This window comes from Mytilus trossulus, chromosome 8 (genome assembly GCF_036588685.1).
Source record: "Mytilus trossulus isolate FHL-02 chromosome 8, PNRI_Mtr1.1.1.hap1, whole genome shotgun sequence".
Lineage (NCBI taxonomy): Eukaryota > Metazoa > Mollusca > Bivalvia > Mytilida > Mytilidae > Mytilus > Mytilus trossulus.
Window position 1 is genome coordinate 10,340,346 of NC_086380.1, and position 144,179 is coordinate 10,484,524.

A 144,179-nucleotide genomic window follows, 5' to 3' on the forward strand; every position below is an offset into this window, starting at 1 on the left:
AGGTCGAAGAGGTCGAATGAATAATTAAATATAATTTCAATAATTTCTATTTAAATATTCATGAGGAAAAGTGATATCAGGTTAGTGACTGTATATGACATAGAAATATACGGTCAACGCATTTTGACTGCTCAAATAGAACGAGTGCAGTATAAACAGCAGTATACTACTGTTGCCTTTATTTACAAATTGCTAGAAATTATTTTTTCAATTCCCTTAGACAAAGTTTACCTTAGATGGATCCGTCTGTTTTGTTAGGTTCCTTTTTGTTATTTACATAACTTGAACTGTTTTGGTTCTTATATATTTTCAAATATTTGGTTTAATTCCAGAAAAGCGACTCGGACTCATGAAATTTATAACGTGTTGGGTTTTTTTCAACTTTTTGTTGAGTTGCTACCTTTGGATCAGTATAACTTTCAGTTTCACCAATGTCAAATGCACCTTTTCAATTTTCAGTAAACTTCTGCAAAATTGTATGCAAGGTTACAACAGTCAACATTGTGTTATACTAGAACGAACGGTTGAAATAAACTCTACTATGTCTACGTAACGACGTATGCTGGTGGACGTTTCGTCCTCGAGGGAATCACCAGCCCAGTAGTCAACACTTCGGTGTTGACATGAATATCAATAATGTGGTCATTTTTATAAATTTCCTGTTTACCAAACTTTTGAATTTTTCGAAAAACTAAAGATTTTCTTATCCCAAACTAGATTACCTTAGCCATATTTGGCACAACGTTTTGGAATTTTGGATCCTCAATGCTCTTCAACTTTGTACTTGTTTGGCTTTAAAAATTGTTTGACATGAGCGTGACTGATGAGTCTTATGTAGACGAAACGCGCGTCTGGCGTACTAAATTATAATCCTGGTACCTTTGATAACTATTAGCAGTCTTAGATCTTTTAAGGAACGAGAATAGTCATGCTTTCATGACATTTTGACATAATTGGTATTCAGGTGATAATTGCATATAATGTATCTACCCATTCTCTCTTGATTGAAGTGTTCATGCACTGTTTCTAAAATATTTTTTTTAAGATTTGTGCATTGGCTTGTTATATCAACATGGATTTCCAAAGTTAGAACATCGGTATTTACAACTACCGCTGCCTTTTTTCAAATATTGAATTGTTACTGTAGTGTTTCTTGCTGCTATGAGTGAAGTTCAAATTCAACTTTCGATATGACCTTAATGTTTATTTCTTTATAGATAGCCTCTTCGGAAATGGGTTAGCAAACTTTTTTTTAATATTTAAATACAGGGACGTCTTCAATAATTACAATATTGCTAAATATACCAACGACATTTAATGTATATATATATAGCAAACAAATAATAGACATCCCATGGAAAGTGGTGTCGTTGTAATTTACTCAGAAATACAATGTATGGTTTATCAGATCATTGGTGTAATTATGTTTTTGTCCATAAAATGCTCATATTTAGCATGTTCAGTCTTAAAAAGTTATAAAGAAATAAAAACGACTACTTTATCACCATTCTTAGTCATAGACGTGCATCTTAGAGTAATATTGTTTTAATTGTCCGTTCAGCCTTAGTTTTATCCTGGGAATTAAAACAAAACGTTCCACTTTCCAGTTTGAGAGAATTATAGCGGCGCTGTTATTGGAAATGATTTATAAACTGTTGATAATTTGTGATTACAATGACTCAGCATTTTGTAATAACTCTTCAGAGAAACGACTAACTATCATCAAAATTTGTAAATGAATCGTAATCGAATTTTATATAAAATTACAGCATAAAAATTATTTTTATAGCTATATCAATTTTTAAATAACTATATAATAATCATATTCAGTATTTTCGAAAGTGGATAAATGGTATAAAACGAAAATAGCTCCAAATATTTATGACTCGGTTTTCAATAAAGAACATTAACGCTTTAGTGTATTTAAAAAAAAAACAAATCAAAAAAGGGCGAAAATTAATAAATAAATGCTTTATTTAGCTGCCAAATGTACTACGTTAAATTTGAGTTGAGCGTTCGTGTGTGTTTTTATGTGAATTAATAACTACACGAATGATCATCCTTGTAAGATATGCCCAGATTTTATTGGTTTGTAAGCATTCTTTGGTACAGTATATTCATGGTGGTTTAAATTGTATCTATCTTTCTCTTTTCTATTCTAATCCAATATAAAAGAAAGACAAAAACAAGCAACAGAGTACCGAAATTCAAAAGTGAAATAAAAAATAAGAAAGACAAAACTGTTGAAAACTCAAAACTCCTGATATAAAATAAAAGCCCTAATATATTGTATTGAATACCTATTACCTATTATATATTAATCTAAGTGCAATTACTGCTGGATATCAGCTAAAGTAAAATGGAAATTCACAAAAGAAGCGCTAAATTTTTAACCTGTGCATATGTGAGCCTACTCCTCGTCTGTTGATTGTGCTTGGCAAGAGTTGTAAAATTGCAATGCGGTTTCAGTCTTTGCCGTTTTGTTACAACATTTCACTTTTAAAGAAATCATGGCTTGATTTAGATAGAATCTATTTACAGTGCAGACCATACAAAGGGTTCATAAAAACATTTACACTGGATGCAAATAATTTATATATGTTCACTGCAAGACATCTAAAGGGTTGATACCTGTATATTAAGATTTGAAGCCACCCAAGGAGCTAATAACTTTAACACAACTTCAAAAACAATGTGTTTATACATTTACAATGGAGACCATCTTATGGGTTTATCTCAGATAAACTAAGATTATCTCAGCTTAATTCAAATTCGAAAAAAATCCTAGTTTATCTCAGATAATACAGAAAATTCATTATCTGGAGAAAATCCCGGTTTATTTGAAAATATTAAGAAAAGCTAGGTTTATGTGAACGATTTTCAGATAATCCTAATTTATCTCCAGATAATTGATTATCTGAATTTCAGATAATTCATTCTCTCATTTTCCAGATAATTTAGTTTTAAATATACCAAAGAACAATGTAACGAGTGTTCTGATTGGACGATAATCGTTTGCCAGATTATATTTTAAAAATACCGTCAGATAATTCATTATCTCATTTTCCAGATAATTAAGGTTTATTACGGATTCTAAATATATCAAAGAACAATGTAACGAGTGTTATAATTGGACGACAATCGTTTGCAAGATTTTATATGAAAAATAGTTTTTATATCGTCCTTTTTTAGATGAGGGGCGACATTCTGCAGACGGCACGCAAATAACAAACTAATCATGGTGTGGACATCACCGTTAATGACACCTGGACAAGCGAAATTTGTTGAATAAATTTTAAAAAAACCCAGTGAAATACAGAAGGGCTGGTCAGATACAATATACATCATATACTTTAAACATACTTAATAAACACATTTGTTAGCTGTTTTGACGCTAACTGACACATATGTGAATAGATGTCTCTGATAATGACAACGGTTTTGTAAAATATTTAAATTTAACTATTTCGTCATGTGTCAGTAAACAAAATAGAGATGAAATTCAAGTAATCCAATACACAAATAATGCACGATTCTATTATGGAAAACAAATTATTTCATCATGGTTATTGATAAGACATACTTTTCATTTTGCTTTCAAAATAATTAAATACATAAGTCAGAGTTTAAATACACCATATACCACCCATCGGAACTAGACAGTGACACGATTGCTTTAATTTAGCACTGTTGTACATTAATGTCAATTTTCCATATTCAATCGTGTATTCCATATTAAATCCGACAATATTTAAAACGAACGAACTTTATACTTCAGTGTTTGTTTGTCTTGTATCATGCATAATTGTTCAAAGAAACCAGAATCTAATCTAAAATAGAGAGATATTTATAAGTCTAGCTTCTTCATAATTTGATGCTAATTGTTGAAACCCAGGAGCTTTTGAGCTTCCTCATGGACCCTCTACCAGGACAACCATAATTACGCCTTTCATTCATAAAATCCTAGCCTAGGACCATTGAAATGTCTGGTAACGCCTTAAACCGTATGTTTGGAATTTCTCGTTATTGGTCTTCTGCTTTTAAGATCAGTCCAATCATTTTAACAAACCATATACAATTAATGGAGGAAGTTCGGCAGAGAAAAATAACTGCCGTTTTTTTCATTCTCCGCCCCCTCTTTCAAATATCATGGAAACGCCCCTAAACCTACATAGACAACAGACTGACCCAACTTAGGATAGACTACAGCAAGAAGAGATCAACGTATACCACTACACTGATGCAGTATTCTACCTACTTAAACGAGGATGAAAATTAAATGTCAGTTGCACATTTTAACATGCTATGCTAAATAATACTACAGAAATTTTAATCCTGGTATAATTTTCACTCTTATTTTCAACCCAAACTCTAATTAAAAAACCTTTGTTCTTGATTACCTTAATGTGATCTCATCTATCCAACTTTTTTTTACCTGTACTACATATAATTTTTTAAAAGTTGGATAAATGAGAATGAACCGATCAAACACCCGTACAATCAGCGTTTGTTTAATGGTTAACATTGCACTGGGCAGTCGCACGTGTCGTTAAATAACAAACCAATAAACAATATAATGAAGTTTTAATAAAGGTAATAAATATTTCAGGTATTGGGTATTTGCAATCATCATGATTAGATTATCTAATTGACAAAAAAACACTTAAAATTTTAAATTTCAATTTACTAAACACAAAATGTAAGCACTAAAATGCATATTTAAGCAATGGAATGTATGATACCATATTTCACTGTTTTAATAGAGAAAATTGCGGAAAGAAAATGGAGCGTGGTATCTTTTTTAATTAAGATTATAACTTTCTAAAAGGAAACTCTTTAGGACTTCTAAATGGTGTTTTTCAACTGTGCTAAACTTATTTCAACATTAAAGTTATTTGTCCTAGTTATTTGTGCGGATGTCAGATTTATGTAACACATTTCACTTTCTTTATAAGGAAAAATAAAAAAAAACGGATATTACATTCAAATTCTCTTAAAAGAAACTTTCAAGACAACTTCCCACTGATCTTCATTAATATCGATATACTTATAATACATGTACATCCTGAATAAATCGATTGCTATTTTTTTTATAAAATTTAGAAAAAAATAAACGTTCTAAAACGTTTCCCGTAAGAGCCTTATCTTTCATTATTCTGTCTGTATAGATGCTCCACGGTCTCTATATCTTATCCCTTATGACCATGAAATTTTCTTCCAATGTGTCGTGACTTTCTATTGGCTCCTTTTTTCAGATAATCAATTTTCTCAGAATTTTCAGATAATCCCGGATTTTCTCAGATAATCCCGGTTTATCTCAGATAAACTAAGATTATCTCAGCTTAATTCAAATTCGAAAAAAATCTAGTTTATCTGAGAAAATATAGAAAATCCATTATCTGGAGAAAATCCCGGTTTATCTGAAAATTCTGAGATAAACCGGCATTATCTGGAAAAAAATCGAGATAATCCCGGTTTATCTGAGCTTAATGTAAAAAATTGAGATAATCCTAGTTTATCTGAGAAAATCCTGGTTTATCTGAGATAATTTAGGATTATCTATAAAAGTGGTTCAGGCGTGCCATAGACATTTGTATGAGAGATATTGTTTCAGTTCGCCCATATAGCATTTTCAAATGAACAAATTGGCCAATCTACTACTAACAGCCATGATGGTTAAGCTTTTTAAAATCATAATAAAGCAATACAACTAACCAATGTCTGATGTACTATGTGCATTTTATTCTATTTCTATTATCAGTTTTATTTTTTAATAGTTTAGCGCATGACAGTGATGCAACGTATTGTTTAGAGATCTCCATTTAACAATATTATTCGAACTGACTTTGATATGAAACAGAAAGTACATATTTACTCAACTTTTAATTATACTATAAAGTCGTCGTTCATTTATAAATACCGGTCAATTCTGGAAAGCACGTGTCATTTCCTAAACATAAACAGACGTTTAAGCTTATTACTAAATATGGATTGAAAGGCAGTTAATGGTAATGATTTTAGTCACTGACGCTAAAATTAAAGTAATAGACGTCAATCTTCTTAGACGAACTAAACAAAGTGCCATCTTGGGATCTGAAATCTCCATTTCATTTTAAGCTTTAATGAAATAAGCCAAACAGTTATCATAGCTGATGTGATCCTCAAGCAATATGTATCAGTGACTCAGCAATTCCACAAATTTAACAATGCTGGACATGAAAAAAATAAAAGCCTTGCTTTTCTTACGCTCTTCTGAATATCATAAAAAATATTAACACTGTATTTGTTTAATTGCACATGAATATCGGCAGACGTCTTAAAGTAACAAACGTATAACACTTTACGAAAATAGTCTACAACGTCTAAAAATTTTACAATGTATATTGGAGAATGCTATGATGTAAATGAAAAAGAAACTTACAATTATAGCATTAATAACAATTACCAAAAGTAACAAAATTGATTTTTGAAATATTGAGATTTGACCCAACTCAAGATCCATCTAATACAACGATACAGGTCTAATTGTGCGTTTGGGGTATTAAAATATGAACTCTGTTGTCCATGTCTGCTTGTACAGTTCACAGTTTATATTTGCAAATAAACGAACTGTTGATGATTGTATGTAGTCCAGTAGGTCGGTAATGAGTGGTCCAAGTACGTTTTGTGTATATTGCCCTGTGGTACTGCTGATTGTGCAATGTGAGATGTTTTACCATCCACATTGATGCTCTGATTTCTTAGGGCTTATAAATTTAAGTTCGTGGTCCACTGGAGAGTAGACCCGCTGATACCGGCATAGTATTCCGGTTTTTACAGTAGTCTCTCATGAGGGACTTTATCGAATACCTTAAATAATCAAGCAAAATGAGGCCAATTTAATTTGTTCAGTGAAAAGTCTTTTGCCAATCCTGTATATGATAAGGACCAGTTGAGACTCGCCTGAACGGTTCTTTCTAAATCCCAGTTGAGCGTCGTGTATTTTGTGGAAATCAATATTTTTTTGCAATACTACTGCATGTGCTCTAGCTATGGTCTTGATTTTCTGACAGTAGTCAAGGAAACTGAACGGTGATTATCTCCTTTCTTGATATTGCTGCTAGGTATGGTGCCAAGCTCTCTCAGAAGTCTTGTTGTGATCTCATCTGCATCAGCTGCTTTGTTCGACTCACGGATGTTCAAGTTCCTTAACACTTTTAGTACAACATTTTCAGTTTCATGTTTTTGTTCTTTGTTAAAGCGGTCCGAGTGACTTATTAGGAATGTAATTAGTTTTGAATACTGAGGAAAATTGATCATTTCAAGAATATTTTTCCATTTTTTTCTCACTTTTTCAGTAAGTGAGTCCATCTGTATATTTAAGAGTTGAATCTACAACAGGTTCGCAATTCTTACTTTTAATAAATCCACAGATTCTTTTTGGATTTGCTGATAATTCAGGTTAAATGATGTCGTCAATGTAGTCTTTATAAACATTCCTAAACTGTTTGACATTTTTTCTGTGGTGAGCTTTTTAGTCGATGGTACCTGTCAGATTTTCTTTTGATATATGTTTCTTTTTAAAGGATCCTCTTTTCTGTCTTGTTAAATGTTTTTTTTTTATATTCTGGTTTATCCAAGGTTAATTGAATCTTGAGGATGACATCTTTGATGGTACTGTTTTTTCAACTTGAGTATGATAAAAAAAAAAAAGAGGGACAAAAGATACCAAAGTGACAGTCAAACTCGTAAATCTAAAACAAACTGACAACGCCATGGCTAAAAATGAAAAAGACAAACAGAAAAACAATAGTACACATGACACAACATAGAAAACTAAAGAATAAACAACACGAACCCCACCAAAAACTAGGGGTGATCTCAGGTGCTCCGGAAGGGTAAGGAGATCCTGCTCCATATGCGGCACCCGTCGTGTTGCTTATGTGATTACAAATCCGGTAAATAGTCTTATTCGGTAGGTCAAATTCATGAAAGGGAAGGGGATTGTAGTTACGACGTAAGGAACATATCCGATATCATTTGTGAAACGGTTATTCCATAACGATCAACCAACTCGTGATGGCGTCCGTAAAATTTACGAAGGGATGATTTCAACTTCACCATTTGGAACTCTTGGTTTAATAGCTTCCTTGTAAGCAGTAACCCTCTATCAAAAAATCATAATAGGAAATGCAAGCACGGGAATATCGTATCAATTGGGAGATATATACCCCGTATGCAGGTGCTGCTGGAATGTTGCTACTTAGAAATGGAAAGTTCACAATTGGAAACCTGAAATCATCTCTTTTGTCGTAAAGTTTTGTCTTCAACCGACCCTCATTGTCAATTTCTAGATGTAAGTCAAGATATGAAGCCGACTTAACTGTATCTGTAGTATCCTTTATCTCCAATTCGATGGGATAGATGCGATCCACATAGTCACCAAATTTTGAATTGTTTAGTGAAAGAACGTCATCTATATAGCGGAAAGTAGAGTTAAAGGATATTGCTAACTTCTTATCTTTCCTCCTAAGAAGTTCCTGCATGAAGTCAGCCTCATGATAATAAAGAAACAAGTCAGCAAGTAGAGGGGCACAGTTTGTTCCCATTGGGATGCCGACAGTCTGTTGAAAAACACGTCCTCCGAGCGTAACAAATATGTTGCCAATCAAGAAATCAAACATCTTGATAATATCGCTTTCAGAGAATTTTTTGTTTGAATCAGAATGATTCTTTACAAAGTAGGATTTATCCCTCCCTAAGACAAGATACTTGTATCTACGTTGGCCATTCTTCTTTATGAAGCAAAGTAATACCAACTCTTTTAATTTGTCTTTTAGTTTGGAATGTGGAATACTTGTGTAAAGAGTAGAAAAGTCAATTGTTTTAATACTGTTACAAGATGAAAGAGAGTTAGATTGTATGTACTCTAAAAGATCTTTGGAATTTTTAAGTATCCACATCTGATTCACGCCACCTCTAGAATAGGCAGTTTCTCAATAACTTTGAAGCCCGTCTTTGATTGCTGATAAAATGGATGTTAATAATTTAGAAAGGGTTTCGTGGAGCACTTGGAAGACCCAGCAATATACCGTTGTTTGTAAGGACACTTATGTAGTTTAGGTATCCAATACAGTGATGGAAGATCCAGTTCTTCATCTTTGGTTGAAATACCAAAGGAACAAAGAACAGACCTATGATTATCCAGGATTTTCTCTTTGGATTTAATAAATTCCCACACTACCTCATCATACACCTTAAACTTCATAAGTGAGAGTATATGAAAGGAGCTTTTTAAAGTATCATAAAGTTTACAAATATTGTGCAAACCGCAATTTATTTTCCACGATTATATATTGTGTATCACTTTTTTGTTTGTTAATAAAACTACAAAAGTTGTAGAACTGTTGTAAATGCGAAAATATGGTTACCCTATAAAGGGTGAAAAGATCCAGAGACGAAGAAGCTAAGTAAGACACGCTTTTATGAAAGCTGAAGTACTCCTGTTCCGGATTTGTATCAGTCCGTGATTGGTTTAAATTTACAGCATTTCAATTACTTCCTTGTATAAACAAACACAATATTTGTGCAATCAGCTAAAAACTTGTAAAAATGTGCATTTGAAAGACTTTATCAGTTAGAGACACCTAACATATTAATGTTATGGTTCGACAGAATATTTTAGAAATGCTGCTTAAAGCTGTCATTCGTGTCAACAATTTTTTTTATTAGTGTAAGTTCAATATTTGTGGTGGGTTGTATATGTTTATCTGGCCTATTTTTTGGCACATTAGTATACATTTGAAATTTTACTCTACACTTTATATACTCAAAATGTTTTGGACCACTAATCAGAAGCATTTTCCCCAAAAAAGAGTTATACCCCTTTTATTTTATAAAATACTTGTAAGTTTTCTCATCCCTTTCAAAATTGAAATAAATACTTGCCATTTGGTTTGTTTGTTTGTCTAATTATTATAGTTCAGGTGAGCTTCTGGTCAAAATGTAATCCTAGATAGCAAACATGTGTTGTTCCCACGTTGGCATTCTGTTGGCAACATTGTTGGGCCAACGTTGGAAAACTATGTTGGGCCACCGTCATTTTGCTCATCGGCCCTTCGTTGGCCCAACATGTTGGGTCTTTGTTGGGCCAACATCAGTATGCCAGCAAAGTTAACTATTTGCCAACAATCTGCCACCAATGTTAACTGTTTGCCAACAGTCTACCAACATAGTCTAGTTTTGAAATTATGTTGGGCTATTGTTGGTCGTACTACAGTTTGCCAACGTCTTTAACAACATTTTGTTATGTTTTGAGTTTCCATATTATTTTTTACTAGTAATCAGTATATTATGGACTATACTGTATTGTATATAGATAATATACAATCACCTGTCCACTTTTTTTTATCTATATTCTCGTGTCAAATGACCAGAATAAATTAATGAATATATTTCCAATGAACCTGTATTCAAATTTTTTATTTTTTTTTGGGCTGGTTTTAAATATTTTTTGTTTGCGCAAAAAAATATTCAAACAATAAGATAAATACATTTATATGACTACACAGATTTGAAAATATTAGATAAAGTAAATGAAGAGAACATCTTTTTGTTTGAACTTTGGGATAATATTTAAAAAATAAATAAAAATCTGTGGTACAATGTATAAAACGGGGAGATAAGTATTTAAGGAGGCTCGAGGGTATAAAAATTTCAGAAAAAAATAAACATTTGTTTTTCATTTCAAATTTTATTTGTTACCTTTTGTAGTTGTTACTTTATCATATGGTACAAAAATCATTCAAAACAATCAATTCGTGTTGGCCCCAGATGACTTTCAAAATGTATACATCATTGAAAAAGTTCCAAATTATCTCCCTTTGGTGGAAAAATGCCATTTTTTGGCTTTAAAATTGAAATATCTTTTTCAACTTGTCGGTGACCTATATTTTTTAATATAATTTCCATATAAGCTGTACTTAAACTAAATTATTGTAAAATTTGAGCGATTTCTGTAATAAATTAATTTTTTTATTTCGATATTAACTTTATTTCTCCTATCGACTTCTACAGAAAAAAAACCACTTTTACAAAAATGGATGCTTCTTTCAATGGCAGATTGTGAGCGCAAATGAACGGTGACCCCACTTTTTTTATTTTATTCTATTAACTATAAGATAAAGTTCATTTATAGAAAAATATAGAGAAATCCTATATAAATGATTTAGACCCGCGAACCCCCTTAATATGTTGGCATATTGTTGGCACAATGTTGGCTTATATTTCAATATTGTCATGAAATATATCCTAAGAATGAGCATTCAAATAAAGTTTGTTTAAAATTGGTTCAGTGGGTTCAGTCAGAAGATCTTACACTGAACCAATGGACAACATAAGTCGAATATCATTGGACCAACTACTTAAAAAACAGTTGGTAAGAAAATGTTGGGACAACATTTGGCCAACCATACAAAAATGACAGTTGTTGTCAAGTTTTTGGGCCAACAGTGTCAAAACAACTGTTGGCTGAGTGTTGTTGGGACAACGAGGGGCCAACAGTGTCAAAATAACTGTTGGCTGAGTGTTGTTGGACCAACGTTGGTCTTGTGTTGTCCTGCCAACGCCAACTGTTTACCAACTGTGCCAACTAATCACCAACACTATCTGGGATCTAGGAAAGACAATTTGGTAAGGTATATTTCTATGGTAATCATTGAACTGCACGGTTTCAAATTTTTCATTATATAAGTTACTGTAAACCAACTTTTTTTCTCGAGCGATTTATTTTCGTGACATTCGCGAGTAGAAAAATAACGCGAATATAAATCGCCGCAAAGTGTACCAGAAATGGTAAAACGCAAAATAAAGTATGCACGAAAATAAGTTGGTTTACAGTATATAGAATTGTACTATAGTCGCCGTCACATAAAATTGGCACCATGATTTTTGTCAACACTTTTTTAAATATGGACCGCGTTTACTAAAGATCATGTTTTTTTTCCATTAGTGGAAGCAAAATCTTGTCCAAATATCCACTTCTGTCCTACCTTTTATTGTGTTTGCACTGTATAAATAATCCTGACCTTCACATAATCCAAGATTATTTTGTATGGTGGAATCAGACATTGTTATTACCCGAAGTGTTGCGGTGGAGTTCCACGTACTCTCCATTTTCTTGTGACTCTCTGAGCTTTTCATTATCTTTACATGAAAAGCGCGGGAAATTGTATCATCTACATGTATGACATGATATTACCGGAGAGAAACGAATGTTAATGGAATAGGGGATACTCATAGTAACTATGGTAACCAAGATGGCGGTTTTACTATGTAAATAATCTTGAAAGATGTGAAGGTCAGGATTATATAGTACAAAAACAATAAACATGATAAACAATGATAAAAGGTAGGACATAAGGCAGCAACCATTTGATTTTCTGGGGGGCTATGTTTTTTTTTTCTGTGCAAAACAATCTTTTTTTTTTAGCGACAAACTGAAAACAATTTTTATCTTTCAATTTTATCATTACATATAGTGGCAGCTGAGGGTGAAACAATTAATTTTTTTTTCTCAGGACCCAAAACAAATTTTTTTTTCTCACCGAAACCTGGAAACAAACTTTTTTTCCAAAAAAAAACATAGCCCCCCCCCCCCCCCCCCCCCCCCCCGAAAATCAAATGGTTGCTGCCTTAGTGGGTATGGATAGGATTTTACTTCTGCTAAATGAAAAACATTATCCTGAGTAAACACAGCTGATATTATTTTTTTTTTAACAAAAAACATGGTCCCAATTTACGTGACGGCGACTTTACATGTAAATCATGTAAATAGCACCAACAAATACAAATGTAGGTAAGGGTATACAAAACAACTGAATACGTTATACACTGACTTTGAACTTTGGCAAAAATAAGATAACATCTTACAAATGAACGCATCACAGATACCAGGATTTAAATTTCACAGCTACAGAAACTAATGATGAACTCACAGTAGCTGCTGTGGGGATTTCCTGTGTCACTAGATCACTATTTTAGTTATAATAAAGGAGTAGGGGCTATAATGGCCTAAAATGGCCCCAGATTTACAAGATAATTAAAATTCGAACAGAGCAGATTTTTCTCCATAAATTATTTGAATATGAGTCAATGATTTTAAAAAAATGTTTTTTTCTAACAAAAAAATGTTCAATGACGTCACAATGGTAGGTGCAAATGACGTCATAATTGAGAAAATAAGCAAAAATACAGAAATTTGGATGGTTTTTCCAAATTTTGACCACCGCACCATGCTTGCACCAATCAGAAATTTTTAACATTTTGACAAGTTCATACATATCAAACTTCAGATAAAATATTTATTTGGTGCAAGGTTGGTGCGATAGTTTATTTTATATTTTTCATAGCCAATCGGAGCAATAAAAAGCTGAAATATGCCGTTCAAATTGGACATATTCATCTGACAAAGTTTAGTTTATACATTCTTATGCCTATAGGAACTTTGTTTTTTTGGTTATGAATGTAACATGTATTCCTAATATTATTTCCATAAGTATATCTCGGTAAATGTCTTTAAAAAATCCGAAAGCAATAAACTACACGTGTAAGGGAGTCAATAACAACTTTGAGAACATTTTTTTTTAATTGTGAAATTTTAGATATAGACCAATATATAACAACATCTGTACATTTCTTATGTTTCTGCTTATTATCAATTCAAAATCTAGTGTTTGAATGGGGCAATCTTCACTCTCTGGTATTATGGTCGGATCCATGATTTATGTTATGAAAAAGGGGGGGGGGGGGCAAATTAAAAAGATTATTTTGCTTAAATTCACATAATTGGCAAGAAATACGAAATTTATTTTGAAAAAGAAACTACCTATATTCCAATTGCATGTGTCTTTGTTGGTAATGCGCATAAAGTTCTAGAAAATTTGATGGTAAGAGAACAGAAACGGCATATGGTAGACTATCCATATATCCGTACATACATGCATAATATATATAGATATGGTTATTTGACCTTCCCATTAATACAAACAAGTGCCTGAAGTCTGTAAGCAACTGGCATGTCTGTTACCTTTTTAAAGGTTATGTTTTGAATAGTTTTATAATCATGTGTAAAAATAAAGTGAAATTTTAAAAATGGACCCAGTTTTGTTGTTACGCCCAATTTGTGGGCATTATGTTTTCTGGTCTGTGGTCCATTTGTCTGTTCATCCGATCGTCCTTGTGTCCCACTTTAGGTTTAAGTTTTCGGTCAAGGTTGTTTATTCTGACATCAGACTCAGACTTCTTTTGAACTAAGTTTTACTGTGTGTATTGCTGCGTGTTTAATTTTTTTCTTCTTCTGCTAGAGGTAAAGGGAGAGGGGGTTTAAGATCTTAAAATAACATGTGTAAGCTTCCGATTTTTGCGCCTGTCCCAATTCAGGATTATCTGGCCTTTGTTCATGTTGTTAGTCTTGTGATTTGGGCATCCATGTACTAAAGACACATTCTTGTTTTCAACTATTTTGATGTATATAAAATAAATATTGTCATGATATTAATCACAGACCAAGTCATACAACACTAAGATTAGTGAAGGCGAAAGATAAACTAGTAAACTTGACAAAAACTACAATAAAACAAATAATATATATAAGGAATATAGAAACTTTTTAAGAATACAGATTTATTTGAGATAGTATCATGTATCATTTTTTTAATGCTATAGAATGATATGGTTATAAATCTGGACGTCTGAAATAGATAATAATAAAAATAAGATGAATTTCGAAAGTCAACCCTGACGATCCTTTACATATGTCTGGAGGGTTGGGGTTGGGGTTCACTTCAATACTTAATTGATAGGGGTGCTGCTGTTTTGTTACTTCACCATGTTTTACATTTTCAAAATATAAACCCTTTCATATATGGCGTAGGAAAAAAAAAATCCTTTTCCCATATCAATTTGGTTTCATGTGGTTTTATGTAAAAGAGGAAAACTTCAGTGCCAAAAGAAAAATATTAGTTGATAAAGACACAGCAGGAACACCAAACAAGTTGACAGTCAAAGAAGTTATGGGAACTTTAGTGTCCTTATCATATATATATCTGATAGTTTTCTTAACTTTTTACTTATTTCAAGCTTAAAAGGGTGAACTATTCCAAAGACACGTCATATCACCTTATAAATAAAAGTGCCCCGCCCCCCTTTTCAACCCCAACCCCTACCTGAAACATAACTACTGTAATGGAAATACATGGACATTTTAAAACACCCTTTAATGCATGTGTCTGTATCTATTTATTTTAGATAATTGATATTAAGATTTCTTAGCGCTAAATATGTGTTCTTGTCTTTATATTATTCTTCTTGTCGCTAATAAGTGAGATGACACCCAGCACTAGATGCACAATCTGTATATATCAGCAATACCCGGTGTTTTGTTTTGTGTGTTGATGTTTCAATATTGCTTTTCCCCTTAACATTTACTTTGGAGTTTGTTACTTTTTACAATTTGCATCTTAAATTGCCTGTCTGTTGCAATATATTTGAAATTAAATCTTGTAAAATAGAAAACAAATTGCAGTTGCCATGGGCACAGATGTGTTGCTAGGAAGAAACAACAGTGAATTTTGCAAAAATGTGCATTTAATTATGTAATATTTAAATAGTGTACAAGTGTAGAGCTCACTACATGCTTAAAACAGGTATAATTTCAAATATAGATCTATTAAAGCTGTATAATAATCATATTTGATGAGTTTAACTCCGCCATTATATTGGTTGCTAGGCAACAGAATAAACGAGCTAGACCTAAAATTCAACTATTTTCAGAAGGTCTATGGTATAGACTTACAACATGACAAATTAAATGAAATTTGGGGGTGGGGCCAAAAATGGCCCTTATAGCCCTTACTCCTTTCACCCAAAGTGGTGAGTAATTGAGAAAGGGGTTATATTTAAACATATTATAAAAACATCTTTGCATGAAAAACTCTAGATATCAATGGATATAAGACCAAAGTGTGGCACGAATTATTTCAAATTTAAATTGAAGAAAAAGTGAGTCTGAACAGATTAGACCATTAGTTTTCCTGTTATACAGTTTTACACTAGTCTTTTTGGGGCCCGTTATAGTTTGCTGTTCACTGTAAGCCGAGGTTCTATATTGAAGGCTGTACTTTGACCTTTTACAAATTGTGACTTAGATGAAGAGTTATCTCATTGGCACTCATACCACATCTTCTTAAGTCTAACGATTTTATTGTGAGAAATAGATTTGTTTTTCATAGTAACTATTTGAAAACAGTTTTCTTCATATATTTTTCAGGTGTGTAAATAACATCAAGACATGGGGGAGTTAGGTTTGTTCCACAACAATACAGTTGTGTTACAACTGCCATCATCAATGTCGTTCAAGGAGAAAATGTCTTGGAAGAAGAAAATTACTGCAAATGGTGGAACTCTGTCATATATTGTAACTAAAAAGGTTAGAATTAACTTGAATAATTGTGTTTTCTCAATGTTTCCTGTTTTTTAAATCAATTTGTTAAATATCCTTTGATATTTCAACAAGTTGTTTTTATATGATCATCAAAAATTTGTATTCGTATAATGCTTTCAACATAATTGCATTGTAATTTGCAAAGATCATGTAACACCCATCAACTATATGAGAACTTTAAAAGAATCTTAATCATGTAGTAGTAGTGTTGCAATCCTCTATTTTACAATTATTTTTTGTTTATATTTCAGGTATCATTTGTTGTCGTGTTTGAAGATGTAGTTGAGAAGTCAAGTTACAAGATCCGACAATGTCAGAGATATCACATTCCCTTGGTTCAGAGCCTGTACATTGATGACTGCATGTCACAGAATAAACTTCTTACAAAAATAAAATACATAGTCAGCGGACTACCAGAGAATGATAACTTCAAGAAAGGAAAGATAGTTGGTATGTTGTAGGATGTTTGTGTTGGTTTGTCATGTTAAAAACCAAATTAAACAAGATTATACGTTCAGGCAATTCAGTTATGTTTATTACATGAATTTTGAATAAGATATGACTTGAGAACTTTAAGCTGTCTGTGGTAAAGAAAAATGTTTATTTTATGTTTTTGGGTCTTTCTGTTTGTTTGTCTGTTCATTTGTCCAATTGACCTGCTTAAGGTTAAAGTTTTTGACCAAGGTAGTTTTTGGTATGAATTTGAAGTCAAATCAACTTAAAACTTATTACACATGTTCCCCATGGAATGATCTTTCTAATTTTAATGCCAAATTAGAGTTTTACCCCCAATTTCATGGTCAACTAAACATAGAAATGGATAGGGTATCCTGTACTATGTTTCAACGTTGAAAGACGATTCAAACAGTCTAACATGTTAAAATAATAAAAAAAATTATACTTGTTGTTTACACCTATTTATGAGGAAGGTCAGAGGGGTCCTGATCCTGACATCCTGAGCTTAAAAACATGAAATCCTGAGGTCCTGAATTTAAAGTCATTTAAATCCTGGCATTCTGAAATTTGAAACAAGAATTCCCTGATCCTGAAATCCTGAATTTAAAAACACCCGATCCTGATGTCTCGAAAAAAGGTCTTGCCCCCCTCATTTATTGATTTTCAGATAAAGCATTTAATAACAGTATAAAAACCAACATAGAAATTAATATACCGATGAACTCAAAATCATTTATAAAATAAACTTTATATCCAACAGTTGCTCTTGCACATTACCTTGTTCCTGCTCTAATGCTGAACACCTTTTATAAATCATAAGAGTTCTCTTAAATAGGTATTTCTGGAATCATGTCTTTCACTGGAAAAGACGCGCCTGTATCCCTGCTCTATTAAAAGTTTGCAGCACTTTCATAATCGTCATTCTGTATGGTAGTATAGAAATAATTAATGTTCTGCAAGTACATTATCGGGATTTTCGTATGACTGAGGGAGGGTGACCATCATTTCAGATTTAAATTTCCAAAATATTTTGTGCAGTATAAAATAAAACTTTTTCACCCGTTTGCTCAACATGTGTTGGAAATTTCTATGCATACATTTTTGTCACAAGGTGACAGAAGTCAGATGACCAATTCGTCTGAAAACCATATCCCTGAACTGGCATATTGAATTTGTTATACAGACTTTGTTTCCTGTTCTGGGTAACACCTCATCTTATATTATTTCAGGTAAAAATCCACAAGGTTTGATCAAAAGAAAAAAGAAAAAGGTACAAGTTAACCTAAATAACATGAAATGTTGGACATATACAGATCCAGGGGCTCCCTATGATCCAGATATTCCTTATGTCCTAGCTAAATGGTGTTTACTAAAGGTATGTACCAGTAATGAGTATACATTGCAGTGTTCTCCCCAGGATTTTTGAATAGCGCTGTGGTAAGCGCGTGATTTTCCAAAATTCTCAGTAACTTTGTCGCGTCGCGCGGTTGGTTTGTAATTGATTTTTTATGTGTTTTTCCTATATTATGCTATTGATGTTTTCTCTTGTAATGATGTCCTCATCATGCTCATGGAAGTTACCCCTTTGTTTGCTAATGTTATTGTCTGGATATAGACATGAAGGAAGAAAAGTCTTTTTTTTCTCCATTGTAAATTCATATAATCCTCATATTATTATCTGTTTGTAAAACCCAAGGAGAAGTCTTTTCCATGATGGGTCTATACCAAACTGCCTATGTGAAGATTTCTTATCACTAACAGGTGATGTTGCAGAACATGTTTTGTAGGACCAACAATAAAGTCATTGTCAGCTTCTGTTAGAAAGTTTTCAATGACAAGATTGGTATTTTTTACATTCACTTTTATTAACATTTCTAGAAAAGTGCAACTTTGCAATTAAAATGAGTATAGTATTTCAAAGGAAGAAATGAACTTGCCCTTTCAATAATATTCAATTGTATCAAAGATTTGCTTAAATAAGGCTAAAATATTTCAATATGAATGAATATAACATATGTATGAAAGAAATCCTATAAAAATATTTTAAAGAGATTTTTTATTTTAAAGGTAAATTACCAACCAAATACATTATGTATTCCAATTGAAGCAATTACCACCTTTAGAGGTTGTGGTTGATAATTCTATAAACATTTGAATATGTGTCAACAGAAAAGTTTGTCAAGATTTGACAATACTTCTTTTAGGTCTTTCCCACCCAAATTATCTCCCTTACTAGCTGACACAACTTCCTGTTTACACTTGTGGCCTTTTTAGCATTAAATACTATTCCTAATCCAAGCCATCCTCTGTTTACATTAAATTTAAAGCAATATTTGAATAATATATATTGATGATTGGTTGACAAATATCGATATTTCATATATATTTATAAAAAAAAATCGTTTTGTTTAATATTCCCTTATCCATTTGAAAAAGAGCCAAGATGGACGAGGAATCGTAAAATACGGGCTTATAATGAATCCCTTGATAACAGGGTTGCTTCCATCAAGCAATCCAGGTTCGACAGTTCGGTTGTAAACGCGAAAAAGTAATGATATAATCCTAGATGGTTCAAGCAATGGTCGAAACCACGTTGTCAGAGAAGGGGTAACACTTCCCTTATATAATTTAGAAATTAACTTTTTAGCACCCGAGACATGCATTAAATGTCTCTCCATTCCTTTCATAAGTTTCGTTATCTTTAAAAGCGAAAAACTCGAGGAAGGAAAGGTTTATTTGGCAGTAAAAGGTTGGCAAATGGCGCCATTTTGATCATTTATTGAACTGGTCCCTACGATATTTGACATCGTTGGGTAAATTAACGATCTCTCGGATAAATAAACCAGTCGATCACGTGATCGGAATGTGTACAAAATACTACAGGATGTTTGAAATTCAAAAACAATAGCGCTGATTTTTTATTGGATAGCACCGCGGTCTGCCCAAATACCACCGCGGAGAATTCAAATAGCGCTGAACATCGCAGCGCTAAAACGGCCTGGGGAGAACACTGCATTGCTTACATTATATGTTTAAAATGGCAATTATTTAGTCAAATTAATAAATATTCAATATATTCAATTGTGTAATCATTTTTGGGATACGATTGCTGTCAAGCAATCTGTAGACTTTTACCGTTGACCCTATGATACACTCCCTCACGTCATTCGTTTTATTCTAAACATTCAGCAACATCTCAGATTCTTATGATTGTCTTGCTTTAAAAGGTAAAAACAAGCAAAACAATTGAACATAAACAACTTTCCTGTAATATTTTACTCATAATCTTCAGGTGTGATATTTTCCTTGACTTATATGCGTGTTTTTAACAATACGGAAAATCAGAATTAAACAGTATTTATATTTAGTGTTTTTATAAATTTAGAAACACGTCAGAGGGAATTCCCAAATTTTGATAACTTGCGAGAGTTCTCTAAAAGCCGATCGATAATTCTATTTCTGTCACAAGAACTGAAGTGGAGTATTTCTATATTTTACCGTTATGAAACTGATATTTGATACTGTACTCTCATAAAGAAATGGAGAACCATTCATCATATCATTTAATAAACGTTCTTGTTCCAAATCGCAAGTCGCGGTTTGTTTATGTATTAATGCCCATGTGTGGTCTCAATAATTAGAGACAAAAAGAATTGTAGAGACAAAAAGCGTGGAGAAGTGACAAGAAGAATAATATTAGCAACAAGAAACTATTTAGCGACAAGAAAACATTTTTTATTTATATTACTTATTCGAAATAAATATTAAAAAAATATGCAAAAGAAAACAATTTCAACGACAGGAAAGTTAATCTTAAAATGAAACTTGTAAATCTAATTCAGTTGCTACATTTATTTACATGATATTTTATAAGGTATCACAGGAAGTATTACCTTTACCCTGTTGTTTTATGGTATTACTTTTACTTGTGTTTTAGAACAATAATATATTTTGTCTTTTTATTTGTTTTTAAAACTATTTTTGTACAATATTTAATTAACTTGCAAAATGCATTATTTGTGCATAATTGTCCAGAAAATACATACACAAATTGTGAAATACAAATTAAGAACTGAAATCAAACAAGAGGAAAACATAATTAAAATGTGAATATTTTTCATCATTTTATTTAGTGTATTGTCTCATTTAACGATATTTATCATGTTTATGCATATATATTGAAGATTAAAGGAAACTGATGACAATCTTGAGTTTTCAACAGGTGTTCACTATTCGGTACAATAATTGTATATTCTGGTGCGTGTAATTGATGAAGGTGTTAATGGATGTTATTGTAGCAATTAAACAAAGGACACGCACCTAGTTTCTCATTTGATGCTCTTAATTTTGTACTACCTTAGAGTAAAGCCACAGCTAATGTTGGTCCTATCAGGAAAAATTAATTGTACAGTTAGGAAGGAAATAATATTTCATGTTTTTGTTTTATTAAATCCTTCAAAAGGAAGGTGACAAATCCTTGTTTTTGGAAAATGACGCAGTCATTGTTCCATAACTGCCGACCTGAACTTCATTACATTTCTCTGCCTACCGCGCTTGGTTTCGTATTTCCTATTTTCCATACAAACTGGAATCTGCTTGTGTTATCATTATGCATCATTGTGTAGTATTAAATCAGCCAGGACCCAGTTTACACTGGTTTTTGCTTGTATTCCACTACTCTCGAACAAAGTGTTGTAGTTTGACGGGAACCAGTTTTAGAATTTGTAAACTACAAAACGTAATCGGTTATTGTTCATTCCGTTTTGGTGTTTCATACCGACTTATATGGTTTGAATAAGCTTAAGACCCTTCAAACATTAACGTGATAGGTATATTAAAGATTGTTTTACAAAAGGATTGAACTGTTTTACTTTCAAAGTCGTACTATAGGGATATCTGTCATATACGGATTTCCACTCTCACCGGTTAATTTCTTCTTTTACACGTGCTTTGGAAACTTCCTGTTTAATCGCAAGTTTTAAAATGTTTTTGCGTGAATTAAACTTATTTTAACAATCATGAAGCGTTCCTGAATCATTTTAAAGCAGTTTCTTCTTCTCTTTGATGATGGAAAATAGGTTTTCTCAAGAAAATACCGCAAACGATCGCAGAGGAATTGAAACGTACAAGTCAAGTCGGCACCTGGTTAAATTGGCATCTAGTCAAATCGGCACCTATTCGACGTCAATTCGGCATCCAATAATATTTGTTATAATATTTTCTATTCAATTAATTAATTACTGTTACCAAGTACATAGTGAATATGTTGTTGTGTATTTTGGTAAACCACGAAACGAAAGTGAATATGTAGTGTATAAAGGTAAACAACGAAGCCCTTACCAAAGCTGTTGTTTTAACAATTAGACAATTTGTGTAATTGTAAAAACAAGTCAATTATTAAAATAAAATGGAAAACTATGAGTCTCTTTCAATAAATCAAACTTGCATGCCAAATAATTAGCAAATTTAAGGTGTTTGTTTTTCAGTAAAGTTTAAACAGCATTAAACCAACAATCCTGTAAAATGCTCAACTGGTTAAAATAATGCAGAAAAATACACAATATCTCATGTATAAGTCCAAATAATTATGACGTCTGGCAAGGCTATTTTATTATTTTTCTGGGACGCCTTCCTACGACGTTCGTAGGAAGGCGTCCCAGAAAAAAATTAACATAGCCTTTTCGGTCATAGGAAGGTGTTCCAGAATAAAATTAAAAAAGCCTTGCCAGACGTAATAATTATTTGGACTACTCATATATATATATATATATCATTAAAAATACACCAAAAAAGTCATTAGTTGAGAAAAATAAATATATACAAAATGTACATGAACACCCAAAAATGTGAAAGTTAGTATTTAACTCTTTTTGCTTAAATGCTTAAAAAAATTCTGGCAACCCCTTTCTTATTTTTTACCCTATTGCTTAAAATACTGTTAAAAATATATATTTAACATGGGTGACGAATTGACTATATCAGGTGTGGATTTTAACCAAGTGCTGATTTGTCCAGGTGCCAATTTAACTAGGTGCCAGTTTGACTAGAATTCTTTGACAAATGTTTGAAACTATCTGAGTTTCATTAGACCTTTGATAGCAGTAAAAAAAAGATTATTTACTTAATATTTTGTGGGAGAAGGGAGTTCAGACTGTGTGGTATCAGGTCTGTTTGTGCCCAATACATTTTCGCACCCTACACGTTCGCACATTCACACTCTACTCATTCGCGCCCAATTTTAATTCAAATTCAAGTTGAATAATTGGAAAATCATGGTTTTTGTTTTAAATTGCTTTTGGTGTAAATACTGAATGTATTTATAGCTTGGTATGAGTAAAACATTGAAGATTTTAAAGGAAAAATCACAAAAGATAATTGTTTTTAACAGCTTGGTCCCATTGATCTGAAACAACGAAACAATAAAACATAGAAACCAAAATATAGCAATCCACTAATATAACCAAAACATGATAAAATTTATTCAACACGCAGAAACAAACATAGTCAGAATCTCACTTCATTTTGAAAACAAGTCAATGAAACAAGTTATAGCAATACACTAACCAAAACATGATTAAGAGTTATTCAACACAAAATAAAACGTTGACAAAATACCACTTTATTTAGAAAGGATTATTATTATTTTAAGCAATACCTTATCCAAAACATGATTAAGATTTATTCAACACAAAAAAAATTATTGCTGTCTCACTTTATTTTGAGACAATGACAACAATTATACTTATAAGAAAACACTTGCTTACAGAGTTATTAAACACAAAACCAATTAAGATTGGGTGCGAACATGTAGGGTGTGAAAGTGAAAGGGGTGAAAATGAGTGGGCGCAAACGTGAATGGAAGCGAACGGACCCAGATTCAGACTATGTACTAGTGAGAAATATACAAGCCTTTCTACGGTATTTATTTGTACAATTCAGCTAGTCTTGACCTATTCATTTGTCTTAAAAAACCAGCCAGTTGTCACCTTTACTTCACACATACACACATATACGAATATCAATTATATGCTCACGATACATGTTGCATTGTTAAACTAATTACGGTATGTGAAAATCAAGATTTGCATAAAAACTATCCCAATATTAGAGACAGTGGCGTCATTTTTCTTCAGAGCTTTCACCTCTTTGATTATTTTCATTTTATAGTGTTTACATTTCCTTTGCTCTTACACATGTTTAATTTCTTCATCTATCAATATGATAATTAAAAGTACACAATCTCTTCCTCGAATTTTTTTTATTTCTTCATCTTTCAATATAATCCTAAAAAATTATTTTGATGTATGTCATAACAAAATGTATTCTTGTCGCTAAATAGCTTCTTGTTGCTTTTTGTCACTAATTTTTTTTCTTCTTGTCGCTTCTTGACGCTTTTTGTCGCTAATTAGTGAGACCCCACATGCGTGTAGTTTTCCTGATTTCAAGGGGTATCAGATTGAGTGATTCCCCTCTTCATTGATTAATTTGAAACTCATGGGATTCTTTCTATGTCTGTCTGCATATGGAGGGCTATTGTTGTTGCATAATTTTAAATCATATGCATAATTTAAATTAAAATAAATGTTTCATCGTAAAAATTACCTATAACACCCCTTCAGCAGAAATGGAATCTTCCATATTATCGTTTTTGAGTTGTCTCCCTTTTCGAAGTATTCATCAAGAAGAATTAACTCGTTAATGCCGATAAACGTCGTATTATATTAAGAACGATCTCAATGTTAACAGAGGAGTGTGTACGGAAAGGAGTCATGCCCTCTGACCCAAAGGAACTTCAATAATTAAAGAGTAAGAAATGGGGTTCCTCCTAAACTGGTCCGCCGTTCTATATATAGATTCGCACCGAAGGTCAGTGTAGCGATAAGTGAACACAACAGGGGTCCAGTTTAGGGTTCCTCATAGAATTACGGTGATAAGATACAGAAGCAAGTTAACTCGTACCACGGCATTAGAACCAAAAAAGTTAACTTGTACTACTGGGAAGTCGTACCATTCAGAAAAATATATTAAAAAATATGATGTTTTATGGGTTTCTTAATAGAAATAAAGTTGAATTACTTGAATTTTAAACAGGAGTTAAATGAAAACTTAGACAAAAATAAAGAATGTTTTAAAGCATTAATGTTTTAACTGATCTTTCAAACTAGAACATAGGCGGACCCAGCCCCCCCCCCTTTTTCTTGGAAAAATTTGGTTGATTATAAAGGGAATCATTGAAGCATGACTAGAGCGGGCCCCCTCTTAGGTCAGTCAGTGGGCTCCCCCTTAGGAAAAGTTCTGGATCCGCCACTGTAGAACTTAATCCAGAGGAAAGTTAAAACATTGCTTTAACTGTACCTTATTAAAATTGAACATGTTGAATATATATATATCCAATTTAAGTTAATTAAAGCTGTAATCCATGATCACAAATTGAATGCTATGTTTACAATTGTTGAAAGCCATGTGCTTTTTTTGCGGGGGAAATGCGGACCCCCTTAACAGGAATCAGTTACATTTCTTTGTTATTGATAGACAGTAAAAATAATTTTGGCAATCATTTTGACAAACTGCTAAGATTTAATTATTCATGAAAAATTTTCTTCGTGTGAAACTGTTTATACTTTAATTATCTACATCTGCCACAGTATTCAAATAAGTTGGTACGAGTTAGCAATGGTACGAGTCTGCATTGGTACAAGGTTTTTTTAGTGGTACGAGTTTACAATGGTACAGGATAACTATAATTCGATAAAACACAATAAGTACATGGCTCATACACTTGTAACGGGGATTGGCTATTCTTTAAGTTGAGTGACTATTCAGATTGTTACATTTTGCATGTGCAGTTGAATTAGTTTAGAGAATAATACTATCCAGCTATACCAGGGTTACTGGCCAAAAATGCTTGAGACTCACGCATGTTCATGCTTTTTTGCGGCAGTATTCTTGGATCTATTTTTTTCCTCTTTGATCTTTTCAATTTTGGCCAAATCTCATGCATTTGTTTAATGAAAATTTGGCAGAACTGCTATACATGTGTCAATGAAAACTATGGCAATCGTATCCCTCAGAGCATTCTGCTCTTTGATTTTAAGTTTTTAAGTGTTTTACAAGTTTTTATTGCTGTTATCTGATGTACAGTAAGCTAAGGGTGGTTTAATAAAGTTTTTTAAGTTAGAATAGCATAGTACTGGAAATTGAAAAATATTGAAAATTTTACATGACGTTTAATTTGATTATAAATAACAGTGATTTACATACTACCCTTAAGCAAATGTTAAGACTGATTGACAAAATGAACAACCAACACATCACTGAGAAAGTTGAGGAAAAAAGGTAAAATTAAATTTACATAAAGCAAAATTTACTGATTTATAAATATAACTATTATTATTTTTAAAAGTAGAAGAATAGGGTTATATGAATGAAGGCCATTATAATTAATGCATTATCTTCACAGAACAAAAATAAAGTACAGATATTGGAGATCCATGTATTAACTGAGGAAGATGTGTTTAGACTTCACAGTCAGGCAGGATCTGTTGATGAGCAGAAGGTGAGAGGTCACATTTAAGATTTGATAGTTGACTGTTTTAAATATCATTAATCCATAATTAAGTTGTCCAAAAAAAGATGAATTTAGAAATATATTGTTTTGGATAACATCAATCCATTGTCCAAAAAAAAATATATCTAAAGACAGATTGTTTTCAATAAATTTAATCCATACGTCATTTCTGGAATAATGTCTTTCTCTAAAAAAAGATTGTCAATTTTGCATGCTTTTATGACATCATTTACCAGATAGAAGGCTCGCCTGTATCCCTGCTCTTTTAAAAGTTTCCAGCACTTCTATAGAGTAGTGTAGAAAAAAATATGTTCGTAAATACATAATCTTGATTCCCAAACGACTGAGGGAGATTTTAATTTCCCAAATATTTTATGCAGTATAAAATCAAACTTTTTCAGCTGTTTGCTCAACATGTGTTTGAAGTGATGATGCCTACATTTTGCACACATGGTCATGGAATTTGCATGACAGATTTTACTAAAAACTATATCTGGGAGCTGGCATATTGTCCAAAAACTACTTTCAGGTCAAAATTAATATTTTACATTTTTCTATATTGAAACATTATTTTTAGGTATCAGCTGAAAAAAAAATTACCATGAATACTGAAGCTCTTTCATATTGGTTTTAATTATTCTTTTTTTAGAATGTAGTCAGTACATCAGATCCTAGCGTTTGGTATTTAGACACAGCAGCAGAAGGATTGAGTGGGTATGAACAGCTATATCAACGTTACACAACATCACCATACAGCATGTTACCATGGGTACAGCCTGCTTTCTCCAGTAATAAATTAGGCTCACCAAAGGCCAGAATGGTATTTTGTTTATTATTAAAATAAACTTCTTTTTTAATAAAATATGAGTAGCAAATGAACATAATCAATTATATTTAATGATAACCTTACGCTTGTTAGTTTAAACATATTTATTTATAGTGGATTGGGAAACAAGTTTTGCAACTTATATTAATCCCTCTCCACTTTGCGGGTGCGAGTGCTGCCTTGTAGCGGCATTAGCCTACTCTTTTTCGAAATCTACAAGGGTGTCTTTAACGTGCAAGAGAAATGGCTCTCTCTTAACACGGGTCAGCCATTTATCGTCCCCGTCCGACTGACTATCATCGTTTCCTCAAGACCATACTCGCAAATGGTGTCAAGGGAGAGCCGAAAATTGAATTCCTGAAATTTTCATCCCAAACGGGAATCGAACCAGGAACCTTTGTGTTAGTAGTCCGATGCACTAACCACTAAACCACAGCTCTCTACGCTTGTTTGTTGATATATGCACTATTTGATACCTAGGAAGGCAGTTCATGCATATGACTTCGTTTATACATAGAAAATAATAAGTAATTTTTTTTATATTAAATAGACAGTTTTTATAAATAACAAAATTTTAATAAAATATTTTTTTATGTCTAATTCATTTTTCTAACTTTGCAATATAATGAGAAGTATAACTCTGATAGAGTCATTTTTCAGATATTATCAGAATTATGTAACACATCAATAGAGATATCTGAACCTGTTGGACAGCTGGTAGAACTGATCTGGTCTGATGCACTCAAAAATGCAGAGAAAGAGTTATCTTCCCCTCCCCAGCTAACTAAGCTGTCTAAGGTATATACTTGTCTCAGGATTGAATCAGAAATTTAAAATATAAAACTAGTCATATTAACTTTACATGGCAATGTAAATCAAGCTACAGATATCTGTATTTTTTGTATTCATTAGAATACATGGAGATTTGTTGATTTTTAAAATAAAATATATTTTCTAGAATCCAAACATATTTTATCCAAAATATCCAACATATGGGTGATTAATCAGAATTGCACCAAATAAAGATACTCAGTTGTCAAAGGGCCCTAAAAGGTCTGTTTCCTCTTTAATCTATAAATGCAAAGATATATGATTATACCATCCAATCAATGAATGTACTGTGGATTCATTAATTATTGTGGGTACCAATTTTGTGACTAGTGATGAAATCTTCCATTTTTGTGGATATTTGATTTTGTGAAGGTTTGCATACGCATATCGGAAATTTGTATTTGGTTAAACTTTTAAATTTATTAACTTAAGGTTCATCTTTACTGATTTAATCCATGGTAATTGGTATCCCACGATTGATAATATATCCACAGTAGTTTTAAGATGAATTGGTAATTTGATTAATGATAAAATAAAAATTGAGAATTAAAATGAGGAATATGTCAAAAAGACAACAACTGGACCAAAGAGCAGATAATAGCCGAAGGCCACCAAGTTCATTAATTATATTTTTCTATCATTAATTGAGGTTACTGTGACTGTATTATAGGTTGAGGAAGCAGAAGCAGTGCTGTATCAGTTAAAGGAGTTGTATAAAACAAGGAGTGGTGACAATGAGAAATGTTTAGAACTGACCAAAGAGTTTTACAAAGCTATACCTCATAACAGGACAGACAGGAAGGAAAAATTCAGTGTCTCAGATATATCAGCTAAGCAGGATCTTTGTCAGGTATTTGGTTGATAATTTTAATTTGCATTGTTTATATAGATATAAGAAGATGTGGTATGAGTGTCAATGAGACAACTCTTCGTCCAAGTCACAATTTGTAAAAGTAAACCATTATACGTCAAAGTACAGTTTTCAACATGGAGCCTTGGCTCACACCAACAGTAAGCTAACGCAAAACCATTAAAACAGGAAAACCAATGATCTAATCGATATAAAAAACATGAAACCAGAAACACTTATGAACCACATCAATAAACCATAACTAATGAACATTAGATTCCTGACTAATAACTGTATGTACTAAGCAGGAAATCTGATTCATAAGATATTGTAGTAGAAAATTCAAGATTTTCACTGTGTTCTAAAAGTTTGTGTCACATATACACATGTATTTGTTCTTTTTAATAAACTTTGTGTCAATTAACTCATGCTCCTGCAAAAAATATCAAAGAGCATTCAAAATCATAAGTCAAAAATAAACTGACAGCGCCATGGTTAAAAAAAGAAGAAAAAAAAACCAGACAAATAAAAGTACTTAAAAACAAAGCATAGAAAACTAAGGACTAACCAAACCCCACAGTGTGATCTCAGGTGCTAAAAAACATTCTGAAAGTTCAATCTTGTTTTTTTTTTTTTTTGGCTCATCAGAATTTTTTTTAAGGCACTATATAGCTAGTGGTACATATTTGAAAACTTTCATATTTCAACCAAGCAGACAACTTATAAAGCAAATAGAAGATTACAATTGGATGAAGACGTTCCAGTTATGCTTTTTAGAAACATTGAAAAAACGCTGATTGGCCATGTTTTGTTTTATTTTATTTCAGCTTATCAGATGTTTTTTTTTATATTTCAGCTTATAAGAGATATTATCAGTGTTGGAGAAGCGACAGATTGGTCTGACGAGGCTACAACTGTTGCCAAATATAAAGCTTTGAAATGTCATGTGACACAGCTTGACCAATTCACTGATGAATTTGATCATGTGACCAAATTAGTCAAATCAACTTCAGAAAAGTAAGATATGTTAATAAAAGATAAGAAATCAAATTGAAAGAAAACTTGTACCAATTAGGCACAGGGTAGTAGAGTAATGCATATAATTGTGCTGATATGCTTTTAAAACCTTGTACCAACTAACATGAGAAGAGGCCGTAGTCCTAACCGTGTATTTAATTTTTCTTCTCTTTTTGTGAAATATTTGAGGTATTTTTATATAAAGGTATTGGATATAAATTCTGAATTATAGTACAAAATAAAACCATACAGCAGTATATTGCATTTAATAATTCCATTTTTCTGAGGTAAAGTAATTACAAATAGCAAAGGAGTGCAGTGTTAAGATATTTGAAAATTCAGCATATTAACGTAAGGGTACCCAAATTGCACTGAGTACCCAAATTGCACCTATTTAGAAAAGATAGCAATGGAAATCTTACAAGATTTTCTAGAGACTAAACAATTTGTATTTTTATGATTTGATACTATATACATGTCTTTCAACATAGGTAAACATACTTTGATATACACAAAACGTTCACAGTATTTATCAACAGATGGACTGTTTACTAAAAAAGCAAAATGTACGAAAACGTCACCATGCGATGTCATCAAAACGTCATCTTTTTAAAATTAGCAAATACAATATATTATAAAAATCCTTTTCGTAAAATATGAAGAGTAAGCATGGACTAATATCCAATTGTTCAAAATATTTGAAAAAAATAAACAAAAACTCGGTAATAAGACTTTTGACGATGTGAATTTAAGCATGGATGCAATTTGGGTACTCCTCTTTACAGAATCATGGGTAGTTTGGAGGTTGATTCAAACCCATTTTTTTATGACTCAATGTGGATTAAAAATCAAATTGGTGTACCTATACAATAAAGAAGGATAGGGCTACAAAATAAACACAGTATGGAAATTTTTTTCTTGATCATAAAAAAACGTAGGTGAATAAACTGTCAAAATAGGTGCAATATGGGTACCGTCACGTTACATTCAATTGTCAATTTTAATTTTATGACCTTGAAAATGTACAATAATGCCAATCAAAAAAGGAAATCGATATTATGAAATTTCAAACATTTATTGATAACATTTAAAGGCAAGAGAGTTTTATGGAAAAGTCACCAATTGGGCTTTAACACGGTTTTCTTGGTTTTATAATGGTGTTTAATACAAATAAAACAAGTTGTAAGGTATGAGACAGCAATCTAATTCCAAAAAGAAAAAAGTTTGGAAAAAATATAAAGGATTTAAAATTGTATCTTTGAATTATGATTGATTAGTGTTGTTTGAATGCCACTTTCATCACTTAGTATTGACTATTTCATAGCTGCAAGATTTATTTGTGGAGGTAGCTGGAGCACACTCAAAGATGACTTAGAAATGAAAGGTATTAGGGATAACAAAAATGACTTCATGATTTAATGTATTATATTACAGAGTAGAACTTCTGAATGTATACAAGTTGGAGAGGACATTGGAGGATCTGTGTTTCCAATCAGAAGTTGGTAATATACAGTTACTCATGCATTCATCTGGGTTCCACAACTTCCTTGGAATTCTTTCAAGGTAAACATGTTTTTGGTTGATTTTTTATTTCAACAGATTTTGCACCACAGCTTTTCCTTTTTACAGCTTTTTAGCCTATTGGTTATTATAAGGAACACAACAATTGCAACATTTTCGCAATAAAAAAATTTGCGATACTTTCTGAATTTACTGTACATAAGGAGACAGGTTACAAATGTATTTTTCTGTAAGAAGAGACACAACCTTCCTTTCTTTACATAAACATTATATCACTGTTAATTCAGAAATTTATTATTGCTATTTTGTCAGTTTAGCCTTTAATGCGATTTTGATTTTTACGATTTTGAGAAAAATCCTCTTTTATTCATATAAAATATTTCAAAATGCGAGTTTAAATTATTGCGTTTAACACTGTTGCATTTTTCGCAATAATAAAAACCTAGCAATAATTTCTGAATTTACAGTATACTTCTTATGTATAATGGAGATAGTTATTTCACTTGTGTGCCTTTATTTTTAGTATTATGATACATTTCATACTTTTTACAGAGGGTTGCTGATGCCAAACTTTGTAGAAGATGAACATGGGATAACAAGAACAGATGGAGGGCTGTTAGGGAGTGGTATATACTTCTCTGATACTGCTAGGTATGTATTGATTGGGAGGGGATAATACTAAGGGGGAGTGTAGTTGAAATTAAGCATCAAATGAAGACATTTTAACAATATGTATATAATTTCCCGGTACTGCTAGGTAGGAATTTTGGTTGGTAGGGGATTATACCAAGAGGAGTGTATTTAAATTTATGATTACATGAATAAAAGAAGGCATTTTGACATAATGCATATATTTCTGTTATGAGTGTTATATATGTATTAAACATCTACTTTTGGGTGGCATATTTAGGTTTAAACAAGTGGTTTCAAGAACATTATATTCTTTTATATATTTATGCCACATTTACATATGATTAATACTTCAAAAGTTTTTGTAAGTTTTACTGGTTGAGTTGATTATTACTCACCCTCTATGGTCTGTAGGGGGTCAGTGATAAACTGTATAACCAATTTATTGCATACCAGACTTTTCATGCTACGTTTTGTAGAAAAATAAACCATGAAATACAACAAAATCAATAGATGACATCACAAACTGTAGATGTGACGTCAATCCCCCTGTAGGATCCATAGAGGGTCACCATGTGATGGCGTTTAACCAATTACAACATCATCACGTACCCTTGGTGCAATAAGGTTAAATATTATTCAGACTAAATGTTAAAATAGTAGCCTCTTAGATCAAGCTCAAAATGTCAGTGATTGTAAGATACTTTGTTTTCCTTGCAGCAAATCATTGATGTATTCAGGGCCCAGTACTACACATGGATCAAGGTTGTTGTTACTGTGTGATGTTAGCTTGGGTAAGGTCAAGGACTGCACAAGAATAGATAATTCCCTTATGGAGCCTCCATCTGGGTATGATAGTGTACATGGTATCAAATTTTCATCTGATGGTGAACCAACAGACTTTTTAGTGAGTATGCTTTTGCTTTATGAAAATACAAAGTCTGATATATATTTGTGTTATTATAAAATTAAAAATGGAAACAAGATGTGCCAAAGACACTTCAACCTGACCAAAGGGGCAGAAAACAGCCATAGGCTAACAATAGATCTTCATCTCAGCAAGAAACTGCCTCACCCAGAAGGGTGCTTCAGCTGAACCTTAAACAATAATTTATAAAACATATTTATTGGATACTTCTGGTTTGTGTGGATACTGTACGCAGTAGGTCTGCTGTATTTGATGTATTGAATGATTGTAAGGTTTACTTGTCTATCTGACCTTGACCTCATGTTAATGATAATCAATGTTTAGTTCATTGGATACTTGGAATAAAATTTTCATTATCAAGATTTTTCAAATTTAAATAAATCATGATTATAGCAGGCGAGATATTTCAGAGAGTACACTCTTATTTTGTTTTTACATCAAAAATGGATCCATGATTGTATACTATAAATCTAGTTTATATTAAAATTAAACGATGTGGTATGACTGCCAATTGGCTGTTTCAGAATCTAAAGCATCATGGGTAATTTCATTGTTCGTACCCCAAAGTGAAAATAACGTTAGTCATTGGTTGAATTTCCATTGTTTATAACGTTTAAACCAATCAAAACGCTTTGGTGTACGCTTTTGAAAATATTACCCGGGATGCATTAGATTCTGAAACGGCTAATGAGACAACTCTCCACAAGAGACCAAAATGAAACAGAACATAACAGAGGACAGGTATAAAAATAAAAATACAGTAAAAGATATAAATTAATTCAATGTAGTATACTGATATACTTAGACTACTTCCATGGTGATGCATTTGTTATATCTCACCTATACCAAAAGAATCATAGTTTAACATTTATCTTTGCTGAAAGACTGAGGAATTGTTATCTACCAATGAAAACATCTTTTTAGATTTACCTCTTAATCTCCTTGCAGGATGATGAATTTGTTATCTATAACCCTCGGCAACAGAAAATGAAATATTTAGTTCAACTGTGTCTTCCTGAGGATACGGTGACCCCATTAACTGACATGGCATTGACCTTGAGGTCAGAAGAAAACACAGATCAAGAAGTTTCTGAAGAAATAAGTAGGTTTTAATAGGGTTTTCAAAGAAATTGTATAAAGAAGACATATCTTAATTTTATTAATTATGATAGAATCATGAGAAATATTAATAAGATAAATAAGATAAAAAAAAATCCTTAATATAGACACAATTAACTGATCCAAAATGAAACACATGTCAAGGATTTGTTGGTCCCGTTTTAAAATTGGTCTACATAAAAGTCCAAAGGGTCCAAAATTAAACTAAGTTTGATGTTAACAAAAATTGAATTCTTGGGCCTCTTTGATATGCTGAATCTCAACATGTACTTAGATTATGGGCCCAGTTTTCAAGTTGGTCCAAATCAGGATACAAAATTATTATATTGAGTATTGTGCAATAGCAAGAAATTTTCAATTTCACAGTTATAAATTCAGCAATAGCAAGAAATTTTCAATTGCACAGTATTGTGCAATAGCAAGAAATCTTCAATTGCACAGTATTGTACAATAGTAAATATTTTCAATTGCACAGTATTGCACAATAGTAAGAAATATCTAATTGCTTAATATTGTGCAATAGCAAGAAATTCCAATTGGATTTCAATTGGAGTTATCTTTCTTTGTCCAGAATAGTAGTTGAATCAACTTAAATCATTGTTGTCGAGCCTGCAACTTTTGTTGCAGAAAGCTCGACATAGGGATAGTGATCCGGCGGCGGCGGCTACGGCGGCGGTGGCGTTAGCTCACTTCCTAAAAAGCTTTATATTTTAGAAGGTGGAAGACTTGGATGCTTCATACTTTGTATATAGATGCTTCATGTTACGAAGTTTCCGTCAGTCACAAGTCCAATGTCCTTGACCTCATTTTCATGGTTCAGTGACCACTTGAAAAAAAAGTTCAGATTTTTTATTGTAATGTTGAATTCTCTCTTATTATAAGTAATAGGATAACTATATTTTATATGTGCGTACCTTGCAAGGTCCTCATGTCTGTCAGACAGTTTTCACTTGACCTCGACCTCATTTCATGGATCAGTGAACAAGGTTAAGTTTTGGTGGTCAAGTCAATATCTCAGATACTATAAGCAATAGGGCTTGTATATTAGGTGTATGGAAGGACTGTAATGTGTACATGTCCAACTGGTAGGTGTCATCTGACCTTGACCTCATTTTCATGGTTCAGTGGTTATAGTTAAGTTTTTGTGTTTTGGTGTGTTTTTCTCATACTTAATGCAACCGGTCTACTATATTTGTTGTATGGAATGATTGTAAGGTGTACACTCTAGCGGGCACATGTCATGTGACCTTGACCTCATTTTCATGGTTCAGTGGTCAAAGTTAAGTTTTTGAGTTTTGGTCTTTTTATCTAATACTATATGCCATAGGTCAACTATATTTGGTGTATGGAAATATTTTATGATCTTTATGTCAGTCGTGCAGGTTTTATTTGACTGTGACTTCATTTTCACGGTTCATTGCACAGTGTTAAGTTTTTGTTTTGGTCTATTTTTCTTCAACTATAAGTAATAGGTCAACTATATATGTTGTATAGAAGCATTGTTAGCTGTACATGTCTGCCTGGCATGATTCATCTGAACTTGACCTCATTTTCAAGGTTCATTGGTCTTTGTTTGCTAGTAGTTATCTTGTTTAATGTTAACTTTATGTGACAGTTGTAATAAAGCTTTATACTTAGGACTATCAACATAATATCAATGAGTAGTACAGAAGGCGAGACATTTCAGCGTGTGTACTCTTGTTTTATACAATATACAATGTATATTCACTTTTACTACCAACTGATAGATTAAAACAATCTTTACCATTCAGTCATTGTCAGTGATAACAAGCACTTTTTTTACATTTTAATATTTTATGATGTATTTAAATGAGTTGTTATTGTTGCAAACTTCATTAGAAATTTGAATTGAGATCAGTTTTGAAATAAGGGAAAGGGGGATGTGAAAAAAAAATTGGGGGGGGGGGGGGGTCAATTTTTTTCATTTCAGATTTCATAAATAAAGAAAATTTCTTCAAACATTTTTTTAAGAGGATTAATAATCAACAGCGTAGTGAATTGCTCAAAGGCAAATTTTTTTTTTAAAGTTCATTAGACCACATTCATTCTGTGTCAGAAACCTATGCTGTGTCAACTATTTTATCACAATCCAAATTTAGAGCTGAATCCAGCTTGAATGTTGTGTCCATACTTGCCCCAACTGTTCAGGGTTCAACCTCTGCGGTCGTACAAAGCTGCGCCCTGTGGAGCATCTGGTTCTCATTTGAAATTTCATAAATAAAAGTACAGAAAATTTCTTCAAACATTTTTTTGAGAGGATTAATATTCAAATGCATAGTGAATTGCTCAAAGGCAAAACAAAAAAATTAAGTTCATTAGACCACATTTATTCTGTGTCAGAAACCTATGCTGTGTCAAGTATTTAATCACAATCCAAATTTAGAGCTGAATCCAGCTTGAATGTTGTGTCCATACTTTCCTCAACCGTTCAGGGTTCAACCACTGTGGTCGTATAAAGCTGTGTCCTGCGGAGCATCTGGTTTTTCTTGGATTAATGAGAAAAACCAGTATATTGGAGGATATTTGATTTTGTTGTTTTGCCTATAGAAACATGTGATTGGTTGAAGATTTAAATTCTTTGCTCACCTGTTCCAATGAAATCCATGAAAATTGGAAACCCACAAATAATCATGAATCCAAAATAGTTGAAACTTTACCATTTTCCAGTCTAAAGCATTTCTATGACCATGGTTAATTTATTAGACAACAGAAATATCAATATATATATATGAATTTATTTACAATATGTATAAATGATATTGTTTCCAGATTTGAAAGATGTGAAGGATGTACCTGACCCTCTAAACAAAGTTACTGCAGGCTTGATTGGAAAAGGGAAACAATCAGTTCCACTCAAATCTGTTCATATTAGAGCTCATCTTTTGGACTTAGTAGCAAAGGTAAGGTTATGTAGCTCTGATAAGTTGGTTTCTAATGTAGAAAACATTGTCCATCATTCAAGCTTTATTGGAATTCTACACTGGAACTTTCAAGAAAAATATTGGTAATTTAATTGGTGATGTATGGCGGATAGATAGTTGAAATGGCTGCCTTGCTGCTAGCAGCCAAACAGTGTCTGTGCAATGACTTAAAATAGCATTGACGAAATCTTTTCAATTGTACATATATATTTTGTTTCCGGTGACTAAATGTAGGTCAAGTTCAAATTGCATGATTTAAGCTTTGATAGTTGTTGAGTACACAGCTACTTTTGCATAGGTACTATTTCTGTACTTAAAATCTGTAGTACTGGAAATTTACTTTTAAAATTCAGTACTATTTTGTTACTTTAAAATTATTGTAATATTTAGGCACCTGTATTTTACAGTACTTGATTTGTACTTGAAATTAAGGTACTACAGACTTTTGGTTACTAGCGTTACATTTTCAGCATTTTGAAAGTTCTTCTATTTCAAATCTTTTAAAACTATGATTTTCAAACATGGAATATTGTATTATTTCTGCACCAAAATATTTAGTACAAATCAAGTACTGTTAAATAGCTATAGGAGTACCTAAATATTACAATAATTTTAAAGTAATGAAAAAGTACTCAATATTAAAAGTAATTTTCCAGTACTACATATTTTTAGTATAGAAATAGTACCTATGCAAAAGTAGCTGTGTAGTAGGCCTGTAAGTAGTGAAAAGTGATGCTGAGAGCGTTTTCTATGCCATAACTTGAAAAAAAAAACTTTGACAAAATCTTTCCAAATTACGATATGTTGTTTTCTGTGACTAAGTGAAGGTCAGGTTTATTTTTTTATGATTAAATCTTTACTGTTGTCAAGTTGTAAACCTTTAAGTAGTGAAAAAGAGATATTTAGATTGAGATTTGCCTGTTTGTTTGTTGGTGAACCCTATGCAAGTTCATTATTTTTTGTACTTGATCCTGTTTGAGAGTCTAGATTTGCATATATCATGCTGATGCCAGTAAATCTAGAAAAGTGTTTCAGACAGAAGAAATATATATAAGGTGTTGTTTTCAATTTTTAGTCCCCTGTCACCATACATTCTCTTAGTAAAACAATGTTTTGTTATTTTCCCCAGGTTGTTATATTACAAGAATACAAGAATGACAACAATGTTCCTATTGAAGCTAAGTATGTGTTCCCATTAGATGATACAGCTGCTGTGTGTGGTTTTGAAGCTTTCATCAATGGAAAACATGTCATAGGTATTTTAATTATTAAGGCTTATATTGAAGAGTTACTTCAAGATCAGAGTCAATTCATACTGCAATCTGTTTCCTAAAAATTCTTTTAAAGTCAGTTGTTGTTGTTGTTCTCCTTTTTCTTTGGAAGTCCACCCTATTTGCATGGTCACTGCATAACAATATCCTAATTTAAGATAATTTTTAAAAATGCATATTTTTTATAAAATATTAAATTTTGTTAGGTTTAATTATGTAACTTTGTTTTAGTAAAACAAAATAGTAAGGATAAAAGGTAAAACTTGTTTTTACACTGTACATATCGTACTGCCACAAATCATAAATAATTCTATTTTTACAATTTCATTTAAAAAAATCTAGAAAAAACATTATAAAATGAAGTATTCAACAGATTTACTATTTCTATTTAATCAAAGGGGAAGTGAAAGAAAAAGAAACAGCTCACAAAGAATACAAAGAGGCCATAAGTAAAGGACATGGAGCATACCTAATGGATGAAGAGGAACCAGTAAGTATATATAACAGGGAATAGGGTAGACAGGAAACAGTAGATGCTTGTTAAAGACATAGAAAAGGCTGTTGAGGTCTTGTAGAAAGAACTGCTTGTTTGAAAAGAAGGACATAGGTTGTCTGTAATTAAAGTTGGATTAGTCTTTCCATATGTATATTCTCCAAACTGTATAATAATGAGATATTCATAGGAAAACATATATCAATCCACCAGTAATACATGTTATTTTATATATCAGGATGTGTTTACAGTAAGTGTAGGAAATTTACCTCCACAAGCGAGAGTTTTGATCAAGATAACATATATATCAGAATTACAGACAGAGAATGAAGCCATAGCATTTAGCTTACCTGCTTCAGTAGCTCCATGGATACAGGATACAGCTCTGGCTCAGAAAACACAGGTAAATAATGCTCTCATAAATTACAGATTGGTGCAGACTAAACATAACATAATGTTACTGCTATATTTATACATTTTTTGCAGACTTTTCATGTTTGACTTTTACAACTTATTTCCCATAAATCTTTTAGACAACCAACAACATCTAAACTTCAATCCAAATTCCTTTGTTTTATTTTAACTTACTTTTTTACAACTTTATGCTTTTGCAGAAAATACATGAAAGCTTTTTAAATAAAATTGAGAATGGAAATTGGGAATGTGTCAAAGAGACAACAACCCGACCAAATAAAAAATACAGCAGAAGGTCACCAACAGGTCTTCAATGTAGCAAGAAATTCCCGCACCCGAAGGCGTCCTTCAGCTGGCCCCTTAACAAATATATACTAGTTCAGTGATAATGAACGCCATTCTTATTTCCAAATTGTACACAAGAAACTAAAATTAAATTATAATACAAGACTAACAAAGGCCAGAGGCTCCTGACTTGGGACTGGCGCAAAAATGCGGCGGGGTTAAACATATTTGTGAGATCTCAACCCTCCCCTTTACCTCTAACCAATGTAGAAAAGTAAACGCATAACAATACACACATTAAAATTCAGTTCAAGAGACTGTTTAAGTTTGTTAGTAACTACATGTATTAATTTTACAATGATTTAAATTAATATTTAGTAAAGAATTATCTTATCTTGTCAAAGGGACTGATTTGTAGAAGGAATGAAAGAGATAAGATATTTTAGAAACAGTTGAATCTTTTGCCATGTGTTATTGAAGGGATTACATTGCATAGATTATTGAGTTTTTATACGACCACAAATTTTGAAAAAATATTGCTATCACGTTGGCGTCGTCGTCGTCGTCGTCGTCGTCGTCGTCATCCGAATACTTTTAGTTTTCGCACTCTAACTTTAGTAAAAGTGAAAAGAAATCTATGAAATTTTAACACAAGGTTTATGACCACAAAAGGAAGGTTGGTATTGATTTTAGGAGTTTTGGTCCCAACATTTTAGGAATTAGGGGCCAAAAAGGGCCCAAATAAGCATTGTTTTGGTTTTCGCGCTATAACTTTAGTTTAAGTTAATAGAAATCTATGAAATTTTGACACAAGGTTTATGACCACAAAAGAAAGGTTGGGATTGATTTTGGGAGTTTAGGTCTCAACAGTTTAGGAATTAGGGGCCAAAAAGGGACCCAAATAAGCATTTTTCTTGGTTTTCGCACCATAACTTTAGTATAAGTAAATAGAAATCTATGAAATTTAAACACAAGGTTTATGACCATAAAAGGAAGGCTGGTATTGATTTTGGGAGTTTTGGTCCTAACAGTTTAGGAAAAAGGGGCCCAAAGGGTCCAAAATTAAACTTTGTTTGATTTCATCAAAAATTGAATAATTGGGGTTCTTTGATATGTGGAATCTAGCTGTGTATGTAGATTCTTAATTTTTGGTCCCATTTTCAAATTGGTTTAAGGTCCAAAGGGTCCAAAATTAAACTTAGTTTGATTTTGACAAAAAATTAATCGGTTGGGTTCTTTGATATGCTAAATCAAAAAATGTATTTAGATTCTTGATTATTGGCCCAGTTTTCAAGTTGGTCCAAATCGGGGTCTAAAATTAAACATTGTTTGATTTCATTAAAAATTGAATAAATGGGGTTCTTTGATATGCCAAATCTAACTGTGTATGTAGATTCTTCATTTTTGGTCCTGTTTTCAAATTGGTCTGCATTAAAGTCCAAAGGGTCCAAAATTAAACTTAGTTTGATTTTAACAAAAATTGAAATCTTGGGGTTCTTTGATATGCTGAATCCAAACATGTACTTAGATTTTTGATTATGGGCCCAGTTTTCAAGTTGGTCCAAATCAGGATCTAAAATATTACATTAAGTATTGTGCAATAGCAAGTCTTTTCAATTGCACAGTATTGCACAATGGGAAGAAATATCTAATTGCACAATATTGTGAAATAGCAATATTTTTTTTTAATTAGAGTTATCTTTCTTTGTCCAGAATAGTAAGCAAGAATTATCTAATTGCCCAATATTGTGAAATAGCAATATTATTTTTTAATTGGAGTTATCTTTCTTTGTCCAGAATCAACTCAGATCTTTGTTATATACAATGTATATTCACTTTTTACTACCAACTGATAAATTAAAATAATCTTTACCATTCAGTGATAACAAACATTACATCTTAATATTTTATGATGTATTTAAATGAGTAGTTATTGTTGCAAACTCCATTAGAAATTTAATTGAGATTAATTTGGAATAAGGGAAAGGGGGATGTGATTAAAAAAATTGGGTTAAATTTTCTCATTTGAAATGAAAAATTTTGACATAAATTTTTTTTTGAGAGGATTAATATTCAACAGCATAGTGAATTGCTCTAAGAGAAAACAAAAATTTTAAGTTCATTAGAACACATTCATTCTGTGTCAGAAACCTATGCTGTGTCAACTATTTAATCACAATCCAAATTTAGAGCTGAATCCAGCTTGAATGTTGTGACCATACTTGCCCCAACCGTTCAGGGTTCAACCTCTGCGGTCGTATAAAGCTACGCCCTGCGGAGCATCTGGTTACAGATTGATATCCTAAAATTAGAGCTTCAACCTGCAATGAGAACTTTTGAGGAAAGTGAGGGCAGGCAACTAGCAAAAATCTTCATATGGTGTCAAGAGGCTGATATTTAATGATATCTTTGCACAGAAAACCTTAGAATCTGTTTGTCATGTCATTGGTTTCTACATGATTTCAATACAAGAAGCCTAGGATGTCAATTTTTTAACATGATATTTGAATTATACATTTATATACTTTCTTTGCAGTCTGAGCTAGCATCTTTGAAGGTCAAGGACACTGGAAGATGTGATCTGTCTTTACAAGTTGCCATGGAAATGCCCTTTGATATAAGAAATGTTAAATCACCAACACACAGAATTAAAGTTAAGGTAGATACAAATGTAACTTATCAGATATTGCAACTAAATAAGTAGTTGCAAATTAAATTCTAATATTTTTGTTTTCATGACAGCATTTCCTGAAATTACAATCACAGTGACCACACCAATAAATTGCATTAATAAATGCACACACAAATTTCTTAATTTGAAATTATTACTTGAATAACATGTATTTGAGAGCAAGATTTCTGCTAATCATGTCACTTTCTTTGTATTGACAGTTCTCTTTATAATATTCTAATCTTCTGCAGACAACCGCCACCAAGGCAGTAGTGGAGCTACCTAAAAATAGCCAGTTAGATGATGGTTTTCAGCTATTGGTCACCATGGCAGAAATACATGTACCACGAATGTGGGTAGAGAATCACCCTAACAAAGACAGTCAGGTAATCAAAGTAACAAAAAGCATTGATGGAAACATTGTGCAAAGTTCAGTTTATCGTCTGCAGATCAAATAATAATTGTAATAAAAAACAGTTTTTGGTATGGTGCTTTATAGTACAGAGTAGATATTGACACAATATTGTGTCTGTCTTTATACATCTTTTATTTATATTAGAATTAGTATTTATAAATGCAATCAACACCTGATTGGACTGACTTGATATCAAAATCTTCCAAGTTTTATCACTACTTTTGAGATACACAAAATATATTTCATTTATCACAACATTAAATACATTCTATACATCATGAAAATTTCCAGATATTTATCAGTGAAATATGTATACTCATTTATTGAAGTCACAAGATAATGTTGTACTTGTCAAGAAAATTACATAACTTGTGCAAGGATTCATGAATCTAATATCTGTTCTAAAAATATCAATGATGTCATTGTTAAAGTCGTCATTTAAAGATTGGAGTTGTCAAGAATTGTTGCACTAGTGCATCAACTACAACCAATACTTTATACAATGCAATATTTAAATTCATTTCCCACTGATATATAACAGCAAATTTTACCCTCCAGTGCATACAATCACTTTGATTTTCTCTTGATTTGTACAATTAGAATGTACTACTTTTTCTTTTTAATGCATTCATTATTTATGGATAATTATTTTTTAGGCCTGCATGCTGACATTTTATCCAGAGTTTGATGCAGATTTTGATCCCCAACAGGAAGTGGTTTATTTATTAGATATGTCTAATTCTATGAAAGGTCAAGCAGGGAGGGATGCTAAAAAGGTTATTTATTAATAAATCTTATGAAAAAAATAAATAAATAAGGAAGCCTCACTTAAAAAAAAAGTTAAGAAAACAACATATTGTCCCAATCAAACCTTTTTGGAACTGATTGTTTTGTACCAATATGACAAAATTTTGGTTTAGAGCTAGAGCTTTGATTTCTAACGAAAATTGATCATCAAAGAATAAACTTGTCAACATATTAAGATTCAGTCTGTGGTTTAAATTTCTTTTTAGACAATATCTTTGTCAAACCTGCATTGAATTTCAAAAAAACTTAAACAGTAGCATTTCTGTGACTAAGAGATTGCATCTATAGTAAAATTAAACAATAATGTGTCCCCCACTGATGCCTCATAAGCACTATCATTTTCTATGTTCAATGGACCATGAAAAAACGATAAAATCTCCTAATTTGTCATTAAAATTAGAAAGATAATATCCTATGGGAACATGTTTAATAAGTTTCAAGAGGATTGGACTGGACCAAAAACTTTAACCTGAAGTGGAATGAACAAACGGTCGGACAAACAAACTGATGAATAAACGAAGGGAGGCACAGACCAGAAAACATAATGCACACAAATGGGGCATAAAAAAAATCTTAATCCATTGACCCATAATGGTTTACTTTTATAAATTGTGACTTGGATGGAGAGTATTCTCATTGGCACTCATACCACATCTTCCTATATCTAATTAGTTATATATTTGTTGCAAAAATGCTTTTTAATATATATTATTATGCCCCGCTTTAAAAAAGGGGGGTATACTGTTTTACCTCTGTCTGTCCTTCCGTCAGTCCGTCAGTCAGTCCGTCTTCCCATGAATATTTTTCGTTGCATTTTTCTCAGGAACTACAGTACAAAGATTTCTGAAATTTGGTTTCAGGGTTTATCTAAGTCAGCTATACCATGTGATGCGTTTTCAGATTGATCACTAGACAACTCCCTGTTAACCGAACACTTGTATATTTTTACACTATTAATATTATCCACTTACGGCGGGGTTTCATCAGTGAGCAGTAGCTCACAGTTTCACTTGTTATTTCTATTTTGTGTTTCAGGTTTTTCTATTGTCTTTGACAAAGTTACCCGACAAGTCAAGTTTCAATGTGATCACATTTGGTACAACATTTAAAGAGCTGTTCCCATCACTACAACTCAAAACAAAAGATGCAGTACAAAAAACTACAAACTTTATACAGGTGAGACCATCTTTAATTTGACATGGATTTGACCATTCTTGTGAAAAATAAGCTTAACAAATGTATGAATAGCCAATAAAACTGTCAACTCATTGGATATCAATTTTTGCTGATTATGTGGATACAAGCTGTTGCAGTAAATCATGAAATTATATTTTCAACAAATGACAAATTTCCAAAAGTCTACTTGCACACTTCAGTAAAACCATGAAATTACATTTCGACAAACATGTAAGATTTTCTTAATCCACAAAAATTTAAACCCACGAAAATAAATTAATCCACATTATGATTAAAACTTTTTTTAAGCAGTTCATTCCAAAAGTATATAAGAGTTGACATTTTGACTTCCATATACATGATATAGAAGCAAGTAATATCTTACAAAAATTACAAAGGTACTTTTCATTAAATCATTTGACTCAGAAATGTTCTTATCCTTTCCCTTCATTAATATTTATAGACTTTTTCAAGTATTTCACATATCTCAAAACTGCTTGATTTTGACCCTAATTATAAACATGAAGATGTGGTATGACTGCCAATGCAAAAACTCTCAAAAACAGACTCAATCACACAGAAATTAACAACTATCGGTCACTGTATGGCCTTCAACAAAGCCTATACAGCATAGTAAGCTGTAAAAGGCCCTGAATTAACAAATGTAAAACAATTCAAACTAGAAAACTAATGGCCTAATTTGTGTACAAAAAATGAACGGAAAACAAATATGAAACACAGCAATAAATGACAGCTGCTGAATTACAGGCTCCTGACTTTGGACAGGCACATACATACAGAATGTGGCTGGATTAAACATATGGCGTCTTTTATTTACAGTCAACTGAATGTGACCAAGGAGGAACAGTTGTCATAACTTTGTTACAGTCCTTGTTCTTACTCAGTCCACCAGAGGGCAGCAGGAGTATCATTCTTATATCAGATGGTCACATGACTAGTGTTGAGGAAACTTTATCACTGGTCAGAAAAATGAGTGATCAGAATCGACTTTTCACTGCAGGAGTTGGGTAGGTTTAAAAATCTATCTTTTATTCTCTCCTGCTTATTAAGTAACATCTCTTTTATTCTTTGAAAGGTCTTAACCTTTAGCTGCTCCTTAAGAGTGCATTAACAATATTTAATTGAAACATTTGCGTTACACTTGTATTGCATAAACTTTAAAAAATTATATAGTATTGAATATTTTAAACTAGGTAATAAAAAAAACATGTATTGTCTGCTATATGGTCGCAGTTGTTGTCGCTTTGACACACCATTTCCTTTCTCAATTTTATAATAGAATTACATTATGGTAATGTCCCTGTGTCTAGAACAATGAGTAGTCTAAAATGTCATTAACTAAATTTCAGATACTATGCAGATCATTTATTTACAATGGTTAAAATATGAATTTCTGAATTGGTTCTCTCACATTGTGTTGAATGAACAGATTCTCAGAACATGAAGATTACAATGCATTTCTAGTCCATATATTATCATTCTAGTTCTTAATGCTGTGTTATCACATGATCTCTGAAAAACAGCTTTTTTGCAAAATAATATTGGCTTTAAGGATGTACCTAGGTGAGGTTAGGTGAAAATTAATAAATTAAGAAGTCAAAATTAATAAAAATAAGCTGGTAGAGCATCAATTAAGGATAAGAATAAGCTAAAAATATTGATAGGTCATGGACCTCCTTTTCGAGATATTTGAGATTTAAAATATGGCGGGAAAAGGCTGACTTGGACTTTTACCTTTCATTTGCATTGGTATTATTATGTCTCAAAACAAAAGAAAGAAAATTAAGAATCTTCTAAAATTTTGGTAAATGACCTTTCATGAGCTATTTAGTCTTATATAAAAAAATAAATGGGTGTTATGGGGCAAAATATTTTTCATTGTATTGAATGGAAAAACACCAAGGAGTCCGAACATTTGACACAAATTCCAAAACCTCACCTAAGTACATCCTTAAGGTGGTACCTAACACTACAGGGAGATAACTCTGTAAAATCAGCTAAACGTTTTAATTACGTTGTGTTATTAAGGGAATATCAAGCTTCTCAATAATCAAAATAAGTGTTTGTCAAACTGCTATATAACCAGTGTATTTTTTCTGATAAAACGGTTGGTTCAAATTTTTTGAAATTTTTATGTTGTTGTCAAATGGTCAAAGTAAATACTTTGTCAAAATTTTATGAAAATTAAACGACCCAAATTAATTTTAGTTAAAGTGTTGGGTACCACCTTAATTACAAAAAAAATCACAAAAATGAATTGTCTTTAAGGTTCATCAAAAGGAATTAAAATACAATTCACTAATAATATTACAATAAGGAATACTAAAAAAATATTTTTCCAAACTTTTATTTTTTTCAAAATCTTAGGGATTAGGTACAAAATCAATAAAAGCTCATAAGATTCTGAAATATACACTTCTTATAAAATTAAATTTATGAGGTGTACAGGTTTTCATGAACTTGGAGTAATTTTGTGGTGTAATAAGACCAATCCTGTATTTTTAAAAAGGTTATGATGAACCCCTCAATATTTATTTCAAGGAATCTTAATTAGTATAATATGACATAATGTTTTATCTTTTTTTTCTCAGTCCTACAGTAAATCATCACTTGATGAAGACACTAGCGACATCTGGTGGAGGAACATTCCAATATTACAACAACAAAACTAAGTCTAATTGGCAGTCAAAGGTTAGCATTGACCATTACATGTATCAATATTTTATGTTAAATCAAAAGCTAGCTTATGGCGAGCTGTGTTAGTCTCCAATATTAATTTACATCTTTCATTCTGTCTGGGTATTAAGGTTTTTTTCAACCTCAAAATTTTTTTTCTGTGATAATTAGCCATGTTACTCAAAGTAATTTTACTATTCCAGCAAACAAAACTTTATGCAGGTTTATTTACAAGTGATAAGAATTTTGGCTAAATTTAGGTGATTTTTTGAATGATAAACTCTCTTGGTTAAGGTGGTATGGGAGTCTAAAATAAAAATGATAGAATTTGTTCATACTTTGCCAAAATGTAGTATCTATTGATACATGTTAAAAAATATAATAAAATTGATAGGTCACCGTGCATTTTTTCAAGCTACGGGTCATGACAAAATGACACATTTTGTATGGATTATACAGGAAAAAACACCATTTTGTGAATAGAAACTAAACGAAATGATAGAATTGTAAAATAAATTAGGAATATATAGCTTTCAAACAATGCTTTGATAATATCAAAAGAAAAGATAGGGTCACCGTACGTTTTTTCCGGCTAAAATTCAAAGTAGGAAAATTCCATGAACAATCCAACAGAAAATGCACTGTTTTAGAGCTACCTCCCCTTAAAATGAAAATTTCAAAATATTTAAAAATAACCAAAAATAATCTGCACTTGTACATATACTTATATTTATAAGTTATATTCTTAAAAATTGAATCTTTTCAATGTAAAAACACATGAAATATCTGCATTCTTGCATCAAATTTTGCTAATTTGATAGAAAATATGGACCTTAGATTCTCTGTTTTTTACAATCCAAGATGGCGAAAGACACCCATACCACCTTAAGTGGTACATGTCCTGTTGTATCATCTGTTATTATGTTACAATTTCATGTGGTACTGTGGATTCATTTATTTTCGTGGGAATCAATTTTCGTGGATTGAGGAAAACTTGCATTTTCGTGGATATTTGATTTCGTGGTTTTGTCAATCTGTGCACACAAAGCCAAAGAAAATTTGTTATTTGTTGAACATTTGAATTCGTGGTTCACTTGTACCCACGAAACCCACGAAAATTGATATCCAACGAATAATAATGAATCCACAGTAATACATATTGAAAATGTTGATCATATATGATTGCCAAGCTTTTTAAATATTTAAAATCCAACTGTTGAAAGTTGAGAGATGTACATGATATAGTGGTAAAATCTGTTTCTTTATCAACTTTTAGATCAAATTTATCCTTCCTTTTTCAAAGAATTTCCAACAATCATTTGCCAAGAACAAAGTTTTCACTAGAAATGAGAAATCATTACATTACATGCATTAGTCTTTGTTAAACACATCAGTATGTAAATGATTTTGTATTTTAATATCAAGTACCTATTTAAAAGAGTGTAAACATTTTTGGCAGATCTGGTATGATACTCCAAATGTTTTTTTTTCTCCCACAGATTGAAGGCCAAACTGAGAGAGCTTGTCAACCAGGTGTTTCTGGGGTCAGTGTACAGTGGATATACTATGCTAAACACAGTAATATTATCCAGGCTCCATGTATAATCCCATCCCTGTTTAATGGTACTCGCCAGGTAGTTTATGGGTTTGTCCCAAATTGTACACAGGTAAGATTTAAGATAAATCGTGTTTGTTGCTTGTGGATCTTTGTGTTTATTTAAATCATATATTTATTGTGAAGTTCATTTTCAATTTATCATTTTGAGAATTATTTCCCCTTGCTTTGTGTTGTTCTAACTTATAATAAGTACAACAGTGTTTTTAGATATTGCATAATAAACATATTTTATACCCAATACTAATTAAAAAAAATGACACAAAAGTAGTATTTGGTAATAAAATATAATTATTATTGTTCCAAATTATTGTATATTTTTTTAGGCCAAGTTAAGTGCTTCAGTTGATGGTAATGAATTCTGTACCATGGTGTCGACTACAGAGCTTAATATGACCAAGGGCAAAGTAAGTCTATTTACATTCAAGTTTAAGAAAACTATCATGTTTCGTATGATGATTTGTGTGGAAGACTCTATCCAAAATTACAGTGTTTGAAGATTTTTAGCCATCATTTTGATTTGAAGGTTACAAATGTTTGTTCACTAAAACTCACTTTATCTGCTAATAGGGCTTCATCTGTAGGTCAGTATTAGAAATATATAGATTTTTATGTTACAGCACATAAATCTTGATCGAGCTTGGTAAACCTGGCCCTTGACTAGCTTTTTATATGTAATAAGCATCATATTAAAAAAGTTATATTTTTTCTAACATTCATCTTTTTTATTGTATATATTTTATCGGATAAGTTCATATCCTCTCTTTATTTTGTTTAGATGTTACACCAGCTGACAGCTAGAGCCGTGATCAGAGATTATGAAGATGGTGTTTTCTCCAGTAATAATACACAGGATCAGGTAGGACCAAACTAACAATATAGTACTATCATACCAAAGATTTTAAAAACAAACTTTTAGTGCAATTTAAGATTATCATGTGTATAGATTCAAATTAGTTAGCACGCGTAGAAGTTTGGGTATGAAAGGATAGATTATAAATACACCTGCATGACACCTTGACACAGTAATGATCCCTGGCTTAAACACACAAAATCCCGAGGTCCCAAATTTAAATAAGGTAAATCCCGACGTCCTGAAATCAGAAAAAAAGAATTCCGGGATCCGAAAGGGTCAATCCCAAAATCCTGAGCTTAAAAATACCCGATCCCAAAGTCCCGATAAAGTTCCTGTCCCCCCTCAGTAATATATCAATAAGAATGTATTATAAATTTGATCTATTTGATATGAATTTTATGATGAAGAATTCCATTTATTTTTATTATGCTCAAAGGTCCAGAAATTGGAGAAGAAATCGTACATCATAGATCTGAGCAAGGAGTACTCTATAGTTACTCCCTATACAAGCTTTATAGCTGTGGAAGAGAGAGAAAAAGTAAGTCAATGTTTTAAAATGGTTTTTTTTGTGACCTTTAAGGTGGTACCAAACACCATGATTAAAATTAATTGAGCTAGTTTAATTTTCTAAATTTTGAAAAAATGTTTACTTTGACCCTTTGACAACAAAAAATGTCTAAAATTAAGGAATAACAGTACTGTAGTTGAAGAGTTGCCACCGTCAATTGTAGATTTGACGGTCGCAAATGCAGTTTTACTGGCGACGCGTAGCGGAGACAGTAAAACTGAGATTTGCGACCGTCAAATCAAAATTGACGGTGGCAACTCTTCAACTACAGTACTGTTATTCCGATTCTAATGCATTACAAAAAGAAAAAATCCGATAAAACTTGAAAAAATGTCTAAATTTGTCAAATAAAAAAAACCCGGGAAACTTCATGAATGCTTTTGGCACAAAGACTTCATGTCTAAACGTGACGTCATACAAATGAAAGCTTACAAACTGGAGGTTATTACGTTACCTGTACACTTCAAATTTGGATAAAATTACATTAAAACGGCGAATTCGAGGTAGGTGTTGTTCTATTTTTGATTATATAGTAGTAATCGAACATTTGTTGATTCATCAATTCAAAATGGCGGGTCTCTCCTTAGTTACGCCTGGTCAACTGTGGATTTGACGGCAACTTTTAGCCAATGAAAGAAATTGTTACATCCAAATTGCATTAGAATCTTCAATGACATGTTTTATCGGAAAAAAATCATTGGATTTAAAGCAGTTTTACAAACCTTAATTTCGATCATTAAAAAGCTAATACATTGTATTTTGGTAACAATGAAACATGATTAAAATGTGAGTTTTACAGAGTTATCTCCCTGTAGTATTATGTACCACCTTAAAAGGTATCAGTTTTGGGAAAAGCATGTTTATCATCCTATTTTCCTTGGGTCATGATATGTATCATGGTGCTTTAATTTTTACTGTTGTCTTTTTTCATAAATTTAGGCCTGGTGTGGTACTATTTACTTATGGAAATACTTTTATTTCAGTTTCCATTGTCAGAGCTATTTGACAAATCTTGTTCTTATTTAATATGTTTATTACAAATTGGTATCACCTGTTATTTATACATTTTTAATTGACAACAACTTATATTTGTTTGTTCAAAAACATTTGCAGTAGTTGTATATGCATTATTGTCTCATCTCAACGAAAAGCAAGACATAGGTGTATGTGTTTGCCTGAGGTGGCAGAAGTGGTGTTCATAATGGTTTGAAATTAAGTCAGTTTACTTACAGGTCAATGATATTAGATATGCAATTGTATTAGCATTGGCACATCTCATTTCCAAGAAAATTATTTGGCCCTGCCCCTCAGTCATGATCTATTGACTTTGAGTCTTGCTAAGTTATCATGTATTAGTCTGAGATTAGTTCAGTTAATGAAATCACTAGTTCAATGATATTTTCTATGCAGTTGTAATTAAAGAGTATTGTTCTCAATATTGCAAATATTAAAATCGCATTTTTGTCTAAAAATTTGAAATTGCAATAATAAATGCTGAATTTACAGTAGTTTTAAAACAGTTGAAGTATTGCTATTTTCATTTAAACATTGGAATTTGACTAGCAAAAGTACATGCAGGTAAGACATATCTCTGTGTCAACAGTTTGTCAAATCCAATTAATATGCAACACATGTTTTGGTTTTTGTCGAGCCTGCGACTTTTGTCGCAGAAAGCTCGACATAGGGATAGTGATCTAGTAGCGGCTATGGCGGCTGCGGCCGTGTTAGCTCACTTCTTACAGTGACTTGACTGTAAGTGCTGCTATCCACCAATTGCAATTCATTCAAAATTTTGACCAAATTGCAATTTGTTTTATCAAACCAAATTGTTCAACTGGTCAGAAATTTGAACCAACTGCTGTAGAAAATCACAGTCAAGTCGTGAAAGTGCAAGGTGATAAAATAAAACATACTTACAATCCAATAAGACTTTAACTCCACTTTAATGATGTTAATACTAAATCTGTCTATCAATCTGTATAGTTATATTATAGCCATTACCATACTAAAGGTCAACTGTTTTATTTTGAATTGCTATAAAAATGTCCAAATAAAGCTTTTATATAGTTTTTCTTTCGAAAAGAATTTTATATTTATAAGAATCATATATCATTTAAAATAATACATCATATATTCAGTAAAATACGTGTGAAATAACAATATGCTATTAATAAGTTTCCTTGGGGAGATAACCTAAAATACTATTCTTTTGAATAAAGACTTTTTGAAACCAAAAAAGATTATCTCCCCTTCCTACAAACATATTGCAATTTCACAAATATTTTACTGAATATGAAATGTTTTTATTCACATAATGTGTGATTCTTATGAATAAAGAATACTTTTCGAAAGTAAACTATATAAAAGCTTAGTTTGAACAATTTTAAAGCAATTAAAAATAAAACAGTTCACCTTTAGTATGGTAATGGCTATAATATAACTATACAGATTGATTGATATCATCATTAAAGTGGAGTTAAAGCTTATAGGATTGTAAGTATATTTTATTTTATCACCTTGCACTTTCACATTTTGACTGAACAATTTGTTCAATATTCTGACCAGTTGAACAATTTGATTTTATAAAACAAACTGCAATTTAGTCAAAAAAATTTATGAGTTGCAACTGGTGGATAGCAACACTAACAGTCAAGTCACTGTAAAAGCTTTATATTTTAGAAGGTGGGAGACCTGGATGCTTCATACTTTGTATATGGATGCCTCATGTTACGAAGTTTCCATCAGTCACATGTCCAATGTCCTTGACCTCATTTTCATGGTTCAGTGACTACTTGAAAAAAAAATTAAGATTTTTTGTAATGTTAAATTCTCTCTTATTATAAGTTATAGGATAACTATATTTGGTATGTGCGTACCTTGCAATGTCCTCTTGTCCGTCAGACAGTTTTCACTTGACCTCGACTTCATTTCATGGATCAGTGAACAAGGTTAAGTTTTGGTGGTCAAGTCCATGTCTGAGATACTATAAGCAGTAGGTCTAGTATATTCGGTGTATGGAAGCACTGTAAGGTGTACATGTCCAACTGGCAGGTGTCATCTGACCTTAACCTCATTTTCATGGTTCAGTGGTTAAAGTTAAGTTTTTGTGTTTTGGTCTGTTTTTCTTATACTGTATGCAATAGGTCTTCTATATTTTGTGTATGGAATGGTTGTAAGGTGTACAGGTACACCTGGCAGGTGTCATATGACCTTGACCTTATTTTCATGGTTCAGTGGTCAAAGTTAAGTTTTTGAGTTTTGGCCTTTTTTTCTACTACTATATGCAATAGGTCAACTATATTTGGTGTATGGAAATATTTCATGATCTACATGTCAGTCGCGCAGGTTTTATTTGACCTTGACCTCATTTTTTACGGTTCATTGCTCAGTGTTAAGCTTTTGTGTTTTGGTCTGTTTTTAAAGGCAGTGCTTTAAGGCCTGACTTTTAAGTCATGAGGTTCATCTTTTCATACGCAATCTATGCAGGGGGTCTTTTGGCCAGAAATAGAACCGGAAATGTTCGAATTTCTCCTCTTCTTTTTATGGTATAATATGTTTTTTGTTTCTTTCATTTACATTGGGGACTAAAGAAACGATCAGGGTGTATTGTTCGTTTTATAGAACTTGTTATTAGTGTGTATTTTGCATTATAAGCAGTCAACCTGACTACAAACTATCATTATGTGTATTCCGTGTGGAAAGAGGTCGGGTCAATTTCGAGTGTTTTCTGACATCTAAAGATTCCTTAATTAGTTCAGACGTTGATATAACAATGAAAAGTCGACTGAACATGATTAATATTGCATCTTCTATAATTCAAAGCGGAATTCGGTTTATGAACGAGAAACCGTAAAGCATTTTCAATTTCGGTTCTAGTTATGTATGTTGTCTACGTATTATCCTGGTTCCCGGTACTACGTTCCGGGTATTAGCTATTTGATATATGTGATGTGTAACATTACGATCGGGTACCAGCAAATCTACGTGTGTATGTGTACATGATTTCCCGCCAAAATGGACGATTTACAGCTAAAAAAATAGTCCATAAACGTTCCGTTTAATGATATGCAAATTCATAATTAATCGTAACTTTTTTTTATCTTTGTATAATAAATATAACAAAATGGATTCCACAAAATTGAAAATAGCATTATTTTACGAGGATTTCTCATATTTTTCTCACTTCCGGGCGCAGTAATACGTATGTTTTGAATAAGCTCGAAGAATTTGACAAAGTGAATTGAGAAGGAAACGGATAGATATACGTCCTTGCTATCAGGTAAAACAATTTAAATGTACAAAACAAACACATTTACTTCACGCAAATAGTACAGGCTTAAGCTTTTTATTGTCTTACACGACTGTAGTCTAGTGTTTAAACGACGGCGGTGACCTACAAGGTACGGGTCATACTAGTACTGGGTCAAGTCTAAATATGTAAACATATCCACGTGCTATTAGAAAGAAAGCATCGTAATGCAATATCTACAATTTTTCCTCCTTTATACATCGTTTAACCAGATATATTTCTCTTTCAAATACACTTAAACACGGATTGTATGTACGTATCTTTTCTAGTGTTTTCTTGTCCTTATTAAATATATATAGGAAGATGTGGTGTGAGTGCCAATGAGACAACTCTCCATCCAAACAACAATTCAAAAATTAAACCATTATAGGTTAAAGTACGGCCTTCAACACGGAGCCTTGGCTCACACCGAACAACAAGCTATAAAGGGCCCCAAAATAACTAGTGTAAAACCATTCAAACGGGAAAACCAACGGTCTAATCTATATAAACAAAACGAGAAACGAGAAACACGTATTAAAGTTCATTTGTTGATGTTTAAATATTTTTGAACGACTGAACACAGGAGTGAATGAATGCAACAATTATATATACTGAAGACTTGGGCTGTATAATGATAGTGTACGTATATCATACTGATAATTATTCTAGCAGTAATTATGTTGATTTAGGATGTAATGACAGGAATTCATGAGTTATGCTTCAGGCTTTCTGAAAAAATATCAATGACAATGTAAACAGGAACAAAACATTGACATGAATGATGCTCTCTTCTATGTTATAGTTATTTAGGTATGTGTGTTGCACAAGTTTCAAAAAAACTTAAGTTCTAAAACTTTTTTTCAGGGCACAAACCCACTATAAAGAGACTTGTCTACTGCCATACCCATCCTATTTTCATGCTCCATTTGCAAGCAAGAGACTGAATGGTTTGCAACATTAAAAATCAGGACGGTGTCCAATTAAAACAAAAGAACTAAACTGAATGAATATTGTAGGAGAAATCTAGAGGAAAGTTTTGATTTGTGAAATTGGTTTTCCTGAAAAGTCATTCATCCTAGCCTGCAGAAAGGAACTATAACTGTCCACCACCAACTGACGAACTAATGTTGAGCTTCACATATGGAATTACTCAAATACCATCAATGTCTATGTTTTCAGCACAGATTTCACAAGTTATGACAAAGCTGTGCTTTTTTATACCTGTTAAAGAGTTGTATACTAAATTTTATTTTTTTATCAATAAATATATATTGTGTCATTTAAGAACTTGTATTTTGCCAAAAGATGCATACTAGTGAATGAAAGTGGTGCAGTTCATTTTGCTTTGTATATAGAATTGAATTACATGTACAATTGTTCATGTTATTGGAATGCTTATAAAAATAAGGAGATGTGGTACAATAATGTATATGATATTTAGTGAGTTTATCAAGCAAAAGTGAATAAGAAATAGGTATAAGCAGTTACAGGTACTACTTTACAATCTCAAACTATGAGAAAAACTCATACCGTAAAGAGAATTTCATATTTACAAGTAAGTTTTGTTTTTGCGTTGAATAATTTTCTTCTATTGTTTAAATTGCAAATATGGGAAGTGGTTAAAATGCTAATGAGACAGCTGTTATGGCCACAGAGCCTTAATTGAAAACTTCTTTTTCATTCATACCGGTAGATTTTGTCTGGCGTTAGAAACATATCTGCCAACTTTTCAAAATGCACATGGGGGTTTTACGTGAAAGATGGTCCATATAGTCATACAAAACCTTCAAGGGGGCCTTCAAATGGAAGCAGGACAAGTTGCCCCACTGGCTAATCGCCCCACTTTTTTAAAAACCGCCACAAACTGATTTATCAAATCGCCCCACATGTGAAATTGGTTAAATCATGTTTAATATTACTCCTGCCAACTCGCCCTACTTATAAAAAAACGGTAATATTTAGATTAATATATATACATGTACAATTAAAAATAAAAACTTGCACCACTTTAATGAAACTAATCTACACAGAATACAAACAAACCGAAAATTAATTTAATTACTATTATTGATATATACTGAAATTATAATTCTAAAAATAAAACTGATTGTTGAAGAATAACTGTAAGTTTTGAAGCTTAGTTATTTGCATAACAGTTGAAAAGAAACCAGTTAAATGTATCAAAATGCAATATAAGGAATTTAAGTTATATTCAATGGAATAACATCTTTTTCCATAAGTGGGGCGAGTTGGCATTACTAAATTCATCCTGGTTAATAATATATTTATCTAGATTTCACCCATTTCCATTAGGTGGGACCAGTTGGCAGGAGTAATATTAACGGGATTTAACACAGTTCACAAGTGGGGCGATTTGATAATCCAGGTTGGGGCAGTTTTTTTGTCGAGCCTGCGACTTTTGTCGCAGAAAGCTCAACATAGGGATAGTGATACGGCGGCGGCGATGTTAGCTCAGTTCTTAAAAGCTTTATATTTTAGAAGGTGGGAGACCTGGATGCTTCATACTTTGAATATGGTTGCCTCATGTTATGAAGATTCCGTCAGTTACATGTCCAATGTCCTTGACCTCATTTTCATGGTTCAGTTACTTAACTTGAAAAAAAAGTTAAAATTTTTTGTAATGTTAAATTCTCTCTTATTATAAGTAATAGGATAACTATATTTGGTATGTGCGTACCTTGCAAGGTCCTCTTGCCCGTCAGACAGTTTTCACTTGACCTCGACCTCATTTCATGGATCAGTGAACAAGGTTACGTTTTGGTGGTCAAGTCCATATCTGAGATACTATAAGCAATAGGTCTAGTATATTCGGTGTATGGAAGCACTGTTAGGTGTACATGTCTAACTGGCAGGTGTCATCTGACCTTGACCTCATTTTCATGGTTAAGTGGTTATAGTTAAGTTTTGTGTTTTGGTCTGTTTTTCTTTTACTGTTTGCAATAGGTCTTCTATATTTTGTGTATGGAATGGTTGTAAGGTGTACAGGTCTACCTGGCAGGGTCATATGACCTTGACCTCATTTTCATGGTTCAGTGGTCAAAGTTAAGTTTTTGAGTTTTGGCCTTTTTTCTAATACTATATGCAATAGGTCAACTATATTTGGTGTATGGAAATATTTCATGATCTACATGTCAGTGGCACAGGTTTTATTTGACCTTGATCTCATTTTTTACGGTTCATTGCTCAGTGTTAAGCTTTTGTGTTTTGGTCTGTTTTTCTTAAACTATAAGCAATAAGTCAATTTTATTTGTTGTATGGAAGAATTGTAAGCTGTACATGCCTACCTGGCATGGTTTATCTGACCTTGACCTCATTTTCATGGTTCAAAGGTCAATGTTTAGTTTTCTTGGTTTATGTTGAGATTATGTGACAGTTGTAATAACGCTTTATTATTAGGACTATCAACATAATATCAATGATTAGTAAAGAAGGCGAGACATTTCAGTGTGTGCACCCTTGTTTTTAAAGTGGGCGAGTTAGTGAAAAAGTGGGGCGATTTGTCATGGATTCCCTTCAAATATATTCTAATGTGGTTTTTGGCTTCTTCGTGCATTAACAAGCTCATAGCCATTGTTGAATTAATTGTTTTCTTTAAAATAGTCGACAAAATTGCTCTTACAAAATTTCCATTTGGGAGCCTTGAGCTCAATGGGGGAAATACTCTGCAAATACTGAAAGTTGACAGGTATGGTCATCAAAAAAGTTGACATGTTACTATGTACATTTACCATTATGTTACTTGATGTCCTTGCTATACACACAGTACAGAGACTAGTCAATCTTTGTGAACTATTTTTTATGGGAGTCATAGAATATGTGTATACAATCAATAATTAAAAATAGTCTATTTATATTGAAAAGGAAAAGTTCTTATATGTCTAAAGTAAAGGGACGAAAGAGAGCCGTGGTGTAGTGGTTAGTGCATCGGACTACTAACACAAAGGTTCCTGGTTCGATTCCCGTTTGGGATGAAAATTTCAGGAACTCAATTTTCGGCTCTCCCTTGACACCATTTGCGAGTATGGTCTTGAGGAAACGATGATAGTCCGTCGGACGGGGACGATAAATGGCTGGCCCGTGTTAAGAGAGAGCCATATCTCTTGCACGTTAAAGACACCCTTGTAGATTTCGAAAAAGAGTAGGCTAATGCCGCTACAAGGCAGCACTCGCACCCGCAAAGTGGAAAGGGATTAATATAAGTTGTAAAACTTGTTTCCCAATCCACTATAAATAAATATGTTTAAAAAAAAAAAAAGGGACGAAAGACACCAAAGGGACAGTCAAACTCATAAATTTAAAGCAAACTGACAAGGCCATGGCTAAAAATGCATTTCATGGGAGGCACAGAAAATAAACTTAACAGTAGACTAGATATAGGTGAACTAGGTACAAAAGAACTCTAAATCTTAAATTCTACAAACCACCTCTGTTCTATGGAAGATAATGATATAACTGGACTAGAAATACACACAACCTGTAATTAACTGCCTTTACAGCGCTTTCGCGCTTTGATTCTTTAACTATAAGCAATAAGTCAATTTTATTTGTTGTATGGAAGAATTGTTAGCTGTACATGCCTACCTGGCATGGTTCATCTGACCTTGACCTCATTTTCATGGTTCAAAGGTCAATGTTTAGTTTTCTTGGTTTATGTTATGTTTATGTGACAGTTGTAATAAAGCTTTATTATTAGGACTATCAACATAATATCAATGATTAGTAAAGAAGGCGAGACATTTCAGTGTGTGCACTCTTAGTTTTTTTAATATAGGATGAGGAAAAAACAGATGGACCATCAATTGCTGATTTAGTTGCCAAGGAGACTGTTGATGTTTTACCTTATATGGACTGGCAGAATGCAGACATGTTTGAAGAGAAGGTGTGGTCCCTATTTTAATTTATAATATAATAATACTCACAAGAAGTAAGCAATATTTTTTGTTGTTTTACTCCTTCACAGAATCATCCTTAGAAAAATACAGGCTACATTAACCCTGCTTAAGAGACAGCCTCAATAGAGGAAATAATAGGCCACTCATATAGAAGAAACAATCTCAACTGATGAGGTTCTCTGACAAGAGGTCACTAAAGGTTATTTATACAATAAGGCTACATTTTTTCTGTTGATAGAGAACAACCTCACTAGAAAGGAGTAAAACTTACCTCCTTTATATTACTTATACTAGCTGAAACATGAGCTAGGGGAATTTTGTTTACTAATATCGATTTTTTGACTGTTGATTTGGTTTTCAGAATTACAATACCGTAGTGATTTTTTAATAGAAACATTGATTGAACTTAATCACCTTTTTAGGACCCTGTTGTGGCTATTGAGGAGTTATTACGTAAAGGAGCAATAGCTGAGACTTTTTCCCAGATGGAGGCTGAGCGATGTTACTCGTCAATACTAGACTATGCTGATGATTTGAAAAAAGAAGAAAATAAAGATTTGAAATTTACTGTAAATATTCTTTATTGAGATAAATTAGACTTTCTTTATTATCAGAATGATGTCAATATTTAAAAATTAAACATGAGCTCTAAGAATCGGAACAAGGGAATGTATGCTGAAGCCAGTTTTTACCCCTTCACTTAAAAGTTGTTCTAAGTACTTGAAATCTATAAAATATCATTTGCATAAACTTGCCAAAATCACCTAGCTCTTAGATCTTTCCCTTAAATACATTTTGCCAAATGATGTTGTATGGAAAGATGTTCAAGTGAGTCACAAGTTTTTTGTGAGGCTGTTTCATGTTCTTTTCATCAAGAACTTAAAGACCACACCAATTTAATTTCTTGTTCTACGAATTTTTGGACTCCAAAATTTGGGGCGAGCAAGAGATTTGGAAATTTTAATAAAAAAGTATTTAATTTGCAAATTTTTTAGGTGAAGCTTGAAAAGTAAAGACTAACGATTATAATTTTTTTTGTAAACATAAAATAGTAGGTTTTGACTATATTAAAACTTGATTTATCACTTGTACTTTGACATTTCTTTAATTTCTGAAGTATTTTTTCCCTGTTCACCAAGAAATAATTAAATCTGGTCTATGTATGTGTCACTGACAATGAGGCAATTCTCCATCCAAGTCATAATCAGTTTGGCAACCCCTTAATGTTATAAGTATCCCTTTTACATGTTTTATGAGGGATCAATATAAGTTATGATATATTTGTTTGTACAAAAGGGCTCATATTTTCTCAAAGAACTATATATTTATCTGGTATTAAATGGTCAAAACATGTCCAAGAATTTTTGTAATATTTCTGGACATTAACCATGTTTAAAATACATTTACTTTAACAATTTAATATTATTAAAAAAAAGTGGACCCCTCTTTTAGATAAAGTTGTTTAAAATATGATGTAACTCTCCTCTTTTTGAGTACAACATTCTATGTTTTCAAAGGTTTTGTATAGAAGAACTATACAAATTCTTGGTATCTCTATTTTCTTTTCTACATCAGTAAAATGACCCCTGGTCTGAGGGAGGGTTGTTCTCAACCTGATAATAACAAACACAGGTCAAAGTACGGCCTTTTTACACAGGTCAAAGTACGGCCTTTTTACACAGGGCTTTGATACAGACAAAATACCAAGCTAAAAAAGAAACCAACATTATTAGCGTACACAATTTTAACAGGAAAACCAACAATCTAATTTATATATACGAACGGGAAAATACCAATGAACAACATGAACAAACGATAACTGCTGAACAACAGGCCCCTGAATCAATCAGGACAGGTGTATAAACATGCAGCGGCTATGGATAGTTTTGTTTTGCCAGCATACAATATAATTTCAGTTGAAGGCAAATCCTTCAGAAGTTCTTTTTTTTCTAACAACGAATATTTTTTGATAGGGAATACAAGTATAAGTAAGGGTGAAAGAAACCAATTTTTTGTCGAGCCTGCAACTTTTGTTGCAGAAAGCTCGACATAGGGATAGTGATATGGCGGCTACGGCGGCTACGGCGGCGGCGGCGGTGTTAGCTCACTTCTTAAAAGCTTTATATTTTAGAAGGTAGAAGACCTGGATGCTTCATACTTTGTATATAGATGCCTCATGTTACGAACTTTTCGTCAGTCACTTGTCCAATGTCCTTGACCTCATTTTCATGGTTCAGTGACTACTTGAAAAAAAAAGTTAAGATTTTTTGTAATGTTAAATTCTCTCTTATTATAAGTAATTGGATAACTATATTTGGTATGTGCGTACCTTGCAAGGTCCTCATGCCTGTCAGACAGTTTTCACTTGACCTCAACCTCATTTCATGGATCAGTGAACAAGGTTAAGTTTTCATGGTCAAGTCCATATCGCAGATACTATAATCAATAGGTCTAGTATGTTAGGTGTATTGAAGGACTATAAGGTGTACATGTCCAACTGGCAGGTGTCACCTGACTTTGACCTCATTTTCATGGTTCAGTGGTCAAAGTTAAGTTTTTTAGTTTTGGTCTATTTTTCTAATACTTTATGCATTAGGTCAAATATAATTGGTATATGGAAATATTTTATGATCTATATGTAGGTTACGCAGGTTTCATTTGACCTTGACCTCATTTTCACGGTCCATTGCTATAAAGTTTTAAGTGTTTGTGCTTTGATCTGTTTTTCATTATTATAAGCAATAAGTCAACTATATTTATAATATTGAAGAATAGTTAGCTGTACATGTCTACCTGGCATGGTTCATCAGACCTTGACCTCATTTTCATGTTTCATTGATCAATATTTCATTTTCTTGGTTAATGTTGAGTTTATGTGACAGTTGTAATAAAGCTTTATATTTAGGTCTATCAAGATAGTATCAAGGATAAGTAAAGAAGGCGAGACATTTCAGTGTGTGCACTCTTGTTGTTATTTACAGGTATTCCCGCTGTTATAAATTTATATCAGAGCACTCCCACTTTGGATAAATAGGTTTCATGCTACAACAAATATTCTCACAGATATTTACACAGTCAGTGTGGTGGGGTGCTATTATGTTAAATCGTTATATACAGGATAGACTGTGATTTTAAAACACAAATGTTGATATCTTTTTATAATATTTACACAAAAAACGGTGCAGGAAATGGACATGATTACATTTCCGGATGCTGGAAGCAGGAATAGAAAAAAATAATTTTAAATCTGTTTTGAAGAAAAAAAAGTGCGGGCGGGTCCGTTGAACAAGAAATCAAATTGGTGTGGCCTAAATATGAAATAGCAATAACTACTCAAATATATGAATAAATGGTGATATAGGATGTATATTTATAAGACTTGAACCTCAAAACACAAACAACCCAAGACATTTAGATTTAAATATACAGTCTTCAACAATAGAAAGTTGTCTTAAACATGTCAAGCTCTAGGTTTTGACAGAGTTGTTTATCATTTAATTTGATAAGAATCTTTTAAAGATTTTCAATCAACACTGAATTGTTTTTCCTTCTAGCAAAGTTTTGACATAAAAATTATGAAGTGACATGTCAGGCCATGAGTGATAGGGGCATAGAAAGACAACAAGTTTTGATATTAAAAAAACAACATATATTTATAAATTATCTTTGATCATATCTTAATGAGATTGATTTTCTTGCTCAAGCCTGTATGTCGAGAAAAGCAATCAAGTTGAGATGACCAGTGATAATCTTTTTGTCGCTATTTTACCTATGACGAAGTTGACAGTTTCATAACATTTTCATTAGCAATGCCATGTGCCTCCTTAGTTTCTAGCTATAATTTTCCATCTCAAGGGATATGAAAAATTATCATAAAAAAAGATCGAAGGAAAAATGCACAAAATAGCAATAATGTTGAATAATGAACTAAGAATTTGAGTTTTTTTTTTATTTTATGATCATATCACCTGCTTTCAGATCATACAGGAACTAACATATATGATATAGAATATTTTCTTGTGGATATTGTTCATTGTAGTCCGATGTTTATGATTATATAGATATTTGATGGCCGTTTAGTTTAAAGAGTATGTCAGCTATGTGTTACTGTAGTTGTTCATAAAGAATTGAGAATGAAAACTGGGAATGTGTCAAAGAGGCAACAACCCCATCAAAGAGCAGAAAATTAGCTGAAAGGCCACCAATGGGTCACATAACCTATAGCTAGCCTTCTTAACAGTGAGTAAATCATGCACCTAGATGCAGGCTTCAGCTGGCCACCTTAAAAAATGTATACTAGGTTTGGCAAAAAAGGAGGTCACACTAAATGAAATATGCTTGATTTGCTGAGTGGATAGATATTTGTTGATAATGTTCAGCATATGCTTAGTTTATGTCGGATGTTGTCTTTTTCAATTTCATGTTGCTGTGTTGTTTAAACCTACCCAGAGTTTACTAATATTTAGAAATGAGCATTAAACAACACAAAATAGGAAAAAAAACCACTTACTTCTTACCACTCTAAGTTTTGACAGTTTTGGAAAAACCTATTGATAAAACCTTTATTACAGGTAATGGAAAATGTTGTAAAGTTTTGTCAGGCGAGTGGAAGTGAGAATAGTATGGACATCATGAAAACTTTCAAAGATAAGTTTCCTGGTAAGCTGTTTAATATCAATTACAATGACTATATATCATAATGAGGGAAAATATATTTTTTGTTTAAGGAGATGTAGTTATAGAGTTATAGTCCTTGTTTGATTGGAAAATGAAAGTTGAAGTGAATTACATGAGAACTGTGCTAACCCAGCCACATCTATTATGTGCCTTTCCCAAGTCTAGAGCCTGTAGTTCAGCTGTTTTGGTTTGTTGCCGTGTAACATATTTGTTTTTCATCAATTGTTTTATTATAAAAAAGGCTGTTTTTTCAATTGAATTGTTTCATATTTTCATGTCAGGGCCATTAATAGCAGACTATATGAGGGGGGAAAGAACCTTTATCAGGACTCCGGGATCGAGTGTTTTTAAGCTCAGGATTTTGGGATTGACCCTTTCGGGATCCAGGAATTCTTTATTCGAATTTCAGGACCTCAGGATTTCGTGTGTTCAGTCTGGGATTTCAGGATCAGGACCCCTACTATCCCACCTGCTATATTGTATGAGTTTTTCTCATTGTTTTAGACAGTATGGTTGCCTATAATTGCTTACATTCATTTGCAATTTGGTTAATAGTTTAGGTCGTTGCATTGACAATCACACCACATCTCCTTACTGTAATATTTTCATGTGCTTTGAATTAAAATTTTGCATAGTAGCTGTTCTTAAACATCATGCAGAATTGAGAATGGAAATGGGACATTGCTAAAGAAACAATAACTGGACCAAAGAGCAGAAAACAGCCGAAGGCCCCCGATGGGTCTTCAATACAATGAAAAAATCCTGCACCCAGCTTCAGCTGGCCCCTAAACAAAAATAGGTGCATACAGTATTTAGGAAATTTTAAGAACCCCTTCCAATTCAAAATAACTTTGCTTGTTGGATGAAATGGAACTAAGATCCCTTTATATAAGTTATATTATCTCCAGGGGTACTCTCAATGAGATTACAGTATGAAGTTCCTTTAATTTTAAATGCATGATAACTGCAAAGATATTCTGGGCTTTGTCCCCACTTTTTGTTTAAGAGACTGTTATTAACATCCAGTCAATATGCACAAATGTCACATATATATTCCCGACAGTGCAAGGGCCAGTCAAGGTCAATAAAAACTTCCATCATCATTCTACAAGTATATTGATTATTTTTTACAGACATCAGAAGTTTGTATGTGAAAACTCTGACTGGTAAAACTATAGGAGGAGTAAAACTACTGGCCTCTGATACAATAGAACAAGTCAAGGCCAAGATACAAGAATTAGAAGGGATCCCAATAGATCAACAGAGATTGGTTTTTGATGGGAAACAGCTAGAGGATGGTCGTACATTAGAGGATTACAGTAAGTTAACAATATATTTTCTACAAATATTACTGTGGATTCATTATAGTTCATCAGACACAATTTTTTGTGGATTTCTTTATCACCTGGGAACCACTATAAATTCCAATGTTTAACAAATTTCAAAATTTCCATAGAAATATAAGCAGACTTTGGAAAAAAACACAATTTCAAATATCTACGAAATGCAAGTTTTCTTCAATCCACAAAAATAAATGATTCCACAGTATGTTTTTATTTTCAGGTATTATAGAAAAATTATTTTTAAGTTTCTATTGGTTAAAACTATATTTAGGGTAAAGGAGCAGAGGGGTATGTAACAATAGACAATTTCTAATTTCCATTTAAGAATTGAATGCTTCTTTTTGTAAATTTATTGGGGTGTAAAAGCGTTGACCGAAGTACATTTTGTATGAAGCACAGAAGCACTTCATTCTAAAAATGTATGCAGGGTCAACGCTTTTACAACCCAAGAAAGTTACGAAAAGAAGCATTCAATACTTATAATTACATTTTTTTAGCTAGGATCATGAAAACACGATTTTTATCAAGTTTTGTTTAATTCACCTGTGCACTTTATTGTTGAACCTCATGTCATCACGAATGATAAATGTTATTGTCTGATGCAATTGCTTACAGAATAACATGTGATGTGCAGTTAGCCAATCAGAATAACGTATTATAATGAAACATACATCTAATGTAATTATTTATAAATAAACTGCCCTGTCAAACTTGGAAAACTATGGGAGAAAACATGGCATAGGGCATTGTGAAATGAAGGTATTTGCTATTTGATGTCATTTTTTTCTGAACAATAAAAATTAGAATGGAAATGAGGAATGTGTTAAAGTGACAAAAAGCCCCTAAAAAAGGGCAGAAAACAGTCCAAAAAGAAAACAATCATACATGACCATAAAGAAAACTTGTAGATATGACAATAGTTAATTACGGTCAAAGTTAATTTTCTCTGTTATATTTCCTTTCATTTTATGATAAATTTTAAAGCTAGGCAATTTGCCTTATGGGTGTTGCCTGCGTGCTATATTTTGTCCCTAACTGATTCAACTACATCTGCTAAGTTGATAATTTATCAACAAAAAAATAAGATCTTGGCATTAGAACAAAGAAAAATGAGATAGTACAGCCATTCATATTGCCATATTAAAATAGTCACAAGGTATCAATTATTGTCACAAAATTAGATGCGATTCAGATTTCATTCTAAATCTACAAAACATCTTCCATTGTATTGTGATGTCATGAGAAAAGGTGACCATGCCTGATGATGACACATCCTGATGATGACACATTATATTAAGTACACATTTTTCTACCATTCTTTGAAAAGGACAGATAAAAATCATTAGAAATATAAATTTCACCACTATAATTCGTCTACTATGATATTTCTCCACTCTCAACAGTTAAATTTTAATTCTTTTAAAAGCTCTGCAAGCCTTGTGCTTTAAATATTCAAATGTTGCTGTCACTCGTGGAGAATTATTGTAAAACATTTGTTGCAGTGGTAGAATCTAATTATTTCCCTAGATGTTTAATTAGGGTTTTTGTTCGAAGTGTATGCTTGAAAACTTGCAACTACATGATTAATAACCAGAATAGGCTGTGTATTAGTCTTTGAGTAAGATAACGATTAATTTTATTACAGGAATAACAAATGAAAGTTCAATTCACATGGTGTTACGTTTAAGAGGAGGACCTGATCCTTGTTCTACAACTTTTAAATCATCAGGATCAGAACCACTTTCTTTGCCGGATCGGATTCAGGGGTTTATGGAAGAACAACAACAGTCCAATGTACAGCATGCGCAACAAATGTCTATTGTACAGAATGCACAACAACAGTCTAATGTACAGGATGCGCAACAACAGTCCAATGTACAGAATATGTTTCAGCGTGCACAACAACAGCATGCACAACAACAGCAAATGATACAGCATGGGCAACAACAGCAAATGTTACAGCATGTGCAACAAAAGCAAATGTACAGCATGCCCTACACCAGCAAATGTTACATGGGCAACAACAGTCCAACATTAAAGCATTTGCAACAACAGCAAATGTTACAACATGCGCAACAATCTCAAATGTTACAACATGCGCAACAACCTCAAATGATACAACCTGCGCAACAACCTCAAATGTTACAACATGGGCAACAACCTCAAATGATACAACCTGTGCAACAACCTCAAATGTTACAACATGGGCAACAACCTCAAATGATACAACCTGCGCAACAACCTCAAATGTTACAATATGGGCAACAACCTCAAATGTTACAACATGGGCAACAACCTCAAACGTTACAACCTGCACAACAACCTCAAATGTTACAACATGCCCAACAACCTCAAATGTTACTGCATTCAGGTGTTCAGGGACAACAAAGACAACAATCTGCAGATAGCATCAGGTTATCTAGTCCCTTTGCTGAACAGTCTTCATTCTATAATACCAAAGCTAGTTCCTCCACAATTGATGTTACACCACCAACCTTTCAGCAAACAGATCATTTGGGAGAAGAAACTTTGGGAAATGTTACTTCTTTTGGAAGAATGACAACCAAACGAAGAAAAAGCAATGAAAGAAATCCTGTAGGTTTCCAGAGATATGAACCATTAAATCCAACAGGTTTCAGTTTTGGGAGAATGGGTACAGCAACTAATGAATTATTTGGTCAACAGTCAAGCAGTGTTAGTGCACCTGTTAGTGGTTTTAATGTTGATAGTCTGCAATCATATGGGATGACTCCTAGCCTGGCAGAGACAATTCAAACTATATATTGTAGAGGTGGTGGTAGTCAAGTCGGCAGTGGATTTGGAAGTGGTTTCAGTTATGGATTTCAGCAGCCACAGTTACAACCACCATCAATGGCGAGTTTTGGCTCAATTCAGTCCTCTAATGTGGCATATGGGGGCTTGTTTGGGAGTGAGCCAGTAAGTGTAAGAGCTGAGGGAAGTCCTGATACTAATGTGGCATACAGGGGCTTGTTTGGGAGTGAGCCAGTAAGTGTAAGAGCTAAGGGAAGTCCTGATACTAATGTGGCATACGGGGGCTTGTTTGGGAGTGAGCCAGTAAGTGTAAGAGCTAAGGGAAGTCCTGATACTAATGTGGCATACGGGGGCTTGTTTGGGAGTGAGCCAGTAAGTGTAAGAGCCAAGGGAAGTCCTGATACTAATGTGGCATACGGGGGCTTGTTTGGGAGTGAGCCAGTAAGTGTAAGAGCTAAGGGAAGTCCTGATACTAATGTGGCATACAGGGGCTTGTTTGGGAGTGAGCCAGTAAGTGTTAGAGCTGAGGGAAGTCCTGATACTAATGTGGCATACAGGGGCTTGTTTGGGAGTGAGCCAGTAAGTGTAAGAGCTAAGGGAAGTCCTGATACAGACCAAGATAAAGATGAAACAGCCCAGGATGTATTATCTCTCAGTACTGACATGCCAAGTGGTGGATTTAAATATAAAGAGGTAGACTATCTGGATACTGTGGATTTATTTATTTTCTTTGATACCAATATTCATTGATTAATGAAAAATAACATTTTCATTGATATTTGATTTGATTGTTTTGTCAAATCTACTTGTATTCTAAACTAGACAAAATTGATTATTAAATTAAAATTAAATTCAACATTAAATTGTTGAATATTTGAATTAGTTTTTCACCAATAATTCATAAAATTGGTTTCCTATGAATAATAATGAATCCACAGTACTTCATATCTTTTATCAATGAATTATCACTTTGTGATTGGCTAAACGCCGTCATGTGGTGACCCCCTATGAGACTGTATGGGGTTATTAAGTTTCATATGGGGTTCATGCCTCGTTAATGGCGACGTCATCTATTAATGTTGTTTTGTTTCACTGTTTATTTTTCAACAAAACGCCGCAGAAATAGTCTAGCGTCCAATAAATTTGTTATACGGTTAACTACTGACCCCCTACGGATCCATAGAGGGTGATTAAAATTTATAGGGGATTCGGCCTCCGTCCTCACCCCCTATGAATTTTACTAACCCTCTATGGATCTGTAGGGGGTCAGTAGTGAACCATATAACTTATAATATATACTAATGAGTTATTTAAGTATATATGTCAGGTGTCCTTGACCCCATTTTCAGCTGCAGGGTATTGGGACTACTTATACTCTGTATGGTTGTTATTTTATGCATAATTTTTTTCAGTTCTTATAATTTTATAGGCTATGTGGAGCAGGATCTGCTTACCCTTCTGGAGCAGCTGAGATCACCCCTAGTTTTTGGTGGGGTTTGTGTTGCTGATTCTTTAGTTTTCTATGTTGTGTCATGTGTACTATTGTTTGTTTGTTTGTCTTTTTCATTTTTAGCCATGGTGTTGTCAGTTTATTTTTCGATTTATGAGTTTGACTGCATGTCCCTGAAAAATGCAAAGTCAGTTGAATTTTTAATGAGACCTGAGAATAGAAGAGACATATCTGTTGGTGTTCCTTGCCCGGAATTAAAATCATTTTAATAATAAAACTATACATATATGTAAACACTATATAACTGGAAAATTTTTGATTGCAGAAAGTTTTGCTTAGTATTTGACTTTTCCTGATAATCATTAAACATAAATTTATTTTAAAATTGTACAGCTTAGAGAATTAAGAATGAAATAATTACTATTAAAGGTTAAAAGAAAAAAGCAATCAGCTAGAAAGTCAACTGGTGGTAAATGTCCTAGAATACAGGTTACTGGTAAACAAGCATCCACAGAAGCTTTGGACATGTTGGAAGATGACCCGTCTGCCTCAGTCACTCAGGTGGTTATTATACCAATTATTGTAAACCAAGTAATTTTCAGAGATACTTCATTTCACACTAATTAAGCCCTTTCTATCACATTTTTGGTAATTTAGTTTTAGTTTTGTGATTTTCAAATTTACTGCATGTTGTTTTATAAGAAGTGATCTTAGTTTTAAATTTTCAAGACAATTTATATTTTCATTATTTTTCTACTTGTGGAATTTCAAATAGACATCTCTGGCAAAAATCAGTTGGTTTACAGTAATACACAGAAAACAAGAATTGGTAATGGAAACAGGGAATGTGTCAAACAGACAACCAAACTAGAACTGAATGCCACCAATTGGTCTTCAACATAGGGATAAAATCAGTGGCGGATCCAGAACTTTTCCTAAAGGGGGGCCCGCTGACTGACTTAAGCTCCAGTCATGCTTCAGTGATATATATAATCAACCAAATTTTTCCCACATAAGGGGGGGGGGCAGGGCCCCCCCTGGATCTGCCTATGAAAATCCAGCACCCCCAGTGAGGCTTCAGCTAACTCCTTAAAAAAGTGTATACTAGTTCAGCAAAAATGGACATCACACTAAACTGCTAGAACATATAAATGAACCAAAATTTAAAAAGCATACAAGACTTATAAAGACCACAATTATGCCCTAAAATATGTTTTCTTTTTGTTCAGGTTGTTTTCTCTTTTGACACATTCACCATTTCCTTTCAGAATTTTATTATTTGATATGTTTACAGATTGATGGCTCATCAACTTCCTATTAAACGAATACTTTTATTTTCTAACACACATGCATATTATGGTCCTGTTTAAATATAGGCAATAGCAGTAAACCACTGGTCAATAAAATATTTGTTACAGCTTCCAGAAACTTGTTGTCTGTCTAAGTGAGAACATGATCTACTGTGTGAAATGCAGTCAGATTCATTGATTAATATAGAATTCTTAAATCAAGTGTATCATTAATAAGCAATAGCTCACACTTTTTGGGAACAGTATATTAGTTTGTGGGGAACCACTAGTGATAGGTCAATGATATGTATTTTAGGGGCCAGCTGAAGCACGCCTCTAGGTGCGGGAATTTCTTGCTGCAGTGAAGACCTGTTGGTGACCTTCTGCTGTTGTGGTTTTTTTCTATGGTCGGGTTGTTGTCTCTTTGACACATTCCCCATTTCCATTCTCAATTTTATTAACATTTTCACATCTCATTTCCACAGAGATTTTGGCCCTGTCTCCTCAATCAAGGTTCATTGACTTTGAATATTTTGCATAACTTATAAATATTGCTATTTTAATTTCATGATTTGCATTTTACTATTGAAATAACAAAAAGGCTAGATATATCTTTGTTCTAGCAGTTTGTTTTTGTATTATTACAACAGGAATTGGGTTCAATAGGAGAAGAACAAAAGAAGATTCCAGATAGGTATGGACCAAGGAAGAGTGCTCCTATAGTGGAAGACATTCACATAACAGATAAATCTTCTGAGGAAGAACCATCAGGGGAGTCATCTGATGATCATGAAAATGTGAGTTCATAGTTCACTTCAAAATTCTTATAACTGTTTATTTTATTTCCAGTGTAAAACCACTGATAGAAGCATATTTTGTAGAAAGAACTCTAGTTTAAATTCTTAAGAATGGTGCAGTGATCAAATTGTTTCAACCCTATAAAATTCCAAAAATAAATTACAATTAATCCTTATAAATATACTTCATGCTGAAGCAGAAATGTTCAAGTAAAATCAAGTATTTGGTTGAAGTTATATTATTTTACACTGGAACATCTCATTTCAAAGGAGATTGTTTGACCCTGCCTCCTCAGCAAAAGCTTGTTTGATTTCAAATATTCCTACTAGTTGGGGTTACATTGCTACTGAGCGCATTTCATGCAGACATAAATATTCAGTTTTATATCTGGACATTATCATGTGATTGATAATAGCCAATTAAAATAATAGAACCTCATCAAATATCTATATGTTAAGTAGTTATTGTAAAATATTGAGAAATATATATGATAAAGACTGAAAGTTTCAAGACCATGTGCTATAAACTAAAGATCATGGTAGATTTCTCAAAATGCATTTCCTTTTTAGGAGGAGGATTTTAAACATAAGAAATTAACCAATGCCCAAAGATGTGAAATAAATTTGTCTAATGATGAACTTGCCATGTGGTGGTCTCCAACCCTACAATCAAAAGTAAGATTGAGGTGGTACATAACACTATAGGGAGATTACTCTGTAAAAAAACATACAAGTAGCTGGCTGCATTGCCCTACAATCTAGTGTAAGATTAAGGGGGGTACATAATACTACAGGGAGATAACTCTGTAAAAAAATCATACAAGTAGCTCATATAAATTTGTAGCTGGCTGAATCGCCCTACTATCTAGTGTAAGATTAAGGTGATATATTACACTACAGGGAGATAACTCTGTAAAAAATCATACAAGTAGCTGGCTGCATCTCTACAATTTAGTGTAAAGATAAACAGCAAAAAAACTGAAATTCTAATGATTAACAAGAAGAATAAAGATATAAATCTTCAACTTTTTAATGAAAAAATAGACGAAAAGCAAAACATCAAACATTTAGGAATTGAAAGGCAAGAGAAAAATAATCCAAATGTAGAGAAAAGAATCTCTGCTGCAAGAGCTACAATGTATTCACTATTAGGTGCTGGATTACATGGAATAAATGGTATAAATCCTCTATTATCTTATAAGCTATGGCGGACTTACGTTATACCAAGAATGCTCTATGGAATTGAAATTCTCAACATTACTAAAACTGATATCCAAAAATTAGAAGCTTTTCAGAAAAAATCATTTAAGCAAATTCTATCTTTACCACAAAGAACTGCAGATGCTGCTATCTATATCTTGCTCGGAGCTGAATCCATTGAGCAACTTGTACATAAAGCTGTCATTTCCTTATTTCTTAGAATATCGAAAGATCCCAACTCAATCGAGTGTAAAATTGGAATTAGACAGCTAGCTACAAAAGATGATAAATCAAATAGTTGGTACATAAATGTGGACAAAACTCTCAAATCTTATGATCTTCCATCCGCACATGAGATTATACTAAATCCGGAGAAAAATTGGAAAAGATTGACTCATGATGTCATAGACCAAACCTGGAAAAATAGATGGACCGAAACTGCTAGAAGTAAATCAACGCTCAAATATATGGAAGTTAACAATTGGAACTTTAAAAAACCAAACTTCTGTTGGAGCAGTGTCAGAGATCATAAAAGAGATGTTAGCAAAGGGATAATAAAATCCAGGATACTTACAGGAACTTACAAAACCCAAAGTATTACCAACCGTTTTGACGTTACAAAATCTGCAGAATGCAAATTATGCATGGTAGGACCTGAAGATTATAAACATTTTCTAATCGAGTGTGAAAGTCTGAATTCTGTGAGAAAAATTCATCACAATAGACTGAAATGCCTACTAGAGGATAATCAAATACCCTATTCAAGTATTGCAGTATAATTGATTCTGATGAGGATCTTCTCGAATTCTTGATTGACGTTTCTAGGAACAAACTTATAACTGTGTCTCAGCAGAGAGATTTAGAACGAATCTGCAAAGACTGGATCTATGCATTGCATGCTAAAAGAACCCAACTTTTGGAAAGCAAATGAACAATCAGTTGAGTTCTTGGTTTAACTTGCAAGTGGCTGTCAGTCGTGGGAATGTAACATATAAGAAGTAGTAAACTACTATCTCTATATACTTAATTAAATTCTAGGTGATATAGCTGAGTACTACATAGTTAAACCATAACTAGAGAATATGAATGTTAATTACCCCTGTAAATAATCTTGTAGATCCAAATTGTATTGACAAATTTTACTGTTTTACATAAAACTAATTTTACAAGTTTCTTTTTATTCGTATCCTTTACCATTTTAGATTTTAAATACATATATATATAATTTAATTATGAAACCATATGCTAGCCCATAAAATTCAACCCATTACTAGTACGGATTAGTAGTTCCTTTCAATTTCCTTTGTTAAGGGGAAGTTAAACAACTGATAAGATATTATTTTTATCCATTTTAAAATTTTAAGATGTATAGTGTACATACAAGTTCCTGTTTTTAACTAATTTTTAGTTTTATCCTATTCTAACTCTGTTACTATTATTTAAATTTTAGCTAGTAGATAAGATTTTAAATAACGCAATTTTAAAAATAAACAAAATTTTTAAATGCGGTGACCCTGCAGATAGGGTGGATTTCTTGAAGAAGAAGATTAAGGTGGCACATAACATTACAGGGAGATATTTACCCATCCCTTGATTTTCCATCATCTATCATGGAAAATTTTCATGGAATTCCATGGAATTCTATGGAGTGTTGGAACCTGTTTTCAAATATTTTAAAATGCGAGTTAAAATTATTGTGTTTACAACTCTGTCACATTTTTTGCAATAATAAAAACCTCGCAATAATTTCTGAGTTAACAGTACCTCAAATTCCGGGGATGATTTCTGATTGTCATTATCTTTCTCTTTGTAGGACATATACAAAAGTCCAGGATTCTCGTTTAATACAGCTGGGTTGTCCAAGGGAGGATCAGCTCCATCAATTACCAAGCCTACATCAGCTATTCTTGATCTGGTATACAATGACTTTCTTAATCTTACACTACAGATAATAGACATGTTCTTTATTACTCAAAATGAATACTTGAAGATTGCATGGACATAGTATTCTTTTCCATTCTGAAATGTTCTGGCCTTAGAACACAGGAGTCAGTTTCACAAAAAATCTTACAATTAAACTTGATCGTAAGTCATGAATAATTCAGTACACTTAGGATAAATCTTAGTCGTAAGTATTTTTGTGAAATTGACTCCAGTTTTTTAGTAGAGCATTTCTTATAGAATTAACAGTATTTTATTAATAACCTTTTTACAGTGTGTTGTTACTAGCTCTGGGACAAATTATAAAAACATTATAGAAAAACTCAAAATATGGACAAATTTATTTTAAGGGGTCCTGAAATCTTTTGACAGCTTTCGAAATGCTTAGATTTTGTTTTTTCCTTTTTCAGCTCGACCAAATCTCATCTTTACTTCAAAATTCATGATTCTAATATTTTTACAGTGTAATTTCATCCCCCTCATTCCTAATTCAGGCATAAGAAATAAAGAAATATATGTGGACATTGAAATTCAAGGATTAGTAACTGTGTATCCCATCTTATACAATCAGAGAAAGATCAATATTGATTTTGGGGTCAATGTCACATGCAAATAATAAATTTAAATATTTGCATATTTAATTTGCCAATTATAACTCAGTTTGAGTAACCTGGCTTAAAAGGAGGATCTTTGTATCAAATTACAGGTGAATACTTTTATGATATATAAAATGTTAAAAATGAAATTTTACAAACTATGAAAATTATTGAAAATCACAGTTATATGGAAATTTTTCTATATGCCTCCTAATAATTTTGAGCTGATTTTTTTAAATATGTCAGACTACCATCATGTGTGTCCACTTGTGTTATTGAAATTGCAGATTTTTTGAGACTGGGCCATTTGCATCACTTTTCATATATTTTTATTTCTTTCATAATTTGTTTTCCCAGTTTCCACTGATTATTTCTGATTTATATATAAAAGCAACGAATACTGATATGACAGGAGATACATACAAAACAGGAGGTTTAAATTATTATATTAACTAAGTATTCAATAATTGTGATACACCACAGTATTGAGCATATATAGCAAGAAATCTTGAATCATACATAATTGTACAATAGCAAGAAATCTTCAATTGAAAATTAATACAAATCTTTTAACTTCAATGGGATTAGCTTAAGGTCGTTCATACCTTGTAATACTATTTTAGATATTGGGCCCCACTTTTGAATTGGTCTACATCGATGTCCAAAAGTCCAAAATTAAACTTTGTTTGATTTCAACTAAAATATTTTGTGTTTATTTTATATGCTGAATCTGATTTTGGATATCAGACCATACTATATAAATTAAATCATGTCAATGTCCTATTTCAAATTTTTATGATCTTGTACAACATTTATTTTGTGTCAGAAACAAGGGTCCGGAAACGGTCATATTTGCCAGTCATGTCCTAAACTGAAACTATAATGTCCTAAACTTTCAATTGGGATTTAGGTCAAATTTTATTTTTCTACATTAATAATTTCGGTCATTTCGTTGAGATCGACTTTCAAAATCGCCATTTTGAACATATTTTTGTTTAGTTATCGATTTCCTGTAATTAAACTGCCACTCCAATAAAGTGTTATAATCCTGAGGGCCCTCCTAATAACTATATTAATGCCTCGGGGAGCTATTGGCTAATGATTGCTAATATCTTTACCTGTGTTTTTAATTCATTGTAATTCACACCTGGCAATTAATCACAAGGTCCAAACTATTATTATAAAGAAATAAAAATTCCATACCAACTGGCTTCAATATTTAATTACTCAACATGTCAGACAATTGTCAATTATGATTTAATGATTAAACTTTTTTTTAATTTTGTAGAAAAAAATATTTTTTTACTTCTAACACACGTGTTTTGTTTACTATGTAATACGCATGCTTGAAATTCTCTTCCACAGATTAAGACAATAAATCGTAAATTTTAAATAATTTCATCCTAAATAAAGCCAGTGCAACTACTTTAATTAATATTCTTACACTATTAAAGATAAAATATTAAAAAGCCGATGATTTCCTGTGATTTAGATAAACAAAAACTAATTTGCCCATATTCTTCCATTCAATTTCCATCTGCGACATCGGTCACACGTGCACATCAAACAGATTCAACAGAGAAGTGTTTAGTTTTTTGAATAGCTTAATTGCTTTTCATATATATTGTGTATTTTATTGGAAATATATTCCCTTGTTTTGTTTAAATTTCTAAACAAATTATTTGTGTTTTTTTTGACTAAAGTAATATTTATTATGGACTTTAATTTGAATAGTCCGTATGTAAGTATTCCTGGTTCGGACTATCTCTTAGATGGGTCACTACCTTTAAGTCCCCCCCAAACTACCAGTACATTGACCGGAGTTTCGACAACGGTGTCTGGTAATGCTACCTATCCGACCCTTTCACAAGGTTCGGCCATGCATTTTGGGGGGGTACCTACGTCAACTTCGGTGACTCATACTTTATCTAGGTCTGTTAATTCAGCGGGTACTATTAGTTCTGTCCCAGGTACAGCTATGGGCTTGAACTTGCCAGGTTCTAGACCCCCATTATCCTATTGTGGGTATATGCTTCCCAACACGGGCACACAACCTTTACCCTCATGGTCTCAGCCACCTTGGCCACAGTCTTACCCTTATGGTGGGTTTATGCCAAACCAACCTGGTTTTTGGCCTTATAGGGACAATTTCTATGGTCCCCCTTCTGGGGTAGCTACTGCACCACCTTTAGCTCCTGCTCTACCCGTAGCAGTATCTTTGACTTCTGCAGTAGCCCCTTCTACCACCGTACCTGACTCTCAAGCTTCTAGTTCTTCACATGGTACTCAGGTTTCTGATCATGCATCACCTTTGGATGGTTTACAGAAGTTACTTTTAGACTTTGGTGAGTCTTTCAAGGCAGAATTCCATACTCTATCCAGTCGTATGACTCTACTGGAAAATAGAGTTTCTTCTCATCAACCTTCTCCAGCTAAGTCTGTAGAATGTGATGAGAGGGAGGATGACGAGCTTTCTGTTTCCCCTGGGAGTCATGAAAGGGCTTTCCTCACTGATGAGGATGTTGAAAGTTCTTCTTCTCCCAAGGTATCGAAGACGGCCCCTGAGCCTTCTTCTAAGTCAGCTCAACAACCTCCCACCAAGGAGACTGAGGATCCTCCTTCCTTGAAGGATCTTAGGGATAAGGTGTATACCTTGATGAGGGATGAAGCACATATCCCTTTTCTCTCTCCTTCCAAGCCGAAGAAACCTTCTTCAACTTTTGAGGCTTCCTGTGGTATTTCTCAGGATAATGTGACTTCTCACAATTCTTTTCCTGAATCTGGCCATATGGCTTTTGCTTTACAATTTATTAATGAAGGTATCGCTAATTCTGCTAGTGAAAAGGTTTCTAATAACAATATCTCAGGATTTGGAATGTCATCCTTTACTGATCAGGTTAAGTACAAGGATTTTGATATCTTTGATTCTTCACTGGGTAGACTTGTTCCCAGTTGCGACAAATCTATGTCATCTTTATTGGGAAAAAAGCCAGTAGATGGTCTTCGTCTCACTCAACCTGTTTGGTCAAAGACTGAGAATCTCCTTCGTAGTGCTTCTCAAGTTCTTGGCACAGCCGAACATTTTCTAGCTGCAACCGGACATTTGCTTAACAGCGAAGATTCGGTTGTTCCAGCAGAAGTACGATCCTTCTTACTTCAACTGGATAAAGCTTTAGGTTCATCTCAGTTGCTTTTAATGGGTTCTATTGCTAATTGCACCCTATCAAAAAGAGCAGAGTTTCTTGAAAACATTTCTATAGCTGAGCCTTTGAAAGATTCTTTACTGAAATCTCCACTCTCTGACAAGATGTTTGGTTTACCCTTACAGCGGGTTCAAGAGGAACTCAGCAAAAATCCTCCTCCAGTCAAAGTTAGTGTACAAGTTACTAATGGCAAGAGGTCGGTTAATGCTACATCTAGTTCTAATAGTACTTCTGCTTCAGGTGGTCCTCCTTCTGCTAAGAAAAGGAAGAATAACTACGGCAAACCGCAGAACAAACCCAATAACTCAGGAAAAAGCTCAGGTAAGCCTTCTGGTGGTTTTAAGGGTTCCAAGAAACCTGGGTCTAGTACCTAGGTTCTTGCCCCCTCGTACGTTATTGACAGCTTCCCCAGGGGAAAATTTACAACAAGTTCCTCAAAAATCAATACCAGTAGGGGGGAGGTTAAGTTTTTTCCTAAATCAGTGGAAGAAAATTACCTCAGACTGTTATGTGCTGTCAATAATTCGAGGGGGATTAACACTTCAGTTCAAGAACCCACCTCCTCTATCTGCAGTTCCAATAAGTTTTTCTCATACACAAGACCCAGTCAAGTGTCAACTTCTGTCAGTAGAAGTGGACACTATGTTACAAAAAGCTGCAATAGAGGAGGTGTCGATCTTAACTCTGTCTCCGGGATTTTATTCCCGTCTTTTTCTGGTTCCAAAGAAGACTGGAGGAATGAGGCCAGTCATAGACCTATCTATTCTGAACAAATTTCTTATTGTTCCCCACTTCAAAATGGAAACAAACAGATCCATCAGGGCTTCAATCCTTCCGGGAATGTGGACTACTTCTCTGGATCTTTCAGACGCGTATTTCCACATTCCCATTTCCAAAACTTACAGGAAATACCTTCGCTTCGTTTGGAACAACAAAGTTTTCCAGTTCAAGGCTCTCCCTTTTGGCCTGTCTACAGCCCCTTTGGCTTTTACAAAAATCATGCAGGCTGCTATAGCTCACCTACATTCCCTGTCTATTCAGATTCATTCCTATCTGGACGATTCCCTTCTCAAGGAATTTTGCCCAATCAAATTGAGGGTTCAGACAGATTTGGTCATCAATTGTTTTCTGTCCCTAGGCTTCCTTATCTCTTGGAAAAAGTCAGAGATAATTCCGTCTCAAGACTTTGTTTTCCTGGGAGAACATTTCCTAACCAGTGTAGGCCTAGTCCTCCCACCAGAGGAGAAATTTACAAAACTATGTCAGAAAATACATTTATTCCTGAAGGTTCAATCAGTCACAGCACGTCAATTCTTGCAACTTCTGGGTCTATTGAACTCTCTGGCAGATGTAATTCCATTGGGACGACTTCACATTCGTCCGCTTCAGTTTTATCTACACAAGTTATGGATTGCAGCTTCACAAGAATGGGAAGCATTGATTCCAACCACTCAGCCTTTATTTCCACACCTTCAATGGTGGTTAGTACGGGAAAATGTAATGAGGGGCCTATGTCTGTCCCCTCAAGTTCCCAGTCTAACATTATTCACAGATGCCTCCACCCTCGGTTGGGGAGCATATCTGGAGGGGCTTACAATCTCGGGAGTCTGGAGTCCAGATCTTTTGGAAGAGCATATCAATGTATTGGAAATGAAAGCAGTTCTGTTTGCACTGAATCATTTCCAAATGTCTCTAAAGAATCAGTCTGTCATTCTGGCCACGGACAACACAACAGTTGTAGCTTATCTCAAGAATCAGGGAGGAACTCATTCACCTTCTCTTTATCAGATAGCCAGAGACATTCTCCTTCTGTGTTTTCAACTCCAGGTTCATTTAGTGGTGAGACATATTGCGGGGCACCTCAATATTCTAGCCGACACTCTATCCAGATCTCTTGCTCCAGTAAACACGGAGTGGGAACTACTTCAAGTAGTTTTCAAAGCTGTGACTCTTCATTGGGGGTCACCTCAGATAGATCTGTTTGCGACCAGTCTCAATCACAAACTTCTAACATTTGTGTCTCCGGTTCCAGATCCAAAATCTTTTGCAGTAGACGCAATGAGCCTATCTTGGAAAGGAATGTTCGGGTACGCCTTCCCTCCTTTCAGGTTTCTCTCCCCAGTACTTCAGAAAATAGCAGGGGAAAATTGCAAGATCATAGTTATTGCTCCAGCATGGCCAAAACAGTCTTGGTTTCCAGACCTTCTGCGCCTATCATGTGCTTGTCCTCTAGTTCTACCTCTGAGACCAGACCTTCTGTCTCAAATCAAGGGCAAGGTTCTTTATCAAAATCCAGAAAAACTTCATCTACACGCCTGGCTTCTCTCAGGGTTAGCCTCAGAAAGAGAGGTTTTTCTGAAGGAGCAACCAAGCATCTCACAAAGTCTGTCAGAGACTCCACTAGCATTGTCTATGATGCAAAATGGTCAATCTTCTCAGATTGGTGTAGTGAGCGGGAAATTGATCCTTTCCAAGTCACTGTACAACAATTAGCAGACTTTCTAGTTTTTCTTTTTGAATCCAAAGGGTTATGTCCCTCTACTATTAAGGGATATAGATCAGCTATCTCAAGAACTATTCATATTTCTGGTGGCCCAGATTTTGGAATCAATGAACATATTTCTCTTTTGGTTCGTAGTTTTAGTCTTGAAAGACCAAGACAAAAAACTTTAGTTCCTAAGTGGGACCTTGGACTAGTTTTATCCTTTTAAAAACTTCCTCCTTTTGAACCAGCAGAAACAATAGATTTAAGGTTTCTTTCCTATAAATGCTGTTTTCTTTTAGCTTTGGCTTCTGGACGGAGAAGGAGTGAAATCCATGCCTTCTCTATTTCTGATGCTTGCCTTCGATTTAACAGGGATAAATCTTCTGTTACTCTTTTAACGGATCCTGCTTTTTTGGCAAAGAATCAGATTCCAGATAAGGGTGCAGAACCAGTTGTGATTCCTGCACTCCCTAGCGATTCTATTTCTGTACTTTTATGTCCAGTAAGAATCCTTTCTATTTATCTGGAAAGAACGTGTAGTTTACGTTCTGTTTCTAACTCAAGACTCTTTATTCCTATTAAAAAAGGAATCTCAGATCTTTCTGTTAAAACTATTCCTACTTGGATATGCAAATGCATATCTTTAGCTTATGGTTCTTCTAAGGCAGAACTTTTAAATAGTTTTAATGTTAAAGCTCATGATGTTAGGGGTATCTCTACATCCTGGGCTCTGTTTAACAGTGCATCTTTGGAAGAGGTACTGTCTGCAGGTTTCTGGAGAAATGAGAACTCTTTTATATCTCACTACCTCCAATCTATGGCTACTTTTGCCGAGAGTTTATACTCTCTTGGACCTATAGTTTCAGCACAAAGATTGAACTTTCCTCCTGTTTCTTCTGTTACAGGGGATTCAGCTTTACATTAGATTCTGTTACTCAGAATTTATGATGGTAACGTATTTATAGCTATAAAATATTCAAATTTTAAAGTAAATTTGGATTTTATTAGATAAATACTTACCATCATAAATTATAAGTCCCACCCACCTCCCCTTCATCCCCTTTCCTTATGTTTTCTGTCTTGAGGAAATTGAATGGAAGAATATGGGCAAACAGGGGTATATGTCCGGACCAGTGAGAATACGTTTATTTTTAGTTGGGATTTTCCATCTGACCTATGACGCAATTGGGGTTACACTCAGAATTTATGATGGTAAGTATTTATCTAATAAAATCCAAATTTACTTTAAAATTGAATATTTTGGCAATCATCTTTTGAAAAGGGGTATCAACTTTTAAGTTGTATGAAAATGACCGAAATTAGGTGAAAAAATTTCCGGATCCTTGGTCAGAAACCTATATTATGTCAAAAAGTGATTACAATCCAAATTCATGCAGACATTATCAAGTTTGAATATTGTGTTCAAACTTGCCTGGGCCACAACTGTTCAGGGTTGGACCTGCCTGCATCAGGCTGCCCTCGTCAAATTATTTTATATTGAGTAAAAATGACTTATATCTAAAAATCATATACTTTTATATTTGTTAAAATAGTATTACTCCATACAAAATAAAGTTTTGGGTTAACAGTTATTGGTTCTTGAGTCAATATTCAGTTTTTGGGTAGAAATTGTGGTACCCTCCTATAGTTCCTGACTTCTAAATCATTTGGTCTCTGGTGGGGTGTTTTACATTTGTCGTTTCAGGGAGTTATTTGTGTGCTATTAGGTATAGGTCTTGCTTATTGTGGAAGACTGTAAGGCGGCCTATAGATGATAACTTCTACATCATTTAAATTGGTCTCTCATGGCGAGTTGTCTCATTTGCAATCATACCATGTTTTCTTATCTTTATAGAACTCTAATCAAGATTCAGAAGATTCGAGTGAGGAAGGAAGTAGTGATGAAGATGAAGATGAAGAAGATGATGACGATGATGAAGATAAGGTGGAAGACGAGGAGGAGGAAGAGGAAAAGGAAACAGTAGAACTTTGTGATATGGATATAGCAGAAACTGATAGTGATGAAGAAGACAAGAATGATGTTAGTAAAAATAATAGTACAGGGGAGTCATTTATATTCAGGGTAATCACATTTTTGGGGATTTTGTGGTTATAGATAAAATATATATGTTCTACAGATTGTAAATTATATTATTATGTGTCATGACAGAAAATTCTAAGTGCATGCCATGAATGACTTTTTGCTTACACGCTTTCTTGTAGGAACCACCAGTGGGGGTTAAAGCACCTCATAGATATAGACCTGGAACTGTGGCTCTGAGGGAAATAAGACGTTATAAGAAAGATGCATATAGAGATACAGAGACTAGGAGGTATACATGTAAAAAAACTACTAAATATACTTCTTTTTTATATCACTTACTTTATACACACCAGTGTTGTCATTAATGTTTTTGATGCTGTTAAATAATAGAAAAGAAGGATATGTGGTGAATTTCCAAAACACAAAATCAGCACATTTACGGCAAAAAAACACAAAAAGCATTTAATGAAAGGGACAGCACTTTAATTGCTGATTTTTTTCTCAAAGTCACATGGAGGTCAAGCTTTGAATTCAACATGGGGCAAAAACTCACAGTTAACTGCAAGTTAAAGACTAGCACTAGTACTGGTTTCAGCAGAATTACTAAAAATTGTTTTCACCCGGCTAGTGTGGTATTGTTATTATGTTTATTTAATAAGATGTTTTACTCTAGAACATGAATCACTGATCAATTTTTAAATCAAAATGTACTACAAGTACATTCCTATTGTTTGCTTTCAATTTTATTTGTGACAATCTTAATTCAAGCAGATCAACTAACATATAAGCAATGTTGGATAGAAAAAGTCCTTAGGCTAATCAACGTCTATACATCTTTTAACCTATTTTTTTTTTTTTTTTAAATCCACGGAAAGGTCTTGCTATTTGCATATTGAATTGTTAATCGAATGCTACAAAACGGAATAACAGTTCATCTTTAATTTCATTGTATTTCATATGTGAATGTTCCAAAATCAATCAGAGTTAAATACATGTACATATTTACATACACTTGCATAAGGTTAATTTCTATCATACGCAACTCATATATATATCTGCCTATACTATTTTTCTATGTTTCATCGGAAAATGCCAGTACCTAGTCACAATAGTTATTATCCATTTGAATTGGTTCTCTTGATTGATAAGGCCTAATGTTTGATTTTTTCAGTTTCTATGGACTTTGTTTTAATTTGGAATAGTTTAATATATACTAAAAATAGATATGCTAGGAGTAAAATCTTCAAGCTTAAGATTGTTTACAATATTGTCATTTGCTCTTTGGCAGTCATACCACATCTTCTAATTAGTATATTACTAGATTATTAGATCTAGAGCTTATCAATATTTAATGAAAGGCTATTATTTATTTTGAATTTATTGAACCATAAAACTAATTTTTGACTCTTCACATTGAATAATCCGCGAAGCGGATTATGTAAAATGTGAAGAGTCAAAAATTAGTTTTATTGTTCAATAAAATCAAAATAAATTATTGCCATTCATTATAAATAAATTTCTATCAAAACTAAGGCTCAAAGAATGTTTTATATTATTTATCTTGACAATGACAACGTACACACATGTTGGCAGAGGAATACACAACGTCAGAGTGGGCGTGTCGCCATCAAAATTGATATCATTGAAAATAAAACTAATAATTTCAACCAATCAGAAGACAGTAAATACACAAAATTTATTTATTATTTAATGTAATGTAAAAGTAATATGTTAATAAAATAATAAGGAGATGGGGTATGATTGCCAATGACATTTTTTTTTCAGTAAGATATCATAGAAATTAACAAATATAAGTCACTGTATGGCCTTTAACAATTAGCAAAATCCTTACCACTAAGTCAGCTATAAGAGGCCCCAAAATGACAAATATAAAATGAGAGAACCAACGGCCTGCCTATGTACAAAATAATGAACAAAAACCAAATATGATATATATTTATCAACAAGGACAAGCACTGAATTACAGGCTTTTGGCTTGGGACAGACACATGCAAAATGTGGCAGGGTTAAACTAGTTAGATGGTGCAAAACCCTCCCACTTACCTGGGAAAGTCATTGAAAATGGTGCAACAGCACAAAACAACAACAAAGATACAAAACAATGAACAAACAACAAATTTAAACAGTAAAAGACAACACTGAAGCTATTTGAAACCTTACAGATTAACCACAACTTCCCTATGATTGTCAAGTCGTGCATAATATTTTTCAGCAAGCTGGATGACTTTGCAGGTGAATTTCCAAGTCTTATGCCACCATATGTTACAATTGACGAGGAAAAGTTAAAACAGTATGAGGCTATGGTAAGATAAATTTATTCTTAAACTTTATTCTGTTGAGTGAGCTTTATCAAAGTTTTTACCAGTCTTTTTTTTCCAGCATTTTGAAAAAGCTTAAGTGTTAGAAGAATTAAGCAATTTAGATTATATGGTGACCTGTATATTAACGATGTGTGGGCATGATAAAAAAAAAATCCAATTCCAGAAATATGGCTGATGTATCACAAAATACTTGTAATTATTTAATTGTTTGATGAAAGATTACAGGTTATTCATGAAAACATAATACAGGATTTAATTCTTTGTAAAACAGTGACCATTATTTGTAACATGCAAATACATGTCAACCCTAAGTTTCACTGGGGTATAACAATTTTAAATACCTTATCTGGAGTTACCCTGTTCTTCAATAATTAAAGTTTATTATAAGATAGGGGTATCTATTCTTTTGTATGAAATGTATGATTTCGTAGTTTGGTATAAAAAAGAAGATGTGGTATGATTGCCAATGAGACAACTCTCCACAGTCACCTTATTGAGTCTTATTAAAAAAGTAATATTCATTTGGATCTAAGGAGTTAAAATGGTGTCCAGTGTGACCTTTTCAGTTTAGTTTTTTTTTCAAATTGTTTGAAATGTGTCTCCTTTTAAAAAACAGGAAATAAAATCTATGATAATGAATTAAAGTTTTTCTTGAAAGTTGTCTGTATTTCCAAACCAATTGTAGATTAGTTTTTAGATAAATATCATTTTACTTTTTTCAGTTATTTAGCAGTGATTTACCTCCCTTGCCACCAGATGACAGTGATTTAGACAGCAACCTCTCTGTCAAAGATACTGATGGTAAATATTACACTGCAGTCGCTATAGACAGTAATGTTAATACAATAAACAAGTATTATGCTCCAGATTTTGACCCTTCATTTAAACCAAATGAGATGTCTAAAACAGTACCATCTCAGGTGGTGGATATTCAATTTGATCTCATTAATGCATCTACATCCATGATGTATGAAGCAGAAAAGATACCAAGTACTGAACCTACACTTCTGGACTACAATTCATCTTCGCCAGGTAGCCTAACTGAACCAAATTACTTACCAAAACCTCTAAGCTATAGCCATGCTTTCTCTGGGTATCAACCAACATGGCCACATTATAGGCCAACTTCACCATTAATGGAGCCTACAAGTCTTGCTGTCCCAGATTTTCAACCAACATGGCGAAGTTATAATCCAAATAACTTACCACAATCTTTAAGCTCTACCCATGCTATCCCAGAGTATCAACAGACATTTCCAAGTTACAGTCCAACATTGCCAACTTACCAGCCAACAAGTCCCGCCTATTTTATCTCTCAAAACTACAAAACAGTCAACAGATCTACTGAAAAATCATCTCATTTTCTTAAGAATCTGGATGGGAGTATGTCTCACTATGATCCTAAAACTATAGATATGAAAGAAACAGAGGTAAAATGTAGTATTAGAGGAAGGGGAGGAGGAAGTAGTGTTAGAGGAAGAGGCAAAGGAAGGGAAGGATGGAGAAGTGTGAGAGGAAGGACAGAAGAAGGTAGAGATGGAAGAGGAGTAGAAAGCTGGAGAGGCCAGGAATACACTGGTCAAGGGCCAATAGGTCGTAGTGAGATTGGCTGGAATCAGAAAGATGATATAAGAGAAATAGAAAGAAAAGAAGAGCAAAGAAGTCATAGAGGATTTGATGAACATTTAGATAAGAGAGAGTCTGATAAATCTAAATCTAGGAGTATATCACCTACAAATAGAAGGCGTAAAGGATCAGGAAAACGATCGTCTCCTGACAGAAGACAAAGTAGATCTAGAAGAAAATCACCTTCCTTCAGAAGGGCTAGCAGGTCTAGTAGTAGATCAAGCTCTTGCAGGAGACAAAGTAGATCTAGAAGTAGATCTTACAGAAGACCCAGTAGATCTAGAAGTAGATCTTACAGAAGACCAAGTAGATCTAGAAGTAGATCATCTCTCTTTAAAAGACATAGGAGATCTACAAGTAGATCGCCACCTTACAAAAGAAATAGTAGATCTAGGAGTAGATCAAGAAGTAACAGAAGAAATAACAGATCAAGAAGTAGATCACATCCCAACAGAAGAAGAAGCAGATCTAGAAAATCTTTGAGTTCAAGGAGAAGTTCTTCTAGATCAATATGTAGGGATAGGGATAGAGATAAAGGAGAGGGTGGCAACATCAGTACCAGTAGCCATGATAGGAAGCTTGCTAGATCTAGAAGTAGACAATCAAGTCATGTGATGTCCAGAAGGAGAAGATTTTCAGGGTCAAAAAGTAGGAGAAGGTCATCAAGCACAACCTCTTCAAGGTCAAGAAGGAGAAGTCCAAGATTAATTAGCAGAAGTTTATCAAGGTCAGGTCAAAGGTCACCAAAAAAGAAGTCTAGAAGGTCAGGAAACTTTAGTAAAGTGAAACAAGTGACTAACAGAAGTATCTCAAGGTCAATATCCAGAACAAGACGATCCAGACAATCAAGATGGTCCAAACTTTCACCTTCAAGATCCAATGAAATATCGAGTTCAAGATTGGAGATGTTGGCAAAATCTGATTATGATGGCTTTATGAAAGCAAAGAGAGATTTTATTTTTTATGAAAATGCAAGTCCATCACCTTGTAGAGACAACATATCAAAAAGTAGAACAGATGATGAGAGAAAACAGCAGGGATATGTATCTTCTGATCAAGACATAGCTGAAGGTAACTAAATGCTTACTACAGGGAAATTATTTTCCTTTTTTCATTTGGTTACTATTGCAGGGTGTAGCATCAAGTTAAATGATTTGATTGAAAAATTAGTTTCACTCTTCTTCAGACAATGTTGACCATGGTCCATGGACTGTTTGAACTATCTCTTTCTTTTGAATCTAAATTTTCTTTGGGTTTTCAGGCTTCTAAATAGATCAAGGTATAATCCCAGAAAACATTTCAAACATAACCATATATTAGAACTTTTGAATTTAAATTTCAAATAGAATTATTTATTTGAACTTCCTCAGTCAAGACTCAAAGGAGGTTTCCTTCAGCTTGCCCCTTAACAAATATATACACTAATAATGGACATCATGTATGATTATGTCCTGGCAAGAAGTGAAAAAACTAAATATCTTCTTTGTCCATCAACCTCAAAAGAAGTAGAAAGCATAGGGTCCTATTTTAAACAGGCATTAGAACTGAGGACAGGGAACTCTTGATTTATTTATAAAATATATTTATATATCATATAGATACTAGATTGTTTTGCTTTTTTGCTTTTTTTGTTTTCATGATTTTGTTTGTTAAATGTATTTTGTGTATGTTTATATTATTTGTCACAAACTTGTTGTTCAGAGTTTATATGACAATAAATATTTGAATTGAATTTGAACGATAGTAAAAGTATGTTACCTCTCTCTGACTAGTTTAAGAAACAATTTTAAGTTATACAGCAGCTAGTACACTCCTTCAATCTTTATCTACAAAATATGGTAACCAAGTGATATTTTCTGCTATTTTTATTTCATATCAAAATAATGTTCTTCAGAATCTGAGGTTCATTTAGGGATGGAAAATAAGTTTTATATTTCTGTTTTATTTTCATAAATATATTTGTATTAATAAATTTGTACGTGTAGTATAAAACAATATTGTAAGGTTGATTTCAGAAAAATATCAACTTTTAGTATTCGACACAAAACTGTAAAAGGGATTGGTGAACCTTGCCCTTCCACAGTTTCTTAGCTTCAAACAAAAAAGTTGATAAATAAATATTGTATATTTGAAATACTGGTGTTCATATTTTATGTACGATACAAACAGTACAGATTTACAGTACAAACATTATGTAAACAGTACATTGTACAACACTTTTAATTTATGAACTCCACCATACTACAGACTCACCAGGCATTGGTTCACTTTCGTTTGTATCATTTATAATTGTATAGGATTTTCATGACAAATAAGCTCATTTTTTAATGTCCCTCTGGTATATGTCTTTCACCTCTTTGATAAATTACCATAAGTTACTTTTTTTTTTAAATTATTAAGTTTATAAATATGGTAGTTAAATATTTGCTCTTTGGGGTCTGATAGTATAAAGAGGTAAACTCTAATCTAGAAGCCATTAGAGCACTTATTATAGTTTATCAAATTCATAGATAAACAAATATTACAATTAACTTTATTTTTCAGACATACCAAGGCACCCTTTAGAAAGAAATAAGGTCAGTTTATTTGTATGTCGCCTATCAACTTCTAGCATACCTGATGAGTTTTTTACTGGATATGAAAATATTCCTTTTTACTAGGACTTGTATTTCCCTGAAAAAAATAATTTTAAAGACTGTTACAAAGAAAAGTAATTGTGCCTGACTTTGTTGTACATTTTTATTTTATTTAAGCAAACAATTATATAATACATTTGTACTAAAACACCTGAAATAAAGATACCCTGGTCTTTATATACTACATGTAATACACAGGGATCATCACTGAAATAGCTGTCAAGGGTGGATCCAGCCATTTAAAAAAGGGGGGTTCCTAACCCAGGACAAAGGGGGGTTCCAACTACATGTTCCCATTCAAATGCATTGATTATCCAATTAAAAGAGGGTGGTTCCAACCCCCAGAACCCCCCTCTGGATCTGCGCCTGGCTGTATCAGTGAAGAAATCTGTTACTGTGAATTCATAACAATTCGTCGGATACAAATTTTCGTGGGTACCAGTCAATCACAAATTCAAAGGTTCAACAAATTGTAAATTTCGATACCAGGCTTTGTAAGTATAGAGATTACCAAACCATGTTATCAAATATCCACAAAAATGCAAGTTTTCCTCAATACACGAAAAATTAAATGACTCCATAGTAACAGCTTGTGCAATACCATGTTTTTGAATAATTGAAAAGAAATATCCAAAAGAAGATCTGTTGGATTAAGATCAACTGCTCTACTGACCAATTGATGTTGGTCAGTTTTATTTACTAATTCTTATTAAGAGCCTAGTATATTTTGCTCCAGACATTGCATAAACAACAAAATTGTGTTGTTTTCATATTTTCATTGATAAATGAACTGGTTTACATAATGCAGAAACTTTACTTTAGAGCAGAAAGGTCACTTATTGAGATGTCATTATATAGTTTTTTTACATAATAAAAATAAACAAAAGTATTACCCAAGATGACACTTATTTCTTAAGTTTTAATATCCTTGAGTAACAGTAAAAGCTCTAAATGCTTTTTAACCGGATTTTTGTGACAAAAATGTCGGTTATTGATTTGGGGATGCTTGGTGGGCAGGCGGGCGGTCGGGCGGACGGGCAGCAATCAAATTTTGTCTGTGCATTAACTCATGAACCGTTCAACCAAAGCTTTTAAAATTTTTATATGTTGTTACTGACAACTAAATGAAGGTCAAGTTCAATAATGGCGATTTTGACTTTTACTTTTCAGGAGTTATGGTTCTTGAAAGATTGAAAAATGGCGTTTTCAGTCGTGTCCATGCATTCACGCATGAACTGTTCTACCAAAGCTTCCCAAATTTTTATATGTTGTTACTGGTGACAAAATGGAGGTCAAGTTCAATAATGACGATTTTGACTTTTACCGTTCAGGAGTTATGGTTCTTGAAAGATTGAAAAATGGTGTTTCCAGTTGTGTCTCTGTGCATTTTCTCATGAACCATTCAACCAAAGCTTTTCAAATTTTAATATGCTGTTACTGATGACAAAATAGAGGTCAAGTTCAATAATGACTATTTTGACTTTTACCGTTCAGGAGTTATGGTTCTTGAAAAATCCTAAAATGGTGCATTCACGTTGTTGCATTTACTCACGAACCATTCAATCTAAGCTTCTCAAATTTTAATATGTTGATACTGATGACAAAATAGAGGTCAAATTTGATATTGAAGATTTTCACTTTCACCAATCATCAGTAATGGTTCTTGTGATATTGCCAGGACACAAAAAATGCTAATAAATCTGGTTTGCTGTCGTTGTGACAGCCTCTTGTATATATTATATAATCTGTCGATCATGCTGGTCTCTAAGACATTTAATAGAATGTTTGGATGTATTGTCTTAAATTCAACATTAAACTTTCATTTCAACATGATTTTCTGAATTTAGATGTGGAAGCATGACAAAGGAGGAGAAATGCACAGTGGTCCTTCACCCATAGAGAAACATATCATTATAAAAGTAAGTAACAAAAAGTCATGACAAAACCAACTTATTAGTAACTTGTTAGCATGTACATATGTGATAGCTAGCACAAAAAGGGATGCTTAAACCATGACCATTACCAAACATGTAAGTAACCAAGGGAGAGTTCAACTGACCATTGAAATATTATATTTGTGCTAAAATACTTTTCATTACCTCAAGGAAATGATATTTTAGAGCCTTATATTTGCTGACATCTGATCTTAGTACATGTACAAATAAACTATGTTTTGATAATTCTATTTTTCACAGAAAATCTCAATTTGTTTCAGCTTCAATCTTTAGGAATTGACAGTAATACTATAAAATTCCACACAGTTACTATGGAGTCTGATAAACATATATGTGTCAGAGAAAACAACCAGCTGATCATATTTAACATAGATAATCCCGAAGATCCATACAGAAACCCAGTAAAGGCAGACTCGTGTATCGTCAATCCTAGAAATCAACATATTGTAGCAATCAGATGTGAGTTAAATTACCCCACCTACAACAGTAGAGGGGCATTAGGTTTTCTGGTCTGTGTGTCTGTTAGTCAGTCTATTCATCCATCCATTCGTCTGTCCAGCTTCAGGTTAAGTATTTGGTCAAGGTAGTTTTTAATGAAGTTGAATCAACTTTAAAACTTAGAACACATGTTTCCTATAGATATAATCTTCTAATTTTAATGCCAAATTTGACCCCAATTTCATGGTCTACTGAAAATTAAAAATGATAGTGTGAGTGGGGCATCTATGTACTATGGACACATTCTTGTTAGATATATTGATACTGTATAAGAGAGGCAAATAATACCAAAGGGATTTTAAAATTCCTTGTTGAAAAAAAACGGACAATTTAATGCCATAGCAAAAAATGAAAAAAAAAAAACAAGGCCTAAAATGAAAAAAAAAAAACAAGACAAACGACCTGTACACAAAACACAACACAGTCTACTAGTTTTGCTTTTACCTTTAAAGACTGAAAAAATACCAAGATGAATGTCAAGTAGGAGATAACTGTATTGTATTTTAAGCTCCGACGGCATCAATTGGGTATTTGATGGTCGCAAATTTAGTTTACTGGCGACGGGTTAGCCAATCAAAATGAACGTTACAAACGTTGTTGCATTAGAATTCCATAGTATTTCTCGTTAAGATCTTTAAACTTAAGCTTTAAGGTGTCCACACTGTTTTATTCCTTCCCATATCATTCCCATATCAGTAGTATTATCCCTTGTCCTCTACTGCTATTCATTACTATCCTAGGATATTTTTTAGTATGAGCTGACATAGACTGTCATTTATAGAGCCAATTTGTATGTTGTATCTATAATTATTATAGTTGATTAAGCTTTTGTTGAGTTTTATGCCAAAAATCCAGAATAATATACCAATGAATTTTACATACAGGTGGCAAAACTATACAGCTATATGATATACATAACAGGTTGAAGATAAAGGGATATCAGATGGAGGAAGATGTCAAGTTTTGGACCTGGATTTCTGATGATGCAGTTGCCATGGTTACAGATAAATCAGTTTATTTGTATAATCATTTAGGTAGACTGCTATGAAATTTTGCTAAATATTACATTAATTATGCCCGACTTTAAAAAAGTGGGGTATGCTGTTTTGCCCCTGTCTGTCTATTCCATTAATGGCAAGGTTTCAGTCTATTCATCTGTCCATCTCCCAATGAATATTTTTCACACTCATCTTGCTCAGGAGCCACATTACAAGGATTTCTGAAATTGGGTTTCAGTATTTCAATAAGTAAACTCTATCATGTGTTTTCAGATTCATCATTCAACAACTTCCTGTTTATATATTACCAAATGTTTGGGCGGGGGTATCATCAGTGAGCAGTAGCTTGCAGTTTCATTTGTTTAACAAGCACAGAGAGACATTAATCAATATGTAATTGAGAGGGAGAGGATGGGATCTCATCCTGAAAACTTGAGAGAAAAAAAGACAGATCTGGAAATTTGCATGTGAATACGTAGTGTGGGTGTTCCTGCATCATGATCTAATTATTGCAAATCAAATGTAACTTTTCCACAGAACCATCTCCTATTGATATATATATTTAACTTGTGTAGGCTCAATTGTCCCATTGAATAAATACAACAGCTATTGAGGGGGGAGGGGGGGGGGGGTAGGAGGGGTCCTGATCATGAAAAACTGCATGTAATGTTGTATGTATTCTATATCAATAATATATATTATCAATCTGTTCAATAAACAATGATTTAAACATTAAAAATTTTCAACATATTTCATATTAATTTGAATCAGATAATTTAGTTCCTCACAACAGACATTACATATATAGAAAATTATGCACCCCTGTAAGTTTTTAGTTAAAGATTGCATTTCATGCAATCAAAACCTTACGGGACTGACATGATATCTAAATCTTCTAAGACTTATCACTACCTGTTTTGATACACAAAATATAGTGCATTGATCATAACATTCTATAATCCTATCCATGAACATTTAAAGAAATTTATTGATGTAATATATATGCTCAGATATTCAAAGCACAAAATGATGTTATACTTGTCAAAAAAATTACATAACTTTTGTAAGGTGCATGAATCTAATACCTGTTCTAAAAATTTAAATGATCTCATTGCAAAAGTTATCTTTAAAACTCATTGGAGTGATCTTCCTTTGTCTAGAATTTCTGTTAAATCAACTACAACCAATGCAATATATTTACTTCCCATTGTCATTAACAATCTTTCACCGTTTTTACAGATGGCAGAGAACCACAGAAACTTTATGACCATAATAGAACGTTGCACAACTGTCAGGTGGTTGGATATAAGATGGACCCTCATGGACACTGGTCAGCCTTAACATGGATATTGAAACAGGTCATTAAATTGAAAAAGATATACAAAAAATGGAGGGTTGATGTAAATAAATCTTTTATTTAGGCTGCAGGGGAATTCCTGCTATTGATAGTTACATATTCAAATTAGTCAATTACTGGTACCAAAATCATTAATGTAATTAAATACTTTGCTCTTCATGGGCCCTTCAATAAAAATATCTTATCTTATCTTATTCATGGAGGAAAATGAACAAACATTTGATGTATCATTTGCCTACTGTTAATTCAGAAATTATTGGGTCCATTTATTATTGAGATATTTAAAGAATGAAAAAAAATGTGAGACTAATTATAGCTATTTCTATAGAAGCTGAATACAGATATTACAATTATTTTGCAATCATACTAAATCTTTATTTCATTTGGTAGATCTCATGAAATCAAAATGTTGTAAGGCAGTCATGACATATTTCTGCAAAAAACGATTTCTTTAAATTTTTCATGGATTAAGGAAAACATACATGATTAATTTCTTGATTTTGCCAACGTCTTCATAAAAGCATGTAGAAAATTTGTTATTTGTTAAGTATTTAATTTGTGGTTCACCTGTACCCATAAAACCCATATATAGATTGGTATCCAACGTATACTAATGAATCCACAGTATGATTCATGTAGATGTTATTGTACATACTGTTAGATCACCCTTATAATTACAGGAGGATAGAGTGATTGGTTTCACACAACTGTACTCCTTACAGAGCTGCATCAAGAGACTATTTGACAGTCACACAGCGACCTTTACTAGCCTGACAGTGGATAATAATCCAGCTCCCTCTGTGCTTTTGTTATATGCTGTGCAGGAGGACTATGGCGGCAAGGTAGATAAATGAATATTTTGAATATATGATGCATATTTTTTCATGCCCCAGTCGTGGCCGAGGGGGCATTAAGTTTTACCCTTGTCTGTCTGTACGTTCAGAAATTATTTCTGTTCCTATGTTTGCCTCAACCAAATGTAATGAAACTTAAACACAACAATACTTATTACATTTTTTTTACCACTAAAAATAGATCAAGTTTGAATTTTGCTGGTGTCACTTTTACCTCTCTAGAGTTATGCCCCTTTACAAATGGAAAAAAATGTGTCCGCTCTGTCACATGTTGTGAAACTTATACCCAATGCTCATTACATCAAAACTCAGATAAGGTAAATATTTGGGTACTTTTACTGTTCATGAGTGATATTGCTTTAAAATGTTTTATATATGCAAGTGGGGGGGGGGGGGCATAATCTGTGTCCCATGGACACTGTCTTCATCTATTTTCAATTAGTAAACCTTAAAATCAGTATAGGATATTATGATACATGCAGTCATGCTATCCAAAGGACAGTCCCTTACTTGATAATGTTATGTAAATGGTATATTAAAACTGAGTCAAATGGTCATTGCTTTTACGGAATGCTAAGTACAACTTTGTAAATTGATATTTTTATATTGATTTAATTTGATTTTTCTGTTCCAAATTTATTTCCAGCTTCACATACAAGAAGTAGGTCAACCCTGTCATGGTAACCAGCCTTTTACAACCAGAATTGTTGATGTCGATTTCACAGACAAAGATGATTTTCCTATTGCAATAGAGGTAAACTACCTGATATATTTGATGAAACGTGTCCCATTTTCCATTGAAAGAGAAACTTAATGTATGCAGATTATTCCTTTTTAGATCATCTGGTCAAAAGTTAAATGATGAGTTTTTGCCATCAATTGAAATTTGTTAACAGTAGAATTAGAAGAAATTGTTTTTAAATGTCAACATCTCTTTACATGCAATCTATTTTGGGACTCAAATTATCATATATCTTTGAGCCTCTTGTTTTAATTTATATTGTAAAAGTTATTGATATTTTCTTATTTTTACAGATATTGACATAATTATAATGGTTATTGTAGGTTAACATAAAACATAGGGTAGCTTTCCTGATAACACAAATGGGTTATGTACATCTGTACATGATAGAAACAGGGAGACTTATCTATACAATGAGTATAAGTGATTCTACAGTGTTTGTTACAGCCCGTCATGAGAAAGGATTTCTGGCTGTCAATCAGGTTGGATGGGTGAGTCATATAAGTCATATTAATTATAATACTACTGTAAATTCAGAAATTATTGCAAGGTTTTTATTATTGCGAAAAATGTGACAGAGTTCCAAACGCAATAAATCAAACTCTCATTTTGAAATATTTTACATGAATTTAATAGGATTAATTAAAATTAAAATCATATTTAAGTCTAAAATGACAAAATCAAAATAATAAATGCACGCAATAATTTCTGAATCTACAGTAACTGAAGGTCATTCAATAACATTAACTTCTAAAGTACTTTTGTATGACCGTGCCACTAAAGGAATGTTACCCTTGACTATTTGCCTATCTTCGGTTCCTTCCAATTTTCATTTCTGCACCCCTACTTCAGTTTTACTCATTCAAATTTAATAAACTCATACACAGTGCTAACAACCTAAACTCACTGACAGAGCTCAAGTATTGGTAGAGAGTGACTTACATTTCTAGAGTAATGCTCCTTTATAACTTCAAAGGTGACAAATGTTTTTGTTCCCACACACTTCAATGGTGCCCTTGCCTACAAATATCTTGACATCATATTCTTCTTACTACGAATTTAACCCAATTACAATGGGGGAGGCCTGTCACCATATATCAAAATATGAAATAAAGTAGAAAAAGGTGACATGTTTCTAGAAAAATGGTCTAAAATAAAATTGAAATTAAAAATATAATAGTAGCAATACATACACATTCCATTTTCTCAAACAATTAAAATTTATAAGTACATCTTTACAGGATTGTTAATTTGGGTTTATGACTCTAATACCTTTTGTACATTACTAGAAAATCCTGGGGAATGATTTTTGTCCACATCTATGTTGTTGGCAAATTTTTGTACTCAAATTAGAGGCAAACTGAGAACAAATATATCTAAAGTGCAATTGTATTTCCCCATATGATAGTTTGTAAGACATTTTTAGCTCACCTGGCCTATAGTGTCTGGTTGAAAAAGATCTTCACCCTTAAAGTAATTTTTTGATTTTCTGAGGTTTTTTTTATGTTTGTCACTTTAAGGTAATGTCAGTTGACATCAAAGAGGACAAGCTAAAATCATACCTACCAGAAAAGGTAACCAGTTCTATGGGACCAGCTAAAGAACAGTTCCTGAGGCAGTATCAGGTAATGATGTGGCAACTTACAGTTAAATTAAATAAGAATCATATTTACCACCAAAGTCTATTATTGATGAGAGACATGCTATAAACATCACATAAACCAGATAGAGGTCAATTCTGCTGTCATTATGACAATGTTTAACTTAACTTTCATTGTTATTCTACCTGCTTTATGGTCTAATGGTAGCAGGCTTCCTCAAATGGGGGAGTTCTGTGATAGGTATTTACTGCTTCTCCACTACACATACAGTGTTATTGAGTGAGAGCAAAGTCAGTTGGAGTGAAACATATCCTGCAGACTGTAAAAGCATGTATATATCTTGTTTAGAGTGTGGGCCAATAACACAGCAGGGTTTAAATTTATATCTCATTATCATGTTCCTGTCCTAAATATGCATTTAATTTTACACTGGATGTCAACCAGCCATCCATTCATCCTATGTTGCACACAGATCCCTACTTTTCCTTTCACAAATTTGATATATATAGTTTAAAAAGCCATAATCTCAAATCTTATAAAACCCTTGTTTCAATTTAAAAGTTTTTGAAAGAAGAAAGGTACTAATGTTAAATGTTTGAAAAATTTAATGAGAATCAATTTCTGTCCAAATTTTCAATGGCTTTATATCTTATAAACAAGGATGACAGATCTGTAACTTTTGTGTTATACATGTAAGTTCTATTATTTATATTAATTATTTTACTATCACTATATTAGAGTCTCTAAAAAAGCATGTTATAATAGATATGAAAGAGAGTAGCAAAACCTCCTTACTTGAGTTAATATGTCTATATGTCTGCTATCTATATTTATCAACACCCTGAGTTGAGACTTATTTACTATGTGAAACTAGTCTCAGAAGGACCCAGGACAAATCACCCCACACCAAATCGCCTAACTACCAAATCGCCCCACTGACAAATAGCCCCACACCAAATCGCCTCACTTTTTTACCAACTCGCCTGACTTGTGAAAAAGGTTAAATCCTGTTATCTTCTCCTGCCAACTCGCCCCACGAAATGTCTGCCAACAGTGGCATTGACCATATGTTGTAAATAGTTATCAAAGGTACCGGGATTATAATTTAATATGACAGAAGCATGTTTTGTCTACATTATTAGACTCATCAGTGACACTCAGATCAAAATAGTTATAAAGCCAAACAAGTGAAAAATTGAAGAGCATTGAGGACCCAAAATTCCAAAAAGTTGTGCCAAATATGGCTAAGGTAATCTATTCCTGGGATAAGAAAATCCTTAGTTTTTCGAAAAATTTAAACAATTTACAGTTTTGTCAACAAAAATTTATTAAAATTACCATATAATTGATATAGCTCCCAACATTTGTATTATCGAAATTTCAAAAAAGCAGACTTATCCCTGTGATAAGTTTATTATTTATTGAGTTTTATTTTAATCCTGAAACTAAAGATAATGTATCAAATACATAATTGATCAGATGATTACGGCTCTTTTTCGTTATAGGAAACTGAAAGAGAAATGACAGAAAACAAAGAAAACGAAGGTATTGATAATATAACAATTAATATGGAGGCACATGGATTTTAAGCAATATATATCTTAAAGAAACATGTTATGATGGATTTAGACTTGTGTATCCATAATGCAAAAGGAGATCTTGACATTTAAGTGCTATCAATTGAATTTTATATACTGTGGATTCATTTATTTTCTTTGGTATCATGCACTTTTCTTGGATTGCTGAAAATCTGCATATTCATGGGTATTTGATTTCGTGATTTTGCCAATGTCTGTTTATAAAGTTTATTGAAAATATGTTATTCGTTGAACATTCAATTCTTAGTTCACCTTTACTTACGAAAAATTGGTATCCAACGAATAATAAAGAACCCACAGTATAGGAACAGAACAGAGCATATTAATTGGTACTATAAGTTCAGAAATTAGTGTGAGGTTTTCATCAATGCTTATAAGGCAAATACTCTAATATTGCAATAAGCAGTCTCATTCTTATATCTAATAGATATATTTGTTTGCAGCTTAATTCATAAAATTACAATGATTTTACTTTTAATTTTTTTCATTCAATAAAAATTGTGATAATAAATGAATGCAATAATTTCTTAATTTATAGTAATCAGTAAAAAAAAAAAAATGTTTATTATTTCAAATGTTGCAATGAATAAACTCAAATTAAGATTCCTTTTAAATTAAAAACAAATAATTTTGCATCTTTAATTTCATACAATAATTGGTTTTGTCACCACATTGTCAAAGACATTTCAAATTCAAAACAAATTGAGAATGCGTCAAAAAAAGTTTTAGCTCCTTCCATTTTCTACTTTATTTCCATTAAAAAGCCTACAGTCAATGTGATTAAAAGAATAATTGATCCAAAAAGTAAGGTGCTCCGAAGCAGTGACCAATCATAAGAAAATGAGGGAGCGTGGAGATTTAAATTTAGTTAGATTGATTCAGAAATTATTACAATGTTTTTAGTATTATCAAATTTTCACAGGATAGGTTTTCTCAAAAATTATATACCTCTTAAATTTTGATAGTGGGGAATTAACAATTTTTCAATAATCCTAAAATTTTTCCCATTAATGCTCATAAAAGAACATTTTTTATAGATAATTTTAATTTTTGATAATATTTAATCCATGTGTTAATATTTTTTACATTTTTTTTCCATTATTTACAGACCCATCAGACTTGGGAGGAATATGGCAAGGAATTGTTAGGGTGAAGAAGAGATTGTCATTGATGGATGCATTACCTCCCTTATATGAGGTTAGCTAAGTTAAATTACCTCCCCTGCATGAAGTTTTTTGATAAATAAAGATTTACAAGTACAAGATTTATACTTGGTGTTATCCCGTGTCTAGTGTATATTTTTCCATGAAATGCTTAGAACCTGTATGAAACTTATTTTAGAACAAATTGCAAGAACTTCAGGATACTTTGGGACTGTATTTGTGATGATTAATAATAAATCATTTCAACATTAAAGACTACAATTAGTATCAAAGCCAGTCACTCTTTCTTGACTACATTTTATTATATACCCATTCATTTTTGGAAAGGTCAGGAAATTGAGACGAAATTGATTTTACAGGGAGAATTTTACAACTTGACACCATATCTTCGGTTTTCTATATATACACATTGATATTGGAAATTTTTAGCAGCATGCATGTTTCTCATGGCTGATATTTATTATGGGTTTTTTTAATACACAGAAAAAATAAGATAATCTGTTAAAAGTGCTATTTAAGTTTAATAATAATGTGACATCGCTGACAATTTTACAACTTGATACCAGATCTATGTAACATATAAGATATAAGTAGATGTGGTATGGGTGCCAATGAGACAACACTCCATCCAAGTCACAATTTGTGAAATTAAACCATTATAGGTCAAAGTATGGTCTTCAACAGAAACATGTTTGGTTTCACATATAATAAACATAAATGTATTTAATTTTACAAGAACAATTTTACAACTTAGAGACCAGACCTATGTATTAACATGTTGAGTTTCACATCTTACATACATTGTATTAAATTTTACAGGGCCAATTTTACAACTTGACACCCGATCTATGTGACATGCTGGGTTTATCATACAATAGAATACATAACATTCTTAAGTTACAAGGACTTTATTCATTAGGTAAGAACTACATATTTCATAATTCTGAAAATAGACTACTGTGATTCATGATATAAAATTCATTTAATGATCTGATAAACAAGGAAAACTAAAACATTCAACTTTAATAATTCCTCTTCTTAAAACTAAGAGCAATAGCTTACACCTCACTACAAGTTAGATAACTCCTATCACTGGTTTGATCATGATTTGCTGCATGTCAAGTATGTCAACATCTGTTCATGATAAAAAGAAATTTATTATTTTTGTGTCTTACATGTATATTCCTACCTACCATCTACTTCAGGCTTCTTTTAAGTTTTATATTTGTAAAATTTTCTATTTAAAGACAGTCAACTGTCGGTAAAGGCAAACATTCAAGCAAGTTCAGCCTATCCTGTTGTTAGTGAGTCCTCGGCACATTTTTTTACAACCCCAAACATTTTTTTGAGTTCAGATAATGCTATGATATTTTCGTCAGCCCGTCGTCTGCGTCGTCATCCAAAGACAAATTTGGTTTCTAGACAATAACTTTAGTTAAAAGACAGATATGATTTCTGCCACACTTTTGTCATAATGGCCAATCAGCTCATGATGGTGACTCTAAAATTTCTTGAGTGATGACCTTAATCTGATTGATTCATAGCCCTGTCTTAGCAACTTTAGGAAAGCAGTATTACTCGTTTAACAAAATCAGCATACTTTGAGCTAGCTCTAGTGTAATGTATCAATTGAGACACATATACTCCATATACTGGTGCAGTTGGAAATCAATCTCTTTGAAATTTAAAAAAAAGTTTCAATACCACAAAAGGAAGGTTGTGATTGATATAGAGGGTGATGGTATCAACAGTTTAGAAATTGGGGACCAAAAAGGGGCAAAAACTATCATTTTTGTAGCTTCAGGACAATAACTTGTGTATGAGTGTATAGATCTCTCTGAATTTGTATCACAAGGTACCATATCGCAAAGGGAAGGCTGGGTTTCAATATTGGCCTATTGTCCTAACGAAGCAGGAATATGGGGGCAAATAAGGGCAAAAAACAAACATTTTTTCTAGTTTCAAGACAATAACTTGTTCTTAAGTGAATGAATCTCTCTAGAATTGTACTACAAGAATCCATACCACAAAGGGTAGGCTGGGATTGTGTGTTTTGGAGTAATCTTTCCTTGATTTGTTTTCTTGGGGTGGGTCATATTTATTTGCTTCAAAATTTATAAAATTTCAATTTTTTAAAAAGTTTCAAGAAATATCTTAAAGTGATTTTTAAAACCTTTTACCACATTTGTTTTTCTTAAAAAACCTTCATAATGCAAAAACTTGACCACAAGCCAATTTCAGACAGCATTAATTTTAAATATTATGTCCATACTTGCCCCCACTGTTCAGGGTTTGACCTCTGCGGCCGTATCAGACCGTATTCATCAAAGCATTTTATTATATAGAATTTAACCAAACAATATTAGCCCTTAAAGGAAAATACATTTAACCCTATTATAGGTGTTGACCCAGCTTTCCAATGAAGAAACTATGTTGTAGACTTGTCATTAATGAAGGTAAATAGTTTGGTTTTTCCCCTAAAAATTTGAATTAATTTGTTTATTTATTTGCAGGTATCAGTGTGCAGCTATTAGGAGAAAGAGTACTTGCATCAATCTTTATCTTTATATTCTTAATAGATGAATATGCAATTATACACAAGACAATGATCCCAGAAGTCATGATTACCCATGATGCATCTGATCATGCTGTCAATTTTAAAATCCTGTACAAAGGAAAATCTCAAAATGTGAAACTTGCAAAGAAAGAACTTGTTATTGTTTATAAGTGGTTAAAACAAATGAAAAAGGAACACTCAAATCTCATCAGAGATTTAGAACTTGGGAAGAGTGTGGAAGATTTCTTACGTAACTTGTATTTTGCATGTAAAATTTAAATGTCATGTCAATGAAGTAAAAATTAAAATGAACTGAAGACTTTAAAAGACATGTGCAGTTATGATTGATTGATTGATGTTTGTTTAACGCCACCTTATCACACAAAGGCTACACTGCTGCTGTGTGCAGTTGATGATGCATACAAATACAGTACTAGTAGTTCAAAAAGAATATATTGCTGCATCCTTAAGATAAGCAACTTAATAAAAAAAAAATCTGAATATTTGTATTAATTATTACCTTCTGTAGTATTGTAATAATAACCATAAAATTTTTGAGTAATTTTTATTTAATTCTGTGATATGTACAGTACATGATATGTGATTTTATATTATTTATACATTAATACATTTAAATTTGATCTTTTAATGAAATAAACAATTATGTGATATGTGATAAATTATACATTAATCTTTTAATAAAATATGCAAGTAATTGAACTCTTGTCAGTTTCTGGTTATGTCTTATGACATTGTTCTTGCTTAATCTATGAACTATGATCTTTAACCAAGCCAAACAACCAAGAGTGCCACCATGACTAAAAAAAGAACATATGGGTAAAATGTTGATCATTGCTAAAACCAAATCATTTACAGAAGGTGCAAAATTGTTAATCAGGTCAAGATATATCTGAAATCTTCAGACAAATCGTACAATCCTTTGTTGGATTGCTGCCCCTAAATCGGTTATTGTCAAGAAATTTTGCAATTTTTGGTTTTAACAATAACAATGTATTTTGAATATTATTATAGATAGAGATCAACTGTAAGCAGCAATAATGTTCAGCAAAGTAAGATTTACAAATAATTCAACATGACCAATAGGGTCAATTGACCCTTTAAGGAGTTATGGTCCTGTATAGTAAATGTTTAACAAATTTTTGTAAACTCTTATAATCTTACAAAAATCTCCTTCTCTGAAACTACCAAGACAAATTTAACCAAACTTGGTCAAAATCATTATTAGGATATCTTGTTTACAAAAAGACTGATGACACCATCTGCTAACCAATATGGTCGACATGGCTCAAAATAGAACATAGTTGTAAAATGCAGTTGATGGATGATATAACTGAAACTAAAGTATTCAGAGCAAATTTAAAAATTGGTACAAATGTTCATCAGGTCAAAATTTATCTGTCCTGAAATATTTAGACGAACCTGATAAGCTGGTGTTGGGTTGCTACCATTAAATTAGTAATCTTAATGAAATTTTGCAGTTTTAAATTATTATCTTGAATATTATTATAGATGGAGATAAACAGTTATTAGCAACAATTTTTTCAACAAATTAAGATCTACAAATAAATCAAACTAACAAATTGGTCAATTGACACCATAAGGAATTTTTCATAAATTTTTGTAGTCTTTTACAAATTAAAGTCTTCTCCTGAAACAACTGAGACAAGTTTTACCAAACCTGACCACAATAAGCATTTGGGTATCTAGTGTAAATATGTGTCCGGTGACCCTGTCTGCCTATCAACATGGTCGACCAAGCTTATATAGAATAGAGGAGAAACATGTAGTTTTTGTTTAATATCTCTGAAACTAAAGCAAAAGTATAATGGGTACATTATTTCATGCATTAATTGTAAAACAAAATATCAGGTGGGCGACACAGGTTCCTTGGAGCCTGTAATTAAGATCTACACAGTTTTCAGTTTTAACATTGAACAACCATAACTGTTGTCAATAATGCGAGAAAGATTTCGGAAATATAGCTAGATGTAGAGGGGGAACACTCAAAAAACATAAAACTTCTGGGTATGTAATGATGTAAAATTGCCCAAAACATTGTTAATCCTGGACAGCTTAAACATTGAATAATACATTTCACTTGTGTGGATTTTATTCCCCCTGCTTTTGTAAATCCTTTATCTGGTCCAAATTACTATACCTTACATTTTAAAACATTGGAAACATTAGGAGTCCAAACATATGGACAAAAAGTCACTTGTGTGGAGGTCTATGGAGATCCATTATATGTTAACCCTGATGCATTTCGTTTCTTATTTTGTTCATGCATGGTTAGCCGTGTTAGACTTAGCTGTACTTTTTGTTTTATGTACAAACCCACTTTGTTGTTGGCAAATTTTTTATACTTGAGTTCAAGCAGAACTTCACTGATGACTGCGTAAGACAGAGACCGGTACAGAAGCTCTCAAAATACATATTCGATGAACTATTGTTTTATTCAATATGGATTTTGTATGGTCAAATTTGGAATACGAAAACGTATAACCAAAATATCAACTCAGATGCAAATTTATAAGTTGAGTTTGTGAGTCACCAGTTCATTTTACACACCCAGAACATCAAGAAAAATTATTAAAATTTAACTGTCGAGAGTGGATAAACATCGTTTCACACTAAATTTGGTGATGGTATATGTTTCTCTAATGATTTTAGACGATATGCAAGCAATCTTAATCAGTCATTTTTACTTGTAAAATGATGTATTCTTTCTTCATGACGTCTCATGCATGGCTGCCGTTTTAGCACAACTGGACCATGGGGCCAAGTGAGCTTTTCTCATCACCCGGTGTCCGGCGTCATTTACCGTCGTCGTTATTTTTTCCAAAAATCTACTCTGAAACTGCTTGGCCAAAGCATTTAGAGCAAATCTGGCAAGGGTGAAATCGTTTATTAAGTCAATTTCTATCTGCCGTGAAATGTTCAGATCAATTGGACAACTTGGTGGATCGCTGCAATTTTGAAGTTTTTGGTAATTGCCTTGAATACTTTTATAGATAGAGATAAATTGTTAACTGCAATAATATTCAGCAAAGTAAGATCTACAAATAAGTCAGCATGACCAAAATGGTAAATTGACCCCTTCAGGAGTTATTGCCCTTCAAAGTCAATGTTTAACGATTCTCATTTATTTGGCAATTTGTTGTTCAAAATATTTTCCTCTGTAACTAATGGGTCAAGTTTATTATAGATAGGGAAAATTGTAAGTAGCAAGAATGTTCAGTAAAGTACGATCTTCAAACACATCATCACCAAAACACAATTTTGTCATGAATCCATCTGTGTTCTTTGTTTAATATGCACATAGACCAAGGTGAGCGACACAGGCTCGTAAGAGCCTCTAGTTTCGTTATGTTACAATAGGAATTGCAATAGGAAAGCAAGAATATCTGACGTCATAAGGGAATTTAGATAAGGAAGAACTAATCATATCAACCGAACCACACGTTGATTTAATAGAAACATCAACAGGTCAGGAAAGGAATAAATGGAATACGAATTAGAGAAACCAATGTATCTACATAAGGTAATTGAAATAATCACAAGCACATACTCATTATTAATGATAGACAAAGTTAAAGAATGACTATACATCACATGTGTCAACCCGGTAAGGTTTATTATGGAGTCTTTATGACTGTATAACTTTCATTACTATGCTACCTCCCCTGTGAACTCGTGGTAGGGTGATCACCTTAAGAGTGACAGTGTATTGGTATTTATACACAACTTCCCATGCCGCGTTTAGGAGTAAAAGAGTATGGAGATATGCCTTGGTGCAGACTGGTTCCTTGTGAGCAAGCATGTTTGTATCCTTATCATCATGAGAACAATTTCAAAGCAGGATTTAAATTCATATCTCATCATCATGCTCCTGTCCTGAATATGCATTTAAATTTCCACTGGACGTTAATCAGCCACACACCATCTTTTCCCTACTAACATTATGCCAAATATTGCACACAGATCCCTACTTTTCTTTTTCAAAATTTGATACATATAGTTTAAAAAGTCATTCCTGAAATCTTATAAAACCCTTGTTTTTATTTTTTTAGGTTTTGAAAGAAAAAAGGTACCAATGTTAAATGTTTGAAACATTTAGCAAGAATCAATTTCTGTCAAATTATCAATGGCTTTATATCTTATAAACAAGGATGGCAGATTGTTCAGTTCTGTTATTTATATTATCACTATATTACAGTCTGTTAATTGAGAGAGAGTAGTAAACATCCTTAATTATGATAACCTGTCTGCTATCTATATTTCATGCTATTATGACCTTTACTTGAACACCGTGACCTGAGAATACTTTGTTAAACAGGTCTCAGAAGAAAGCAGGACAAATATCCACTCTGACATTTGGCGAGTTAATAAAAAAATTGGGGTGATTATGTGTTGGGCGTTTTGCCACCGTGGCGATCTGTTATGGATTCTCTCAGAATTCATCTATACACTATTTCATCTACTTCTATATTCAAAATGTATGCAGTAGTTTAGATATATTCAATGATTGAAGGCATATTGATCTTATACTGTGAAGTGAAATGATTTATTGACTCTAAAACTATACAACTATGTACATCATTATTATAATAAAATTATGCATGCTGTCAAGTTAAATGATTTATTGACTTTAAGGTGGTACCAACCATCTTCAAGTTGACTAAAATGAATTTAGCTAGTTTATTTTTCATAAAATTTTGACAAAATATTTACTCTGACTCTTTGACAAAAATTGAAAAAAAACTTGAACCTCACACTGTATTGAAAAAAAATCATTAGATTAATAGTGAGTTTGACAAACACTATTTTTGATCATTGAGAGGCTTTATATTTCATAACAATAGAACGGGATTAAAATATTTAGCTGATTTTTAGGCAGTTAAGCTGCCTTATGCGAGCACCCTGGATTTGTGTGCTACCCAATAAATGCTGAAATACGTGCCATTGTTATCATCTAGCTTGCTACTATATTATTTGTAACTTATTGGACAGTTTTTTATACTTTTCATTCTGGATTACAAAAAATATGACCAGAAATACCTTAAATGATCGTCGATTTTCCCAAAAGTTTTGAAGTTGCACATAGGAAGTAGAGCACATTAGGAATCCTTAGGTAGTTTATTATCCCCTGAGCTTTTGGCTAAGATGTCTAGGAACAAATGTATGAAATATCTAATCGCCGAAAATCTCTAAAGACAAGTAGTTAAGATTTCCAAAATTGTAAAAGTCGTAGGAATATTGTTTGTCGTCAATACGTAGTCAACTACGTATACAAGTTCAACTGATCACGCTGTTGGCGGCAATTTTGAATTTAAAAGAAGAAGAAATTTTCGTATCTTTTCAATTTGGACACAGGGGTTCAAATTAGCGGTGGTCCGAGGTCTGCGACCTTCCACTTATGCAGTCGGACTTTCTACTTGGTTACTAGCTACGCACGACATGCCCGACGGACCTTAAAAAAGATAAAAAAAAATAACTTTGCAAACATTTTTACCAAAGTTTCCTAATAAACGATCTCAAACATATTTTCATCATTACTATTCATGACAGCGATGTTCAATTTGTTCAACCGCTAGCTTTATACATAAAATCGCCTATAAATAATGTGTAAATCCGAGTAAAATCGTATCTCACTATCTGTCAAAAACAACATTGAAAGCAAAATGGCTGCCGCGAGATAACAATATCGGATCCGATTCCGGAAGCGGATAAGGGTAATCCCGGATTTGGCTACTAAAAAAATCCAGACAGGTACCAAAATACATTTATGCATATATGCATGGTAAATAACTATAAACATTAGAATTGAAAACAAAAAGACATATAAAAGAAAGAAAAAACCGAAAATATTTTGTACACCAATTTTAATGTGAAAATCCTATAAATTGTGACAGCTGGGAACAGTTTATCTAAAAATATATGTTCCTGGTAACAGTATAATTTTTTTTTATCAGTGATAAATGTTGGTAATGCATGTAAAATGCTTTTCAAGTTGAACATATTACTGCAATTTCAAGGGGTATTTTTTTCTTCTCAATTTTGATAGGTCAGTTAAAATAGCTGGAAGTTTCTTATGTAAATAAAAAAGATGTGGTATGATTGCCAATGTGACAACTATCCACAAGAGTAGAAAATTACCCAAACTTGGTAACGGTCAAGATCCCCACCCTAAACCATATATATTCATGTATGGGACAATATAACAAATCATATGAAATATAGGTGGAGTTCTAGGGGCCACTCTACCCCTTTCTGTTTGAGAATTTATACTGGATGATGGTAAAGATCCACAATCTTAAACAATATATATATTTATGTATGGGACAATATTTCAAATCAAATGAATTATAAGGGGGTCCCTATGGTCACTGTTCACCCTCATGTATAAGACTATATAACAAATCAAATGAAATATAGGGGAAGTCCCTGTTGTCACCCTACCCCTCATGTTGAAGAACTTTGAAAAAGTTGGGATCCCCAACTCTAAATTAAATTAAATATAGGGGGAGTCCCTGGAGTCACCTGATTGAGAAATTGGAAACAGTCGAGATCCCCACCTTTAAACTGAACCATATATATTTATGTATGAGAACTAATCAAATGAAATATAGGGAGAGTCCTTAGGGTCATCCTACCCACTCCTGTTTGATAACTTAGAAACAGATGAGATCCCAACCCCTCAACCATATATATTCATGTATTGGACAATATAACAAATCGAATTAAATATAGGGGAAGTCACTGGGGTCCCCACCCCTTCTGTGTGAAAACTTGATAACAGCCGAGATCCCCACCCATAAACCATATATATTCATATATGGGACAATATATAAAATCAAATGAAAAATAGGGGTAGTCCCTAGGGTCACACCACACCCTCTTTGAGAACTTGTAAAAGATTGAGATACCAACGCCTAAACCATATTCATTCCTGTTTGTCATTTCAAAAAAGATTGAATGACATACAAGGTCAATCTCATTTGCGACACATATGCATATCACTTTGCTAGACCCTAGCACCTGTCATTTTATTCCAAACTTAGACATCATGGACTTGGGGTGAAGGTGGAGTTATTTACATTTGCTATGGACAGGTCAGTCAGACCTCACCATTGATCCCTGTAGTAGTAAACATTTGTCTGATTTGTGTCTCATAACTTTTGTACTGTACAACACAAACTCAGTTTTCTTTCCAGGGAAGCAAGTCCATTCATACTTTTACAAGCTCGTACTAAAGTCATCTTGAACTACTAACATTCAACTAATACGAACAATTACGATCAACTAGAAGAACTGCAATCATTGAAAATTTGTACCACTGCTGACTCATGAAAGACTCATAGGCGAGTGACTTATTTCAAAAAGACGCTTAGTTAACGACTTTAATGCACCCACCTAACACACGGCTGTATTATATATCATTCGAAAGCTGATAATCTGTACTTTCTGATTTGCCCGGTGCATTTTCTGTTAAATCAAGGTCAAAGGTCATGAAAAAAAAATCCAATTTTTACGATTATTAAATAAAACGCTATTTTCTTATTCTTGTACCCTCAATTTTTTCAAAAGATCATATGAACTTTATGGAACATGATACATAATTTCCAAATTAAACAAAAAATAAGAAATTCGATGCGCAAAATTTCCCGAAAATTGAAATTTTTCACAAATCCTAAAAAAATGATTTTTTTTTCAAAAAGTAAAATATAGCTTTGGGAATCGATATTTGTATGCTAAAAAATAGACTAATGTATATATTTTAGGTCAACTAATATTTGTTTTGTAATTTTAAGATGTTATTGTTTATTTTTGTTCGTGGAACAGCCTTCTATTGAAGTGTTTGCAGTTGCCCAAAAATCTACCATCTTCAAATAGCGATCATTTTGTTAATTTATGTTAAAATAGCACATCGCTAATTGAGAATATCAGGGAGGAGAATGAGATTTCTTAATAAAAGAAGAGATATTGAAAGTTAGAACATAATACATATGCGAGGTAATTGAGGTTAAACTGTTTTTAACTGAGTCAAACTTTTTTACTTTTTGTAATTATGTTTAAATGCAAACATGACTTTGGACGAGACGCGCGTCTGGCGTATAAAATTATAATCCTGGTACTTTTGATAACTATTTACACCACTGGGTCGATGCCACTTCTGGAGGACGTTTCGTCCCCGAGGGTATCACCAGCCCAGTAGTCAGCACTTGTTGACATGAATATCAATTATATGGTCATTTTTATAAATTTTCTGTTCATAAAACTTTGAATTTTTCGAAAAACCTAAGGATTTTCTTACCCCCGGAGTAGATTACCTTAGCCGTATTTGGCACAACTTTTAGGAATTTTGGGTCCTCAATGCTCTTCAACTTTGTATTTATTTGGCTTTGTTAACTATTTTGATCTGAGCGTCACTGATGAGTCTTGTGTGGACGAGACGCGCGTCTGGCGTATAAAATTATAATCCTGGTACTTTTGATAACCATTTGCTACTAAATCGTAGGCAACATTGAAATAAGTAACCTTGGTTAGAAACACTTGGTTGTCTAGAGCGTGATGTAAACGAACTAAATAAAATGCAGCTGTTTCTTATTTAGTTTAAATCGTGTTATATTAAATCATATTAAATGTGTTTAGAAGTTTATTCGCTTTAATTATTTGAATTAAAGATGCTTTGAGAAATTTCTACATAAGCTTTTAAAATACATAAGCATGTCATTGTGGATGTAAAACACTATAAGCAGTGTATAATAACAAAATGACAAAGTTAAATACCCTTCTTTACCTTATAAGATCATTCGCTGTTTTAGGAGTGATCGTTTTCATGGTATGCTGTGTTTGGGGACTGTTGTTCGTCTCTTGGACTTTTAACTTTATTTTGTTCATGGTTTTAATTAACTTTATTTGATTCTATTATGGTTTTAGATGTTGATTGTCCCTTTGGTATTTTTTTTAATATAAAGACATAAAGTTGCAGAAATGAAAATCGGCCAAAAATCACCTCAAAGTAAAGTGAAGAAGATAAACGCAATAACAAAAATATTCGCGAAAATACTAAGTAACTTAATTTGCTCACGGTGATATATATATAGAACCAAATTGTTATCATGATACATTTAGCTACACTGATCTATCACTTTAAAACCTTTTACTACTTGAATAAGGACGAAATATACTATAGGGACATCCAACTCATAATTAAAAACGAACTGACTAAGCCGAGCAACAAACGAACAAGACAAGTAACAGTATACAAAACACAACATATAAAGCTACAGATTGAGTAACACAATCTCCCCAAAACATTTTGAGTGAACTCAGGGCTCCCAAAGGGTAGGCAGATTATGTTCCACATGTGACAACCGTCTTAGTTTAAACATATTTATTTATAGTGGATTGGGAAACAAGTTTTGCAACTGAAATTAATCTCTTTCCACTTTGCGCGAGCAAGTGCTACCTTGTAGCGGCATTAGTCTGCTCTTTTTCAAAATCTACAAACGTGTGTCTAACGTGCAAGAGATATGGCTCTCTATTTACACGGGTCAGCCATTTATCGTCCCTTTTCGATGGACTTTCATTGTTTCCTTAAGACCATACTCACAAATGGTGTCTAGTAGAGCCGATAATTCAGTCCCTGAAATTTTCATCACGGAACGGGAATCGAACCAGGAACCTTTGTGTTGGTAGTTCGATGCACTTACCACTACCCAACTGCTCTCTTTTACCCGTCTTGTGGCTCATGTATTTCCTAACTCGGTGCCAAGCCTCATTCGGTTGGTGTCATTCACGGCAGAGATGACAGCAATTTGGTTACGTCGATGGAACTTATCAGTCGTCATCTGGCGAAATCGATATCTCATAATTATCAACCAACTCGTAGTGGCGTCCATGAAATTTTTTAAGGGCTGATTTCAACTTTGCATTGGAACTCTGGTTTAGAACCATGTTTTAACCACCATTTTTCTTCAAATGTCCTGTACCAAGTCAGGCATATGACAGTTGGTATCGAATACTCTGTTTCTTTGTATGATGGCTTGTGTTTTTTTGTAGCAGTTCAGTGTTTCTGTTATATCGTTGTGTTCCTCTTGTAGTTGATGCGTTTCCCTAGTTTTATGACCCGGATTTATTTCAGTTTCTAGTAAATCGATTGATCACTATTGAATAGCGGTATACTATAGTTGCCTTTATTTCAGAGATGCGGTTCAATAAAATCGGTCTCCTCCTTTAGTAGTATAGATATGCAGGCGTTGCTATAATGTTGTTAGATGGAAATGAGAAGTTTATAATTTTGTAGTAAGGGGTGGTTTTATGGGTTGTTTTATGCACATTTCTCTTGTCGTAAAACTTTTTCTCAACCAACCCTCATCATCGATTTCAAGATACGTGATGGAGTAAACTATATCTGTTGAGTCTTTTATTTCCAATTTCAATGGAAAAAAAAGTCCAACATTGTCACAAATTTTGCGCTCTTTAGTGAGATGACATCATCTATATAGTGGAAAGTGAAGTTTCAAGATAATGAAAGCTTCTTCTAAGTCGTCATCAGAAACTCTTGCATGAAGTCATCCTCGTATGAAAAATGAACTAGTCATTCAAGCTATTCAGGAAGTTTAGTTGTAACTAGAATCTATGCGTATAAATGTTTCTTCAAAACTATTCTTATTTTATGAATTAATACATGTAAACAATGAACACCGCAATTCAAGCAATCAAGAAATCAAGTTTTATAATGTGTTTACTAGTTTTTTGAAATTCTTTGAAATTTCAATTTTCATCAATTTATTTTTATTTATTTTTTGTCGAAATTTTCAATTCACATAAAATAAATAAAATGGTCTTTTCACTACATCAATATTTATAATGAAGCTACAAATCAAACAATTAGAAAGGTCAAAATATGTTTATTTCAGACTGGTAGTTAACATGCAGATTGCAATTCTCTTAGTTTCTCCCCTTTATTTCAAGCAATAAGATGATTCGCGCACATACTTTTTTATTCTAAATTTTTCAGATTCTTAAGAATTTGTTTATTAAATCTTATATTGACCACATACAATGTTTAAATAGGAAGAAATTCTTAAAAGCAGTGTTTTCGCAGATGGCGGTATTTTGGGCAACTGTATAAGTTGTTATGATTTGCTGTTTGATTAGAAGTAAGCATACTTTTAGGAAATTTTATGATGTCAAAAACTTCTTTGATAGTCCTTACAGGGTATTACTTAGTTTAAAGTGATTAGCAGATGCACCAGAAAGAAAAAAATGGGTTTTCACACATTTTGTTAACTTTTACTCGAATTTCAGGAAACATGTGCGCTCTGTCAAAAACACGCTTTAGATATTAAAAAATGCATTTGAATAATGACTGTTAATCGCTCTGCTAAAAGTTTAAATTGTTTGCATATGTGAATTAAGTATATAAAAGTCATATAATGCAATCAGGCTGAAATCTTCAAAAATATGCACTTATTCGTCCTTGGCCTTTGATCTCGATTTGACGGAAATTGCACCGTACGATTTTTTTACGACCGGGCAAAACAGATAGTACAGATGTGTAGCTTTAAAATGATATATAATTTAGCCGTGTGTTAGGTAGGTGCATTAAAAATTTAATTTCATGGTTAAAGTCACTCGCCTATCATGACCATTCGTGGTCATGTAGTTGCAATTGAAAACCTTGATAGAATATGAACTATTTGCCTTAATGATTAATTCATTAAATGAACATAAATGTACAATTAAATATGAATGTTTAATGCTTGTTCTTTAAATCTTTGAAAAAAGTTGAAGCAACATTGCCACAGTTTTCATAATTATGTTTGTCTTGGTTTTTGGTTAACTGCCTACAGTGCTTACAGCGCTTTGATTTACAGAGTTATCACCATGTAGTACACGTGCAGTGTACCACGTTAAAATCAAATGACAATTACATGGTGGGGTTTTTTTTTTTTGCATCATATTAAAAATAGATTTTTATTAACTAAAACATTGTGAAAGAAGGAGTTATGATATAAGGTCTAATCTCTGGCCCCTTTAAATCGAAAATCAAGAAGCACTGATACTCTACAAATTTGTTCCCCCTTACATTTGTTAAAATTCTAGTCTGCAAACATCAGTATTGATATTGAGAATTGTGTTTTACACATTAATATTTATCATAAAGGAACAAAAGATACCAGAGGAAGAGTCAAATTCATAGATTGAAAATAAACAGACAACGCCATGGCTAAAAATAAAACGATAAGCAGACAAATAATAGTACAGAAGACAAACTTGTGTTGCCAAAATTGCCAATATAGCCTCATTTAGATTTTTTTTTTATTGTATATTATAAATTAACTATTGTCAGTTTTTTGTATTAATTTTGTATGCCATAACCATTTAATGTAAATGTGTTTGTGCTTATAAATATTGTCTACTGAAAATTAACCAAGATTTTACCCAAACATTTATTTACTACTAGGTCTATTTGACAATGTTTGACAACGATTTAAATGTTTGACCATATGTTTCTTGGTACCTTAAGACTTTGGCTCATATTGATATTCTCCATAATTTGTGGGCAAAATGGTCCATTTATGTTAATTTAAATATGTTACTGACACTAAAGTTACATCACGACTGCCCTGTCTGCTCTATAAACTCCTGGTTATAACAGCATGTTCATTGATCAATATAATTAACAGAAGTTTGCAAGACATTAACATGATTAATAATTTCTTATTTTAGAATTTCAGCTCTTATCATACTTCCTCCTCTTTACATATGATAACAGGTAAGTATCCGTACGTTAAATGGCCAGTTCACAAAACAGTCTATACATTTAATATCAATATGTATCAATTTGGCTGCAACACATGAATATTTTTACAATTCATGTTTTTTCAGTAGAAATGATGCTCGAGACAAATATTTTTTTTAGAAATAATTTGCCTTTCATTTGCAGTACAACCCATCAATACTGACCAAAAGTAACTGATGTATAGAAAATAATTAAGGGGAAATACTGCAAATATATAATGTTACTTATCAAACATCAAACATAAAAAATTAGCAATACCGATCAATACAATTGCAAAATATAATTGATTTGAACACCATACGCTAAAGGTTAATCCACTAAAATCTAAACTGTATCACAGACTAAAGAGGTCCTTATTTCATTCATTTGTTTAGTATTAATACAAATACAAATAGCTATTTTAATTTTTCCCAATCTTAATACGTGTTTTTGTCTATAAAAAATGTTTTTTTTTTGTAATTTATTTTTATTTCATCTAACATTTTACATACATATATGAACCGATGAACGAGTTTGTAATGTATGTAAATCAGGTGAGGCAAAAGATGAAAATCATTTTTACTGAAATGTGAAAAAATGTCCTCCTACTACAGAATTAACTTAAAAAATGTTATATTAAATATGTTTCCTACATGTTGTAGTGAAAATCAGCTAAATATTTAAAGTAGCATAAATAGTAATTCTTTAAAAGTCCTGAAAGTGACAAGTTTTTATCAAAATAATGGCTGGTGTAGAGAAATTATAGTTTAGCTTCTTAATAATAACATATTTAATTATGCTGTATTCATTGTTATAATGCACTAAAATATGGGCCTTTGCCAATTATTGTACTGGTGTTTGTGCCACTAAAATATTTGTATTTGTATATAGATAATTCATAATACATTTATTGGTAATAAATTTTTCAATAACTGTCTAAAATTTTAAAAGATAGATATGCTAATTGTATATTATATATACACATGGAAAAAAGTATTGCAACACCTTGATTTTTTTTAAACTTGAAAAATCAGTCTCTTATTTTGGATGGAATATGATAAAATATTTGTAAAATAATATTGAAACGTAGTTAATGATACTATTGGCCTTAAGGTTCCACTAAAGTCAAAATATAGGACACTTCATAAACATCTAAACTTTGCCTGTATTTTTCAACCTATTATGAATAAAGTCATAAACTATGAGAACATATATTCATTTAAACATATTTAACATATACACACTGTGTAAATTGTAAATAAACTTGAAATTGTTATGTTGTGGCCAAACCGGTTCTTGGGGTGAACACTACATTTTCAAAGAAATCTGGAGGCCTGCAAGACGACTAAATTTGTTTAGAATTGGTACGGACGAATACTGTTATATATAATGCAGGGCAAGCTCATGTTGATTTTTTATAAAATGTATTGATTTTCGAGTTTCAGTTAATTTCATGTATCTAAGTGAACGAATATCGTAGGTACAATGCAGAAATTGGACAAATATACCATTAAAACAATTGCATGTAACAAATCAACATGAGTTTGCCCTGCATTACATGTAACAGTATTCGTCCATACCCATTTTAAGCAAATTAAGTCGTCTGGCAAGCCTCCAGATTTCTTTGAAAATTTGGTGTTCACCCCAAGAATCGGTTTGGCCACAACATAACAATTTCAAGTTTATTTACAATTTACACAGTGTGTATATGATAAACATGTTTTAATGAACATATGTTCTCATAGTTTACAATGTATGACTTTGTTCATAATAGGTTGGAAAATACAGGCAAAGTTTAAATATTTATGAAGGTTCCTTTATTTTGACTTTAGTGGAACCTTAAAACGAACAAAAAATGTATGAAACACAAAAGTTTTATCAGTGTTTTTTGTACAAAAAATGCATTTTACAACTTTTACTGTAGTCGAACTTTACAATATCAGACTTTTCAAAATCAATCTTTAGATGATTGTTCACATCATGGTTGATCGTTATACGCCAAAGAATTAGTACTTTGTGCGTAGCCTCAATTCAAACGGATAACCGCATCTTACCGTCTTCCGATTCCTGCCATAAGTCGACTAATTTGTTGCTAAGCTAGCACCAACCATTCGTGTTTATTTCATGACTTGTTTGAACTGGGGTGTCCTTACATACACTTTACGCCCGATAGTGTCCCATATATGCTCGATATGGTTCAAATTCGGGCTACGATTGGGCCAAGGAAAATAAACTGAAATCCATTGGAACAATGGATCTTCCTCCTCTACCCTTATATTCAACTTTGGCGAGCTCTGCACTATATTGGATACGGGCATTTGTGGGTCTGTTCGTAGGCAAAGGTTCCCGAAATGGTATTATCGCACGATAACCAGTAGCGATGAGCCGATCTCGACTAGTTCTTATTTAAAGGCTCCTGTATGGTCATCATTCTCTTTTTAGGATTGTATTGTTTGCAATGGGTTTCCTTTTATCCAACCTTCATTATGCTTTATTTTCCATAGCAAATATTATAGGTGGTCTTCTTGACCTCGGAAGGTCTTTAACATTGTTTCTTATCTGATTTTTATTCTCAAAACGACATATAGTGGAATGGTTATGACCAACAATACGTACAATTATCACAGCGACATACCTGCTTCCCTCATGCTGGATATCTGCCATCTTGCTGTAGTTATGTGTTGTGTATGACCAATTAGAAGGTGTCAATAACATAGATTTATAAACTTGGTTATTTTAAGTGTTGAAAACAATGAGGATAAAAACATCTGTTTTAGTGTTTACGAGTACAGTAGCTGTATGTACAGATAAGAACTGATAGAGTCTATATTTATTGATTAAACTCAGTTGATATTTAAATAATGTTTATCTAGTTCTATTTCAACAAGTTATTTAACAAAAAAATAAAAAATGTTTTTTTAATTTGAACTTTAATTTGGTGTTGCAATCCTTTTTTCCATGTGTATATAGTATAGTTTTCTACTCGATCATACTTATTATTTATCACTTTGGGTTAAAATACCTGTATATGCTGATAAGTTTGATGATGCCATCAGCCGCCTCCTCTAGGCACAGCTGTCAATGTTTATACATTCTATGTTGAACATGAGAAGTACCAGAAGAGGCCACCAGAGATAATTAACCTTTGCATGTAAAGGTCAGACATTACATGTGGGACTAGACACCAGTTGTTTCCTTTTTCCTTTTTTTTTTTCGTAATTCAAATTTTGAAAAATATTTTCAGTGCAAACTGAAACACAAAATTTTGATTTCCCTCAAAATTTGTTTTCCTTAAAAAAAAATCCTCAATAAAAATTACTCAAATGGTTTTTTTTACCCAAAATATTTTTTTTCTGAAAACATTTTTTCCTAAAAAATTCCATTTTTTCCCCCATAAATTTGTTTCTTCTCATTTCTTATTTAGTTTCTATTTCCTTATTTGATTTTCATTTCCTTATTCGGTTTCTATTTCCTTATTCTGTTTCTATTTCCTTATTGGGTTTTTATTTTCTTATTAGGTTTCAGTTCCCTTTTTCGGTTTCTATTTCCTTATTCTATTTTCATTTCCTTATTTGATTTCCTTATTCGATTTCTGTTTCCTAATTCGATTTTAATTTCTTTATTCGGTTTCTATTTCCTTATTCGGTTTCTATTTCCTTATTCGGTTTATTTTTCCTTATTCAATTTTTATTTTCTTATATGTTTGGGAGAAAAGCGTTTGATAGTGACAAGACACTACCGCTACCATACAGTCGTTCTTTACTCTTTTTTTAAAATAATATTCATGCAAAACAATTAACAAGGGTCAGTTTCATGTAAATTTCCGTATTTGGTTACTATCTCCTTATTCGGTTTCTAGTTCCTTATTCAATTTCTATTTCCGTTTTAGGTTTCTATTTCCTTATACGGTTTCTATTTCCTTATTCTGTTTTCATTTCCTTATTCGGTTTTTTTTTCCCTATTCGATTTCAAATTTTGAAAAATTTATAAGTCCAAACTGAAACACCAAAAAAAAAATCCCTCAAAATTTGTTTTTCTCAAAAAAAAAATTTTACACAATTTTCTTTTCTTGTATTTTTTTTCCCTCAAATATTTTTTCCTCAAAATTAGGTTTTCCTGGAATATTTGTTTTCACCTCAAAAAATTTTCCTTACTCGGACTTTTTTTCATTATTCTATTTTCTATAGTGACACTGATGATTAAACCATGGCTGCATCTTTTACCAATTTTTCCGAGTTTTCCGGTACATCAAAACAATGCTGAAATTAGGTGGCGTAAATGGATAAGCAGACTAGAAAATTTATTTATCGGTTTAAACATAAAGGTCCGAAAAAGACAAAGAGCACTCTTGTTACATTACGCTGGAGAAGATGTTAACGAAGTCTTTGATACCCTTGACAATACAGGAGAAGACTTAGCTATGGCTAAACACAAGTTCACCGCTTACTTTGCTCCGAAAAGGATTACAGAATACGAAATCTACAAATTTAGGCAAGCCAAACAGACATCCGATGAAACTATCGACAGTTTTCACACACGATTACGCAAGCTAGCTGTAAACTGTGACTTTACGGAACATTTAGAGAAGTGAAATCACAAATTATCCAAGGTTGTCATTCAACTAGACTAAGACGAAAGGCTCTTCGGGCAGACATGACCCTTGAAGGAATAATTTCATCAGCCAGGGCGTTAGAACTTTCCGAAAAACAGGTAACGGAAATTGAACAACCAAACAAACAATCCACAAAAGCTGTGAGAAAAGGAGTTGGAAAACGTCGAAACGGACCACAATTTGTACAGACACAAACTGAACAAAACGTTAAGCAAAAGACTACTTGCAGAAACTGTGGAGATGATTTCCCACATGCAAACATGTGTCCAGCTTTTGGAAAAACTCGTGTAAAAAGTTGAATCATTTTGCTGCTGTTTGTAGATCCAAACGTATGGTTGGAACTTGTACTTTTAAAAGAAAAGTAAACAAAGCTGACAATTACAAACATGATGCTGCTCACGAAAGCAGTTCTGGCGATGGTTACGTTTTTGGATGAGGAGAACATACTGTGACTAAAGTACAGAAAGGACAATCGAAAATCAACGTGAAAATCAATAATTATAATGTGGATATTTTAATTGACACAGGATCAAGTATTAATCATTTGTTAATGTTATTGATGAAAGCACATTCGAGAACATTAAGTGTAAACCCAAACTTTCTCACGCCGACACTAAAGTCTTCGCATATGGTTCACATAAAAACTTGAAATTAATGGGAAAATTTCACGCTACAGTAGAGACTGACCATAAAATAACACACGCACCGGTGTATGTGATGAAAGGAAGATACGGGAATTTAGTGTGCTATTATAGATCTGTTGACTAAGGATAGTGCCAGTCATTTCTTCAGTAGTAGATAAACATGATATACTGTGCAATAAATATAGCGATGTGTTCAATGGAATTGGATAATTAAAAGATGAAAAGTTCATATTGATGGAAGTGTAAAACCAGTAATATAACCACATAGGCGTATTCCGTTCTAAATGCGAAAGCAAGTAGAGGCAGAACTCGGAGAAACTCGAAAAACAGGATATAATTGATAAGGTGGACTGACCAACACTTTGGGTACCGGTGTCCCCGATAGTTGTGGGTCCTAACCGAAAAACAAGAACGAAATTCGATAATAAAATTGAGTATGGAAATGGGGAATGTGTCAAAGAGACGACAACCCGAATATTGAAAAAACAACAGCAGAAGGTCACCAACAGGTCTTGAATGTAGCGTAAACTTCCTGCACCCGAAGGCGTCCTTCAGCTGGCCCCTAAACAAATATATACTAGTTCAGTGATAATAAACGCAATACTAATTTCCAAATTGTACACAAGAAACTAAAATTAAAATAAAACAAGACTAACAAAGGCCAGAGGCTCCTGACTTGGGACAGGCGCAAACATGCGGCGGTGTTAAACATGTTTATGAGATCTCAACCCTCCCCTATACCTCTAGCCAATGTAGAAAAGTAAACGCATAACTATACGCACATTTAAAATTCAGTTCAAGAGAAGTCCGAGTCTCATATGCGTGGATATGATGGAACCGAACAAAGCTATTTTGCGTTCACGTCATATTACACCAAAACTCGATGATATGATCTTGGATTTAAACGGATCCAAAGTATTCTCGAAAATGGACCTTCGTAGTGGATATCATCAATTGGAGTTAAACGAAGAATCCCGGAACATCACAACCTTCACGACACACGTAGGATTACGTAGATACAAACGACTCAGTTTTGGTGTTTCCTCAGCTGCAGAGTTATTCCAAACCACATTAAGTAATGCGGCGAAAGGATTAGATGGAGTCCGAAATATATCCGATGATATAATCGTATTTGGAAGGAACCAGGACGAACACGAAACACGATTTGAATTTTTTTTTGTCCGTCTTAAAGAGAAGAATTTGACATTAATAAGGCAAAATGTGAATTAAATAAGAACAAACTGGAATTATATGGTCACATTTTTAGTGCAGACGGCATATCAGCCGATCCAGGAAAAATAAGCATCATCAGGAACACGACAATACCGAAAGACGTAGGTGAAATTCGTAGTTTCTTAGCAATGACCAATTATGTTGGACGTTTCATTCCTAATTACTCAACTATTACTGAACCGCTCCGAAGATTAACAAAGCAGGATTTCAAGTGGGAATGGACATCTGAACAACAGGAATCATTTGACAAACTTTTTGCTGACCGTGTGATGTCATACTTTGACACTAACAAAGAAACAATGTTGATAGTAAATGCAGGTACCGTTGATTTACCTGGATTATTAACACAAAATGGGAAAATAATTGCGTATGCAAGCCGATCATTGCCAGACGTTGAAAACAGACATGGAAGCATTGGCAATTGTATGGGCAATTGAACATTTTCACTTTGATTTGTACGGAGAATCATTTACATTGGTGTCCGACAACCAACCGCTTGAAACGATATTCAACAGTCCAAAGGCTAAAAAACCAGCACGCATTGAAAGATGGAGATTAAGGTTACAGGGATACAATTTCAAAGTACAGTACAAACCATGAAAGGTGAACGCGGCCGATTATTTATCAAGACATCCGATCCTTAATGAGATAGCTGATAGTACACAAAAGGACAGAAAGTATTATGGAGTCAAATCCATACAAAAGTCAGGGTAGCACATAAATGTTCACCAGTTGCATAGAAACTTTAGGGTTAAGTCCATTTAATCCATGGAGCACAGCTCCCATGAGGGCATACACTGTTTTCCTAGTTGTCTGAATTCTATTAGGTACACGATCTTTCACACCATGTTTAGAATTGACATCATGATCTATACCCAGATGAGTCGCTTTTACAGAATTTTAAAGAAGTTGACCATTTAGGGTAAATAAATGTTCAGTTTTACTTCCATATTGTAGAGTACATGACTTCTGACTATTAATTATGTAGCGATGTTTATTTGCATAATCAGACAAGATATTTAACATTGTTTGCATCTCATACGGGTTGTTGGAAACATCCTAAGTAACATCCTCGGCAACGGTGGGTATTCCAAAGTAAATAGAACCCACGTGAGCACCAGGACCATTCATTTCAAACGTTTTCAGTAGTGTATTTATGAAGACCTTATAGGCAATTGGGGACCAAACCCCATCCTGGAGAACACCCTGAAATTCGTGAACTGGTTTTGATTTGATACTATGCCACATTACAGAAGACTTCAAGTTCTTATACCACTCATTGAAAAGTAACCAATTATCACCGGTCATTCCACATCTATACATTTCTCTCATTAGCCCAGATTGCACAAAATATAAAAAAGCTTATTGAGCATCACTAAAAGTTATGATAAATTGGTTTTTTTCTAATTTCTTAGCTTCAGCCTTGAGTTCGGTTAAGATTAATGCTGCTACAGAAGGAGATTCCCCTACTGTGAAGGCTTTTTGCAACCGACTTTGTTTATCTTTAATAATGTTCACATTTTTTGATAGATGAAGTTTTTCCACTACTTTTTCTAATAGTACTAGTTACGGTAATTTTACGATAAGAGTTAGGCATCTCTCTAGGTTTGTCCCCGTTTTTGAATACTGGATAACATATACCACTTTTTAGATTAGATCGGAGTTTAATATGTTGAAAAATAAAGTTTCCTAATTTCACAATAATTGTAATAACAGGTTGGCCACTATATCTTAAATGTTCAATGGTAATACCTTGTTCATCAGCTGCTTTTCCATTTTTTGAGAGACATTATACACTTTCCCACAACATCCTCAGATAGAAATTCTAGGGGTTCTTTATTAGTGTTAAAAAGATCATGTAGTCACAAATAATCTTGTCATTATATCTAAGAACAGACGTTGATATATAGTTGTGGTCTCGTTGGCGTTTGATAAGTTTATAAAACAGTTTCACGAAGTTCCATTATATTGATAAAGTTTTCTTGACGTTTAGATGCTTCAAGCTGTCCCTGAGCAGACCTCAGATCTTTTATCGTTTGTTTCATCTCCTTAAAATGTTTGTATCTTTGCTTTTTGGTTGACCAGCTTTTTTCCATTTCCAAAAACAGTGTTTTTCTTTCCTAATGATATGGAAAATATGTGGAGCCTTTCCTACGAGTACGTGTTTCAGAATTTGTTTTGATGGGACAAGCTCTCTAGCTGTGTCAGTAACAATTTCACACAGATTATTTATAAAACTATCAAGCGATTTCAAATCTAAATTTTGGAGTTCAGAGTCCAGTGTATGGCTCAAAATTCTTTCATATTCATTAGTGTGAATTTTATTCCAGTCAATTTTCCGCACACTCTTGTAATCTAAATTAGTCGGCTCATAAATAGACTTTTCCATTGGGACAGTTATAGTAATTGGATCATGTGTAGATGTGTTACACAGCTCTCTTGTCAGTACGTTATAGGACGTCACAATATCAGTATTAAGAAGAAAGTAATCAATTTGTGAAAAGTCTTTCCCATTAAAATGAAAAAAAGTTTCTTGTTCTTTACAAAGTTTACGTTAAGAGAGATTATGTTCATTAGCAAATAGATTAAAAGTCAATATCTCTAGTATTGCTACTGTTACGATAAAACGAGGTGTTCATATCTCCTCCAAGAATAATTGTATATGAGTTCATTCAATATCGCTTGGTAGTCATCACGGGAATATCCATATCCTCTTGATTGAAGGTATACACATAACAAAAGTATTGGTTTGGCTAGTTTTAATAAAAACCCAATAATTCTGTTTCCACCATCCCGAATTTCTTTAAAAATTGATTGCAATGTTTGTCTATACATAATTGAAACACCAGCATGACCCCGACTTCTTTGAATCGGAATATCGAATTTGTCATCAATAAGCATTTAGTATAAGATTTAAAAAGGTTAAAATTACCATGAATTCTACATTTATCCCTAGAATGCAGCCAATGCTCTTGAAGCATAATAATGTAAAAATGTTCACTTAGATTTTGCAGATATACATTGTTGCTTAAAAATCCTTAAATGTTAAAAGATAAAATACGTAAACTATCTACACCATTAACTTTATCTAACAAGTCCTGACCTGACCTAGACTTATTTCTTCACAGTCGGAGGGATGCATGCAAGGGGTGCTCGGATAAGATTGACACACCTTTCACTGTTGTTCAGTTGTGTATTTGCACATATCGGCACTTTTGGAGATACATGTAATGTTATATTTTGTACAGACTTCTTCCTGCACATGTCTAAAAAAGTACTTTCAATACTACCTGAAGTTACTTTTTCAGGGGTTTGCATTAAATAATTATCCATTTCATTTTCAAGGGGATCATTTATTATTACAACAGATTCATCCCATTTTACTGGCGTATAGAAATCATTATATTGATCATTGCAAAAATTGTGTAGAGAACTGTTTTTCATATTTTCATTTATACCAGATGGTATATTATCAGCCTTTTTATGTGTTCGATGGCGATTATTGTTATTGTTGTTACCATTGCGCTATCGTCTACCTCTTTGTTTCTCAGGGTTATGTTTGTTGTATATATGATGCATATGCATTTCATTAACTTTATCTTCTAAGTTTGCCATTTTATTATCTTGCTTGATTATATAAAATTCTAGAGACTAAATTCTTTGTTCAAAAAGCCAACATTAAATTAAATAACTATAAACCAAAATATACTTATTTGATTCACTACATGTACAATAAAGTAGTCAATACGGTGAGGATTAATTCCCTGTCATTGATGTAACATTCACGCACAAACTTGTCCCATAATAAAATTATATCTGAACATTAACCTCACTTTCAGGTATAGAAATGTGTTGTTTTTTGTGAAACAAGTGCTTGTCGGACCATCCACAAGAACTCGCGGTCATCCAATGTTCAGTAGTTCAGTAATTTGATTATCAATTAAATTCTCTTATCTACCTCGCACTAATTGAGATTTTATTTTTTTGAATATCTGTTTCTTATACATGTGACGACGGATATGTTCCAGTTGTCATAACCATAATACCGTCATCTTTTCCACGATTTTGAACTACCAAAAAAAAAACAAATCACTGGGTTTATACTTCCACGAATAACACGACGGGTACACCACGACAAGCAGAAACTCTTAACTTTCTGGGGCACATGAGATCGCCGTCGATGGATTTTTATTACCAAGTCATACCGATGTAATGAGTCAGCGAATCGAAACTGTTTTTTATGCCCCTGCAACATGGGGCACATTGTTTCAACCCCATACGTCCGTCCGACCCATTTTTGGTATATAGTTATTCCGCATAACTTATCATATAGTTTGAATATCAGGAAGATATCTCTCTACTGTCCAGAGCGTTTCCAGATTACTCCTTCTACAGTTTCATTGCTAGTAAGTTTTTACTCTGCTGGCTGTGTGTACATATATTGAAGGTGCACATGTGGCCAGGGTTTTTAATTTTATTAATTTATGCTCTTTTGGGAGGTAATTGAACGTTGTATTGTTTTTAGGGTATGAGCAGTTACATGTTATAGTTATTTTTGAATTACACATTGAATAATCAAAATCGAATAAGGATAAAAGGAACCGAATAAGGAAATGAAAATCGAATAATGAAATAGAAACCGAACAAGGAAATGAAAATCGAATAAGGAAATAGAAACCGAAAAAGGAAATAGAAACCAAAAAAGGAAATAGAAACCAAATAAAGAAACAAAAATTGAATAAGGAAAAACACAAACCGAATAAGGAAATGAAATCGAATAAGGAAGTAGAAACTGAATAAGGAGATAAAAATCGAATAAGGAAATAGAAACCGAAAAAAGGAAATAGAAACTGTATTAGGAAATAGAAACCGAAAAAGGAAATAGAAACTAGATAAGGAACTGAAAATCTAATAAGGAAATAGAAACCAAATAAGAAATGAGGGTAAAAAACTCAAGATGAAAACAAATTTTGGTTGGAAATTTTTTTTTGAGGAAAACAAATCTTTGAGGAAAAAAAACAAATTTTGAGGGCAAAAAAATTTGAGATTTTTTTTTTCAGAAAAAAATCTTTTATTTTGCGGAAAACAAATATTTTGTGTTTCAGTTTGGTCTTTGATACGGAAGCCCTGGAGTGCCATGCAAAAAAAAAATTTCAACTTGTGCGCACAAGTTACCAACTTGCGCGCACAAGTTACTATCTTGTGCGCACAGGTTACACAACTTGTGCGCACGAGTTACACAACTTGTCCGCACGAGTTACACAACTTGTGCGCACAAGTTGCACGTATTCGTATAGACATGCGCTGTTTTGCTAGAGAGACTATTTATGGAACGCTGTAGCTGCCGAATACAAACGTTTATATACATGAATGCACATACTTTTCAATGTCTGCACATTTTTTTTCTAGGTATACACATACTTTGCATATATATGAACATAGTTTACTTTATATGCACTTATTTTTTATATATATATGCACATACCTCTCCTACATATGCACATAGTTAACCTCATATGCATATACTTTTTTTCTATATATGCACAGACTTATTCTACATATACTCAGTATATATGGACATAGTTTTTCAACGTGAGAATTACAATTCATATTATGCTTTTCTGGGTTTTTTTTCAAACTGAACTAAGCCTAAGGGTTCCAATATCATAAAAAGAATGTGAATTAAGAATTTCTTAATGATGCATGTTGTTCAATTAAGCAACTTTTGAAATCATTTTCATATGAATGCAATACTATTTTGGCATGTATGATGGTATGGCGCTGTTGTCTTCATATATAGTCACTTGTTTTAATGCCATAACTTTGTATTTTGTATGAGTCGTTTGTATTACATTTTAACACAAGGATTATTATCACTGATGGCGTGTTGAATTCAGTGATAACGGATCACAAGTTATATTAATGCATTTTAGCTACCGCTTTACAAGCAGAGCCAAATACAATGAACGTTCCAACTATGAATTGGCTTCCGAAGCTACACAAAACACCTTACAAATATAGATTTGTTTCATCTTCAAGCCATTGTTACACAACTAAATTGTCTATTCTTCTTACCAGCACACTTGGTAGAATTAAAAACCTGATAATAAATTATTCAAATAAGGCTTTCGAAAATAGTGGAATTAATTACTTTTGGAGTGTCGAGAACTCGTTGGAAGTAGTTGATAAATTGCATGCTTATATTGCTGATTTTCAATCTGTTCAAAGTTTTGATTTTTCTACCCTGTATACCACATTGCCTCACATTCTCATTAAGAAAAAATTCACACACCTAATTAAATAGGCATTTAAAAAGTCAGAATGTGAATATATATGTTAAAACTCTTTTAGGTCATTTTTTAGTAGCAATAAACAAAAAAACTATGTCAATTGGACATGCTTTGATACTATATATGCCCTTGAAATTTTACTAGATAACATTTTTGTTCGCTTTGGGGATTCCGTATATCGTCAGGTTATCGGAATTCCAATGGGGACTAACTGTGCACCACTTATTGCGGACCTGTTTTTGTATTGCTATGAGTTGCAATTTATGACAAAAATAAGCAAAACACCATCGAAACAACATCTGATACATAAATTTAATAATACTTTTAGATTTTTGGATGATATTTCGGCTCTCAATAATGACGACTTCAGTATGTATATTAAAGAAATTTATCCTGTTGAACTTACTTTAAATAAAGCTAATACTAACAATGACCACTGCCCTTTCCTCGATCTTGATACCTATATCACTAACGGAAAGCTAAATACTACAATTTATGATAAAAGAGATGATTTTTCATTTCCTATCGTTAATTATCCATGTTTAGATGGTGACGTTCCCTTGTCACCATCTTACGGTGTTTATATATCTCAACCTGTGCGATTCGCTCGTGTATGTAACACTGTTTTAGATTTTAACGAGAGAAATTTATGTATTACTGAAAAATTATTACACCAGGGTTTTCGATATCACAAACTAGTCAAAACATTAACTAAATTTTATCATCGGTATAAGGACATCATTCGTAAATATAGCTCAACATGCAGACTTCTTATACGTTTAGGTATTTCACATCCATTTTTTTATGGAAATATTCTTTATAAAGCACAGAGGTGTCAATATTCACCTCAGAAACTAACAAAACTTTTGAATAGATTTATTAAGAAGGGATATAGCTACGATACTGGTGTCAGGTCATTAAAGATTGCATATGTTGGCATTAATAGTGATTCACTTATAGGGTCTTTGCGTCGGAACTAAACACATTTATTCAAAAACAAGTTGTTGGCATGACACGGGTTATGTTCTTCTCATATATGTCATGATGGTATGAGACTAAACCCCTAACGGGAAGGATTGTGCCTGATGTTCATATGATAAAATCATAATCTTTCTGTCAGTTTTATTGAAGTCTGGAGCTGGCATGTCAGTTAACTGCTAGAATTGTTGTTATTTATGTATTATTGTCATTTTGTTTATTTTCTTTGGTTACATCTTCTGACATCAGACGCGGACTTCTCTTGAACTGAATTTTAATGTGCGTATTGTTTTGTGTTTACTTTTCTACATTGGCTAGAGCCAGTAGAGGTATAGGGGGAGGGTTGAGATCTCACAAACATGTTTAACCCCGCCGCATTTTTGCGTCTGTCCCAAGTCAGGAGCCTCTGGCCTTTGTTAGTCTTGTATTATTTTAATTTTTGGTTTCTTGTGTACAATTTGGAAATTAGTATGGCGTTCATTATCACTGAACTAGTATATATTTGTTTAGTGGCCAGCTGAAGAACGGAATTTCTCGCTACATTGAAGACCTGTTGGTGACCTTCTACCGTAGTTTTTTTTTCTACGGTCGGGTTGTTGTCTATTTGACACATTCCCCATTTCCATTCTCAATTTTATATGTAGAACAAGAAAAAAAGTATATACATATGAGGTTAACTATGTGCAAATAGATATATAAAAAATGTGCATATATAGAAAAGTATGTGCATATAAGGTAAACGATGTGCATATGTAGGAAAAGTATGTGCATATATATATATATAAAAAATAAGTGCATATAAAGTAAACTATGTTCATATATATGCAAAGTATGTGTATAAACAGAAAAAAACATTTGCAGACATTGAAAAGTATGTGCATTCATGTATATAAACATATAGATATAGGAAGATGTGGTGTGAGTGCCAATGAGACAACTCTCCATCCAAATAACAATTTAAAAAGTAAACCATTATAGGTTAAAGTACGGCCTTCAACACGGAGCCTTGGCTCACACCGAACAACAAGCTATAAAGGACCCTAAAATTACTAGTGTAAAACCATTCAAACGGGAAAACCAACGGTCTAATCTAATATGTTTGTATTCGGCAGCTACGGCGTTCCATAAAGTAGTATATTTAGCCAAACAGCTCATGTCTATAAGAATACGTGCAACTTGTGTGCACAAGTTGTACAACTCGTGCGCGCAAGTTAATAACTCGTGCGCACAAGTTGTGTAACTCGTGCGCACAAGTTGTGTAACTTGTGTGCACAAGATAGTAACTTGTGCGCGCAAGTTAGTAACTTGTGCGCGCAAGTTGGTAACTTGTGCGCACAAGTTGAATTTTTTTTTGCATGGCACTCCAGGGCTTCCGTACTTTGAAAGTCAAATAAGGAAATAGAAACCGAACAAGGAAATAAAAATCGAATAAGGAAATAGAAACCAAATAAGGAAATCAAAACCTAAAAAGGAAATAGAAACCAAATAAGGAAATAGAAACCGATAAAGGATATAGAAACTGAATAAATAGGGAATAGAAACCAAATAAGGAAACGAAAATTGAATCAGGAAAGAGAAACCAAATAAAGACATTAAAATAAAAATATGGAAATGAATATCGAATAAGAAAATAGAAACCGAATAAGGAAATGAAAATAGAGTAAGGAATTAGAAACCAAATAAGGAAATCGAAACCGAATAAAGAAATGAAAATCAAATAAGGAAATAAAAACCAAAAAAGGAAATGAATATCGAATAAGGAAACAAAAACCGAATAAAGAAATAAATTGAATAAGAAAATAGAAAACAGTTAGAAATGAGTGAAAAAAGATTTGTGATGAAATTTTTTTTGGAGGAAAACAAAATTTAGAGAAAAAAACATTTTGAGGGAAAAAAAATTGAAGAAAAAGAAATTTTGTGTTTCAGTTTGGATTTAAAATAACTTTCAAAATTTCAAAATTGTATAAGGAAAAAGAAACCAAAAAAACAAAATGAAAATCGATTAAGGAAATAGAAACCGAACAAGGAAACGAAAATCGAATAAGGAAATAGAAACCGATAAGGAAATAGAAACCCAATAAGGAAATAGAAACCCAATAAGGAAATAGAAACTGAACAAGGAAAAAGAAATGAAAATCAAATAAGGAAATAGAAACCGAATAAGAAAAAATAAACCCAATCAGGAAATAGGAAACGAAAAAGGAAATAGAAACCAAATAAGAAATGAGGAGAAAAACATTTTGGAGAAAAAAAATGTTTTGAGGAAAACGAAATTTTGTGTTTCAGGTTGGACTTAAAATATTTTTCAAAATTTGAAAATCGAATTAAGGAAAAGAAAATGAATAAGGAAATGAAAATCGAATAAGGGAATAGAAACCGAAGAAGGAAATGAAAATCGAATAAGGAAATAGAATCCGAAAAATAATGATATAGAAACCGTATAAGGGAATAGAAACCGTAAAAGGGAATAGCAACTGAATAAGGAAATGAAAATCTAATAAGGAAATAGAAACCAAATAAGGAAATAGAAACCAAATAAGGAAGTAGAAACCCAATAAGGAAATAGGAACCCAATAGGAAATAGAAACCGAATAAGGAAATGAAAATCGAATAAGGAAATAAAAAACGAAATAAGGAAACGAAAATTGAATAAGGAAATAGAAACCCAATAAGAAAAAAGAAACCCAATCAGGAAATAGGAACCGAATAAGGAAATAGAAACCGAATAAGAAAATGAAATCGAATAAGGAAATAGAAAACAATTAAAAAATGAGGGAAAAAAGATTTGTGGTGAACATTTTTTTTTTTTGCGGAAAACAAAGGAGTAGATCCGGTAAGGGCCGATTTTGGCCTCAAATTGCAACTTCATCTAACGAAAGATTTTGGACACTTTTTAAACACTTAAGTGTCTATTACAATTGATTCAATTAGTTCATGTGAACATTTTTAACTGAATTAGTCATTACAAACGCTCGGATTCAGGCTTTAATATGAATTTTTGTTTTAAATGCCAAAAACGTCACTTTTCAGTAGGTTTTTGTCAAAAATGAAAGTGGCCGCAACCGTGTTCATCCTAGACCTTTATTTATGTTATGTATTTTCATCAAATACAAGTTAAATTTCAATATTCTGAATGAACAAGAATGCGGCCACTTTCATTTAAGATGGAAATCGTCTAAAATTTAACTAAAATTCAAAAATAGTGAAGATTTCAGTAATTTAGCATGAATTAATAATGCAAGTACTCGATATATGTTCATTGTATTGTCAAAATCAGCCCATATTTATGTAGCAGAAGCATTCTACTTTCCAGTAAATAGCTAAAAGATGATTACATTTTCACAATTTTGTAAAACTGTTATATTTTGGGGCCAAAAAGGGGTCTTACTGAACCTACTCGTTTTTGAGGAAAACACGATTTTGAGGGGCAAAACAATTTGAAGATAAAAAAAATTCAGGAAAACATGTTTGAGGGACAAAAATGAGGAAAAAAGAATGTGTTTCAGTTTGGTGTCAAAATATTTTTCAAAATTAGAAAATTTTATAAGAAAAAAGTAACCAAATAAGGAAATAAAAATCGAATAAGGAAATAAAAACTGAACAAGAAAATGAAAATCGAATAAGGTAATAGAAACCGAAAAAGGAAATAAAAACCGAATAAAGAAATGAAAATCGAATAAGGGAACAGAAACCGAATAAGGGAATGAAAATCGAATAAGGAAATAGAAACAGAATAAAGAAATGAAAATCGAATAAGGAAACAAAAACCGAATAAGGAAATGAAAATCGAATAACAAATAGAAACCGAATAAGCAAAAAGAAATTGAATAAAGATATAAAAATCTATTAAGGAAATAGAAACCGAATAAGAAAATAGATACCCAATAAGGAAATAGGAACCGAATAGGGAAAATAGAAACTGAATAAGGAAATGAAAATAGAATAAGGGAACAGAAACCGAATAAGGAAATGAAGTCGAATAAGGAAATAGAAACCAAATAAGAAATGAGGGAAAAAAAGTTGTGGTGAAAAAAAAATTTGGAGGTAAACAAAATTTTGAGGGAAAAAAATTTGGAAAAAAAAACAAGTATGCAGAAAAATAAGTTGAGGAAATTTTAAGGAGAAAAAGTTTTTTTTTATGTGTTTCGGTTTGGACTAAAATAAGTATATCAATATATATATATCATATAACACTATCAATAAACAAAAAGATAGCACTTATAAGATGCACACAAATCAGTGTCTAGATGCTAATATAGCTGATAATCCAATACTTTATTTGTGAATTCATATACTGCATAGAAAGTTACTTTAAAAATGTTTGTCCTCAAAAACGTTTTGTCATTTGAAATTAATTTGACTTAAACAATCAATAGCTTAAAATTCATTCATTATTAAGATAAAAGTCAGAGCATTTACCATGTGAAAGGCTTAACTTACTAGATGCCTTTTCTTAACATAAGGGTTACGTTAATCATTATTAAGATAACAGTGAGAGACTTACCATTTGAAAGGTTTAAACTACGTTGGGCCTTTTGTTAACATTAGGGTTAAGTTATTCATTATTAAGATGACAGTCAGGGTGATTACCATGTGCAGGGTTTGAACTAATTGGGGCCTTTTGTTAACAATAGGATTAAGTAATTCATTATAAATATTACAGTCAGAGTGATTACCATGTGAAAGGTTTAAACGAATTGGGGCCATTTGTTGACATTAGGGTTAAGTTATTCATTATTAAGATAAAAGTCAGATTGATTACTATTTAGAAGGTTTTAACTAATTGGGGCCTTTTGCTAACATTATGGTTAAGTTATTCATTATAAAGATAACAGTCAGAGTGGTAACCATTAATTTGAAAGGTTTTAACTACTTGGGGCCTCTTGCTAACTCTATGGTTAAGTTATTAATCATTTAGATAACAGTCAGACCGATTACCATGTGAGAGAATTAAAATACTTGGGACGTTTTTTAACATTAGGGTTAATCTATTAAGATAATTTTCAGAGTGATTACCATTTGAAAGGTTAAACTACTTGTGGCCTTTTGTTAACATTAGGGTTAAATAAAGGCAACAGTAGTATACCGCTGTTCAAAACTCATAAATCCATGGAAAAAAACAAAATCGGGGTAACAAACCAAAACCGAGCGAAACGCATTAAATATAAGAGGAGAACAACGACACAACACCGAAACGCAACACACACAGAAACAGACCAATCATCAGACAAAACACCACGAGAATAACAAATGTAACATGAAAACCAAATACATGAATTTGGGATAGACAAGTACCGTGCCACGTCTTATCTCAATATCTCAAAAATAAGAGAAAACACAAACGACTCAACGTTAAAATGCAACACAAAGAGAAACGAACAATATTATAACAATGACCATCTTCCTGACTTGGTACAGGACACTTTTAAAGGGGAATAAAGGTGGTGGGTTGAACCTGGTTTTAAGGCATGCCAAACCTCGCACTTTAATGGCAAAGTTAAATATAACATTGAAATGACAACATAATACTACAGGACTACAATACAAACAAATACGAGAACATATCAGACACAGAAAAACATGATAAATAGATAACAAAAAGCATCAGGTTTAAAATTCAATACGCCAAAAACGCACCTTGTCCACACAAGACTCACCAGTGACGCCCAGATATAAAAGATCGAAAGTGAAAAAAGTACATAGTTGTACAGCACTGAAGATCAAAAGTTGAAAAGGTTTCGCAAAATACGGCATTGTTTTTATGCATGGGATAAGAACATTCTTATTATATAGAACAATTCATGCTATTGCAAACAGTAAATTTTATCAAATGAATATGAAAGAGATATACACAAAGAAACTAAAGTATTAACTAATTACAGAAAACTAAACCTGAATACATAACGCCTAGATATAAAAGATCGAACGTGAAAAAGGTACAAAGTTGTACAACACTGAAGATCAAAAGTTGAAAAGGTTTTGACAAATACGGCATTGTTTTTATGCACGGGATAAGAACATCCTTATTATATAGAATACTTAATGCTATTGCAAACAGTAAATTTTAACAAATGAATATGAAAGAGATATACATAATTAAACTGAAATATTAACTAATTACAGAAACCTAAACCCAAGTCACAAAATAGACACACATCCGAATCAGTCCAGGCGTCATTACCATTCTTGTTTTGTGATTTCAGTGAAGATTTATTTTAAGATATAAGTACATGGAAATTTTCTATAACTTTTATAACGCGTACAAATCCTGTTGAACCATGTATGTCAGATCTTATAAAGTTCAAAAAACAACATTTGGGCGCACTGAATTCTATATCTAGCGTTAAAAGTAGGTATTTTAGTAACATTAAAATTAGTTTTATTACATGAAAATATATAGATGAAGTAGTATTAACAATGATAAAACTCTACATCAAAAACCAACTGATTAGAGCTTAGCATCTATAAGTCACCAGCTTTTCACTAAGTTAATATTCAATACACATGTATATATAAATATATGCAATAATTTCCTATCATTTTGTCATTACTTCAACAGAGTTGATGCAGTCTAAATGCAGCACTTGTTTTGTTATACGGATCCTCCTGTGCAGCAATATGAAAGTATTTTCTTGCTAAATCTATTTTACCTAGCATCTGAAAAGCTATTCCCTGTAAAAGAATATTATATGTGTTCACAAACCCACGCTGCTCCAATCCTTCTTGTAATCGATCGTATTCGCGTACTGTTTCTAATAACTTGTTCATACAATTCCAACTTGATTTAAAGTCTTGGAGATGGTAACAACACAGAAAACGGAGGAAATGTGCAAATGGTATGGAACTTATATATGCCAATAGTTCAAAGGTATGAGGAGACTTTAACTCCATCGGGATGAATGAATCTGATAATGTATTGTCAAAACAGACATATGGAGATGGTATTTTCTTAACTAGTGACATTAGCTTCAGTGTCTTTGTCTGTGTTAGTGAAATCTTGGACAATATTGCTTCATCTTCACATTTTGACAAAGTGTAATTTATTATATCTATTGATGTTAAATAATTGTTTTGACCATAGAAGAAAGAAGCCAATTTCAGCCACCCTGATACTGCATCTGAACCTACGCCTACCAACAACTTGCTCAGGTCATGTTTGTAGAGTTTGTAATGCTGTTTATTGTTTGGGTTATTTACATGTGGTGGTGCAAAAGGCATTAGTCGATATGTTATTATGATTGACAGTTGAAAGATACATCTGGATAATTCACTTTTACAATGATGCAACAAGGTATACAAATTATAAAAGTATGGTAGATATTTTAGTGAAAATACTGGTCTGTTCTTAATCATTACTTTAATTAATGTAGTTATTTCGCACACCGATCTTGTAGTTTCACATGGAAATCGTCTGTAATTCTGTAAAGTTTGAGAAGACGAGAAAATCTGAATTCCATTTTGGTATGATTTCTTAAGGACGTTGATAAATGAGTTCCTTTGTTTATTGTTAAATCTTAAATAGAACAAGTTGTTATTAGGAATGAAATAATGTAACAACGTTGAATATTCTACACAATATAATAACCTTTTTAAACAGGCCATAAAACAGGGAATAATATTGTCGGGTCTCCAGACTGATGTGTCATTTTCTTCTAACATCCAAAACATCAGGGTCTTCAAAAAGTATGAACACAATAAATCTTTTAATTCTTTCTTTCCATTTACTATTTCTTTCAATAATGTCTTTAACAAAGCATAGCATAGTAACTGGGTATGACTGAAAGAATAAATCAGTATCTTCTCTGCAACAGAAAATGATATCCGCCACTGAAGATGTTCATTTATAGATCCCTTGTTGCCAATTGGAACAAATAAAATACCGCATGAAGTTATTTTGGAGATAAGTTCAGATGAAGGCCATATTGAACGTGATCTTGAGATCCATGGTTTGGCTTGAGATACCCACTTATCACATTTTAGGCAGTACGCTAAATCCAACGATTCATCACAAATTGATAAACATGGACCGTGAATTTGTGGTTTGTACTCTGGGAATGAATCTTTGTTTTTTGTTAGTTGTGATTTATAAAGCTCACTTGAAAGTAGGGTTTTACCTCTGTGTTGTCGTAGGTTTTGTTTGATACAATTTAATTCTTTATCAACATTGGTATAACTTTGTAGTAGTGTAAAACACGGTGGTGTGTCCTCAGTATCCATTACAAACACTTTCCTCCTATCATGGACAACATCTTTATTTGATTCGTATATTACATATAAAGGATGAATTATCATTATATCAATATCACTACCTTTAAGATCTAGTCCTTCTCCCTTGCTTCCACTGGTTATGTTAGGAATAAGTTTGCTGGATCTTGTTGCGTCATCAGTTATAGATGTCAATCGTCTAGCTCTTACTATTGTCTCTGATCCAATTTTCTGACACAAGTATTCATAAAAATGTAAGCATTCTGCTTTACTGTGAGACATATTCTTTAACATTGTGAGGATTTTGTTTTACAGTGAGACATAATCTTTTAATTTTCCGGGATTCTAAATAGTATAATGATGTTGTATAACTATCCAGATATTTTTTCCGTTTTCTTTGTAAAGTTTTTCCTAATGGTATGGTATAATTGTTTTTATATTCTCTCTAGCTTGTAATGGTTTATAGATGTTCCTGTCAATTGGTCCAATATAAGCTCTACTTTCTTTTTTTTTTACTGCAGTGTAATGATTTCTGGTTCGGATACTGTATAATACTCTAGACATTTGTTTATACGTGTAATGGTAAGTGTTGATTTTCTTAGGACGTTCCTTAAAAATAAACCAAATATTGTCTAAGATGGTTATGCCAAATCTTTAGCTGACAATATTCTTCTTCGCACTTACCTGATGAAGTCTTAACTCTTTAAATATATTTTTTTCATATATTTCCGATGTAACTGGTACACCTTGTTTTTAACACCCTTCCCCTTTTTACCCCTTTTGAGGTTGTTTTTTTTTATTCAGCTCTTTTTGATTTAATCATCAACATATCAACTTGATCTGGTTGAATATTTGATTAAAGTGTTTACCGATATTAACTGAAATAACTTATAATTATAAATTATAACTAGCCTATATATATTTCGACAACTTTTCCTTGTTCCATATTTGATAATTTATTTTTTTAATATACTGTTTTTCTTAGAATTCTATTTTAAGAATTATTCGCAATGAGGAAGTTTTTGTAAGAAACGTAGCAGGTATAGGGGGAGGGTTGAGATCTTACAATAATATTTAAATCCGCCACATTTTAGACTCTGTTCTTCGTAAGCCTTGTATGATTTTATAATTCTAGTTCACTTATATGTTTTTGAGTTCAGTATGTCATCCATTTGTATTAAGAAGCCACCTAAGGGTACAAGAAGGTCTCACTGTGTTGAAAGACATAATTGTGGCCTTCGGCTGTTATCTACTGTTTGGTCGGGTTGTTTCCTCTTTGACCTTCCCCATTGGCATTCTAAATTTTGTTTCCCATACTTTGGCATTAAATATAAATGATATTTTCCCTACAGAAGCATGAACTAGGAAATGTTTCCCTTAACTGAAACAAGTTGATAATATAGTTTCAGTTTCACATCTTACATTTATTTAATTATTAAAAATATTTTAAATAGGAAATATTTATGTAGTATTATAAATTAATTTATACATTATTTATTTTATTACCCCCATTGGAAATAAGTTTGTGTTTGACTGCACGGGTAAAAGATATGCATAAAGTCACAACCATTGCAAACTATACATGCTATATATTAAGTTTGTATTTACATATGTTTCTGAATCGTGCAAATAGTATGTATACATTGGCATTAGATTAGAATAAGGTTTAAAAGTTTACACTCCTTAACATCTTATGGATACTAGTGGTTCTACGTATGCATTGAATAATTGCTACTGGACATTCAACAAACAATCAAAAATACTAATGTAAGAATTGCAGATTCCTTGATAATATATGTACTTTCAAATTAAAAAAAAATCACTTACAGCTAGTATGCATGAAACAATACTTCATATAAAAATTTGTTAAATTGATTAACCTTTTAGAAGGTTTCAAAAATCAAACAGTAACAATTTAGGCATATGAGATGAACACAAGATCCTAAGCTATCTAAAGCACTGAATAGGTTCCCCTTTCATAAAATTTTGAAATAACCTTTAGAGCGTTTAATACGCTCCCCTTTCTTGGACATGGAATATAATTTCTTTCTGTCCCAATTTATTACGCAAGACTGTATGATGTTTCTAGCGGCCACTGATGCAAACTTTTGTTGAAGTTTGTGATTAGGTCAGTATAAAGGGAACCACTAATGGTAATTCAAATATATTTAAAATGCACTTATATAAACAATGGCACATCTGATTTCCATGTAGATTATTGGGTCCGGTCCTCTCATTCATGATCTATTGAGTTTGGAACTTTTTTCATAATTTACATGTTAAGTTGATGAAGTATCGGTCTTTTGACTAGGAAAATTTTGCATAGTTTATACGTAAAAGTTGGTAATAAGGTCTGTTTAAGGGGAACCACTTATGATAAGTAAATGATACCACTTCTTGGTATGCAGTTCTAATAGCATTGGCATATGTTATATTTCAGTAATTGTTGCAATTTGTTAAGATCGGTAAAATTCATATAATTTGTACAATTTTATTGCAGAAATGTGTAACTGTATAGCCTTTCTTCTAGATTAAACCTGTTGATTATAAACATGAAAACTTATCTATGGAATAGCTGCATTATTTAAAAGAAGAAATGATGCTGCCTTTTGTAATTTTATTAGTTAGTAAGAACATTGCCCGAAGCACATTCTGCATGAAACACTGAAGCATTTCACACTTGACATATATACACAGGCAACCCTTACACAACCCTATTAAATTTTAAAAGAGCCATTTATTCCTTATGATTACATCTTTATGTTATAGCCATGTAATTACCAGTCAGGCCTTTCAATAGTTTTAACATGTGGGGTTATAGATGTTGCATTTTCCAGAGAATTCATTATTGTTCATAGGATACCATTTTTTTGTTGTCTTTGTAAATACAGGAGAAAACCTTTAATTTAAATGTTCAACAAATGACAAATTGTTAATAAAACATGTATGCAAAGTTTGGCAAAACCACGAAATTATATATATATATATATCTTTTTCTAAAAATGAGGGTACTCTTTATATGGCCTTCCAAATACCGTTTCGATCCCTAACATCACTGAAGAGACATTTATTGTCGAAATCCGGATCTGGTGTACTAAAAAAATATTGACACCGTATGTTTGTGGCAAAACACCGTGGCCACAAGTTAATTTTTTTTTAAGAAATAATTCATGGGGGCTTGAATATATCGTGATTTTACCACGGGTTGGCCCTTTATGACAAATATTTTATCCTGAGCGATAGCGAGATTCAAGCCCCCATGAATTATTTCGATTCTAATAGGTCAAATACGGCAATTCTTTTGGATCGGAGCGCTCTAGGTGGAGGCATATATTTGCTGTTCCCAGAAATAAAGGTTACACGCCATTATTCCGACAGCCCATTAGTCCGTCAGCCCATTGGTCCGACAACCCAATATTCCGACAACTCATTGCTCTGACAATCCATTGATCCGACAGCCCAATACTCCAACAACCCATAAGTCCGACACTTATCATGTCAAGTATCAGGGTCAAATAAAATTTGTCTGTCTGTATTATTACTTTTAAATATGTAATAACATATAACTCCGTATATATAATGCTGAGTTCATTCGTAATTCGAATTCGATTCGCATAAAATAATTCGAATTAGTCCTAACGTCAATTCTAATTCGAATTACAATGAGCGTCAAATTCGCTTAACTGTCCAAACGGCATTAACTTTAATTCGTATTAGCAAAAGCATATTTCTAATCCGAATTAGATAATTGGAATTGGCCAATTCTAATCAATTCGAATTAGAAAAGAAGAGTGTGTGAACGCTTTTCGATTCGAATTAAATGTACGTGTGAACGAGGCATAAAATAAGGCCTATGTAGTTCGAATACTTTCTTTATACTTAATTCGAAATCTGTATATAGAATTGAACAGAAAAGAATATTTCATATTCCAAATTAAAGGGTCTATAAAGAGCATATAAATCAAGAACAACGAGTGATAGTGCGAGCTACTGATGATTCCCCCGCTCACAAATTTCGTTGTAGAGTTATGAATCTGAAAAAGTATCGCACAGTATAGCTCACATGTATAAACATTGAACCAAATTTCAGAAATCATTGTATTGTAGTTCCTGAGAACAATGTGACGAACATTTTTAACTTGGCTGTCATGTGAAAAGTGTTCGGTAAACAGGAAGTTGTTGACAATGAATCTGAAAACTCATCACACGATATAGCCGACTTCAACAAACCTTTCAGAAATCCTTGTATTTTAGTTCATAAAAAAAAATGCAACGAAAATATTCATGGAATTGACGGATGAACTGACTGACTGACTGACGGATGGACGGTTGGACGGACGGACAGACAGAGGCAAAACAGTTTTCGAAGCGGCGGTATAATGATTGGGTTAACATTAAGACTTTACAATACTAGTATAATAATATAATTATCTTTATAGCCCCATACGCCTCAGTGAGAATCGGAGCCAAAATAAAATAAAAAAACTCAACTAACACATTGATATGAAATAACAGTGCTTATCAAGACATGCACTACATAATTCAAAAGAACTAGCAATATAATCATCAGTTCCCCTCTTAATAGTAAAATTTTCTTGTGTTATCAATATTTAACTTTTTAAAGTTCTGACATGTGCTAGATATATGCTAAAAGAGTTCCTCCCTCAAATTATTATTAAGTGAGCATTCGATTGAAAAATGACGCTCATCCTCAACTTTATCCGTTGTACAATACGATTTTTTGAGTATATGACATTTTCAATTCTTAACGTAATGGGTGAGCACCGATTTTTAATTAACATATGAAGTACCTTTCTTAAAATCAATGATATCTTCATATTTTTCTTCTTGATCACAATCTTTAAATGAAAAATAAGTGTCAAGTTTGCCATAAAAAAACATAATGTACTAAGTTTTTACAATTAGACAATGTATATACAGTCTCTGACCCCGCCGATATCACTTTTCCTCATGACTATTTTTAAAGTAGAAGTTGCCGAAATGTTCTTGTCCGTCATATTTGTCGTAATACGACCGCAAAACTTTTTTTTAGGGATCGTATAATGGTATGATGTCGCCGTCTGTGTCGCCTGCGTCAAGGGTAAGGACTGAGCAGTTAAAACAAGTATGTGTTTCAACTCCAATATATGAGACAAATATCCCGCATGGAAAGAATGATTGGAAAAAAAACGGACAACCCCAAATATAAAAGAGAAAAGATCTAGAGTTGGTCTTTTTAGAGAAAATTTTCCCAAAAACACAAGACAGATGCATTGTCGGAATAATGGGCTGTCGGAGTAATGGGCTGTCGGAATAGTGTGCTGTCGGAGTAATGGGCTGTCGGAATAATGGGCTGTCGGAATAATGGTTGTCGGACTAATGGGATGTCACCGAAATGAACACACTATTAAATTGGCGTAAAAGAACGGAGCAAACTGAATTAGTGACATGCTTAAACTATTTAAAATAACGTATATAGATAGTTTTGAATTAATTTAAATGATAATTTACTTATATGTCTTAAATGTTTAAACAAATATGGCTTATAACACATTTTAGCATTGTTTGTTTACGTTTCCATAATGTGATGATTTTCGGTAATACAAGCGTGTATTTTCCCATAAAATGCTCATATTCTAACGTCATCGTTTTATGACGTCGCAAACTCATTCATAAAAAAAGCATATGACGTGGGAGTACGATCGGAACAGCCCATGCAATATATTCAAATTTTACCACGGGTGTGTACTCAAAGCGTTTGAAGGACGTCATGTTAGAATTAGTATTACATTTATATTAAAATTCATTTTGTTACATGTTGTGATCAATTTTATTTGGCAATCGCCAATGGCAGGCAGCAGGGTTAAAGAACATCAGTTGTTCGACCTGTTAGTCAGATGCGTTTTGTTTAAATATACTTTTGCTCTTTTTTGGTCTTTTGGAAAATGTTTTTTGTACTGATTTTAATACCCTTCTACAACCAAATTTGTTTTACATGCACACGTTAAAAAAAATCGGTTTTTATCCAACGCATTTATA

General features: G+C 32.8%; 2 protein-coding genes and 1 long non-coding RNA gene across 3 annotated transcripts; 2 read left to right on the top strand and 1 right to left on the bottom strand.

The window, feature by feature from the left end:
* The first annotated feature begins 16,735 nt into the window (after positions 1 to 16,735).
* Positions 16,736 to 18,311, top strand: LOC134728259 (uncharacterized). Its single transcript, XR_010108783.1, has 2 exons — positions 16,736 to 16,930; positions 18,166 to 18,311. It is a non-coding gene; the product is annotated as an uncharacterized LOC134728259 (long non-coding RNA).
* Positions 18,312 to 26,360: 8,049 nt separating this feature from the next.
* LOC134727324 (uncharacterized) lies at positions 26,361 to 104,054 on the top strand. The gene is made up of 49 exons (XM_063591702.1): positions 26,361 to 26,492; positions 27,154 to 27,324; positions 27,991 to 28,128; positions 28,832 to 29,011; positions 29,868 to 30,028; positions 31,463 to 31,591; positions 32,102 to 32,200; positions 32,900 to 33,086; positions 34,056 to 34,209; positions 37,017 to 37,147; positions 38,298 to 38,424; positions 38,838 to 38,929; positions 39,171 to 39,335; positions 42,168 to 42,290; positions 42,554 to 42,688; positions 43,374 to 43,493; positions 44,560 to 44,700; positions 45,541 to 45,728; positions 47,313 to 47,412; positions 48,897 to 49,064; positions 49,339 to 49,419; positions 49,791 to 49,871; positions 50,305 to 50,406; positions 59,520 to 59,627; positions 60,063 to 60,209; positions 64,212 to 64,299; positions 65,451 to 65,636; positions 67,306 to 69,125; positions 70,312 to 70,443; positions 71,822 to 71,968; positions 72,539 to 72,643; positions 74,982 to 75,083; positions 83,249 to 83,434; positions 83,617 to 83,726; positions 85,671 to 85,761; positions 86,502 to 88,476; positions 89,950 to 89,981; positions 91,889 to 91,960; positions 92,257 to 92,455; positions 93,379 to 93,528; positions 94,732 to 94,850; positions 95,530 to 95,691; positions 96,350 to 96,457; positions 96,769 to 96,936; positions 97,966 to 98,070; positions 99,552 to 99,591; positions 100,753 to 100,841; positions 101,627 to 101,726; positions 103,321 to 104,054. The coding sequence occupies exons 1-49, from the start codon at positions 26,361 to 26,363 to the stop codon at positions 103,641 to 103,643; spliced, it is 9,969 nt and encodes a 3,322-aa protein (XP_063447772.1). The 3' UTR covers positions 103,644 to 104,054.
* A 32,146-nt stretch (positions 104,055 to 136,200) lies between these two features.
* LOC134681645 (uncharacterized) lies at positions 136,201 to 138,740 on the bottom strand. The gene has a single exon (XM_063541298.1). It carries the CDS (start codon positions 138,432 to 138,434, stop codon positions 136,488 to 136,490), a length of 1,947 nt encoding a protein of 648 aa, XP_063397368.1. The 5' UTR covers positions 138,435 to 138,740; the 3' UTR covers positions 136,201 to 136,487.
* Positions 138,741 to 144,179: the final 5,439 nt, after the last annotated feature.

What these genes read in the sequence shown, in the direction of transcription:
- LOC134681645 (XM_063541298.1), bottom strand. Translation starts at nt 138,434, where the DNA reads ATGTTAAAGAATATGTCTCACAGTAAAGCAGAATGCTTACATTTTTAT.
- LOC134727324 (XM_063591702.1), top strand. Translation starts at nt 26,361, where the DNA reads ATGAAGGCCATTATAATTAATGCATTATCTTCACAGAACAAAAATAAA. An exon ending in TAACATGGATATTGAAACAG is followed by an intron (nt 94,851 to 95,529) that starts GTCATTAAATTG and finishes TTATAATTACAG; the next exon opens with GAGGATAGAGTGATTGGTTT. An exon ending in AGGAGGACTATGGCGGCAAG is followed by an intron (nt 95,692 to 96,349) that starts GTAGATAAATGA and finishes ATTTATTTCCAG; the next exon opens with CTTCACATACAAGAAGTAGG.